The sequence below is a fragment of the Chrysemys picta genome, chromosome 2 (assembly GCF_011386835.1).
Source record: "Chrysemys picta bellii isolate R12L10 chromosome 2, ASM1138683v2, whole genome shotgun sequence".
Lineage (NCBI taxonomy): Eukaryota > Metazoa > Chordata > Testudines > Emydidae > Chrysemys > Chrysemys picta.
The window spans coordinates 288,409,834-288,546,430 of NC_088792.1; the positions used below are offsets into that span (position 1 = coordinate 288,409,834).

The 136,597-nt window shown below is 60.5% G+C and overlaps 6 protein-coding genes across 14 annotated transcripts; 4 read left to right on the forward strand and 2 right to left on the reverse strand.

Moving 5' to 3' along the window:
* The first annotated feature begins 11,998 nt into the window (after window positions 1–11,998).
* LOC101949558 (forkhead activin signal transducer 3) lies at window positions 11,999–20,665 on the forward strand. The gene is made up of 3 exons (XM_005291168.3): window positions 11,999–12,361; window positions 16,546–16,650; window positions 17,088–20,665. The coding sequence occupies exons 1-3, from the start codon at window positions 12,077–12,079 to the stop codon at window positions 18,183–18,185; spliced, it is 1,488 nt and encodes a 495-aa protein (XP_005291225.2). The 5' UTR covers window positions 11,999–12,076; the 3' UTR covers window positions 18,186–20,665.
* A 10,975-nt stretch (window positions 20,666–31,640) lies between these two features.
* LOC135981190 (forkhead box protein H1-like) lies at window positions 31,641–35,337 on the forward strand. The gene is made up of 3 exons (XM_065582438.1): window positions 31,641–32,037; window positions 33,153–33,257; window positions 34,158–35,337. The coding sequence occupies exons 1-3, from the start codon at window positions 31,771–31,773 to the stop codon at window positions 35,070–35,072; spliced, it is 1,287 nt and encodes a 428-aa protein (XP_065438510.1). The 5' UTR covers window positions 31,641–31,770; the 3' UTR covers window positions 35,073–35,337.
* A 564-nt stretch (window positions 35,338–35,901) lies between these two features.
* Window positions 35,902–69,313, reverse strand: KIFC2 (kinesin family member C2). Its single transcript, XM_065586408.1, is given in 23 exon segments — window positions 35,902–37,300; window positions 37,785–38,014; window positions 38,846–38,975; window positions 39,276–39,399; window positions 45,611–45,741; window positions 46,173–46,277; window positions 48,540–48,721; window positions 49,891–50,002; window positions 50,160–50,290; window positions 50,540–50,687; window positions 51,045–51,098; window positions 51,100–51,144; window positions 51,146–51,220; window positions 51,584–51,598; window positions 51,600–51,782; window positions 52,175–52,213; window positions 53,343–53,450; window positions 54,235–54,300; window positions 54,721–54,917; window positions 58,782–59,034; window positions 61,309–61,478; window positions 61,781–61,862; window positions 69,108–69,313. Coding segments are annotated over 23 exon segments (2,787 nt in total). The 5' UTR covers window positions 69,189–69,313; the 3' UTR covers window positions 35,902–37,174.
* Window positions 69,314–78,097: 8,784 nt separating this feature from the next.
* On the reverse strand, window positions 78,098–103,239 carry LOC101942188 (flap endonuclease 1-like). Of its 2 annotated transcripts, XM_065586409.1 has the most exons (13): window positions 102,476–103,223; window positions 100,342–100,442; window positions 99,907–99,997; window positions 99,321–99,423; window positions 98,863–98,908; window positions 98,440–98,525; window positions 97,862–97,998; window positions 96,227–96,287; window positions 94,674–94,805; window positions 94,096–94,247; window positions 93,330–93,375; window positions 89,157–89,264; window positions 88,589–88,824 (listed from the first exon to the last, which is right to left on the reverse strand). In XM_065586409.1, the coding sequence occupies exons 1-13, from the start codon at window positions 102,586–102,588 to the stop codon at window positions 88,738–88,740; spliced, it is 1,263 nt and encodes a 420-aa protein (XP_065442481.1). In that variant the 5' UTR covers window positions 102,589–103,223; the 3' UTR covers window positions 88,589–88,737. The 2 variants fall into 2 exon arrangements, with proteins under 2 accessions (XP_042702419.2, XP_065442481.1); XM_042846485.2 differs by lacking the exons at window positions 89,157–89,264; window positions 93,330–93,375 and having other exon boundaries at window positions 78,098–88,824; window positions 102,476–103,239.
* Window positions 103,240–104,606: 1,367 nt separating this feature from the next.
* On the forward strand, window positions 104,607–107,864 carry TMEM276 (transmembrane protein 276). Its single transcript, XM_065586412.1, has 3 exons — window positions 104,607–104,709; window positions 105,210–105,321; window positions 106,382–107,864. The coding sequence occupies exons 2-3, from the start codon at window positions 105,232–105,234 to the stop codon at window positions 106,883–106,885; spliced, it is 594 nt and encodes a 197-aa protein (XP_065442484.1). The 5' UTR covers window positions 104,607–104,709; window positions 105,210–105,231; the 3' UTR covers window positions 106,886–107,864.
* On the forward strand, window positions 106,939–121,296 carry LOC101941377 (ras-related protein Rab-26-like). Of its 8 annotated transcripts, none has more exons than XM_024114035.3 (5): window positions 108,017–110,630; window positions 112,709–113,035; window positions 113,654–113,816; window positions 117,834–117,953; window positions 119,489–121,296. In XM_024114035.3, the coding sequence occupies exons 2-5, from the start codon at window positions 112,841–112,843 to the stop codon at window positions 119,611–119,613; spliced, it is 603 nt and encodes a 200-aa protein (XP_023969803.2). In that variant the 5' UTR covers window positions 108,017–110,630; window positions 112,709–112,840; the 3' UTR covers window positions 119,614–121,296. The 8 variants fall into 8 exon arrangements, with proteins under 8 accessions (XP_023969802.3, XP_023969803.2, XP_042702418.2 ...); XM_042846484.2 differs by having other exon boundaries at window positions 117,852–117,953; XM_024114034.3 differs by lacking the exon at window positions 108,017–110,630 and adding an exon at window positions 106,939–107,079 and having other exon boundaries at window positions 117,834–121,296.
* The last annotated feature ends 15,301 nt before the right edge of the window (window positions 121,297–136,597 follow it).

Genomic DNA, 136,597 nt, shown 5'->3' on the forward strand with positions numbered 1-136,597 from the left:
CGTGCTGGGGCATTGGGGTCAGCACTGACTGCAAGGCAGGGCCGGCTCCAGCATTTCTGCCGCCCCAAGCCAAAAAGAAAAAGCCGCGATCGGCGGTGGCAGTTCGGCGGCAGGTCCTTCGCTCCTAGAGGGAGTGAGGGACCTGCCGCCCCCGAATTGCCGCAGGTGCCGCCCCTCTCCCTTGGCCGCCCCAAGCACCTGCTTGTTAAGCTGGTGCCTGGAGCCGGCCCTGCTGCAAGGTGAGGGAGCCTCCCCCGCTAAAATCATGCACACTCTCCCCTGCAGTCCAGCACCGGCTCACTCCACCGTGCCAGGACACCGGGCTCGGCACTGACTCAGGAGAGCAGCTGTTAATTCCTTCAGCCCCCTTGGTTTTTCTGGTGGTCTCCCACCCAGCCGCTGAGCCGGCCCGACTCTGCTAAGCCTTCCTGAGCCAAATTCCCCAAGGTGCTGAGGGCTCACAGCTCCCATCACCTTTAGGCCGAGCAGCTGGCGCTCAGCGGCGTCCCTCAGCACCCAGCATGCTTTGCAGGTGGATTCTCGGAAGGAAGGGGGAACCACGCGAGCATAGGGCCATTCTGCTGACATCACAATGGGGAGACTTCACAGCCCACGGAGCTGGCGGGCCCCGGAGACATCCCGTAGCGCAGGGTCTCCGGGCCAGCAGGCCTCCGCCTTTCAACAAGCACCGTCAGAGAGATCTGGCCCAGCCCCCAGACATGGCCCAGGCTGGGCCAGCGTGGGGCGCATCCCCTCACGCCTGCAGAAGAGGAGGGCACCATGAAAGAATAGACAGGTCTGGGCTCCTTCCTGCCTGGGAAGATGAAGCCGATGATTGGGAGACCGACCCGGACTGTATAAATGACGCCACCGAGAGAGGCTTTTGGTCGGAGGAAGGCCATGGAGCCGGCTCTGAGTTCTCCATTGCTTCCATCATCTCTGGTAAGGACCGGGGAGAACGCTGGGAAAAAATCCTAGACAATAACCACAGGGGTTCTGCCTGCCCGTGGGGACGTGTGGATAGGCCGAGAGCACCTCTCCCTTCTCCCGGGCACGCCCCTGCCTGCCCCCCCTTCAGCTGCTGCACCTGGGAAACAGCCTGGGGCAGGATGTGGGGCCGAGGGGGAGTGATGTCCGTGCAGGTGTGAAGAAGGGAAACTGACCACCAGCCAAACAGACGTGGGTGCTGCCGTGTGCCCCAAGGAGACCCATTACCCCTCTCTACTCGCTCTCAGCTCCAGGGGTCACCGGTGTGGGGTACAGTAACAATCTGGGAACAGGCCCTACCACAGTGTGAGGCTGTGACCCAACCCAATGGGAACCTTTGGTCCCATTTCTACCACAAATTCAACCATGTCAGTCAAAGTGTGATGTCCTGGGGGGGTGAAGTGGGGGGGAAGTCACACACACACACATATACACACACACACACACACTAATGTCCAGTGTGCGGGGGGGAGAGATCATGTTGTACACTCATGCGCGGACACACACACACACAGTGTAATGTCCTGGGGGCGGGGGAAAGAGACAGATCACGTTGTCGTGTGGGGAAGGGGGAGAAAGCTCATGTTGTGTACACACACACACTCGGTGCTGGCAGGACCAGGAAACAGAACCCGATTGCACCGGCAGCGAACGAACGCGAGCCCTTCTGGCCAGACCCCTGTGGGAACAGCCTGTCCGTTGCACGCCCTCCCGCTCAACGTGCTTGGGGATGCAAGGGGCTGGGACTTAGGAGCCCTGCCCAGCTCAAGCTGAGCGTGTCACAGCCCCAGGCGGGCCTCAGTTTCCCCTCCCAGGGAAGGCGCTAGAGGAGGGCGGAGGGCAATCACCCTGCCTTGCTTGTTATGGATTTTACCCTCCTTTCTGGGATTGTTCAGATCTGTCGAACTCCATCCGTGGCTGTGAGCTGAACCAGCGTGGCACGGGGAAGCCAGGCGCACCCCCTGCCCTATCCTATGAGAACAGGGGGCACCGGCGTCCGCCCACTGCTGAGGACAGCCACCTCCGGAGCTCTCGGGAGACCATCCAACGGAGCACTGGGCCAGGCACTGCGGCTCCCCTGCTGCGGCCGGACCCCAGCGTCTACCTGCACTCCTCCGCGGGCACGGGCATTGAGAGGACCTCCGTGTTTGAGTGCAACGCTGCCGAGAAGCTCGACACTTTCTTCTACCAGAAGCTCAAAGCTTGCGAAGAGGCCCCCGTGCCGCCCTGCCCTGCCAGGGGTGACTCCAGTACCTACGAGAATGAGGAGCTCCTGGGTGATGAGCCAGGGCCGGAGGCTGCCAGCAGGAGCCGGGCCCACAGCGGCACAGGCAGAGAGGGGCAGATGGTGCATCAGAGAGAAGGAGCCCAGCAGGGCAGTTTTGCCCCCCAGGACCAGGGTGGGAGGCACAGACGGAGTCACACCAGACAGAGGAACAGGAGGAGGGACAGCGGAGACCTCCAGCGCCTACCCAGTTTTGGAGCCGCCCCCGACCCCGACCCCGCAGCCTGCGATCGGAGCCTTGGGCCAGGGGACGGGATGGCAGCAGGGCCGGGGTGGAAAGAGCCTCCCCACGGGATGGGATGCAGCAGACCTTGCCTGGAGGCAGGCGGGCCGCCCCGAATACTGCCGCACTGTGTGATTGCTCATCTCCAGAGCTGTACAGCCTGCCAGCGGTTTAACCAGAGCCTGCAGGCCTGGCCTGGGGAGGAGGCCACCTACGAGAACAGCTGGGCCCCACGGGAAGAGGAGAGCGCCCCCAGCAGGAGGGCGAGGTCAGCAGCACCCTCGCAGAGGCAGCTCCGGCAGAGGCTCTCCGAGGTCCAGAAATGGCTGGAGCAGTCCACGGCCGAGGAGCCTTCGCTTTGTCCGGGGCCAGAGACCCACAGGGCCCCAAGCTGCTTCTATGCCTGTGGTAGCTACAGGAACTTGGATCAGAAAGAGGGTGGGACCTGGAGGAGGCTGGAGCGGGACAGGGACCCAGGGAGCCTCAAACAGCCTGCGGAGCCCAGAGCGCCCCGGGGCAGCAGGAGAGGGGAATCGGAAGCAGGAAACCCCCCGCACCGCCAGGTGAGGAGGGGCTGGGGGCAAAGGGATGGGTTGGAGGCTGAACAGCGAGGGAAGGGGGAGATCGAGGCCCCTGCGCAGCGCAATAGTTCTGATCTGCAGTAGCCAGCATGGCAGAACGGAGGGGCTACGTGTGGGGAGCAGCCTCGAGACCCATTGCCTGGGCCATTGAAAACCAGCCCGGAGACAAAGGCCTGGAGACTCTGGAGGGACCAGCCCAGCCCCTGAGGCAGGGACTAGCTGCTTCCATCAGCCTTGCCCGTCTCCAGACGTGCTGGGCTTCCCCCTTGAAGCGAATCCCCCCGGCCGTGGCACAGGGGTTTGGCAAGCCAGGCACAGCGCCCCCCACAGGAGAGCAGGGGATTTTCAGGGGTGAGAGGGTGGGAACTGGCACCAGACACCGCTGCCCGTCTGTGTCCCGACACTCAGGTGGAACTGCTGGGGATGGGGAACTCGCACTGGGAGAGGGAGTGGGCCACGGCGTTTGCCTCCATGCAAGTGTGACCAGACGCTCTCCGCGGGCTGCTGGCAGTGCCCTGCGGGCCACCGCTTGGGGGCCGACGTCCCAGATGACCTGCTAGGTCTCTCCATCCCGCTCCGATTTCTGGGGTTGGGAAAAGGTTTAGTCATTCCTGTGGCTGAGCCGCACCTTCCCCAGGGGGCACAAGAAGAGCTATCAGGCCTCAGGCTCCAGGGCGGATCACCAGCTGGGGGTCAGGAAGACATGGCCTTCCACGGCAGTGCTGCGGTTAGATGTACCTGGCAAATGTCCAACTTGCACAGAGCTTCTGGCATGGGAGACAGGATCCCAGGGTTGATGGGCTATTGGGCTGTCCTGCTATGGCGGGGGGTAGGATGGACTGTGGTCTGTCCTGGTCCATAGGGGCCCCCAGGTGAGATGGACCATGGTCTGTCCTGGTCCAGTGGAGGCCTGCGGGGAGTGGGGGAGGCAGATGAGATGGACCGTGGTCTGTCCCAGTCCAGGGAGGGCAGATGAGATGGACCGTGGTCTGTCCTGGTCCGGGGGGGCAGATGAGATGGACCGTGGTCTGTCCCAGTCCAGGGGGGCCAGATGAGATGGACCGTGGTCTGTCCTGGTCCGGGGGGGCAGAAGAGATGGACCGTGGTCTGTCCTGGTCCTGGGGGGCAGATGAGATGGACCGTGGTCTGTCCCGGTCCGGGGGGGGCAGATGAGATGGACCGTGGTCTGTCCAGTCCAGAGAGGGGCGGGGTTGCGACCCCAGATTAGCTGGACCGCTGGTTGGTTCCTGAATGACAATGAGCCCGTTGCTGGGAACTGGAGTGATTCCCTCGCCCAGCACCTGATGCCCTGGGGGGGGGAGCCCAGCAATGCCCACTCACTGCACTGCGTGACCCCCTCTCTCTGCCTTAGCCTGTGGCAAGGGGCCTTGGCCACGAGGAGCTGAACGCAGCCACCGTCCCGCAGGGCACGTGCTCCTGCCTCTTCTGTGAGCGCCAGAGACGCGGCCAGGGCTCCGAACCAGCCCGGCGGAGGGGAGCCCACGCCAGCGAGTCTCGGCCTGGCGCCTGCTCTGCCAAGCTGCAGGCCGAGAGCCGTGTCCAGAGGATAGTGGAGGCCTTCGAGAGACGATCCCGCAGGGAGGCCAAGGCAGCAGCGCAGGAGAAGCTGTTCCAGGCTGCCCGGCAGAGGGAGCTGGACAGAACAGCCAGGGCAGTGGCGGCAAAGCAGCACAGCGGGGCCAGGCTGGCTCGGCAGTCTCAAAGCGGTTCCAGGCCACCCCGATCCCATTCCAGGGAGCGCTGGCGAGAGGCGCCCCGGCCCGAGGCCGTGACTGAGGGGAGGCCCCAGGGCTCCCGGCGGAAGGGAGACACCACGAAGAAGAAGAGGCCAAGCGTTGTGGAGAAACTCAAGGGCCATCACTAGCCCCTCATGATCTGCCTGCAGCTCGGCCGGGGGGAGCTGGCAGCGCCAGGGCCCGCTCAGGAGAGGGGACAGGCAGCACCTACGTGCTGGGAGCCTGGTGTGCCCATCCGAGCTGGGCTGCAGGGCACCAGATAAAAGCAGGGCCCATGACAGCCCAGGTACCCTCTGCCTGAGCAACCGGGGAAGGAGAAGGGGGGAGCTGTGGAACAAGGGGGGCACCAGCCTGGGGGGCCAGGGAGGAGCTCAGAGCTACTGGGGCTGGGAGAGACCCCTGGCCGGGGCTGGTAGCCTGGGACGGGTCCCCCAGGGAGGGTGGGGGCTACGGAGAACACCACTGGCTGCTTGAGGAATGCCAGGCTGCGCCAGCCGGGGCACCGTGCGTGGCAGCAGTTGGCTGGCCTGCTCGGGGGGTCGTGCCACGGGATGCTTTCCGAGATGGTACAGGAGCCCCCTCCTGTGGGTGGCAGCACCCCTTGGCTCAGCCCAGCTCTCCCCACTGGGGGGAAAGGGCCAGTTCCATGGGGCGAGGAGAGCCTGGGACTGGCCTGAAGGCGCTGGCGGGGCTCACGCTGCCCCAAGGCCAGAGGAAAACAGGGACCAATACATCATTGCACCACTAGAGGTCGCTGTGTGTCTCCTTAGGGAGGCTGACGCATGGGGGGGAGCCAGGGGCGCCCTGGGCTCTGTCATGCACCCCCATCCCCAGAGCAAGGGCCCTGCAGCCACGGAAACAGGCACCGTCCCCCAACACCTGGCCACGCCTGTGCACAGACGGACCAACACACACACACACACAGAGTATTGCTCACACCTGTGGTCGAAATCACATCAGCTGCGCCTCCCCCCCACACACAATGACACGCTTGGCTTAGAGACCCTGTGATTTTCATACTAATCCCAGCTGGGTCTTCACTTGCCTCCTGGTCACTGGGCCTTCGGGGTCAGGGTTTCCAGCTTGTCCCCCAACCCGGGGAGAGCTGGGCCCTTCCTTTTATTTGTCAAGTGAAGCTGCGCGTCTCACCCGCTCCCCTGACTCCAGGAGCTGGGGCTTTAAGAAAACACCAGATGTAAGAATTGGCAACAAACTCTCCCACTTACCCCCCCCCCGACACAGCCACACACACAAACACCCACACACACACACATACACACAGAGATGAGCCCCACCCCCAGTCCCAGGTTTGCACTCTGCCGGCTTGTCTGAAGACCCAGATACTGCCCCCACCTCCCTCTCCCCCATTGCTCCTTCTGCTGTTTTAATTTTCCCCTTTTTAAAAACCTCCCTCACTTCTCCCCACCCTGCTGGGGGGGGCAGGCTTGGAGCAGCAGTGGGGGCTGCGGGGAACCAGCAGAGTGTGGAGGGTGGGGGGAGCCCAGGGCTGGGACAGCGTCAGGAGCTGCAGGTCGGGATTGAGGGGCAGCGTCAGAGCTGGGGGTGGGGAGCCCAGGGGTGGGCTACCTGGGGGGCTACAGGTCGGGATTGAAGGGTACCCGCAGCGCTGGTTGTGAAGCCTGCACAGACCCTCTCTGCTCTGGGCCCGACTGCAGCTGGTGCTGTTCCACCCCCTACCCCCAGCCCAGGGCATCGAGCCAGGGCCGAGGGACTCCAGAGGGAAATCCACATCCCTCCTCCCCAGGGCGACGGGCCGGACTGTCAGGCCTGGCGCTGGCCAAGTCAAGCGGCCACATCAACAAGCCTGTCCCAGCCCCTGCCCCATCCCCCCTGATCTCGCACAACAATGGGGCTGGGGAGGCCCTGCTGAGCTCCATCACCAGCCCAACAAAGGGAGCTCCGGCCCGGCCTGGCGGCAGGGAGATGGACCCAGACACCTCTGGGGGGGAGCAGCCCCGGAGGGGAGGTGACAAATGCACCAATGCCAGCTCTGGGGTCAAAAGGGCAAGGGGGGAGTAGCCAGAAATGGGGAGCACGGGCCTGCACCCTGTGTGCCGTGCGGGGATGGGAACCAGCGGGCTTGGCTGGGCAGGAATTTGATGACAGTGGATTTAGGCTGGAGGTGAGATCTCCGGGCACTGGGACAGGCACTCGCTGCCCGAGGGCTGGGCTGGGAGCCTGGCGAACCGATTGGCGAGCGCACCAGAGAGGACTCAGGTAGCAGCCGTGTTACTCTGTCTGCCACAGGAGTCCTTGTGGCACCTTAGAGACTAAATAAATAATAAAATGTCAGTCTCTAAGGTGCCACAAGGACGCCTGTTCTTCTCCCCAGAGAGGACGTGGCTCGTAGCAGCGCTGGGGGCACGACAGAGGTGGCAGGCAGGGCACACGGAGCAGAGGGGGACGGAGAGCCAGGTCAGAGCGGCTATCCGGCCAGCCAGCGAGTCCCTGCGAGCCACCGGGCCCAGGGGAACCGGTGCACGTCCCGGCCATAGCCCAGCGGGTGCAAACCAGCCCGTCCCACCAGCTGAGATTCACCCCCAGGGGCACAGGTTTGGGGGGCTCCGGGTCACAATGTGAAAAGCGTGTGTGTTTCCTCGCCCGCCTGGCCCTGCCCTGGCCAGCTCCCCCTGCCATCTCCCAGCCCCCAACCTCGGCTCCTGGGCCAGGCCGGGGCTGTCTGGCCCAGCCCCCACCCCCACTTACCTGTTCCACCTGATCGTAACTTCAGCTCCTCCCTCCTCAGCCCCCCCAGCGCATCCCACCCCATGAGCTCCCCACGGCCAGCCCCTGTGCAGCACCAAGCATACTGCCAGCCCAGGGAGTCAGCTCCCATCCCAGCCAAATTCCTTAGCAGTGGGAAAGCTGGGGGAGGTGTGGGGGGGGAATCTGTGCATGTCCCTAGACAGATACCGGGAACATGACACATGCCAGTCCATAAGGCTCCGTGTCTGGGACCAAAGGGGCTCCGGCGTTCTGATTTACCAGTGCCGATCTCCCCTGGGCGGAGGCACCCAAAGCCCCCTACGCCCCAGGCTGGATTCATCTCAAACCCACCGCTAGCCCTCTGGGTGGGGACAGATCATTCCAGACAGGCTACAGAGGGGGAGATGACACCCAGGCAGAGCCACGAACAGAACCCAGGTGTCCTGACTCCCCAGCCTCGGGAGAGCACTGTGTGCCTGCAAGGCTGCCGGCCGGCCGGTGTGCCAATCGGTGTCACCGGCACAGTCAGAAGGAGCTGGGTGGTTACAAGCGATGGCCACAGGCCAGTGGAGGGCTCTGCACTGCTGCCGATCAGCAACATTCAAGAATTCTCAGGCCCTGAAACAAACAGCAATGCGAGCAGCCAGGGACCGGAGGGCTGTTGCCAGCAGGGCACAGCCAGCGTGAAACCCTGGAGACGGCCGGGGCGTGAGGAGCGCCCCCGCCCCCAGCTTCTCCCCCAATGTTAAGAGCCAGCAGCAGGGCACGAACCCGCCAGGAGCCCTGCTCCATGGCCTGCGGGGGCTGAGAGCATCGTTCCACTAACGCGCTAGGATCCTGGGATCGGCACCGACTGCCAGGGACAGCGCCCCCTACCGAGCCCCCGCCCCGCACCACAGCGCCCCCTATCGAGCCCCCCGCCCGGCTCCCCGCACCGCAGCGCCCCCTACCGAGCCCCCGCCCCGCACCACAGCGCCCCTTGCTGAGCCCCCCGCCCGGCTCCCCGCACCACAGTGCCCCCTGTCAAGCCCCCCGCCCCGCTCCCCGCACCACAGCGCCCCCTACCGAGCCCCCGCCCTGCACCACAGCGCCCCCTATCGAGCCCCCCGCCCAGCTCCCCGCACCGCAGCGCCCCCTACCGAGCCCCCGCCCCGCACCACAGCGCCCCTTGCTGAGCCCCCCGCCCAGCTCCCCGCACCACAGTGCCCCCTGTCAAGCCCCCCGCCCCGCTCCCCGCACCACAGCGCCCCCTACCGAGCCCCCGCCCTGCACCACAGCGCCCCCTATCGAGCCCCCCGCCCGGCTCCCCGCACCGCAGCGCTCCCTACCGAGCCCCCGCCCCGCACCACAGCGCCCCCTACCGAGCCCCCCGCCCTGCTCCCCTCACCACAGCGCCCCCTACCGAGCCCCCGCCCCGCACCACAGCGCCCCTTGCCGAGCTCCCCGCACCGCAGCGCCCCTTGCCTAGCCCCCGCCCCGCTCCTCGCACCACAGCGTCCCTTGCCGAGCCCCCACCCGGCTCTCCGCACCACAGTGCCCCCTACCGAGCCCCCGCCCGGCTCTCCGCACCGCAGCGCCCCCTGCTGAGCCCCGCACCACAGCGCCGCTTGCCGAGCCCCTGCCCCGCTCCCCGCACCACAGCGCCCCTTGCCGAGCCCCTGCCCGGCTCCCCGCACCACAGTGCCCCCTGCCAAGCCCCCCGCCCGGCTCTCCACACCACAGCACCCCCTACCGAGCCCCTGCCCGGCTCCCCACACCACAGTGCCCCCTACCGAGCCCCCGCCCCGCACCACAGCGCCCCCTGCCGAGCCCCCCGCCCGGCTCCCCGCATCACAGTGCCCCCTGCCGAGCCCCCCACCCGGCTCCCCACACCACAGCGCCCCCTGCCGAGCCCCCGCCCCGCTCCCCGCACCACAGCGCCCCCTGCTGAGCCCCCCGCCCGGCTCCCCGCTCCACAGCGCCCACTACCGAGCCCCCGCCCCACAGCACAGCGCCCCCTACCGAGCCCCCCGCCCGGCTCTCCGCACCACAGCGCCCACTACCGAGCCCCCGCCCCGCACCACAGCGCCCCCTGCCGAGCCCCCCGCCCAGCTCCCCGCACCGCAGCGCCCCTTGCCGAGCCCCCGCCCCGCTCCCTGCACCGCAGCGCCCCTTGCCGAGCCCCCCGCACCGCAGCGCCCCTTGCCGAGCCCCTGCCCGGCTCCCCGCACCACAGTGCCCCCTGCCGAGACCCCCGCCCGGCTCTCCACACCACAGCACCCCCTACCGAGCCCCTGCCCGGCTCCCCACACCACAGTGCCCCCTACCGAGCCCCCGCCCCGCACCACAGCACCCCCTGCCGAGCCCCCCGCCCGGCTCCCCGCACCGCAGCGCCCCTTGCCGAGCCCCCGCCCCGCTCCCTGCACCACAGCGCCCCCTGCCAAGCCCCCCGCCCCGCTCCCCTCACCACAGCGCCCCCTGCCAAGCCCCCCGCCCCGCTCCCTGCACCACAGCGCCCCCTACCAAGTCCCCCGCGCCACTCCCCACACCACAGAGCCCCCCGCCCCGCTCCCTGCAACACAGCGCCCCCTGCCGAGCCCCCCGCCCCGCTCCCTGCAACACAGCGCCCCCTGCCGAGCCCACCGCCCCGCTCCCCTCACCACAGTGCCCCCTGTCAAGCCCCTGCCCCGCTCCCCGCACCACAGCGCCCCCTTCTGAGCCCCCGCCCCGCTCCTTGCAACACAGCACCCCCCGCTCCCTGCAACACAGCGCCCCCTTGCTGCACACTGGGGTCAGCACTGACTGCTGGGGAGCGCGCCCCCCTCCTGGCACCACACTGGGTCACTGGGGCCAGCCCTGACTGTGCAGCCGCACTAGGAAAATCCGTGTTGTCTTACCCCCAGGCACCATGGGACGGCACCGTGGGGTGCTTCCTGTACCATGGGACGGCACCGTCTCTCCACAAGGAAACCTAGACAAGGCCCTTTGTGATTGCCACAGTTGTTAGCAGGGGCAGCTTAGGGTTTGCCCTGACCAGCTAAGCTGCAGGAATGCTACAAACTGCCTCATCCCCTGTCCTGGAGCTGAGAAGGGAGGGGCCAGCCCCGAACCAACCCTGGCCCCAGAACTCCTGGGTTCCTTTATGTCCTAGGAGGCACATTGCCTTAGGCACCAGGTCAGGGAAGGAGTTGCTTAGCTGACCTCAGAGCAACCGAGCCTCCAGTCAGCACAGCCAGGGCTCTGCGGATACTTCCACGCTGCAGTGGAAAGCCCGCGGCACCGAGTCTCAGAGGCTGGGGCCACTGACTCGGGCTTGCGGGGATTGGGCTGCAAATTGCAGTGTAGACGTCACCCGAGAGCCCGGCCAGGCTAGAGACCTGCAGCCCGGAGTAGCAGTAGAGTGACTGGATGGCACGTGGGACAATTCAGGATGGGGGGTGGGAACTGGCGCCTATATAAGACAAAGCCCCGAATATCAGGAAGGTCCCTATAAAATGGGGACATCTGGTCGCCATCAGCAGCAGGCACAATGTCCCCCTCACATCGAGTCTAGCCTCTCCCTTTCCTAGTTATATGGCCCAGCCCCAGGGCAGGACTCCAGGACTGTGCCCGGACTTCGTAAACTCCTGATGGGTAACCCGCCCTGTCACAGCCAACCCGGGAAAACAAGGCCCAAGAGAGGGGAGCGTCCCTTCCTGAGTCCCCAGGGCCACTCCCTGCAGCAGGCTGGTCTCCCAGCCAGGCCAGAGACGCTTGTTGGGCCATTCTTGTGCCAGGTCTGGGGCTGCTGGCGGGCGCCCCACCCTCATGGCCCACAGTCGCTCGCTGTCACCCAGGCGAGTCCCAGAGAGTAGCAGGGTCCAGGCCCAGCAAACTCAGCCGGAAACCCACCCTGAGCGTCCACAGCCGCTGCACGGCCCGGGGCCTCGCATCTCCATGGCAATCCACCCAACTGGGGCCTTTGCTAGGGGCGCTGGGGGGCAAAGCCTCCCGTGGATTGGAGGCACGGGGGCTGCCTGGGGCTGGGGACTCGGCTTCGCTGGGAAGTGGGCGAGGCCCCAGCTCTCAGCCGTCTGGCTAGACCGGCCCAAGCCCTCTCCAGGCCCGGTGTGGGGCGGGGAGAAGGGGCCCGATCCTGAGATCCAGATCCATGGGCGTCAGGCTTTAGGCCCGGCCGATGTTTCGGACTCAGCTCAGCCATGGGCTACCAGAGCTCCCCAAGGGCCTGTCCCCCGCAGGCTAGCGGGGTCCAGTAGCGGGGCTGCGAGGCCCACGGGTCTCCCCTCCACCAGCCTTTAAGGTCCTCCCAGGCACCCAGCTTAACAGAAAGTTGCTAATTGCCCGCTGGGCGGCCCTCCCCCCTGGTGCCAGCAGTCTGGCTCCCCAGTCGGGCAGAGATGCGGATCAGCATGATAAAGGCTTGCGCCGGAGCAGGAGAGCCGCTGCCTCCCACCTGAGCCCGCCCCCAGCCCCTCCTGGCCCGGGGCTGCCCTTCACCTTCAGCCGGGCCGGCACCCGGAGCAGCAGCGCCCGGGCCATGTCCCATCCGACGGGGGAGGCAGCCCCGGGGCAGAGCGGCGCAGAGGCGGGGGGCTGCCCGAGCCCCCCGGGGGACGCGCCCCAGGGCTGTGCCCAGGAGAGGGGAGGTCCCGGGGATGAGGCCGGAGCGGGGCCGGGCGAGGAGCCCCAGGACTCGGGCAGGAAGGGGAAGAAGAAGAAGAAGAAGAAATACAACCGGCACCCCAAGCCGCCCTACACCTACCTGGCCATGATCGCCCTGGTGATCCAGGCCTCGCCCGGCAGGAAGCTGAAGTTGTCCCAGGTAAGAGCAGGGCAGGGGCCCAGGAGTCTGGGGGCCTTGATTTCCCCTGTGGTGTCGGTCCCACAGGCTGGGGGGCAGAGGGGCTATTGGACCATCTAGTCTGACCTCCTGTATCTCCCAGGCCATGCGCATCTCCCAGGTCCCCTGCTCTGGTCCCCCGTCCCCCCAGGCGCCCCTCGGAGAGCCGAGCAGCCGGGGGGGGGAGCGCTGGGCTCCCGTTGGTACAGGGCCTGCCTCCCCCCTCCCCCCCAGCCTTGCAGGGCTCTGGGGCAGCCCCAGGATCAATGGTGGGCGAGGGGGATGCCCGGAGACAGGGGCACTGTCCCCCCCCCCCCCCGCCCGCAGCCCTGCTCTGGGGCCGAGCTGGGCACGTGCAGCGCCGGGGGATCGGGGAGGGGGGCTAGCGACGGCCCCCCGTGGGGGGAGGGTTTGGCTCCATTCAGCCCCGCGCCTACTGTACCTGGTGTAATAAGCCGCGGGTCAGGGGTCGGCCGGGGCAGGAGATTAGGAACAGCAGGGGGGGATTCCTGGGAGTTTGCACAGACACGGGAGTGCTGGGGGCGGATTAGCACATTGGGACGCAGAGCTCGCCCGACCCCCACGCCAGGGTCTAAGGGGTCACAAAGGGCTTTAGCGCTGCCTGGGCCAGCGCCGGGCCGAGCTGCCGGGAGCCGGCGGCTGCTTGAAGCCCAGAAGCTCAGAGCACTTTACAAGGCCAGTCAGTATCACAGCACTGGGGAAACTGAGGCACGGGGCCAGTCCGAGGTCCCCCAGGCAGTGGGAACAGAACCCAGGGGCCTGGTTCCAAATGCTCTGCTCTAGCCACTAGACCCCCCCCCCCGTGGGCATTTGCCCCCAGCTAGCGGTGCTGGCCCCCCACTAAGCCAGGCTAACAACTGGCACATACAGCCCCGGGCAACCTGGGAAGGGGCGGGGCCTGGACGAGTCAGCCAATCAGCTCCACACAGATCAGCTCTGCATGGGGCAGGGCCCAGATTGGACCCACATGCTCAGCTCTGCTGGGACCCCTTCACCGCTTGGTGCCCCAGCTGCCTTGCCCCATGAGCCCCGTAGCACTGTGGGTGCTGCAAGGGTTAATAGTGGGGGCTGGGGGCTTTGAGATCCAGGGGGCAGGTGCTATGCGGGAGGAGGTATCAGGACAGCATATGGGGTGGGGGGGAGGCTCCCAGCTCCCCTGGAATGGCAAGGAAGAGCCGGGGGAGACTCCCTGGAGCCCAGCATGGGCTCTATGGCCTGTTTGGGGGGGCTGCTGCCAGCGAGTGGCCTGGCCCTGGGGTGCTGTCCGGGCCAGTCTCTGCTCTGGCAGCCAGCAGGAGGCATCAGGGAGTCCCCAACAGCCTGCCGTGCTGAGTAATCCCAGCCCCCCGCCCAGGTTCACGGGTGCTGCAGGGGCTCTGTGCTTGTGCAGCTCAGGCCCTCTGCCAGGGCGGGGAGGGGAGCTGGGCATTACCAGCCCTGCTCCCGCGTAACCTACGCTCCCGGGGCCGAGCCGTGGGTTCCCTGGGAGCAGGTGGGCGAGCTGAGCTCACACAGAGGAAGGGCGGATTGGGGAGGAGGCCGCGGGGACAGGTGTGCACCCAGGGGCAGAGCAGACCTACCCCAGCACCAGCCTTTACCACCTTGTGGGAAAGGGGAGCTCCCTCTCCAAGGCCTGTTCGGTCCTTGGCCCCTGCTGAGGGCTAGTTAATGCTGGTTGTGGGGGTGGCTGCGCAGCGTGTCCCCTGGCCTGCTAGGAATGGGAATGCGCCCCTCCACATTCGGGTCTCCTACACATGCCACCCAATGGCCACAGTGACGATCCAGCAGGAGCCAGACAGAACCAACACGCTGGCTATCCTCGAGGGGATTAAACCCTCCGCTCTGCACCATGCCCTGTGCCCCAGCCTTGCTTCCTGACAGGCTACAGTGACTCCTTAAAGATGCAGGCAGCTGCAATCTGTTCCAGTCCATGACCACCAGGGGCCTGACAGTTCCCTGCCTGGCACCTTGTACCATCAGTCTCACCTGTGCTGGGGGGAGAGGGGGGGGAAATGATGTGTCACCAGCCTGCTTTGCACAGGTCTGAAGGACGACACACGAAAACTCTGAATTATAACTGGGAATTGTTTAAGAACACTTCGTTAGATGCCCCAAAAAGCCATAATCAAGGAAGATCGTATTGGTTAAAACACTGACCTGGTTCAGAGGGGAAGTGAAGGCAGCTATACAAAATTAAAAAATAATGTATAACAAATGGAAGAAAGGGGAAGTTGATAGTAAATCAGAGGTTAGGAATTGTAGAAAATTGATAAGGGAAGCAAAGAGACACAAAGAGAACTCTAAGGCCGGCAGAGTTAAGAACAATAAGGAGTAGTTTTTGAAGTATATTAGGAACAAAAAGAATCCTCACAATAGTATTGGTCCAGTACTAGATGGAAACATAGAATTATTAATCATAATGTAGAAAAGGCAGAAGAGTTCAATAAATATTTGTTCTGTATTTGGGGAAAAAAACCTAGATGATAACACTCCATCCATTCCACTAGTCTCTCAGGAGGATGATAAACAGCAGCTACTAACCTTAGATATCTTTTAATCAGCTGGTCTGAATAACTTACATCCAAGAGTTTTAAAAGAGCTGGCTTGACCATTAATGTTGATTTTCAATAAGTCTTGGTACAATGGGGAGGTTCCAGAAGACTGGAAGAAACCTAATGTTGTGCCACTATTTCAAAAGGGTAAACAGCATGACCCGGGTAATTATAGGCCTTTCATCTGACATCAATCCCAGGCAAAATAATGAAGCAGCTGATACGGGATTTGATTAATAACGAATTAAAGGAGGGTGATATCATTAATGCCAGTCAACATAGGTTTAGGGAAAGAGATCCTGTCAAACTAATTTGATAGCTTTTTCTAATGAGATTACAAATTTGGTTGAAAAAGTTAGCGGTGTCGATACGCTATTACTTAGACTTCTGGGCATTTGACTGGGTACCACAGGACATTTTGTTTCAAACACTGGGAAGATATCAGATGAACCTGGCTCACATTACATGGATTAAAAGCTGGTAAACTGAGAGATCTGAGACTGTAACTAGAAATGGGGAATCGTCATTGAGAAGATGTGTTTCTAGTGGGGTCCCACAGGGATCGATTTCTTGGCCCTAGGCTATTTAACATTTTTATCAGTGACCTGGAAGAAAACATAAAATCATCATTGACGAGGTTTTCAGATGACACAAAAATTGGGTAGTGGTAAGTAACGGAGAGGCCGGGTCACTGATACAGAGCGATCTAAATTGCTTGGTGAGCTGGGCACAAGCAAACAGTATGTGTTTTTATCCAGCTAAATGTTAACGTGCACATCTAGGGACAAAGAACGTCGGCCAAGCTTACAGGATGGAGGACTCTGGGAAGCAGAGACGCTGAAAAAGATTTGGGGTGGGGGTGGATAATCAGCTGAATGTGAGCGCCCAGTGTGACGCTGTGGCCAAAAGAGCGAATGCGATCCTTGCACGCAGAAACAGGGAAATCTCGAGGAGGAGCACAGAGGTTATTTCACCTCTGCATGTGGCCCTGGGGCGAGCGCTGCTGGGATCCTGGGTCCAGTTCTGGTGCCACAATTCAAGAAGGATGGTGATAGATTGGAGAGGAGATACGAGAATGATTCCACAATTAGAAAACCTGCCTTATAGGGATACAGTCTAGGAGCTCAATCTATTTAGCGTAACAAAGAGAAGGTTAAGGGGTGACGTGATCCCAGCACACATTGAATAACGGGCTGTTTCTAACAGCCCTGCTCCGGGAACGACTTGGGGGCGGGGCTCTGGCCCGTGCTGCACAGGGGCTCAGCCTGGATGGTCACGCTGGTCTCTTCTGGCCTTTGAATCTCGGACTCTGAGCCAGCGGCGTGCCGGACGCAGCCCCCGGTGAGTTGCGCACAAGGTTCCAGGAGGGAGGAGACAGGAGTCTCCCCAATTTGTGCCACCGCAATCTGAGGTGCCCACCTGGCTCCCTGTTTGCTGTGTGGCACAAGTGCTGTGTCCCATGCGGATCCCAGTGAGATGGCACCAAGGCCAGCAGCCCTGCAGTCCAGGCTGGGACAGTCTGAGACACGTTGAACGGAGCAGTCTCACTCCGCCCATGGCCAGGGGCTCTCACCGCCTGTCTCTCCGTTTCAGATCATCCAGGAGATCGGCGCCCTCTTCCCCTTCTTCACGGAGGGCTACCAGGGCTGGAAAGACTCCATCCGCCACAACCTGTCCTCCAACCGCTGCTTCTCCAAGGTGAGCGCTGGGGTGAAGTGAGGGGGCTGGGGCGGGGCTGGGGGAGAGAACAGCCTCCAGGGGGGCTCTGGAGATATGATGTGTTGGGGGGGCTGGGTCCCAGAGTAGGGGATGGGATGGGGGGCCCGAGGGAGTAAGGAGCCAGCTTTGGGGGTAGGTGATGGACTGTCAGGTCCCAGGACAGGGCTGATGGAGCTGGGGAAGGGCTGGGGGAGAGCCCAGGGCCAAGGATGAGGCAGTGGGGGGGGGCGGGGTCAGCCTGGCGGGGGCGCTAGGCTCTGAGGGAGGAATCGGTCAGGCCTGACACACAGGGAAGCTCTGTCCCGACTTCCCGAGCTCCTGGGGTTGGGTTCGGGGCGCCCCACGCTCAGGATTGCTCCGTGGCTCCCCCGCAGGTCAATCCCTGCACTGAGCCCGTCTCGCTCTCTCCCCGGCAGCTGCTGAAGGATCCCGCGAAGCCCAAGGCCAAAGGGAATTTCTGGACGGTGGACGTGAGCCGGATCCCCCCGGACGCCCTGAAGCTGCAGAACACGGCCATCTCCCGGCAGGAGGCGGCTTCCTTCGCCAGCGACCTGGCCCCCTTCATCCTGCACGGCTGGCCCTACGGCTGCCAGGGGCCACAGCGCCAGCCGCAGGGCACCAGGGCCTCCTCCACCAATGCCAGCTCTGACAACGAGGAGAGCGGATACCAGCTCGGCGAGGCGCCGAGGCCAAGCAGCTCCTTCACCATTGACTCCCTCCTCAGTGACTTCCAGGAGGTGGGTCTGTCCGGGAAGCCCCGGGAGGCCAAGGGCCACCCCCAGCCCATACAGCCCCCGCCCAGCCAGCCAGCGGGAGACTCCCTTCCCATCAGCATGGACCTGTGGGGCCCAGTCCCCATCTTCCGCGTCTCCTCCGGGCCCCCATCGCTGCCCTGGCGACCCCCGTGCACTCTGGCTGCGCCGCGGTCTTTCTCCTCCTCCTCCAGCAGCATCTCCACCCTCAGCTCCTTGTCATCCGACGAGAGGGACCCCGGCAGCCGGCGGTCGAAGCAGGCGCGAGGCCCCCGCGCCCCGGCCAAGCGCCCCCGGCTACTGGCTGCCCGCGAGAGCAGCGGTTCCAGCTCGGACTCCGACGGCTCTGGCGGCTGCACCCCGGCTCCGTCGCCCACACTGGTCCCCGGGCCGTGCTGGGAGCAGCTCCCCACCTCCTACACCAAGTGCGTGGCCCCCAATGTTGTGGCTCCCCCAAGCGGCCCCCCGTTCTTCACCTTCCCCACTGTGCCAGGCCTGCCTTACTACAGCTACAGACCCCCCAGCTACGTCAGCCCGGTGTACTGGGACCTGAGGCCAGGCCCCTCGGTGGCCCCCAGGCAGCCGGGCCCACAACTTCCTGGCCTCTCTGTGGACCTGGACCACACGGTGCAGGGCATGCCCCCCAACAAGAGCGTGTACGACGTGTGGGTGAGCCATCCAGGGGACATTGTGCACCCAGCGCTGTACAGCCCGGGCCCCGTGCCCGGCAGCATGGCGCTGACCCGCTACGACTTCCTGTGACAGGCCCCAGCAGGGGAGGGCGGGGCAGCCCCATGGCCTCTCAACAGCCCCTGTCTCTTCTGGAGCCGGCGCCAGCTGCATGGATAGACAGGCCCCCGCAGGCCCAACGGCGCTCCTCGAAACCGGGACCAGCAGGCGGAGCTGCGTCTGGGTCTGCAACGGTGCGGACCCTGGAGACTACAAATCCCAGCATGCAATGCTCCATGCAGAACTGAGTGTTCCCCAGGGAGGGGGGGCGCCCCTCCTCCCATGTTGCCAGCTGGTAGCAAGCAGGGCATCCTGAGGGGCTGTTCTGCTCTGCAGGAGGAAGACGCGGATGCCATGGACTGGTCCTTACCCAGCGGGGAACCATCTCCACTGCCTTTACTTACCTACCTGGACTGATCCCTCTCCGGCTGGGATGGGGGGAGTTCCTGCAGGAGTCTCTCTGCTCCCCTTCTCCTGAGCTGCCTCCTGGCAGGACAGGCTCCATCGTGGGCATTGCTGCGGTGTCCCACGGACAGCTGGTCCCAGGGCGGGGGAGGAGGGGGAGGGGGGGAACTTTTTGGCCCGAGGGCCACATCGGGGTGCAAAACTGTATGGAGGGCCGGGTAGAGAAGGCTGTGCCTCCCCAAACAGCCTGGCCCCCGCTCCCACTTCCCGCCCCCTGACTGCCCCCCCTCAGAACCCCCGGCCCATTCAACCTCCCCTGCTCCTTGTCCCCTAACTGCCCCTGCCCAGGACCTCCCCGCCCCTAACCGCCCCCAGTACCCCGCCCCCTGCTACCAGTCCCCTGACTGCTCTGACCCCTATCCACACTCTTGCTCCTTGACAGCCCCCCCCCCCAGGACCCCATGCCTATCCAACCCCCCCGTTCCTCTTCCCCTGACCCCTATCCACACCCCCGCCCTCTGACAGGCCCCCTGGGACTCCCACGCTTATCCAACCCCTCCCCCGCGACCGCCCCCCAGAACCTCCACCCCATCCAACCACCCCCTGCTCCCTATACCCTGACTGCCCCCCGGGACTCCCTGGCCCCCTTACCATGCCGCTCAGAGCAGCATGTCTGGGAGCCGCACCGCCTGGCCGGAGCCAGCCACACCGCCACACTCCTCGGCAGGAGCACGCAACCCTGCCGCTCAGAGCGCTGCCCGTGTGGCGGCGTACCTGCAGGGGGATGGGGAACAGCGGGGAAGGAGCCGCGGGCTAGCCTCCCCAGCCGGGAGCTCAAGGGCCGGGCAGGACGGTCCTGCTGGCCCGTGGGCCATAGTTTGCCCACCTCTGTCCTAGGGTGAACGCACAAGGCCATGCTGCTCCCAGGCTGGGCTGGGCTGGGCTGGAGAGACCACGATGCCCAGAGAGGACCGAGTAGAACTCAGGCAGGACCCTCCGCTCCCTTCCACAGCCCGTCTGCACATATGTGCCCACGCTCCGGGGGACAGCGGCTGCTGCAGTCCAGTGGCTCCTGGGGAGGGCCTAATCCAGACACACGGCTTCAGCTGGCTCCAGCTGTGCAGAGCTGGGGGACATGGAAATCTGAACGCAGATCTGGATTCCTAGCAGGACAAACCATCCGGCCACGTGACAGCACGAAGGCTGGGCCTGCCTCCGCGGAGTTTCTGTTCGCCCCGAACCGCAGACAGAGCCGCAGTTCTCAGCTGGGGGCAGCTTCGTGACTTTCTACAATGCTGGGGTACCCTCCTCTGTACAGCCCACCAGGCATCTGACATCAGCTTCACCAGGACGCAGGCAACACAGCCACGGGCCGCTCGCAAGGCACAATTACCACCAAGGCGAGACGGGAGCAGTGTGACCATCCCGTGTGACCGCCTGTGTAACACCGGCCAGAGTCCTGCCCCCAAGTCATTCCCAGAGTAGAGCTGTTGGGGGATCTTGATTTAAAAATTGCCAGTGATGGAGAATCCCCCAGGACCCTGGGGCAATTGTTCCAGTGGTTAATTACACTCACCATTAAAAATGTTACACCTCATTTTACTTCCAGCCTGAATCTTCAGCTTCAACCTCCGGCCACTGGATCGTGTTAGAGTTAGACCTTCCTCTGCTCGATCGAAGAGCCTGTTATTAAACATTTGTTCCCCACGCAGGTACTCCTAGACTGATCAAGTCACCTCTCCACCTGCTCTTCGTTAAGGTAAATAGATGGCGCTCCTGAGTCTATTCCCTATAGGCGGGTTTCTAACCCTTCCGTCATTCTCTTGCCTCTTCTCTGCCCCCTCTCCCATTTATCAACATCCTTCTTGTATCGTGAGCACCGGAACTGGACCCAGGACTCCAGCAGCGCTCGCCCCAGTGCCACATGCAGAGGGAAAATCACCTCTGCTCTTACTCCAGCGTCCAATTTATACCTCCCAGGGTCCCATTAGCCAGCATCGCACTGGGAGCTCACGTTCAGCTGCTTATCCACCCCCACCCCCAAATCTTATTCAGCGTCGCTGCTTCCCAGGAGAGAGCCCCCCACCCGGTACCTATGGCCGGCAGTCTCTGCTCCTAGATTTCTGACTTTACATTTGGCCGTATTGAAACACATATTGTTTGCTTGTACCCAGTTTACCAAGCGATCCAGATCACTTTGTATCAGTGCCCGGTCCTCTTCGTTAGTTCCCACTCTCCCAATTCTGTGTCACCTGCAAAATGTATTGGTGATGATTACATGTTCTCTGCCAGGTCCTTGATAAAAATGGTCAATAGCGTAAGGCCAAGAACTGATCCCTGTGGGACCCCACTAGAAACACATCCACTCAGTGGTGATTCCCCTCTCGAATTACATTTTGAGACCAGTCAGTTGAGACATGCCGTACTGATTTTGATTAAAAACTAGACAAATACAAAATACCATGAGGTACCAAGTCAAACACCTCACAGAACTCTGTTACCTCAACACTGTTACCGTTATCAACCAAACTTGTCATCTCATCTAAAAGACACTGAGTGAGTTTGACAGGATCTACTTTCCATAAGCCCGTGTGGATTGGCATTCATTATATCACCCTCCTTTTTCTTTATTAACTGTGTCCCTGTTACCAAAGCTAAGGGAGAGCTCCCTCCGCCAGCAGCAGTTGCAAGTCTCTTATCCCCGCTGTGAGTCCAGTCACTAGAGGACATCATCCCTCACAGCCAACAACGTTACGTACCTTGGGGGGAGTCTCCCCTTGAGTCAGTGTCCAGCATTTTTAAGAACGCTTTTATCTAAATAGGAGGCCACATTCTGGTCCCAGGTGCCCCAGGGAACGCAGCACTTGTGTCTTGACGCGAATCTGGCCCAGGCTTTTTACTCTTTAATGTTTTTCTGCAGCAATTTGCCTCCTTTCCTCCTCTTTGTTCAAATCCCCCCTTGAAAAGCAGCACTGGCCAAATGATTCCTATCTGCAGCTTCTCTCTTTCTTTCCGTTTACAAACGAGCTGGTCGGGCAGCACGAGGCTGACTGCAAAGTGACACACGTTGGCAGGAATAATCTGAGCCCCTCGTTTATCTGTCTCGGGTGCTTCTATGGTCCCCATCACGGTGTCTGAGCACCTCCCGATCTGTAATGTGTTTAGCCTCACAACTCCCCTGGGAGGCAGGGTAGAGTTGTTATCCCCATTTTATGGGTGAGAAACTGAGGCACGGAGAATAAGTCACGTGGGGGGGTGTCCTGTGGTAGAACAGTGACTTGAAGCCAGGTCTCCCCAAGCCTAGGCTGGTGCTCTAACCACTGGGCCATCCACCTTCTCCCAGACATTGCTGCTTTCTGAATAACTGAACCCACTGGGGGGGCACTCCCGCTGTTCGGAGACTGAGGGAACATCGGCTGATGCCCTTCTCTCCATTCAGACTGGGCGCACGGGCCAGGGTAACCAGCCACTGGAACAAGCTACCAAGGCTCGTGGGGGATTCGCCATCACAAGACCTGCTCTGGTTCAGTCAGGAATTAATCCCGGGGAAATGGCTGGTCAGATGAGATGATCACAGTGGTCCCGTCTGGCCTTGGAAGCGATGAAGCTAGGGGACATGGCCCAGCTACCTACCGTAATGAAGGGATGAGAGGAGGTAGATCAGGCTCTGCTCTTCTCTCCCCTTCTCCTACAGGACCTGGGAGGGGGGGCAATTAATTTAAAAGGCAAAAATGCATCACCGATCAGAGGAAATGCTGCTTTACCCCCCGCGCGGTTGGCCTGTGGAGCCCACTGCTCTGGGGATCGCTGAGGCGTTTAGCTGGCTTCCACCGAGGGCCAAACACGGGTGGGGGTGAGAACATCCCCCAGGGTGCCAGATGCTGCCCCCCGTGGGGAGGGTATTCCATAACCATCCACTGGGAGGGTCTTGCCCCGTCCCCGGACGAGCTGGCGGTGGCCCCGGCAGGTGGGATGCTGGATTAGATGGACAATTGGCAGAGCCCGTGAGAACAGCCCTATATGCCTTAGCCACCTGTTGCAAGGATTTGATTGGAGATTTCAGCTGTGGCGGTGGGTGGTGATTGGACGCCTGGGTCACATGGCATGTGGCTGTTCCCGCCATGAAATGAGCGTCGGGTTCCAGGAGTGAGCCCCTGGGTGCGAGTTCGAAAGTCACCTCCGGCATGGCCAGTCCCAAGCCCACAGCGCTCCTGCCAGCCGCGGCGCTCGCTGCACCGGCTGCAGACCGCCAACGGGAGCGCAGGGCGAAAGCAGGCGGAGGAAGTTCCGGGTTTCTGCTTGAGGAAGCGTGGCCAGAGCGTCTGCCCAGGGGCTCTAGAGCTTGGAGCTGCCCCACCAGCCCTGCCCACCTCATTAACCCCTGGTCTCCTGCACGTCTCTGAAAGAAACCCAAACCCTTCTCCTCTCCGAGGTCTCCAGGATCCATCTGGGTCTGACCTGTCTGGGCTCGGTTCTGACTCTAAGTTCCTCCACGACGGTATCTTCTTCTGGGTCTAGTCCCACGCGCGGCACCCTGCCTGCATGTCAGTAATAAAGTCCTGCGATGTATTTGTCCCTGGTTAATCAGCTGCAGGTCTGTGCGTAGCCCCGTGTGTGTGTGTGTGTGTGTGTGTGTCAGAGACTGGGAGGGGCTGTGGGTGTCACAAGGGGGGGTCACAAATAAGGCCTGAAGTCGCAGACTTACACTGCGCTAGGAGCTGGGTGAGAGCAATGAGCTGAAGGGATCAGCTGCAGCGCGGGGGGAGGCCGTTCGGCTGCGTCACGGTAACTGAAATTCTCTTTGAACAAGTCCGAGAATGTTCCTCACTCTCGCGGGGACGCTCACGCTCCCGGCACAATCCCGACAGCCCATCCCTATGGGTCTAGGTCAGAGCCCGCTCCCAGGGGATCCATTGAATTGTCAGAACCACGTGGAACACCCTCAATTAAAACACAAGGCGGTGCGAACCCGAGTCTGGCAGGTACCTGTGTAAGTGCAGAGAGTGTCACTCAGCATAACAAACAGCAACCTGTAATACAAGGCTATAGTTCCCTTTTAAACTGCCATCACTATGTTTCAGAGTTAACGGGAGAGTCGAATTCCAGACTGCCTGCAGCCATCATTGCACCAGTTACAGCTCACAGTTGGAGGGGTTTCTTTGTTAAATACAAACCAGGAGGGCTAGAAACTGACTTCTGTTGCCCCATTGCGCACTGGGCGTGGGTTTGGCAGCAGGTCCCATAGCTGTGGGATAGGCGGGTGCACAAGTCCCACTGCCCAGGTCTGAGCTAGCCTGGAACTCTGCCACGCAGCAGAAGCGTCCGTCTGGGGATTAAACCCCAACACACCATTCCCCCCCCCCCCCCCGGACACAGGGCTCTTCGCACATCCAAGGCTTCCCCAGGCCTTGGTCAGTGAGCTCCCCTCCCATGTGCTCGTTCACTGAACTAGGGAGGGGAGCAGAGATGGGGGGGTTGGTGAGATCCAGCGCCAGGGGGGGAATCTCAGCTGCTCATCGGGCACAGAGGAGCGTCCTGGACCCCCACCAAAAGAAGCCACGCCCACAGGGTCAGCCATATATCACGTTTGCCCCTCCCCTGGCAAACCAAATCCACGCCCCGGAACAGACCTGCCCCAGCCCCATCTCCCCAGGACACCAGGCGACCTGCACCATCTGCCCCCCTTCTGCCCGACTAGGTGCACAATTGGGACCTGCACCTGGAGCTCCTCTGCGTCCACCTCCTCTCCTCTTCCAGGAGGCCCCGCCCCAGGGGAGGAGCCAGCCAGGGCCTAGCCCAACCTAGGCCCCTGCCTCTGAACCCCACCAGGCCAGAGGTCTGGCACGAGTGGGTGCAGCCGGGCAGGAGCTGCAGGGAAGGGCAGGAACCCAGAAAACTGGGCCCTTGTGCACTTGGGCTAAAGGGCCACCCAGCGATCCTCATGCCACTTGCTGCATGTCACTGGGGGGGGCGGGCGCATGTGTGGGCCTGCAACACTGCCCCCTGGTGGTCATTATGGACCTACCTGTGCACGGCCTCAGCTCGCTGCTGCTGGAATCAGCCCGAAGAAATCTGGAAACTTCATTCCAGCTCTGGCGGGTGCCCTTCTCCCTCCTGCCCTTCCCCCTCTCCCCTCCTGCCTCGGGACCCCACCAGACCCTTCTCGCTCCCTCCGCCCCGTCTTCCCTCTCAGCCCCCCGTTGCCAGTCCCAGCGCTAGGAAAATGAGCCGTTTGCTCCATGGTACAAAACCCCAGCCTAGCTCCAGGCGGGGCAGGGAGTCCTGCCCCAGTCACCTGCAGGGGGCACTGCCCAATATGCCCCCACTTGTACTGCCCTCAGCCTAATGTCCCCCAAGGCTCTGCTGTGCCCCACCCCCACTCTCAGCCTCCAGCCCCCCCCATCCATCCATCCATCCCAGCCCCCCCCCACTCCTGCCCTCTGCTCTCCCACTACCCATCTCAGCCCACCCCCATCCCAGCCTGCAGCCCCCTGCTGTTCTAGTCCTGATGCCTGTGCCCAGCAGGAGGGTGTTTTTGTGCTGAGACCCCTAAACTCACCTCACTTGTGGAGACTTATCTCCTAGAACTGGAAGGGACCTTGAAAGGTCATCAAGTCCAGCCCCCTGCCTTCACTAGCAGGACTAAGTACTGATTTTGCCCCAGATCCCTAAGTGGCCTCCTCAAGGCCTGAACTCACAATCCTGGGTTTAGCAGGCCAATGCTCAAACCACTGAGCTATCCCTCCCCTGTGTGGCCGGCGAGGCCAAGCTCTGCAGCAGAGGTGGGGGAGGGCTGCAGGCAGGACCAGGGAGCCGGGGTCATGCCAGGAGCAGGGAGTAATGAACAAATGGTGCTAAGGGCCCGTGAACTGTTACAAAGAGGATCGCAGCAAATGCTCCACAACAAAAGGTGAGCGGAGCTTGAGTGGACCTGCCCCAGGGGTGCCATTCAGCTGGGGGTGGGAGCTCAGTCTGACAGGGGGGTGTACTCAAGGGGAGCTGGGGTCCCACAGTCCCGTGCAGCAATGCTCCCCGCAGGCCCAAGCCGAACACCCCCCGCCCCAGCCACCAGCTGACACAGGCTCTAACCCCGCCCTGCACCAGCCCAGCCACTAACCCAGGCCACAACTTGAGGCCTAGCCCAGCTCTCTTATGGCGCGTCTACACTGCAAAGAAACCCCACACCGCCGTCTCGGAGCCTGATTCGGGCTCGCAAGGCTCGGGCTGCAGGGGCTTAAACCAGCAATGCAGCCGTTCCCACTGGGACTGGCGCCTGGGCTCGGAAACCCCAGATGTTCCCTGCCCCTCGCCGGGGCTGGTCTTTGCAGGGTAGCCAGGCGCGGCCCACAGCTGATCCGCTGGAGGTGCTGGGAGCCCGAGAGTTCGGGAACAAATGACTGAACTTTGTAAGGAGCTGAGCGAGGAGACTGGCCTGAGGAGCAGACCAGGTCTCTGCTGCTGGCCAGGCCGGAGGAGTGGGGAAGCAGCCGTGGGAGGGTGAGCCAGCCAGCCGTGTAGTGGGCAGGGCGAGGATCTGACTTGGTCGTCCCCCCACAACAGCCAGAGATCTGTTCATTTCCAAGCTGATGAATCTCATTTCCGTCCCTAAGCGCCTCCTGGTGCCCTGATGGTGCCACTTCTTCCCAACAGCCGGCACCATTCAGGACCGTAACCCCTAGCCAGGCACTGAGCCAGGCCTGGTCCCCTGGCCCCACACCGAGCGAGCGCGAACCTCCAGTTCTCTGCTCGGAGGGAGCTGAGAGACCAGGCAGGTACACGCTATTCACCTGTGTCCGCAGGAGGGACGGGCGAGGTAGGTGAGGGCGACCTCACATGTCTGGACTGACACTGCCCGAGCCTCAACCTCCCAATGGAGGGCCGGACACAGCCCCGGGTGGTCTGTTGGCAGAGGCGAAGATCGGGGGGGGGAGGCATTAGGGGCGTTGTCCCCCCAGGCTGCATCTTTCCACTCCCCCCCAGCCCTGGCCCTTCAGCGCAGCCCCAGGGCCCACAGCCCAGCCACTGGCCCTGCCTGGCAGAGCCGGCGCGCAGAGCATGTGTAGGGGGAGTTTGGGGGCAGGGCTGGAAGAGGGTTTTTGGGGGGGGGCTGGGGTCAGGGGAGCAGCAGAGGTGCAGCTGGAAAGTTTCCTCCTCCCTCCCTCAGCAGCTGGCTTGCAGGTGGTGGGACAGGGTTGCTATTTCACAGTGCGGCGTATCGGGGACCCTGCCCCGCCTGCACTGACCTGTCCCCCTTCCCCCCTCCCCCCTCCGCTATCCATGCTGGAGCCCCCGCCCCATTGCAGGCTGCGCCCGGTGCCCTCCCCAGCCAGCCAGCCCTCGCCAGGGTGGGGTACGAAGCATCCTCAGCTGTCCCCACCACCGGGCTCGCTCAGCCGTTTCGCCGCCTGGGGGCTCCCCTGCCCCATTCCCCCCGAACTCAGGGTCCCCCTCACAACATGGCTACCCCACTCCTTCTGAAACACCCTTAGCTCTTCATACACCACAGCCCACCCGAGCCCCTCCACTCCCCGTGAGCCATCTGTCATCAGCATCCTCCGTCTTGGACCAAAGTGGTCTCTGGGTTGCCTCTCTCGCCCCTCTGCCCCAGGGCCAGCTGGGGCTCTCTGGGGCTGAACCCCTGCTCTGAGTGGGGGAACGGGTTCTGTCCCCTTTCTCTGCCCCCCGTCCCCGCTCTCCCCAGATGGAGGGGGCACTCTCTGACTGTATGGCAGACCCAGAACTGAGCAGAATATGCCCTGCCTGCCACCGGTGACGGGCAACACCAAGGGACCTCACTCAGCCACACCCCCACCAGCACCCCTGTGGGGCAGAGGCCAGGGGACCTTGCTAATGGTAAGTGGGGGGAGACATGGAGCTTTGACTCAATTTGGGGAGTGAGGTCAGGGCTTTTGCCTCTGCAAGAGAAGGGGAGCCGGGCACCAATGGGCAGCAGGGGTGGCATCTGCCCTCAGATGGAGAGATGCACCCGTGAGTCCGGCCCCTGCTGGTACATGGAGTTTCTGTGTCTGTCGGAATGAATATTAAGAATGTTCCCCAAGGAGTGTGAAGGGTGGGCCGCAGCTGGGAAAACGCCTGGGACCCGCTGGTCTAGGCCAGTCCGCACTGCCCTCAGGGAAGCCCTGCCAAGCAGCCAGACTCTCTGGAGGGTTTCCAATCAGCAAAAGCTCCCCTCTCCGATCCACATGGCGAGTGGCGGCTGCTCTGGGAGCTGTGTGGATAGGAACATCAAGGGAGCTAATGGCTCCCCTCAGGGCAGGAGAACAGGCTAGCAGAGCCGGGCCCTACGCTGTGGGGCTGGGGGCACAATGCACTCTGGGCTTTGCCCCCTGTCTGTCTAGCCAGGAGGTGCTTCTATGGCCCTCAATATGGGAGCTGCCCCTCAATCTCTAACCACAGCTGACTGGCTACCCCAGCCCTGGGAGGGTGTCCCCCAGCTCTGCCAGTGCCCCTCAATCCCGACCCACAGCCCCTGCTACTCCAGCCCTGGGCTCCCCCCAACTCTGCCAGTGCCCCTCAATCCTGACCCACAGCCCCCTGCTATCCCAGACCAGAGCTCCCCTCCAGCTCTGCCAATATCCCTCAATCCTGACCCACAGCCCCCTGCTATCCCAGACCAGAGCTCCCCCCAACTCTGCCAGTGCCCCTCAATCCCAACCCACAGCCCCCTGCTACCCCAGCCCTGGGCTCCCCCCAGCTCTGCCAGTGCCCCTCAATCCCAACCCACAGCCCCTTGCTGCCCCAGACCTGGGCTCCCCTCCAGCTCTGCCAATATCCCTCATTCCTGACCCACAGCCCCCTGCTATCCCAGACCAGAGCTCCCCCCAACTCTGCCAGTGCCCCTCAATCCCAACCCACAGCCCCTTGTTTCCCCAGACCTGGGCTCCCCCCAGCTCTGCCAGTGCCCCTCAATCCTGACCCACAGCCCCCTGCTACCCCAGCCCTGGGCTCCCCCCAACGCTGCCGATATCCCTCAGTCCTGACCCACAGCCCCCTGCTACCCCAGCCCTGGGCTCTCCCCCCCGCCCGAAGTCTGCTGCTGCCCCTCAATCCCAACCGCAGTCCCCTGCGGTTCCAGCCCTGGGTCCCCCACACCTCTCGCTCTGCTGCTGCCCCCCAATCCCGACCCGCAGCCCCCTGCTGCCCCCACTGTTCCATCTACTGTGAATCGTAACCTCTCGGTGACCTCCCCACTGGTGCCAGGGTTCCCCAGTGCAATGAGCACCAGCATTAGCAGCCCTGTTAGTGCAGGTGCTTTACATAATCCTCCCAGTGTTAGCACAACAAAGGGGCTGGGGCTGCCCCCCCCCCCCCGCTGGAGGGCGAGGGGAGCAAACTGGGCCAAGGGAAATCCAGGGGGGATCTCGGGGGACACGGCCCACCAGGGAGGGGGGTCAGAGCATGGCACGGTCCCCCAAGGGAAGGTGGGAGCCTGGGGAAACCACTTCCGGGGAGGGTCCTGCCTGTCCTCTCGGGCTTTGCCACTTGGGGTTCCTGCCGCGGAGCCAATCGCCCCAAAACCCAGACGTGAGGGGCAGACCCTGCCTGAGAGCAGGGTGAACAGCCAGCCCCAGCCCCATGCCCCAGCCCTGAAAGCACAGCGCTCCCCCCGGGGGGCTCCAAACACTCCCCGCCCCCGAGGGCTGCAGGCTCTGAGCTGGGGGCGTCTCGCCCCAGAAATGCTGCACTACCCCAAGGGGAGAAAGAGCTGAATGGAAAGGGTTAACCCTTTCATTGCTGATTGCTGGAGCAGAAACACCTTGGCCCTAGGAGCAGATATTCCCAACCTCCTCCCAGCTCGGGAATCTCCCAGGAGACAGCTGAGGACCTGGGGATCACCAGCACCAGGATCCGCCTGCGGAAGGGCGGGGGAGCCCGTAGCGTGAGCCTCTACCTCAGTGGCTCTCAACCTGCGGCCCGTGGGCCCACTTGAGGCCCAATCAGCACAGAGCTGCGGCCCGTGTGACACCCTCAGGGCCATACAGGGAGTACTGGATGCAGCCCACCTAACACATATGTGGCCCACAACGGTAACTAGGTTGAGAACCGCTGCCTAGCTAATCGGTGATGGACATGCCCAAAGCCAGCCTGCAAGGGTCTCTGTGGGGGACGTCTCCCTGCCCTGGCTATGAGCTCACCCCAAGCAGGGCGAGGTCTGGTCAACGCCTGGATGGGAGAACTCCAAAGAGAGGGTGCATCCCACCTTGAGCAGGGAGGGTGGGGGCGAGCTGGCAGGGCTTAAAGGCACGGGCACGTGCCCTCCTGCTGAATCCCAGGCAAAGGGCCAGCCCCCACCCTCAATTACAGCAGTGCCATCCCCAGGAGTGCAGAAATCAGGAAATTGGCTTAAAAATCATGAGATCTTCAAAGCCAAACACCCGGCCTCTGGGTTCCAAGCCGTTAGGGCTCACGCGAGCCGCAGGGCCCAAGCCCTGGAAGCAGCAGGCTCTCTCGCCCTCATGTCCTCCCATCCAGGCCCCGTGGGGAGAAGAGCCGGGCCCGTGGCTGACGGATAGGACAGGGGCCCTGCATTGCCACAGGACCGCGGTTCCCTGCCTGGACCAGCGTCCCATGGCAGCGGGCAGGAGGGTTTTATGCCTCTGGCTTTGTGTGGGCATGTGGCCATTCACTGCCCAGCGCCCAAATGCATCCCCGGGTGGGAGACGGGAACAGCCAGGCTGGGATAGGATCCCAAGGGGTAGAAATAGCTCCTTCAGGTCCCTGCCAGGGCCCCAGCTCAGGACTGTGCCCTGCAGGCCCTTCAGTGATGGGACTTCCCCTAGGACGGGGAGTGGGAGGATGGGGGGGCCCAGTGGTTAGGTGCTAAACTAGGTTTCTCACTGCCTCGGCTGCCATCCCTACCCTGGGGTTGACAGAGCTGCCCCTCTCTCTTGTGATTGCCAGGCGGCTGGATACTACCGGGTCGGGGGCTGCTGCGTGAGCAGCCACAGAGAGTGCAGTCAGTGACCTCACAGGGCCTGGACAACTCCTTGGGCGTGGGTCTTGCTATTCAGCCTGCTTGAGTTGATGACATTCAGTGAGGATGAATGCAAAGTGCTCCACTTGGGAAGGAACAATCAGTTGCCACATACACAATGGGAAATGACTGCCTAGGATGGAGAACTGTGGAAAGGATGGGGGGGGGGGGTGTCATAGTGGATCACAAGCTAAATATGAGTCAACAGTGTAACACTATAGCAAAAAAAGCAAACATCATTCTGGGCTGTATTAGCAGGAGTGTTGTGAGCAAGACAGGAGAAGTCATTCTTCTGCTCTACTCTGCGTTGATACGGCCTCAGCTGGAGGATTGGGTCCAGTTCTGGGCGCCACATGTCAGGAAAGATTTGGACAAATTCGAAAGTCCAGAGAAGATCAACAAAAATGAGTAAAGGTCTGGAAAACAGGACCTGTGAGGGCAGATTGAAAAAAACTGGGTTTGTTTAGTCTGGAGACCAGAAGACTGAGGCGGGGCAGGATAAGAGTTTTCAAGTACATAAAAGGTTGTTACAAAGAGGGGAGAGAAAGATTGTTCTCCGCCTCTGAGGTTAGGACAAGAAGCAATGGGCTTAAATTGCAGCAAGGGAGGTTTAGGTTGGACATTAGGAAAAACTTCCCAACTGTCAGGGTGGTTAAACACTGGAATCAATCGCCCAGGGAGGTTGTGGAATCTCTGTCACTGGGGATGTTTAAGAGCAGGTTGGACGAACACCTGTGGGGTGGGCTAGACAATACTCAGTCTTGGCAGGGAGGTCCCTTCCAGTCCTACCAAGCTATGATTCTCCCTGGTCTCACCCCGGCTCATGGTTCCTAGGCCCCCACCCAACACCCTAAAGTAGCCAGGCCTCACTCTGCCCCCGGGGATTTCAGCTCATCTGCGGCTGCTTATCACCCCAGTGCTCAATACCAGGGCAGTGCCCCAGGACGGCAGGTGCCCACCCTGCCAGTGGGGTCACCCCAGAGCCTGGCAGGGCAGGTGGCTCTGGCCAGGAGCGCTCTCTCAGGCCCCATTGAGCTGGGCTGCACCGTGAGCTGGGGGGGGGGGGGGGGAGGCGGGGGCCACTTCTCACCTCAATCAACCCAGGGCCGAGCCAGCGCCCAGCCCCTGCCCCTGGGCCGCGCCCAGCCGGGCTGGCTCCAGCGGGGGCGAGCCGCCCATCAGCATGACAAAGGCGGCGATGGCCACTGAGAGCCCCTAATGCGCCCACCGGAGAGCTCCCAACAGCCGCCGCGGGCGCCTGACCGTCCCCTTCACACGCTCCGGGCGCCTGGCCGGGACGGACGGACCCACGGCCACCCCGCGCCCCAGCCCCGCGCCATGCAGCGGCCGCCCGGGCCCCCGGCCGAGCAGACCCCGCCGAAGAAGAAGAAATACAGCCGGCACCGCAAGCCGCCCTACACCTACCTGGCCATGATCGCCCTGGTGATCCAGGCCTCGCCCGGCAGGAAGCTGAAACTGTCCCAGGTACGGGGCCCCCTGCCCGGGACAGCTGCGCCCTCCTGGCCGGGCAGCGCAGCGCAGCGCGCAACTCGCCAAGGCCCGGAGCGGGGCCCCTCGGTGGCTGGTGCCCCCGGGAGGAGACCCCCAAACCCCAGGCTGCGCTTCCCTCCTTGGGTGCCCTGCAGGAGGCCGGAGGGCTCGGGAGCGGTGGGGCGGGGACCCCTGAACTCCCTGCGGGGAGCTCAGGTTAGGATCACCTGTCCCGGAGTCAGCTCCGCTCCAAGCTTCTTGCCTGCGGGCTGGGGGGCATCGGTTGGTTTTGGGGGCGCTGGGGTGGATTGGCGGTGGCAGGGGCGGCGTCTCCGGTTTGGGGGTGATAGGGGCAGTGGCGGGGGCGGCGATCACTGGTTTGGAGAGGGGGGAGGGGGTCGTTGGGGGGGGTCACTGGTTCTGGGAGGGGGGTCACTAGTTCAGGTTTGGGGCGGTTGCGGGTTCACTGGTTTCAGGTGGGGATGTGGTGGTTGGGGGAAAGGTGGGGGTCACTGATTTGAGGTGGGGTTGGGGGAGAAGTGGGGGTCACTAATTTGAGTTGGGGAGAGGGGGGTCACTGGTTTCAGGTGGGATTGGGGTGGTTGGGAGCGGGGGGGTCACTGGTTTGAGGGGGTGGCGGTCACTAGTTCGGGGTGGTGAAGGTGGGGGTCACTGGTTTGGAGTGGGGCAGTGGAAGTGGGGGGTTACTAGTCCAGGTTGGGGTTGGGTTCGGTGGTTCAGGGAGGGGAGTCACTGGTTCGGGGTGATGGAGGTGGGGGTCACTGGTATAGAGTGGGGGAGGGGGTTGGGGGGTCAGTGGTTTGGAATGGTTCGGGGTGGGGAAATGGAAGTGGGGTTCACTGGTTCCGGGTGGGCAGGGGGAGTCCGGGGTTTGGGGCGGGATCACGGATTCGGGGGAGGTGAGAATCGCTGGGTTGGGGTTGGGGTGCTGGGGGAAGAGGCGAGGTCAGTGGTTTGGGGCGGGAGAGAGGGGCTGTGGGAGGTGGGAGTCACTGGTTCGGGTCAGGGAGGGTCCCCCAGCAGGGCCCGGCGCTGGGCTCTGCTCCGCCCATGGCCAGGGGCTCTCACCGCCTGTCTCTCGGCTTCAGATCATCCAGGAGATCGGCGCCCTCTTCCCCTTCTTCACGGAGGGCTACCAGGGCTGGAAAGACTCCATCCGCCACAACCTGTCCTCCAACCGCTGCTTCTCCAAGGTGAGTGCTGGGCCGGGGTGTCAGAGACACCGGGGGGAGGTTGGGTGACCAGGTGTCCCGATTTTATAGGGACAGTCCCGATATTTGGGGCTTTTTCTTATTTAGGCTCCTATTACCCCCCGCCCTCTGTCCCGATTTTTCACACTTGCTGTCTGGTCACCCTACCGGGGGAGGGTGACGGGGCATTGGGGGCAGGCTGGCGGTGGGGTGATGGGCTGTTGGGGGGCAGTTAACCGGCTATGTGGTGACAGGCTGGCGGTGGGGGGGGGTGAGAGGTCATGGGAAGCAGGCTGACCCGAGGGGGGGAGTGGGGAGGGGTTCAGGGGTATGGGGATGACAGGGCATGGGGGATAGGCTGGCAGTGGGGGGTTAACAGGAAATGGGGGGCAGGCTGACCGGGGGGTCTCTGATTCTGGGGAGCTCTGTCCCTGGAGAACTCCCCCCCTCCCACAGCTGGCAGTGGAGGGTAGGCTGACGGGGGGGTCTCTGATTCTGGGGAGCTCTGTCCCTGGAGAACTCCCCCCCTCCCACAGCTGGCAGTGGAGGGCAGGCTGATGGGGGGGGAGGGGTGTGGTGTCTCTGATTCTGGGGAGCTCTGTCCCTGGAGAACTCCCCCCCTCCCACAGCTGGCAGTGGAGGGCAGGCTGACAGGGGGGGATCTCTGATTCTGGGGAGCTCTGTCCCTGGAGAACTCCCCCCTCCCACAGCTGGCAGTGGAGGGTAGGCTGACAGGGGGGGATCTCTGATTCTGGGGAGCTCTGTCCCTGGAGAACTCCCCCCCTCCCACAGCTGGCAGTGGAGGGCAGGCTGACAGGGGGGGATCTCTGATTCTGGGGAGCTCTGTCCCTGGAGAATTCCCCCCTCCCACAGGCTGAGCCCATCTCGCTCTCTCCCCGGTAGCTGCTGAAGGATCCCGCGAAGCCCAAGGCCAAAGGGAATTTCTGGACGGTGGACGTGAGCCGGATCCCCCCGGACGCCCTGAAGCTGCAGAACACGGCCATCTCCCGGCAGGAGGCGGCTTCCTTCGCCAGCGACCTGGCCCCCTTCATCCTGCACGGGCAGCACTACAGGGGGGGGTCCCAGCAGCTGCAGCCTGCAGCCAGCGTGGGCGCTAGAGCTCCCACCCCGGGGGCCGATCCAGAGACTCAGGCCCCACATCCCAGGCCCCGGCTGGACACTTCCTTTTCCATCCAGTCCCTGCTGCAGAACCTGCACGAGGTGGACTTGAACGAGCAGCCTGGGGGTCAGGGGCTGCCCAGGCCGGGGAGGTCTCCACACCCGGAGAGCCAGGAGCCCTCTCCCTTCCCGCTTCCTTCCCCCCCTGCGCTGAGGGGCCCTGGCATCCCAAGGACTCGCTCCTCCTCTGCCTCTACGCTGCCCTTGGATGAAAAGAGCCCAGGCAGCCCGCAGGCCCCGGCTCTGCCCAAGCGCCCCCGGCTGCTCCACACCTTCCCGAGCAGCAGCTCCGACTCGGAGAGCTCCGCGTGCCGCACCCCGCCGCTGTCCCCCGGGCACCAGCTCCCCCCCTCCTACGCCGTGGGCCTGCCCCCGCTCATCCCCACTTGCTTTGCCTTTCCCCCCATCCCTGGGCTACCCTACCTCAGCTACTGCCCCACTGCCTACGTCAGCCCGGCGTACTGGGACCTCGTGCCTCACCCCTCGCCGGCGGCCCTTCCCCCGCTGCTGGGCGTCCCCATGGACCTGGACGGCCCCTTTCCGGCCCTCCCCCCCAGCAAGGCCAGTCACGCCCCTCACTCGGCACCTCCGCCCTGGCACGCCCAGCAGCTGGTGCTGCCACAGTACGGGGGTTTCTGAGGGGCGCAGGGGCAGCCCCTTTCCGGCGGGGCAGCAGCACGGCTGCCGGGCGATGGCTGATGCTAAACGTGCAATAAAGGCCAAAATCTGGGGAAGGGCAGCTCCCCACGGGCCCTGCCCCGGAGCCCAGCCTCTCCTGAGCCCCTGGCCTGCACCACAGAGCCGGCAGGCCCAGCGCGCAGCATGGCCTGGCCACTGGGCCCAGGTGGGAGCGGTGCATGTTGGGGCATGGCCCAGAGCCTGGGCCAGGCCTGCCCCTCCTCCGGCCTGCTCCAGTGGGAAGGTGAGCGGGTGGGGGTGGAGGTTTGGGGGGGGGGGACGTGTGTAAAGTGTGCGCACGCACAGCTATGAATAAAGGTGAATGGAGACTTGGCCGTGCTGCTCTCTGCGCTGACCCCATCACCTGCCCCTGCCCTACGCTGACCCACAGCCTGCTCCCCCCGGCTCCCTGAGCTTGTCCCGTTCCACCCCCCGGCTCCAGCTGCGTCTCCTCACTCCGGGGGGGGGGGATAGGAGCAAGGTGAGGTCATGGAACCCATGGCAGGAAATAGGAAGCTAACCCCCCTGCCAGGGCACAGGGCCATGGGCATCGGCTGTGAGAGGGTGTCTGGGGCTGGCCCAGGGACGACCTGTGGGGATTGCAGAGGCTGGAGCCAGCAGGTTCTTTGCTCCGGCAAGGGGACGGGGACGGCAGATGGTGGCACTTGACCCCACCCTGGCTGAGGGTGCAGGAGACACAGGGTCCGGTGGGTGGATGCAGGGATGGAGATGGGGGAGGGATGTCTCACACCTGGGCCTCTCGCCCTAATAAGGCAGCATCAAGAAGAGGTTGGGGTGCAAAGGTTCCTCTTTATTGCCCCTGCAAGCGTCCAGTGGGAACAGGGCTCAGAGAGCACAGATACAGCCTGGGGGCCCCGTCCCTCCCCCAGCAGCCCCTCTGCCCCATTGGACAGGGCACGAAGGGCCTCTCCCAGCAGGCAGTGGGGCACGAGCACTGGCTGGGAGTGGAGTGCCCAGCTACTCCAGCAGGGGGCAACTGCAGGGAATGGGGCAGCACTGGCTATGGGGGGGGGCTCCTAGTTATTCCAGCAGGGGGTGCTGTGGAGGTGGCCAGCAGCACGGACATGAGGATGCCTCCCTCCAGGCTATTGCACTAATTAACTTCTGGCACAGGGTTCGAGGAAACGGGAGGGGAAGAGGATTCCTCCATGATCTCCCCCCAAGTGGGTGGCCGGGGGGTGGTAGGGGCACATGTGCCTGGCTTTGCATGTGCATTCGGACATGCGTGTGCGGAGGAGCATGCGTGATTGTTCAAGGCAGTAGCTGCTCAGCAATTGTCAGGCAGTGTGTGGGGGCGTTGCTGTGGGGCGGGGGCAAGGCCCCCTAGTTGCCCATTCGGGGGGCAGGGGCAACTGCTCCGTGTGCTTTACGCACACGCAGGGAGCATGCCCGACTGTTAGGATAGGCCCTACAGTAACAGTTGCAGACTGGGAGCCCTTTGTCCCACACAGCCTTGCTCTGTCGTCAGGGGGCCAGCAGAGGGGAGCACAGAGTCAGGGGAGACCCAGGACCCCCTCCCCTGGGCCAAGCCTTCATTCGCCCAGGGCAAGGGCTGCCAATACCCAGCATGGGGGGGCTGGGCAACCTGTACTACAGGAGTAATGGGGGGGGGCACGTCTCCTAGTCACAATGGGCCCAGCGTGGCCCTGCTCAGGGCGTGTGCCTGGCCCGAGAGGGACCCCACGGCTGGAGGAAATCACAGCCCCCGCCCCCAGATGGGGGGTGTAGCAGCCCTGCTCTGGCGAGCTGGGGACACTGCCGGGGTCCCCGCTAGTGGGCAGCACAGCCCAGGCCAGGCCTTTCCCTTCCCCTGCTTCTCTGCCCTGCTCCTGGGCTCGGGGGGCCAGGGCTCCACCGGCAGCCTGGTGTCTGGGACCAGATGCCCCCGTCGCCTCGTGGGTGGGCTGGCTGTTGGATGCGAGTGCTCCCTCCCAGCTGACAGCCCCTGCCTACCCTGCCCTGGTGCCCCCTTGCTCTGCCACGGCTGGAGACAGGTGGGGTTGCTGCCTGCATCTTGGGCACAGGGACGGGGCCAGGCGGGCTCAGAGCTCGCTCTGGCCCCAGGAGTCGATCCTGCGGGAAGCCGGGCCCAGCTCCACCTTGCAGACGCGCTGGGCGAACTTCAGGGAACACATGGTCTCCCCCGCGTTCTTCTCCAGTAGTGAGATCTGGGGGGGAGAGACGGCCGGAGTAAGGGGGCTTGGTTAGAATTACCTGCCTTCACCACCAAGGGGCAGCGGGCCCTATCCCCCAGAGTCCCATCCCCCCCCCCACACACACACACAGGGGTCCCTCAGCATGGTAATAACGGACATGGGTGGGGTGTGCGGGGAGGGGCGACATGGACCCACTGCTCAGCTGAGCAGGAACCAACCGAGCCCTCGGCGACCCCCGTATCGCCCTGGGCTGGGAAGTCTGTTAGTCAGCAGCGTTCTCCCTGCTGGCCAGAGGCAGCATCACGGGTTGAAATAATGTAGGTCCTACACAAACAACAACGGTTATTTCCTCTTTTTTCTGCCACAGGATGGCGAATTTCCACGAGGCATTTTGGGTGCAGCAGCTCATGCGCGGGAGATGCGGCCTGCGGAGACTACAAACCCCAGCATGCAGTGCGGCCATTCCCCAGCATGCCCCAGGCCTGGCGGTACCTACCTGCACCATCATTACAGTCTTGTTGCCCTTGCCCAGGGAGTCCTGCAGCAGGTAGGTGAGCTTGGAGTTGCGGAAAGGCACGTGGCCCTGCTTGGCTCTGAGGGCCTGGATCACCTCCCCCAGGGCCAGCAAGGACTTGTTAATGTTCTGAGCTTCCTTCAGCCGCTCGCCCTGCGCCCCCGACTTCCAGACCCGCTCAGAACCCGCCAGGTCCACCAGATTCAGCTTCCCTGGGGCGCCGGAGACACAAGAGGAGAGTCTGGGCTTTAGCGGGACCTGCACGGTGGGCTCCAGGGAGCCAGGCAGGTCTGGGTCTGCCAGGAAGGGACCAGGTGTGGGGTGCTCTTGGGGGAGATGCAGCCCTTCCCTGCCCGCCCTCCAGATCCCCTCGCTCCCCCTCCAGCTGGCACTGGGCTCCCAGACCCGAACCACACGTAACACTGCCCCACAAGAGAGGAGCTGGGACCTCTCCATTCCTGCACACAGATGGGAGCACAATTCTGCATCAACAGTGATAAATCTGAGCCTGCAATTCAGACCACTTGGCCAGAGCCAGCTGACACGGGCCAAACTGCAGCCCAGACATACCTGCGCAGGCCGGCTGGCAGCCAGGAACGCCGGATGGTCCCTGCCCTGGAATCAGCCAACTTGACACCTCCTCAGCCGGCCATTCCTGCCTAGGAACTCCACATTGCCCTGAGAAGCCTGGTCTGACCTCAGAGCAGCCTCCGGGGGCCCTCTGCCCCAGCGTGGGGGTGGCCGGAGCAAGGCTCTGGGGCCTCCCACAAACACCAAGCCTCAAGTGCCCCTCCCCCCCCCCCCCCCCCGGGAAATCCTGAATCAGTGTGTCCTCGGCGCTGACCATGACGTCCAAAGCCCCCCAGCCCTCTTCCTCGCCTCCTGTCCATCAGCTGCGATGGACAGACTGACTCCAGTGGCTCTGCCACCCCCAGGCTGTCCCAGGGCATCTCTCCCTATCACGGCACAGCCAGCAGGGGGCGACACGCAGCAGGCCGGGGATCCAGGAGAGGACTGTGGCGCAGGCCCGCGGCAGTGGGTACCTGAGGTCTTGGTGCCGGTGCTGCAGTTGGTGCCGGTGATGGTGACGGTGAGCAGGGCGTGGGACCGGGAGCTGCGCTCGTTCATGTTGGTGCAGCAGGTCGCCCGGTTCCTCTTCCCCAGCGACAGCATCTGAGGCAAAGCCAAAGGCCGAGGAAATGAACCCACCAGGAACCTCACAGTCCCCAGACGGGGTGACGTGCCGCAGCCGCGGGGAGCCTCCCGCTCTGCTCGGCGAAGCACTCGCAGAGCACCAGTCTGGGCAGCACCGACTGAGTTAGTAGCGCCAGCAAAGGGAGGAAGCAGAGGGGGGGCTGGACCAGGTTTCACCAATTCATGAGCACTGACTCCGCCCCTTTTAGCTCCACTCCGCCCCCTCACTCCTCCTCTGCACCCGCAGGCCATGTGTGGCTTTGCCCCGTCCCCTGGTACCTTTCGGATCTCCTGGAGTCCTTGCACCTCCACACTGGTCAGGCCCGGCACATGGAGCTGCCCACTCCCGTCAGGGTTCAGCTTGATGTCCAGCTTCTCCTGCGGCTCCTTCCCCAGCAGATCCCTGCAGGGGGGTGAGAACATCGGCTCAGGCTGGGTCCCGTGGGTGCTCTGGGTCCCTCAGGGCGGGTTGAGACGGTATCGAGTCTGCAGACAGGGATGCTAGGAAGGGGACGGGCCATGGGGAGTCTAGGACCTAGGGCTTCACAAACCATACAGAGCAATGACTGCCCTCTCCATGGAAATGCAGCCACCTCTGGAGTGGGGCACACAGCCACTCTGAACAGCAGCTTAGAACAAGTGAAGAGGAATCCTGGATCCAACTGAAACCAACAGGAGGATTTAAGGAGGCAGCATGGGTTCATCTGAGCTGGGATTTACCCAGGACCGTGTTATGTTTCAGCTTAAATCTGCATCTCCAACAGCACAGCGCCCCCTAGTGCTGCTCTGGGGTCCTGTCTATCAGTGCTGAGAGCATCCCCTATAGCACAGTGCCCCCTAGTGCTGCTCTGGGGTCCTGTCTATCAGTGCTGAGAGCATCCCCTATAGCACAGCGCCCCCTAGTGCTGCTCTGGGGTCCTGTCTATCAGTGCTGAGAGCATCCCCTATAGCACAGCGCCCCCTAGTGCTGCTCTGGGGTCCTGTCTATCAGTGCTGAGAGCATCCCCTATAGCACAGCGCCCCCTAGTGCGCTCTGGGGTCCCATCAATCAGTGCTGAGAGCATCCCCTATAGCACAGCGCCCCCTAGTGCGCTCTGGGGTCCTGTCAATCAGTGCTGAGAGCATCCCCTATAGCACAGCGCCCCCTAGTGCGGCTCTGGGGTCCTGTCTATCAGTGCTGAGAGCACCCCCTGCAGTACAGCGCCCCCTAGTGCTGCTCTGGGGTCCTGTCAATCAGTGCTGAGAGCGCCCCCTGCAGTACAGCGCCCCCTAGTGCGGCTCTGGGGTCCTGTCTATCAGTGCTGAGAGCGCCCCCTGCAGTACAGCGCCCCCTAGTGCTGCTCTGGGGTCCCATCAATCAGTGCCGATAGCGCCCCCTGCAGTACAGCGCCCCCTAGTGCTGCTCTGGGGTCCTGTCTATCAGTGCTGAGAGCATCCCCTGCAGTACAGCACCCCCTAGTGCTGCTCTGGGGTCCTGTCAATCAGTGCTGAGAGCATCCCCTATAGCACAGCGCCCCCTAGTGCGGCTCTGGGGTCCTGTCAATCAGTGCTGAGAGCATCCCCTGCAGTACAGCACCCCCTAGTGCTGCTCTGGGGTCCTGTCAATCAGTGCTGAGAGCATCCCCTATAGCACAGCGCCCCCTAGTGCGGCTCTGGGGTCCTGTCAATCAGTGCTGAGAGCGCCCCCTGCAGTACAGCGCCCCCTAGTGCTGCTCTGGGGTCCCATCAATCAGTGCCGATAGCGCCCCCTGCAGTACAGCGCCCCCTAGTGCTGCTCTGGGGTCCTGTCAATCAGTGCTGAGAGCGCCCCCTGCAGTACAGCGCCCCCTAGTGCTGCTCTGGGGTCCTGTCTATCAGTGCTGAGAGCGCCCCCTGCAGTACAGCGCCCCCTAGTGCTGCTCTGGGGTCCCGTCAATCAGTGCTGAGAGCGCCCCCTGCAGTACAGCGCCCCCTAGTGCTGCTCTGGGGTCCTGTCTATCAGTGCTGAGAGCGCCCCCTGCAGTACAGCGCCCCCTAGTGCTGCTCTGGGGTCCTGTCTATCAGTGCTGAGAGCGCCCCCTGCAGTACAGCGCCCCCTAGTGCTGCTCTGGGGTCCTGTCAATCAGTGCTGAGAGCATCCCCTATAGCACAGCGCCCCCTAGTGCTGCTCTGGGGTCCTGTCAATCAGTGCTGAGAGCATCCCCTATAGCACAGCGCCCCCTAGTGCTGCTCTGGGGTCCCGTCAATCAGTGCTGAGAGCACCCCCTGCAGTACAGCGCCCCCTAGTGCTGCTCTGGGGTCCTGTCAATCAGTGCTGAGAGCATCCCCTATAGCACAGCGCCCCCTAGTGCTGCTCTGGGGTCCCGTCAATCAGTGCTGAGAGCACCCCCTGCAGTACAGCGCCCCCTAGTGCGCTCTGGGGTCCTGTCAATCAGTGCTGAGAGCGCCCCCTGCAGTACAGCGCCCCCTAGTGCGGCTCTGGGGTCCCATCAATCAGTGCCGATAGCGCCCCCTGCAGTACAGCGCCCCCTAGTGCGGCTCTGGGGTCCCATCAATCAGTGCTGAGAGCGCCCCCTGCAGTACAGCGCCCCCTAGTGCGCTCTGGGGTCCCATCAATCAGTGCTGAGAGCATCCCCTATAGCACAGCGCCCCCTAGTGCACTCTGGGGTCCTGTCAATCAGTGCTGAGAGCATCCCCTATAGCACAGCGCCCCCTAGTGCGGCTCTGGGGTCCTGTCTATCAGTGCTGATAGCGCCCCCTGCAGTACAGCGCCCCCTAGTGCGCTCTGGGGTCCTGTCAATCAGTGCTGAGAGCGCCCCCTGCAGTACAGCGCCCCCTAGTGCGCTCTGGGGTCCCATCAATCAGTGCTGAGAGCATCCCCTATAGCACAGCGCCCCCTAGTGCGCTCTGGGGTCCTGTCAATCAGTGCTGAGAGCATCCCCTATAGCACAGCGCCCCCTAGTGCGCTCTGGGGTCCCGTCAATCAGTGCTGAGAGCACCCCCTGCAGTACAGCGCCCCCTAGTGCTGCTCTGGGGTCCTGTCAATCAGTGCTGATAGCGCCCCCTGCAGTACAGCGCCCCCTAGTGCGCTCTGGGGTCCTGTCTATCAGTGCTGATAGCGCCCCCTGCAGTACAGCGCCCCCTAGTGCGGCTCTGGGGTCCTGTCAATCAGTGCTGAGAGCATCCCCTATAGCACAGCGCCCCCTAGTGCGCTCTGGGGTCCCGTCAATCAGTGCTGAGAGCACCCCCTGCAGTACAGCGCCCCCTAGTGCTGCTCTGGGGTCCTGTCAATCAGTGCTGAGAGCGCCCCCTGCAGTACAGCGCCCCCTAGTGCGCTCTGGGGTCCTGTCAATCAGTGCTGAGAGCGCCCCCTGCAGTACAGCACCCCCTAGTGCGCTCTGGGGTCCCATCAATCAGTGCTGAGAGCATCCCCTATAGCACAGCGCCCCCTAGTGCGCTCTGGGGTCCTGTCAATCAGTGCTGAGAGCATCCCCTATAGCACAGCGCCCCCTAGTGCTGCTCTGGGGTCCCGTCAATCAGTGCTGAGAGCACCCCCTGCAGTACAGCGCCCCCTAGTGCTGCTCTGGGGTCCTGTCAATCAGTGCTGAGAGCGCCCCCTGCAGTACAGCGCCCCCTAGTGCTGCTCTGGGGTCCTGTCAATCAGTGCTGAGAGCATCCCCTATAGCACAGCGCCCCCTAGTGCTGCTCTGGGGTCCTGTCAATCAGTGCTGAGAGCACCCCCTGCAGTACAGCGCCCCCTAGTGCTGCTCTGGGGTCCTGTCAATCAGTGCTGAGAGCATCCCCTATAGCACAGCGCCCCCTAGTGCTGCTCTGGGGTCCTGTCAATCAGTGCTGAGAGCATCCCCTATAGCACAGCGCCCCCTAGTGCTGCTCTGGGGTCCTGTCTATCAGTGCTGAGAGCACCCCCTGCAGTACAGCGCCCCCTAGTGCTGCTCTGGGGTCCTGTCCATCAGTGCTGAGAGCACCCCCTGCAGTACAGCGCCCCCTAGTGCTGCTCTGGGGTCCTGTCAATCAGTGCTGAGAGCACCCCCTGCAATACAGCGCCCCCTAGTGCTGCTCTGGGGTCCTGTCAATCAGTGCTGAGAGCATCCCCTATAGCACAGCGCCCCCTAGTGCTGCTCTGGGGTCCTGTCAATCAGTGCTGAGAGCGCCTCCTGCAGTACAGCGCCCCCTAGTGCTGCTCTGGGGTCCTGTCAATCAGTGCTGAGAGCACCCCCTGCAGTACAGCGCCCCCTAGTGCTGCTCTGGGGTCCTGTCAATCAGTGCTGAGAGCATCCCCTATAGCACAGCGCCCCCTAGTGCTGCTCTGGGGTCCTGTCAATCAGTGCTGAGAGCGCCTCCTGCTGCGCTCCCTCCCCCTGTCCCAGCACAGCACCCCCTCGTCATAGACTCATAGACTTTAAGGTCAGAAGGGACCATTATGATCATCTAGTCTGACCTCCTGCACAACGCAGGCCACAGAATCTCACCCCCCCACTCCTGTATCAAACCCCTGACCTATGTTTGAGCCATTGAAGTCCTCAAATCATGGTTTAAAAACTTCAAGGTGCAGAGAATCCTCCAGCAAGTGACCCGTGCCCCACGCTGCAGAGGAAGGACAAAAAACCCCAGGGCCTCTGCCAATCTGCCCTGGAGGAAAATTCCTTCCCGACCCCAAATATGGCAATCAGCTAAACCCTGAGCATGGGGGCAAGACTCACCAGCCAGACACCCAGGAAAGAATTTTCTGTAGTAACTCAGATCCCACCCCATCTAACATCCCATCACAGGCCATTGGGCATATTTACCGCTAATAGACAAAGACCAATCTCATCATAGCATCCCCTCCACAAACTTATCAAGCTTAGTCTTGAAGCCAGATATGTCCTTTGCCCCCACTGCTCCCCTTGGAAGGCTGCTCCAGAACTTCACTCCTCTGATGGTTAGAAACCTTCGTCTAATTTCAAGTCTAAACTTCCTGATGGTCAGTTTATATCCATTTGTTCTTGTGTCCACATTGGTACTGAGCTTAAATAATTCCTCTCCCTCCCTGGTATTTATCCCTCTGATATATTTCTAGAGAGCAATCGTATCTCCCTCAGCCTTCTTTTGGTTAGGCTAAACAAGCCAAGCTCTTTGAGTCTCCTTTCATAAGACAGGTTTTCCATTGCTCGGATCATCCTAGGTGTCCTTCTCTGTACCTGTTCCAGTTTGAATTCATCCTTCCTAAACATGGGAGACCAGAACTGCACACAATATTCCAGATGAGGTCTCACCAGTGCCTTGTATAACGGTACTAACACCTCCTTATCTCTACTGGAAATACCTCGCCTGATGCATCCCAAGACCGCATTAGCGTTTTTTCACGTCTATATCACATTGGCGGCTTATAGTCATCCTGTGATCAACCAATACTCCGAGGTCCTTCTCCTCCTCTGTTACTTCCAACTGATGCGTCCCCAGCTTGTTATTAATCCCTAAATGCATGACCTTGCACTTTTCACTATTAAATTTCATCCTGTTACTATTACTCCAGTTTACAAGGTCATCCAGATCTTCCAGTATGATATCCCAGTCGTTCTCTGTATTAGCAATACCTCCCAGCTTTGTGTCATCCGCAAACTTTAGTAGCACATTCCCACTTTTTGTGCCAAGGTCAGTAATAAAAAGATTAAATAAGATTGGTCCCAAAACCGATCCCTGAGGAACTCCACTAGTAACCTCCCTCCAGCCTGACAGTTCACCTTTCAGTATGGCCCGTTGTAGTCTCCCCTTTAATCAGTTCCTTATCCACCTTTCAATTTTTATATTGATCCTCATCTTTTCCAATTTAGCTAATAATTCCCCATGTGGAACCGTATCAAATGCCTTACTGAAATCGAGGTAAATTAGATCCACTGCGTTTCCTTTGTCTAAAAAAATCTGTTACCTTCTCAAAGAAGGAGATCAGGTTGGTTTGGCACGATCTACCTTTTGTAAAACCAGGTTGTAATTTGTCCCAATTACCGTTGACCTCAATATCCTTAACTACTTTCTCCTTCAAAAATTTTTCCAAGACCTTGCATACTACAGATGTCAAACTAACAGGCCTGTAGTTTCCCGGATCACTTTTTTCCCCTTTCTTAAAGATAGGAACTCTGTTAGCAATTCTCCAGTCATACGGTACAACCCCTGAGTTTACAGAGTCATTAACAATTCTTGCTAATGGGCTTGCAATTTCATGTGCCAGTTCCTTTAATATTTTTGGAGTCTGGGGTCCTGTCAGTCAGTGCCGAGAGCGCCCCCTGGTGCACAGCGCCCCCTAGTGCACTCTGGAGTCCTGTCAATCATTGTAGATAGCACCCCTGCAGCACAGCGCCCCCTAGTGCACTCTGGGGTCCTGTCAATCATTGCCGATAGCACCCCTGCAGCACCCCCTCCTCCAGTCCCAGCACAGCACCCCCTAGTCCCATGCTGGGTATTGGGGTCACTGTGAAGTGCTGAGTAGGTCCCTTGGCCAGAGCCTGCCGTGACCCAGGCTCAGCCCAGGCCTCCCCGGCAGGGCAGCGCAGTGCCCGGCCTGCGCGGCAGGGTGAGGAGAAGGTTCTGTGGGGGGCAGGGTGTTCCTAGCGGTGCGTGGGGCAGGCCCCTCTTACCGGATCACCTCGTTGTAGATCTCCACCACGCTGAGGGTCACCGAGTACTTCCACAGCCCTGCCCTGGCCTCCATCTCCCGGTACAGGGCCTGCAGCGCACGCTGGTTTATGCCAGGGTCCTCGGGGACGCCCTGGAGCCAGACAGAGACAGGGCCTCAGGCTTCCGCCCCGCACTGAAATGGGGGCCTCGGGGGCAGCCTAGGCCCCCTCAGAGTCCCATCAACATGGAGGCGTGTGTGGGCGTGTCCATGCACGTCACAGCCCGTTGGCACACGCGTGTGTAGCCGTGTGGAGGAGTGTGCAGGTCGGGATCCCCTGCACTGAGCCCCGTGCTTCCAGGCGGCTCCTAACGCCCACAGACGACACGCCCCTTCCCAAGGGGAGAGAGACAGATCCCAGTTCCCGAGAGCCGGAGACTGTCTGGGGGGCAGCAGGATTCTCATGTCCCTGGAGGCTCTGGGCCCGGGATGCAGAGCGGGGTCTCTCCATTCCCCCACCCCAGCACCAGCCGTGCCAGGAACACGTGGGGCTAAGTGGGGCCGAACCCAGACTGGTCCCCTACCTCCATGGTGTACGTCTTCCCCGAGCCGGTCTGCCCGTAGGCAAAGATACACACGTTGTAGCCATCCAGACAGGACAGGACCAGGGGCTCGATCTCCAGGAACACCTGAGCGGGAGGCAAACAGACGGGCTTCAGCAGGGGACCGAGGGACCCGTGTCCCGGTGCGGGGTGCAGGTTCTGCAGTGCGGGTGACAGCCAGCAGAGCTGTGGGCGGAGGGGCGCAGTGCAGGGGGTGCCCTGAGCAGGCAGGGTGAGTGCTGGGGGCTGAGGCTGCCAGTCGTGCGGGGGGGAAGCCAGTTACCTGCGGCCCTGGCAATCATGGGTCTGGCGGTCCGGGAGGAGCTCCAGGGTCCTGTCCCTGGCTAGGCACCTGGGGATCAAGGGGTCACAAAGCACCAGGTGGAAAGGTCAGCGCAGAATTAACGAGCCCTCTGCAGGGGGGAGGCAGTGCCTAGAGCGCCCCCGCTGCGATGGGCCCTAGCACGCTGTGCCAGACCACCGAGCTCCGCCGCACGCCATCTTAGAACACAACACCCCCTGCACACCGCTCTAGAACAGACTGCAAATGGCTCTAGAACAGACTGGCTGCACACTGCTTTAGAACAGTACACCCCACCAATAGGCACAGAGCTCTAGAACAGGCCAGCCATGTGCTGCTCTAGAACAGGCCAGGCACGCACCGTTCTAGAACAGTCCGCCCAGACACCGGTCTAGAACAGACAGGTCAATTTTTGCCAATCTAGAGCAGTCAGCCCTCACTCTGCTCTAGAACAGACCACCAAAACCCATGCTCTAGAACACTCAGTCCTTTCACACTGCTCTAGAACACCTTGCCCAACCCAGGCAGAGGGAGTACTGTGCCCCACAAGTTGTTCTGGAACACTTTGTCATCCATCAGTCTAAGCTGTTCCCATAGACAGACCCAGAACACCACAGCCTACATGTCATTGTAGAACACTCCACATCACCCCCACATGCTATCTTAGGACACCACCCCATTGCACTTTGAATCTAGAATGTTCCCCATATCGATCTAGAATGTGCCATATTTCCATTTACTTAGAACACTATAACCCATGTGGCATTTTGCAACCCTGTTAACTATTCTAGAATGTCCCACCCTCCCAAGACAATTTTCTAGCACATTTGGGCCATAAATACTCACCTAGCTCACTATAACCTCTTATTCTAGAGCTCTATAGGCCACCTTTGTGTGCCATTTTAGAATCCCATGCCATGCACTGATCTAGAACACAACAGCATGTCTCATTGTAGAACACTCACAAAGGCATGCTGTCCTAGAATGCCCTGCACAGACCGTGCTAGAACGCTCCACCCCACACCCCAATCTAGAACAACCTGGCCTGCGTGCTGATCTAGAATGCCGGCAACTCTTGCTGTTCTGGAACACATCCTGCCCAGTGGTCTAGAATCTCTCTCCTCCTCCTCCGCTGCTCCCCAGTGCCAGCACTGCTCTGACATGCTCCATTTTCCAGAATGCTTTTCTCCCTTCTGCCTGTCCCACTTCCCCGGTTCCTCTAGAACGCTGCATCTCCCTGCGCCCTGGAACTCTCTGCCCTCCCCCGCAGCCTTCTGGAGTCCCCCAAGCCCCTCCAGCATTCCAGCTCCATTCCCCTCCCCGCAGCATTCTGGGCTGCTCCAGGCTCTGCTCCCCTGGCAAGCCACCGCCCCATCACAGTGCAGATGTGGGGCTGGAGGGGGGCACACGCCCCGGCCTGCCCTCCCTCATTCCCAAGTGCTGCCGAGCAGTGCAGCTCCCCGGTAGGGGCCTGCCGGCCACATGGCAGCTCTATGGAGGGGCTCCTGGTAACGCAGGGGGCCTTCCCCACACCCACACAACTGCCCCAATCGCTGGGCTGCTGGGGACGGCCCTTCGGCTGAGCCCCACGGGCCCAGTGCCTGCGCTTCCCAGCCCAGCGTGGAGACCGGCACGGACATGGCTACGGGGCCCAGCACCCCTGGCCCTGGCACAATGAGGGGAAGGGAGAGCTAAGTGTCTGGCTGCAGCTGCTGCCTTGAGACTCCCCTTCATCCCCCCCATCCCTGGCCTGGGGGGCCACAGCTCTGAGGTGAAGATGCCCGTGGGCCTGGCCAGTTCTGAGGGGCGGCCCAGCAAGGGAACCGAGTCACCAAGCATGGCGCAGGTAGCTCAGACCCAGTCCTGCTACCAGTCTGCGCTGCCAGAATGCCCCTGGGACCCTGACTGCCAGGGGCTTGGGTGGCACCTGGGCCCCCGGCTCATGGCTGGCACCGCCCTGGGTTCAGGGGCAATAGGGTGGCCAACCTGGGGTGCCCAGGCTGGCAAAGAGGGGATGGGGCGCGGCAGGGAGTCGGGCAGCGGGTCACCTCCTCCTGCGTGGCCTCCGGCAGGAAGACCTTGTCCAGCTCGAAGGTCCTCTCCTTGCCCTTGTAGCGGGCGGTGACGCTGCTGTCACTGCCGGGCTCCGTGCTGACGGCCGTGCTCACCTCCCCCTCCTGCTGGTCCGCCTCTGTCACCGGCTTCAGACGGCACAGCACCCGGATGTTCCCTGGGGGCGGAGACGCAGGGTCACGGGGGCTCTGCGGGGCCCTGGAGACCGGAGTCCTCTGCGCGGGACAGCCAGGGGCCTGCCACGCTGCCCTCAGTCTCCATGGCCCAGCCAGCCCCTGGCCAATCAGTGCCAAAGGATGCCTAGCCCATGTGGAGCCAGGCTGAGACCCCCAGCCCCCCCAGGGCCGCCCGCAGACGATCCTATCCCTGCCCACTGCCCTGAGCCCGAGCGGCAGCACAGCAAGGTGGGACCCACCAGCAGCGCCAAGGCCTGAGCTGCCCTAGAGACCAGGCCGCAACCAGCCTGCAAACATCACCCCCCCACCCTGCCGGCCCACACCCCAAGGCTGTAGCCACACGCCGGGCAGCAGCCTGGCTGGGAGGGGGCGCAGGGGCCAGGGGAGGGCACTTCTAGGGTCCCCGGTATTTGGGGAGGGCTTTGCATTCGCAGCTAAGTCCCTTAATGGCAAGAGCCCTGGCTCTTTGGGGGACCCTCGGGTCCCAGCCCAGTGGGCACTGCCTTCTTCGGGGCCCTGCCCCCATGCCCGGAGTATGCGCCCGTCACCGCCGGGGTGCAGCCCTCGCTCCTCAAAGTATGTTCCAGCCCAGACCCATTGGAAGGGACGTCTGAAGAGGCTTCTGTGGCTGGAGGTCCCAGCTCAGCCCTTGGGTGTGGGCCTGGGCAGGGAGGGCTCCGGGGACTGGCACAGCAGCCCGAGCCCTGGGCCTGGGCCGGGGGCTCCGGGGGTCGGCGGCCGAGCCCGCGGCGTGTGCCGGGGGCTCTGCGGGTCAGCGCAGGTGCCCGAGCCCTGGGCGTGGGCTCCGGGGGTCAGCGCAGGGGGCCGAGCCCTGGGCGTGGGCTCCGGGGGTCGGTGCAGGGGGCCGAGTCCAGGGCCTGGGCCGAGGGCTCCAGGGGTCGGCGCAGGGGGCTGAGCCGAGCGTGGGCTGGGGGCTGTCATTGGCTGCTCAGTGACCCAGCAGGCAGGTGGCGCCACCGGAGAGCCAGTTAACCCTTACACACCTGCCACACCCCCCATGCTCAGCTCTGGAGAGCGACCCGCCGCCCCAGGCTCCCTGGGGCCTCTGTTGGGTGGGGCGCAGGGCCCATCCCGCCCTGCCCGTGGCCCCCCGCCCGGAATCCATCCCCCTGCCGCCCTCCCCCCGCACCTTTCAGCTCCACCAGCTGGGCGTGGTACTTTTTGCGCAGCAGCACCTCATGCTGGTATTTCTGCAGCAGGTCCCGGCTGGCCTCCGACGCCTCGCTGACGGCCGAGCACATCTAGGGGGACAGGGACACTCAGCCCCAGCCTGAGCGCCCAGCACTGCCGGTGTGGGGAGCAGGGACTGGGGCACAAGGAGCAACTGCCTCCTTTCCCTGGACGGGCCTCCCCTGCCCCCTCCATTCCCCGCGGGCCAGCCCCCTCCCCCAGCCTCACCTGTCTCCTGGCCTCCCGGATGGCCGCCTCGTAGAAGCCGGAGAAGTCGCGCACCTGGCTGCGCAGGCTGGAGTAGTTGGTTTTCATGCCCTTAAGGATGGGCTGCAGCGTGGCCAGGCGCCTCTGGACACCTGCCAGGGAGCAGAGACCGGGGGCAGCTGCCCTCAGAAACAGGCGCTCGCTAGTACACCCCCCCACCCCTGCCCTACACAGGGATCCGCTCCACAGGGCTGGAATCTGCTCCCATCAAGCGCAGGGGATCCACTCCCCAGGGGTCTGCGCCCAGCAGGGATCTGTGCTGTGCACTCACGGCTCAGGATCCCCTCCTGACCAGGGGCTTTCGGAGACGCTTCCCCAGCCCCGCCCCAGGCCTGCGGTACCTGTCAGCTGCTCGCGGAGCTGCTCCAGGTGCTGCTCCGAGCTCTCCGAGGCCTCCTTGACGGCCTCCTCCTTCTGGGCTTCCAGGTGGTTGATCTCCCGCAGCAGCTCCTCCCGCAGCTTGGCGATCTCGGACTCGTAGGCAGCGATCTGCAGGCGGGGAGACCCTTGGGTCACCAGGGAGGGCTCGTCTGCCCCTCCCCAGGGGCTGCGGGGGTCCCAGGAGTGAGGGGCAGGGCTCCTGGCTATGGCCTGGGAAGAGGGACGGGGGAGGTCGGTCCCTCCACAGGTGAGCGCCTGCTCTGGGGGCTGGACGGAGCAGCTCCACCTGCCATGCCCGGGCCCCGGGGACCTGCCCCCTCTTTCATGGGGTCTGGCCCCCAGGGAGGGGGTCTCTATGTCAGGGGACGCGGCTCTCAGCAAAGTACAAGGAGTCGCGGTATTCTGCCTGCAGGGGCATGAGTTCGAATCCCGCCCACCCTGTCAACGGTGCCGCTCCCCGCTCACCTTGTGCCGCAGCCCGGCAGTCACCTCCTCCGAGCCTTGCAGCTGCTCGGCCAGCCCGCTGGTACCGCTCCCCCTGGCTGGAGAGCTGCTCCAGCAGCCCCCCGGTTCCGTTCCTCGGCCTCCACCAGAGACCTCAGGGTCGTGGGGGATTCCACCTCCACCGTCTGGGTCACGTACTAGAGATGTGAAACAGACCCTGTGAGGGGCTGGGGAGTGAGGTCCTCACTGCCCCCTGCTGGGGGAATCAGACCTGTACGTGTGTGTGTCACTGCCCTGTGTGTGTGTGTGTGTGTGTGTGTGTGTGTGTGTGTGTGTGTGTGTGTGTGTGTGTGTCACTGCCCCCTGCTGGGCGAATCAGGCCTGTACGTGTGTGTCACTGCCCTGTGTGTGTGTGTGTGTGTGTGTGTGTCACTGCCCCCTGCTGGGCGAATCAGGCCTGTGCGCACATGTGTGAGAGCAAGAGGCTGCTCCTGCCCTCTAGTGGCCACAGTGGCAAACTGCGGCCCCGAGAGGCAGGCCCTGAGCTGGGCTCGGCTCACCTGCACGTCAGGGGGGCCGGTTCTGCTGGGTCTCCAGCGCGAGCTGCAGCTCCCGTATCTGCTGGTCCAGCCTGCGCAGCTCCTGCTCCTTCCGCCACTGCAGGGCGCTGACCTGCCCCTCCAGGCGCACCAGCTCCTCCACCTTCTGCTGCAGGGACGTCTCCAGGTGCTGCACCCTCGACCTCAGGCCCTCGTTTTCCTGCAGAGGGGCCGTGGGCAGGTCATGGTTATGTGCCAGGAGGCTCCTCGGTGACCTACCTGGCCTGATCTCCCGGCGCACTGTTGTGTGTGTGAACACAGGGGGCGCCAGCCTGGAGCTCAGGGTCCTGCGTCCCACAGGGGTAGTGAAGCGGGGGCTGGGCATAGGGGGTCTCTAGGGGGTCAGCGACTGGGGGGCTGGGTCAGCTATGGAGGGCTGCAGGGGGAGATGGGCATAGGGAGGCTCTAGGGGTCAGTGACACGGGCTGGTTGGGGGGGCAGGACTCTAGGGGTCAGTGACGGGGGGGCTGGGAGGGGGCAGGGCACTGGGTCAGTGACGGGGGGGGCTGGGAGGGGGCAGGGCACTGGGTCAGTGGCGGGGGCCCCGCTCACCTGGGCCAGCGTGGCAGAGGGCTGGGCACGGGGGGGCGGCTTTAGGGGTCAGTGGCGGGGGGCTGGAGGAGGGGGGCAGGGGCAGTGGGTCAGTGGCGGGGGGCTGGGAGGGGGCAGGGCACTGGGTCAGTGGCGGGGCCCCCGCTCACCTGGGCCAGCGTGGCAGAGGGCTGGGCACGGGGGGCGGGAGGCGGCTCTAGGGGTCAGTGACGGGGGGGGCTTGGGAGGGGGCAGGGCACTGGGTCAGTGACGGGGGGGGCTGGGGAGGGGGCAGGGCACTGGGTCAGTGGCGGGGCCCCCGCTCACCTGGGCCAGCGTGGCAGAGGGCTGGGCATGGGGGGCGGGAGGCGGCTCTAGGTGTCAGTGGCGGGGGGGCTGGGAGGGGGCAGGGCAACTGGGTCAGTGGCGGGGCCCCGCTCACCTGGGCCAGCGTGGCAGAGGGCTGGGCACGGGGGGGGGGCGGCTCTAGGGGTCAGTGACGGGGGGGGGTTGCGGAGGAGGGTTGTGGGGGGGTGTGACGGAGCAGGGAGCAGGGCAGATTTGACCTGGGAATGTTGCAGGGGGGTTGCAGTGGGGATGTGGGACTTCCCTTGAAGGGAAGCTACCTGAGCTGTAACCTGAGCCAGGAACGGGGGTGGGGGAGAATTAACACCTTCTGCCCGGGAGACTGAACAAAGGAGAGGAGGTTCGGTTGGGGCTGGGTGGTGCAACGCAGGGAACCCCAAGCTGGGGTCTAAGCTCCCTGAACCTCCCAGAGGGACCTAATTGAGGGGGTCTGGTCGTACCTACACGCTCTGCTTGAGACTGTGTTCCTGTCCTTAAATAAACCTTCTGCTTTACTGGCTGGTTGAGAGTCGCAGTGAATCTCGGGAAGAGGGGGTGCAGGGCCCTAACTCCCCCACAATCCGCAACAGGGGGCACTGGGTCAGTGGCGGGGGGCTGGGAGGGGGGCAGGGCACTGGGTCAGTGGCGGGGGCCCCCGCGCACCTTGGCCAGCATGGCAGAGGGCTAGGCACGGGGGGGGCGGCTCTAGGGTGTCAGTGACGGGGGGCTGGGAGGGGGCAGGGCACTGGGTCAGTGACGGGGGGGCTGGGAGGGGGGCAGGGCACTGGGGTCAGTGGCGGGGCCCCGCTCACCTGGGCCAGCGTGGCAGAGGGGCTGGGCGGACCACGGTCGCCAGCTGCTGCAGGAGCCCCTGGGTGACGCCGAGCGTCTGCTTCAGCCCCTCGTTCTCCACCGTCAGGTTGTGGATCCGCTTCTCCGAATCCGTCACCCCCTGGAAGGAAAAGGGGGGGTCGGGGAGCTTGGGGCCTCGGGGCCCCCCCCACTGCCCCTGGGAGCCTCAGCACCCCACACACACCCCCGTGCCCCCCAGCCGCTGCCAGATTTCCTCTCCCAGGGGCACCCCACCCCCCCACTTCTCTCATCTTCCTCCCCACCACATTCTTCCTCCCCCCACCCTGGGGGGCAGGAGAGGGGCCAGGCCTGTAAAGAGGCAGTGGGGGGAGAGGGCAGAGAGGACAGGGGTGGGGAGGGGGATGCAGTGGTGGGGCAGAAGGAACAAACCTAGGTGGTGCAGTGGGGGGAGGAGGCAGATGGGATGTGGGGCTGGGGGCAGGGCTGGCTCTACTGTTTTTGCCGCCCCAAGCAGCGCACCGAATTGCCGCCGCCGTGGAAACGCGCGTGCCGCCCTAACGGCACACGGACCGCCCCCGCCGTCCGCGGCGGCAATTCGGCGCGCTGCTTGGGGCGGCAAAAACACACGGACTGCCGCCCCTTGCAGACTGCCGCCCCAGCCCCTGCTTGCAATGCTGGTGCCCGGAGCCGGCCCTGGCTGGGGGGTGCAGTGTGGGGGAGCAGAAGGAACAGGCCTGGAGAGGAGGCAGTGGGAGGGGAGGCAGAAGGGACAGGCCTAGGGAGTGGAGTGGGAGGTTGGGGTGCGGGACTGCAGTGCGGGGACAGAAGGGACAGGCCTAGGGGAGGAGGCAGAGAGGACGGGGCTGGGGTGGGGGACAGAGGCAAAGGGGACAGGGGTGGGGTGGGAGTGTCCTTCTCCTCACCATCCCCGTGCGCAGCCGTGTCAGCTCCTCCTCTCGCTCCTCAATCTGCTGCTTCAGCTCTTGGACCTGAGGGAAGGACACACCTGGCGTCAGGCTCCCCCCTCCCCAGGGGCTGGGCGCCACGGCCCCCTCCCCACAGACAGGGGCACTGCCGATGGAGGGGCGCAGGGGCAGGGCAGGGACAGCCCCGGGGCCTATGGGGCTGGCTGGCGGGTGTGAGCCCAGTGCCCCCCATGGCCCAGAGGATGAGGCCGGTGCCTGTTAGCCGGAGTTCCTCTATAGCTCGGGGCGCTGAAGGGACGGGTTCTCACCCCGGGGCTCATCCATCCCTGCCCTGCAAGCAGAGATCCCACCTGTGGAATCGTCTCCATCCTTGGGGTCTTCTCCCCTTCCCGGGGCTCTGCTGTGGGCCCCGCCAGCCTCTCCTCAGCAAGAGCATCATTCCCGCTGGCGCACCTACCAGCAGCGCCGGCCCCTGGTTCTCACCTGCAGGTCGAAGCTCCCTGCCAGCTGCTGCTTCCCCTTCTCCTCCTCTTCCAGCTGCTGCCTCAGGCCTGTGATCTCCTCCAGCAGCTTGTTCCTCTCCCCCTGCAGAGCACTGATGGACTCCACCAGCCGGTGCACGCCCACGGGGGACACAGGCGGACATGGGTACAGGGGGCAAGTGGAGGGCAGCTTCATACCTGGGGAGGAGGGGCCATAGGCAGTCACTCCTAGGACATCCATGTGGGCACAGAACTGCTGCAGGGGCAGGTGGGCCATCTGGGGAAGGGACGAGGGGGATGGGGAGATGCAGCCCACCATAGAAACAGCCTGGAGACAGAATCACCCTCCCTCAGTGAGGGGCAGGTGGGTAAATGCTCAGAGGGGGAGAATAGATGTGGGGGGATGTTGTACAGATATTTTGGATGGGCGGGTAGATGGATGAGTGTATTGCATGGATGGATGGTGGATTAATGAGTGGGTGCATTGCATGGGCGAATGGACGATGGGCGGATGGATGAGTTTGTTGGGTGGATGGATGGATGGTGTGTTGAATGGACACATGGATGCGAGGGTTGCATGGATGAACAAGTGTGATGGATGGATGGATGGATGGATGTGTTGGATGGTTGGGCAGAAGAATGAGTGTGTTGGATGGATGGATGGATGGATGGATGGGTGTGTTGGATGGTTGGGCAGATGGATGAGTGTGTTGGACGGATAGTTGGTTGTGTTGGATGGTTGGGCAGATGGATGAGTGAGTTGGATAGATGGATGGACGGATGAGTGTGTTGGATGGATGGATGGATGGATGGATGGATGGATGGATGGATGGATGGATGGATGGATGGATGGATGGATGGATGGATGAATGGATGGGCGTGTTGGATGAGTATGTCGGGAGGAGGAGTGTGTTGGATGGATGGATGGATGGGTGTGTTGGATTTATGGGCAGATGGATGAGTGTGTTGGATGGATGGATGGATGGGTGTGTTGGATGGTTGGGCAGATGGATGAGTGTGTTGGTTGGATGGTTGGGCAGATGGATGAGTGTGTTGAATAGATGGTTGGTTGTGTTGGATGGTTGGGCAAATGGATGAGTGTGTTGGATAGATGGTTGGTTGTGTTGGATGTTTGGGCAGATGGATGAGTGAGTTGGATAGATGGATGGACGGATGAGTGTGTTGGATGGATGGATAGTTGGTTGTGTTAGATGGTTGGGCAGATGGATGAGCATGTTGGACGGATAGTTGGTTGTGTTGGATGGTTGGGCAGATAGATGAATGTGGTGGATGGATGTGTTGGATGGTGTAGTAGGAAGAGAGCCTGAGACATAAGCCCTTGTATCAGAGGCCTGGTATGAGGCAGGACCTGCTCACACAATCTGGCAAGAACAGGGTTAATATTGCAGAAATACACATTCCTAAGAAGTGCTAGGCACAGAGTGCTTACACAAACACATCCCGATATCAAGTGGCACCACAACATCCCGATATCAAGGATGGTACAAAAACATTCCCCAAGGAGAACAGGAACACACTGACCCCTCCTAAAAGATAAGGTCAGGATGACAGTACGTAATAGACAACAAAGAGTCCTGTGGCACCTTATAGACTAACAGATCTATTGGAGCATGAGTTTTCGTGGGTGAATACCCACTTCGTCAGACGCATGTAATGGAAATTTCCAGAGGCAGGTATAAACATGCGGGCAAGAATCAGTCTAGAGATAACGAGGTTAGTTCAGTCAGGGAGGATGAGGCCCTCTTCTAGCAGTTGTGAACACCAAGGGAGGAGAAACTGCTTTTGTACTATGTAATAGAGATGTTTTGATCTAACCAACATGTACAAGGTGATGGGTGATAATTCACCACGTCAGGGGGCAGTAACTATGTCAGAGGTGAAATAGGGAACTTGTTTGTATCGGTGTATAAAATGGTACCTCAGAGGGAGTATCTTTGTCTGGTCTAGGGAGGAACAGAAAGTCCCACCATTCACTGAGCTGGTCCATTGTTATGGGCATACATGTATTAGTGGTCCAGTAGTCTGCGGGATACTAGTACTGTGCTTCGTCGACAATAAACCTGGCTGGGTGCCTTCATCCCCTAACAGATCTTGTGCTCATTGGGCGATTCGCTCAAGGTCTGCTCTGCCAGCTGTCTGCACAGGGCTGGGGTGGCACACAGAGGGAACACACACATGCAGCCAAATATCTATCAACATCTAACCACAGATGGATGAGTGCGTTGGATGGATGGACGGATGAATTCATGGTGTGTTGGATGGATGGATGGAAGGGATGGTGGATGAGTATTTTGGATGTGTTGAATGGACAGGTGGCTGTATTGGATGGACAGGTGGATGGGCGTGTTGGATGGCTGGGCAGATGGGTGGATGTGTTGGATGGATGGGCGGACATGTGGCTGTGTTGGATGGACAGGTGGATGGGAGGGTGTGTAGGACAGACAGGAGGATGGATGGATGAGTGGGTGAGTGTGTTGAATGGATGAATGACTGGACGGATGTATTGGATGGGTGGGTGGATGAGTATTTTGGATGGACGGGTGCATGGGTTTGTTGGATGGATGGGTAGATGGATGGGTGGGTGTGTTGGATGGACAGGTGGATGGGTGTGTTGGATGACTGGGTGTGTTAGATGGCTGGACAGCTGGGTGGGTGTGTTGGATGGTTGGGCAGATGGATGAGTGTGTTGGATGGACATGTGGATGTGTGGGCATGTTGGATGGATGAATGGATGGACCAGTGTGTTGGATGGGAAAGTGGATGAGTATTTTGGGTGGATGGATGGAGGGTGTGATGGATGTGTGGGTAGGTGTGTTGCATGGACAGGTGGATGCATGGGTGGATGGGTGTGTTGGATGGATGGGTGGGTGTGTTGGATGGGAGGGTGGATGAGTATTTTGGGTGGAGGGGTGGGTGTGCTGGATGGATGAATGGATGGACAGGTGTGCTGGATGGATTGGCAGATAGATGTGTGTTGGACGGATAGATGGATGGTGTGTTGGATGGGTGGGTGGATAGTGTGTGGGATGGATGGGTGGATGCATAGGTATGTTGAATGAATGAATGAATGAATGAATGAATGAATGAATGGACAGGTGTGTTGGATGGGAGAGTGGATCGGTATTTTGGGTGGGGAATGGTGTGTTGGATGTACGGGCAGATGGATGAATGTACAGGCAGATGGGTGGGTGTGTTGGATGGATGGGTGGGTGGATGGTGTGTTGGATGAGTGGGTGTGTTGGGTGGATGAGTATTTTGGGTGGATGCGTGAGCTGGGGTTCACTGGTTCATCGGGTCACTTCAGAAGATGAAGTCTCTTCTCCCTCCAGCAGAGCGTGGTCCCTGCAGATCAGTCTCCATGACTCATTCAGTCCTTGGCCTCTCTCCAGAGGCTGCCAACAAGGGGCCGACTGACCACCACTCATCACCATTTCGTTTGGACGCTGCCCCTTAGCCAAGACCCTCCAGCACACTCGGCCTCCAGCGGCCCCATGGGGCAGCCACAGCTGCCTGACAGATGGCTTTGAGCAGCCACCATCCTAGAGGTCAAGGGCTCCACCCTCCACCCCCCTATTACCAATCCCGCTCCATGCCCAACTGCCAGCCAGGTCCCCTCCCATCACCAGTGCAGCCACCTTCCCGCATCTCCACGGCTGCAGCACGCCCATCACCCTGGTCCTCAGGGACAAACTCAGGAGCTTCTCTACTCTGTTGTCTTCAGAAGGGAGAAATTCACACAAGGCCTAACAAGGCGTAGGCACTATGGGACGAGGTGGGAGGCCAGCCAACGGCGCCCAGGCCTCGGCGGGACCCCAGCTAGTGGCGCCCAGACCTCGGCGGAGGCGGGACCCCAGCCAGCGGTGGGAGGCAGGACCCCAGGTAGCGGCACCCAGGCCTCGACGGAGGTGGGACCCCAGCCAGTGGCACCCAGGCCTCAGTGGAGGCGGGACCCCAGCGGCGCCCAGGTCTTGTGAATTTCACCCCCGAAGCCCAGGTTGCTGCTCGTGGGCGTTGCGGCGGTCGGGGCGAACGACTCCCCACCGTGCAGCGTCTCCATGACGTTCTGCTGCTCGCAGATGACGCCCTCCAGGCTCTCGATGACGCTCAGCTTGTCCTGCACCTGCTGCCTGTAGGCCCTCCTCAGCGTCCGCAGCTGCTTCCGGCGCCGGCTCTCCTCCCGGCGTAGGCGGGAGCGGTACTCCCCGGCTTGCTCCTGCAGCCGCTGCATCTGCCCGTAGTGCTCCAGGAAGGAGAGGAGGTGGGACATCACCGAGATGAGAGGGGAGTCGGGGAGCTGGCGTGGGAGCCCGTGGGAGGAGCAGGGGGAGAGGGGGGACGGTTCGGCCCGAGTGAGATGGTGGGATGGGGAGAGAGGAGCGACACAGCAGGTCGCAGGAGCACATGGGATGTCGGGGGGATGAGGGGAGTGGTTCGAAGGAGAAAAGAGAAGACAAAGCAGTTAGCGCAGGCAGAGGATGGGGATGGTTTGCCTAGTGGGCAGGGTGGAGGCCAAGGACTCAGGAGACCTGGGAGACCCTGTCCCTGCTCTGCCACAGACCCTGTGTGACTCTGGAGTGGGTCACTTCATCCACTGCGCCTCGGACCCCCATGTGTGCAGTGGGGCTGGCTCTGAGCGACACCATCGGCGACGGTGAGGCACTATGCCCAGGGGCCAGAGCAGGTACCCCCGCCCCCAGCAGCCTGTGCAGCCCCTGCGGCTGGCTGGCGCCATCGGCAATCGCACACCAAGAGCAGGGGCCCCGTGCGCTGTCCACAGCACATTTAGTCAGGGAGAAGGGACTCGCCCAAGGTCACCCATGTAGCTGGGTAGGAAAGGCGGCAGCTCAGACTAGCCACCCGAGTACAGCAGGGGGGGGGGCACAGGGCAGCCCCCCCCCGTGCTCCCCCAGCTACACTGCTGTGTTTAGCACCAGTGCGAGCAGAGCTAGCACGTCTGTCCATGTGGGCTGGGAATCGCCTCCCGGCTCAGATCCAGACGTGCGCTAAGTGCTGCCCCAGAGCCTGGGCACAGCGACAGCGGCACCGGGAACGTCGGGGCAGAGGGGCCCTTAGGGCCCGGTTCATGGCTGCCCTGTGTCTTGTCACTGAGGCCAGCGCTCCCAATGGCAGCGTTCTACCCACGCTCTGCCAGGCTGCGCCAGGCCCTTCGGTATCACCGTGACGGGCGCTATCCAAAACCAGGCAGGTGGGCACGGAGCCAGGGATGGGCAGCGCCGACAGATTCCAGAAACCCACACACACTCCACACCGAGTCCATTGGGCCCCCCTGTGGTCTGAGACGCACGGTGACCAAGGAGACACAGGGCCTGGGTCCCTCCTTCTCTGCTCCAGGCCCCAGCATCGCCCTTCCAGGGAGAGGAGAGAGCTGGGAAAGCTCCCGGGTGGACAGGAGTGCTGGCCACTGCCTGGTAAATAGCCAGCAGCGAAGCGAGCAGAGTGGAGGACAGGGACGGGTGAGCCCTGGGAGCTGTCTGGAGGGATGGCTCTGAACACGGCCAGTTCAGATCTGACGCGGTGGGTCCTGGTGTGACCCAAGAATCCCGTCACACCAACTGTCGAGGGGGTCCCAGCAATGCCCCGATGCTGGCTTGTGCGTTCTGGGTCCCCACAGAGTGAAATGTCCACACAGATGCTGCGTAAGGGGCTGTGGATGTCCAATGACAGCGTGCGGGTTTTCTGCCACACAAGGGACCTTTGTTCACCTGGCTCTCGGGCGGGACGTGAGCACCATAAGCTAATACAGCGGCTACCCACGTACATACGAAGCCAGTGGGGAGATGTGCAATCAGCGGGGAAGCGGCACACAGGGAAAAAAAGGCCCGGTGCGTTATCCTGCTCTGAGAACAGACACTGAACTCTGGGGACGTGAGCAGAAGGCAGAGACGACGCCCCACATCCTGCACTTAGGAAGGAAGCAGGCTGGGCATTTACGGTCCTGAAAACGGGATCTGAACCCCCCTTGGCTGAGACTCGGCAGAGGGGTTTGGGGGTGAGATACGCTTCGCTGGCCGGCAGCTTAGCCTGCTGAGTGAAGTGCAGCTCCAGAAAGCGTGCTATGATTTTGTTTTACAGGTAACCTTTCGCTTCTATTATTCTCCCTCGCCATCGCTTGGTTCTTTGGCAATGATCTCACCCTTGCTTTCACTATAAAGATCCCTCAGTGCTGTGATATCACACAAAGAGCGGATCCTGACTCTCACAAACAGGTGTACATGTTGGTCCCTGGGGGACAGCAGGCCTGGTACTTGTGGGAGTGTCCGTGGAGACCGGGCTGGGCCCGACAGGGGCTCGGGGACTGGGTGCACCTCCTGTTAACCTGCAAGGCAAGGTAAGGGCTGGCACAGCCTCGAGGAGAGGGTGGGGTCAGGGAGTGGACACCCAGCTAAGCACAAGCAAGACTCCCCCAACACAAGAGACCAAGGCGCCTTCCCAGCTCTGGGCACCCTGAGACCCATCACACCTGGCCACGGCTGTTTGTGTTTCATGCTCCTCATTGCCATGGCGACAGGAAGGCAGCGGGTCTGATGGGGAACGCGCCCAGATTTACCTTCCCACCAGAGGCCTCTGTGTCCGCTGGGCAGAGCTTCCCCTCGGCAGCTTCCCGCTTGAGGGACAGGAATTCGGTGAGCGGGGTGGTGGCATCCTCCAGAAACCCGCTGTCAGGGCCAGCCTCCTCCTCCTCCTCCGTGCCACTGCCTCGGTCACTCTCGGAGCTGCCTGCAAAGGCAGGGAACAGCGCTGGGGTGGGGGGAACAGCGCCGGGGCACCCCTTGGCTCCCCCACTGTCGAGATAGCTGTGCCCCAGCCCAGTGGCACCCCCTCCCCAGTGTGAGATGCATCGCCCCCAACACCCTGAACCCCTTCCGGACACGGGGGGGCAGGGGGGACCTGTCCCAGCTCACCAGCCCGGCATGCACTGATCTACAGCCAGCACCCGCCCCACCCCACCCCCTGCTGCTGGGCCACGTGCAAACCGGACCAGCCGCTGTGGCACGGGGAGGGGAGAGGCGGCTACGCACTGTCCAGCTCCGGCAGCTCCGGCCACAGCTCCTCACACAGCCTGCGCCGCCTGGGCGGCTCCACGGAGAAGGCATCCGGGCCCTGGAGAGCAGGAGGGGAAGGAAACGTCTGTCAGCAACAGAAGCCAGGCCACAGACGGGTCCTCAGAGCCCCTGACCAACCCCGCCCCCATGGAAGGGTCCTCAGAGCCCCCCCGACCAACCCAGCCCCCCCCCCCACGGAGGGGTCCTCAGAGCCCCTGACCAACCCCACCCCCATGGAGAGGTCCTCAGAGCCCCCCCGACCAACCCAGCCCCCCCCCTCACGGAGGGGTCCTCAGAGCCCCTGACCAACCCCACCCCCATGGAAGGGTCCTCAGAGCCCCCCCGACCAACCCAGCCCCCCCCCCACGGAGGGGTCCTCAGAGCCCCTGACCAACCCCGCCCCCATGGAGAGGTCCTCAGAGCCCCCCCCGACCAACCCAGCCCCCCCCCCACGGAGGGGTCCTCAGAGCCCCCTGACTAAATGGGTCCTCAGAGCTTTCCCCGTCACCATGGACGACACCTCAGAGTCCCTCCAACTCCTCCCTCCTCCACAGATGGTGATTCAGAGCCCCCCGGAGCAACCCCTCGCCACGGATCGTGTCTCAGAGCCCCTGACCTCCCCTCCCCTCTGCCACAGATGGCACATCAGTGCCCCCCCAGACGCCCCTCTCCACCACAAATGGCCTCACAGAAGTCCCCATGGCACCACCCCTTCATGAACAACACCACAGAGCTCCCCACCCCCCGAACACTCCCCACCATGGCTGCCCCCCCCCGAACCCCTCTGGGCACAGACAGCCTCCCCCATGCCACCCCCACCACTGTGCCCTACAGATCCTCCCAAGAAACCCCCCGCCACAGACAGACCCATAGAGCCCCCCTCAAGCACTCCCCCACCACAGACAGCCTCCCCACACACCCCTGGCTACAGATAGCCCCATAGAGCCCCTTCCTGGCCACCGAGAGCCCCACAGAACCCCCTCAAGGACCCCCGCCAGACAGCCGCACAGAACCCCTCAAGGACCCCTGCCAGACGGCCCCACAGAACCCCCTCAAGTACCCCCGCCAGACAGCCCCACAGAACCCCTCAAGTACCCCCGCCAGATGGCCCCACAGAACCCCACAAGTACCCCCGCCAGACGGCCCCACAAAACCCCACAAGTACTCCCCCCCCCACCAGACAGCCTCACAAACCTCCTCAAGTACTCCCCCCCGCCCCAGACAGTCCCCGCACCCTGCTCCCCACATGCCCGGGACAGAGCTGACCCTGCTGAGTGCAACTGATGCCCTGAGCCGGATCCATCTCCGTGCTGAAGCTGTCTAGACACCGGGAACGCTCCCGGATCGCTCCCTTAAGCACCCCGTGCCCAGGGCCCTGACTACACCCCAAGACCCGACCCTCTCCTACCAGGCCTGGCTGGGGGCACCAATGGGGCTGGGGAACAGCAAGGTGCTGAGCTAGCACGATGGGAACCCTCCTAATGGGGAAGAGCCGGCCCTTCCCGGGTGCTGCCCCCGCTAACGTACCCCACGGATGAGGGCGCACACCCGTTCCCCCTCGGTGCCCGGTGCACAGAGGACGAGCAGCAACTGCCCAATACATGTGGGTCTGGGGGCCGGCAACGGGACAGAGCTCAGCAAGGCCAGGGCACCTGACGGTGCTACCTGTCCTCACAGCGGGCAGCTGGCACCCCCTGCTGGAGGAGTCGGCATTGCACCCAGCACCGGCTGGGGTGGGAGGTGCTGCCGTCTGGGTATTGCTCTCTGGGGGTGCTGGGAGAGCCATGCCCCAGGGTGGGCTGCTGCAGAGCTGGGTGCCTGAGCGGGTCAGGGGCTGCACACCGCACACAGGGCAGCACAGAGCCTGTGTTACACTGGGGGGCTGGGGGATGCTTTGATTTAGACACAGAGACTAACCCTGGACCTTGATCACAACTGCCCACACCTCCTGCCTCTCACCCCCCCGACCAGCCCGCACGTGAGGCCTCGTGCATCCCCCTTCCCTCCACACCCCCTGCGTGTGTTTGGCCCCCGGGGGGGCCGACACTGCTCTCCATCCCCCGCCCCGTCCAAGCTGTCAGACGAGAGCCCTGCCCATCCTAAACCCAACACAGCAGCACCAGTGCCGGGGAACTGCCCGCCTCTGTGCCCCCCACCAGGGAGACAGACCCACAGCGCAGCAAGTCAAAGTCTGAGCCAGGCCTCCCTGGACAATCGATACAGCCCGGCTGGAAACAGCGCCAGCTCCCTGCTAACGAGCTGCAGCCGAGCCAACCTCGGAGCCAGCTGCGCAGAGCGGAGCCGAGCGGGAAAACGGGAGAGCGCCAGAGCCGAGATGCCAAGGGGCGGAAATGGGGCAGGCTCTCAGCACCGCCCTATGGATCCAATCAGCCCTCTGGCAGGGGAGATCACGCGGCCTTGAGGGGTCAGGCCCCCATGCTGCCGGGCCCCTTTGGAGAGAACTGACCCCCCAGCTGCCAAAGCACCAACGGAGCCAGCCTGGGCACACCTGGCGCGCACATCCCGCCCCAGCAGAGGGGCCCAGCCTGGGAACGGCGCACGAAGCTCTCTGCCAGGGGAGCACGAGGCTCGGCCAATGCTCCTGGCCCTGGAGACGTGTCTGGCAAGGCCCAGCGGGGCTGGGCGCCGACCCGCGGCTGTGACTGAGGAGGGGTCAGAGATTGGAACAATTGACGTCTATTCAAATCACAGACAACGGCCCTGCTCCCAGCCGCCCCCAGTGCGGAGCAGGGGCCCAGGGCAAAGCGGGCAGGGAAAGCCGGGGCCCTGCACCCTGCTGACAGGTGGAGGGAGACCCAGACCCAGACCCCCTCGTGCCCCGGGTGCCCCCCAACTAACTGCCATGCTGGGCGGGGGTCAGGAGGGCGAATCGCCCCAGTAGGTACCAACGGAGACGCCTGCACCCAAACACGCCTCACCCCCCCCTCTGTGCGTTCAGGACCCATGCGGTTCCCCTGTGCAGGGGGCAGCTGGGGGGGTGCACGGAGGGGGGAACCCACTGCACCATAGTGGGGGAAGGGGGCCAGCAAATCCATAACTATCCTGATCCATCAGCTAACCTTTTGCAGGTGTGTAGGGGTGTGTAGCATCCAGGGGCAGTACTGCCACCCAGAGAGCTGGGGAGAGGACCCGGACTCAGCCCTACTGGCCCCCCAATACTCCCATCATGCACCCCATGTGCTCAGACTGTGCACCAGGAGCAGGACTGGGCCCCAGGGGAGGTGGCAGAAGCTGGGGGGAGGGAAGTGCCCCATGGGTTCCAGCAGGGCTGCCCCCCTTCCCCTGGGGGGTGGATCCCTCCCCTCAGGGCCTGGCACCTGTGAGCCAGCATGAGCCGCCACCTGCACATCTGCTGGGATGGCTGAGCCGGGCACAGGGATGCCACACCCCGTGGGGGTGAGCTCGGGCGCTGGGAGTCAGGGTAGTGGCAGCATGGGGCACCCCAGCGAGGGGAGGGGTGAACGAACCCCAATCTGCTGTCCTCTGCGCTGGGTCCGCCTGGGACCAGGAGGCTCCTTCCCCTCCCCTCAGTGCAGACAGACCGACCCCTTCAATCCCGGCGCCTGTTCCGAGCGGGCCCTAGCAGGCCGGGCCCCTGCCCCTGAAGCCACACCCTCCCCCGCCCCTACTCACGGCCCTCGCACCGCCAGTCTCTCCCGCCTCCTTTCCCTGGCGCTGTCGTAACACGCTAGTGAAGCAGGGGTCATGTCTCTAGGGGCTGGTCCTCAGAGAGGATAAGAGCCTACTGCTGCTGTTGGCTGACGGAGGGATTCCTTTAGCTCAAGTGATAGGGACCTTCGCTCTGGTGCTGAATCCACAGCAAAGGACGTCACCGAACCGGATCCCGAACAGGGACCCGAACACCTGCACTGCCATCCCTTGCCACGCTCCAGGCACAGCCAGTTCGGGGATTAGCCCGTGCGTTACCAGCCAACACTCAATAACAAGCCTGGGCTAAAACAGGGGCAGGGTTAGCGTTGGCATAGGGATTCCACCTGGCGCCAGCATGGGACGTGGGAAATCCAGGCCCGTCCATCAGCCAGGGGACTGCCTCAGCACCGGCATCTCCAGCCGCTGCCGAGGGCTGCGGTGGATTCTCCATCCCTGGACATTTTTAAATCAAGCATCCGAACAGGAGTTAACGCAGGGCACTCCTAGGGCCCAGACGATAGATACAGAGATCTCACAACGATCCATCCGGGCCCTGGACTCTCCGAATCGATGGAAATCGCTACTGGCCCAGGAGTGAAAACACCAGAGTCCTGCAGTGGCCTTGGAAGAGATGTCAACGGGACAGAGGACATTTGGGGCAGGGCACCTGTCCCCCACGTGCCCCCGAGAGCTCTCACCCCACCACGCTGGGTGCAGGATCCTAGAGATGTCACACGGGCCTTGTCTGTCAGCCTGGACAAGGATAAAGTCAACGGGCCAAGTGCACAGCTGGGTCAGCAGGTTCAATTCCCCCTCCAGCAGGGCTGAGGTGCCCCCGTGCCCTCCCCCTCGACCCCTGGCTCTCCACCTCCCCACTGCCAATTTCAGCCACTTCACTGGTACTGCCAAGTGCCCTGGCTGCTGGCCGAGTTAATCTCCAGAACCAAGCTGTGCCCGGGGCTGCTCTGCCGGCACCGATGGGATTTGGACCATGGGTCCCCTCTGGGCTGTTGCCCATTTTTGGCTCTGGGACTCCTGCTGCCTTCTTTTCCAGGGGAAGAATCTCTTGCTACCTCCAGGAGCTTGAGCCAGGGGACAGAGACGGCAAACTGAGCAGCACTTCGCCCCCACTCAGGATACAGGGAGCGGGGACTGTCCATGAGATGGAAATACAGCAGTTACAACTGATCCGAGAGCCACTTTTCCCCACACGCGTCGTTAACCTGTGGAACTCAATGCTACCAGACATTATTGAGCTTAGCAGGATTCAAACCAGGGCCAGACCCTTCTAAGGATCATTACCCCAGCCATGGTTACCCATTGCAAAGGCTATAATCTCTCCTGGTCCGGGGCATCAGCAGCCCCTAACTGAATGATGGGGGGTTAGGAAGAGACGCCCCCCGGACAGGTTATTCCATAATCATCCAGTACCAGGTGCCTTGTGCCTTCCTCTGGAACGGCTGGGGCTGGTCCCTGTCACCGACAGGAGAGACTGAGACGATCCCTGGCCTGTTCAACCTGCCCATTCCTATGTCCCGAGTGCTGACCCAGACAGACCGGAGGGGCCACTAACCCCATTGAGAAAACAGTCACAGCTCTACAGCAAGGCATGGCGAGCAGGAGGGGAGGGGAGGGGCGTGCCTGGAGCCCCACCTAGCCTGAGAGCAGGGGCTGCCCAGCTGGGGAGGGGCAGGTGGACTCACTCAGTCAGCTAGCTCCTTAGTGCACCAGGAGGGGGAGAGGACCTAGGGTGTGGGCTGAGCAGTCAGGAGTGGGGAGCCGACCCGCACGGGGAGAAGGACTGAGCTGCTCTTTACGTTCTCCTCGGGACCCCAGGACCGGGGGACTCACCGTGCACTTTGCTAGGAGCTGGTTGGGAAAGGCGCCTGCTGCCAGGGAGACGGAGCGGGTGCACAGTTACCATGGCAACACGTGCCTTTGAAATTCCACCATGGAATGATGGAGACAGATCGACTGTTACTTCAGGTTCCCGTCACTGCAAATGATCTCTGGGTACCCCCCACCCCCGTGCCAGGAATAATGGGGATCCATCCGGTCAGGGGTAGACGCCCCCAAGTCTGCCTGGCTAGGACTGGGGTACCCTCCCTCCACCCCTTCCCATGCCGGCAGTCCCCTGGGCTGGACCCAGCAGCGCCAACACTGACCTGGTTTCCCCCAATCTGAAGAGCTCCCTTCCCCTGGCCCGCCAGGCAGACACAACAGCCGCAGCCAGACGGGCTTTCATCTCTGCATCCCACGAGAGAAGCAACCGTGGCTGGGGGTGAACCAGCTCCCTGCTGCGGCTACCCGGGCACGCAGCGGCTCGGGAGCCAGGCTGCCGGGGACCACGCCAAGGGGACAGGGGGCAGAGATCCGGGGCAGGCAGTGCGAAGGGCCGTGGGGCTGGGAGTGGAGGGGGAACGACTGACACTCCCAGGACAGAGCGGTCCCACTCGGGCAGGGGACAGGGTCAGTAACAAAGTGAACAGTGCGAAGGGAGCGGAACGGCCCATCCTGGCGGGGCAGGTGGCAGCTTCCCAGCCCTGCCCCTGGCCTCCACCACGGCCTGGCACCTGGGGAGTCTGCTCAGAAGACGCCCAAGACTAGCCTGGCTGGGGGGACAGGGACTGCAAACCTTATGGGGGCGGGGAGCCCAGGGCTGGGGTAGTAGGGGGCTGCGGGTTAGGACTGAGGGGCATCGGCAGAGTTGGGGGGAGCCCAGGGCTGGGGTAGCAGGGGGCTGTGGGTTGGGATTGAGGGGCACTGGCAGAGCTGGGAGCGGGGGAGCCCAGGACTGGGGTAGCAGGGGGCTGCGGGTTAGGATTGAGGGGCGTTGGCAGAGCTGGGAGCGGGGGAGCCCAGGACTGGGGTAGCAGGGGGCTGCGGGTTAGGATTGAGGGGCGTTGGCAGAGCTGGGAGGGGGGAGCCCAGGGCTGGGGTAGCAGGGGGCTGCAGGTTAGGATTGAGGGGCGTTGGCAGAGCTGGGAGGGGGGAGCCCAGGGCTGGGGTAGCAGGGGGCTGCAGGTTAGGACTGAGGGGCGTTGGCAGAGCTGGGAGGGGGGAGCCCAGGGCTGGGGTAGCAGGGGGCTGTGGGTTAGGATTGAGGGGCTAGGGGGATAGCAGGGACCACCGGGAGCAGGGCTGGGGAAAGCCAGGAACCCCAGCTCAGGTATGTGCAGAGCACCCGGTGACAGTGAACAGCTGTCAGGGGCAGGTGCTGCTGGGGGCATGCAGAGCAGCTGGGTGCTGAGTCGGGGGGGGTGCAGAGGGCACGGGGGAGGGGAGTACTGGGGCACAGCGGGGGGGGTCCTGGGGGCAGAGTCGGGGGGGCGCCGAGGGCACGGGGGAGGGGAGTGCTGGGGGCAGAGTCGGGGGGCGCAGGGGGCACGGGGGAGGGGCTGGGAATAACTCCACCCTTTGCCCTCCCCAGAGTTGGCATCGGCAGCTCCCCCCCGTGTCCCGCACCCCGGGGCCAGGCTCTGCTAACGGGGTCCCCGTGGCCCCGCCTCACCGCTTGATCCGATCCAGAGACGGGCCGGGGCCGGGGCTAATCCCAGCGGGGGCGGCTCAGGATCGTCTGGGGGACGTGACCCTGCCCGAGGGGTGCCGGGGTCCCCCCCCGAGCTCCTACCTGCGGCGGGGGGAGCGGCCGCGGGCCGCGGCGCAGCAGCGCGTACACGATGTAGACCAGCAGCGAGTAAAAGGCGAACATGGGGGCGCGGGGGGGGGGCTCCGGGGCGCCCTGCCCAGCCCAGCCCGGGATCCCCACGCCCGCTCCGCACGCCCGGCAGCTGCAGCGCCCGCCCCGGCCGAGCCAGCCGCAGCGCCTCGGAGCATGCCCAGTGCCCCCGCCCGCCCCTGCGCTGCGGCACCGGCGGGGCCCGGGAGGAGCCGCGGGGAGCCGCCCACGGGCCGCCAGACACGGCCCCCCCCGCAGCCTCACCGTGCCCTGGGCATGGGAGAGACATGGGCACCCCTCACACCTCCTGGTGCCCTGGGCATGGGAGAGACACGGGCACCCCTCCCACCTCCTGGTGCCCTGGGCATGGGCAAGAGACGGGCACCCCCTGCAGCCTCACCGTGCCCTGGGCATGGGAGAGACACGGGCACCCCTCCCACCTCCTGGTGCCCTGGGCATGGGAGAGACACGGGCACCCCTCCCACCTCCTGGTGCCCTGGGCATGGGCAAGAGACGGGCACCCCCTGCAGCCTCACCGTGCCCTAGGCATGGGAGAGACACGAGCACCCCCTGCAGCTCCCCTCGCCCTGGCCATGGGGGAGACATGGGCACCCCTCCCAACTCCTGGTGCCCATCACTTAACTCACAATGGACCATGGGCATGGGCAAGAAACGGGCACCCCCTGCAGCCTCACCGTGCCTTGGGCATGGGAGAGACATGGGCACCCCTCCCACCTCCTGGTGCCCTGGGCATGGGCAAGAAACGGGCACCCCCTGCAGCCTCACCGTGCCCTGGGCATGGGAGAGACATGGGCACCCCTCCCACCTCCTGATGCCCTGGGCATGGGCAAGCGACGGGCACCCCCTGCAGCCTCACCGTGCCCTAGGCATGGGAGAGACACGAGCACCCCCTGCAGCTCCCCTCGCCCTGGTGTCACGGAGTATTGGGGAACTCAGGGCCCTGCACCCCCGGCTTCCTGCGATTCACCATGACTCTCAGCCAGCCAGTAAAGCAGAAGGTTTATTTGGATGACAGGAACACAGTCCAAGACAGGTCTTGCAGGCACAGACAACAGGGCCCCCCTCAGTTAGGTCCAGCTTGGGGTCCCAGGGCATCCCAGCCCCCCCCTTTGGGGGGTCAGAGCCATCTCTGCCTCCCAGCCATCTCTCCAGCCTCCTTCCAGCCTGCTTCCAGCACTCTGCCTTCAGCGACCCCTCCCACAGCCTTTGTTCAGTTTCCCGGGCCCCGGAGTCATCTGACCTCCAACCCCCTCCTGGGTTCTCATGTTACAAGCTCAGGTATGTTCCCTTGGGCCGGCTCCCATCCCCCGATGCAGACCATCCTAGTCACACTCCCCTGTCAGCATTCACACACCCCAGCAAGAACAGTCCCAGTTCGTCACATCTCTCCCCCCTTCGAGACCGAACTGAGCAGGGTCACTTTAGCCAGTGACCCGGGGAAGTTCGAACCTACCCCCGTTCCCATGGATGCCCCCGCATCCCTCCAGTTCCTTGGTGAGAATTACACCAGGCCCCTTCCGTTCCACGCCCCCCCTTAGGTCGGGGGTGCTTGATGGCACTCGCAGTTCGCATGTGGGAAGGTTTATGCGGCCTGTGCCCTTTTCCCACCCCCATACCTCTGGGGTTCCAACTGGGCTGTGGTCTTCTCCCAGCGCTCCAGTCTGGAGGTCTGTGCTTTGGGCTCTCTTGGTTTAGAGCCGCCCTTTTAACCTTGGCCACCCTCTGGAAAGGATCCTTTATGCTGGGCAAGGGTCCTAAAGCTCTTTTCCCCTTGTCCCAGGCCTTCCTCCCCCTCTGACAGGGGTCACAGGATCCGCAGTACTGTCGGACAGTAACAAAGACCCCAGGCCAGTAAAAGCTCCGTAGCAGCCTCTGCTGGGTACGCCAGGTTCCCTGGTGCCCTGAGAGGGGAATGTCATGGGCCCGGCACAGCAGCTGGCGGCGATACTTCTGGGGTACCACCAGCTGCCTCCTGATCCCCCCTGACTCCATTTTCCCTGGGGGAGCCCATTCTCGGTACAGGAACCCCTTCTCCCACAGGAACCTTTTCCGGCCACCTCGTTCCATGGTCTGTACCGCATTGAGGTCGGCCAGGTCCCTTATCTTCCGCAAGGAGGGGTCTCTCTGTAACTCGGCCTGGAACTCAGCAGCTGGGACAGGGATGGCCACCTGCTCTTTCTCGCCCGCTGGGTCCGAAGCTGCAGCCTCCCTGAGCCGCGTCCCTGGGCGTTCCCTCCCCACCAGGTTAGGGTCCTGCGCCTCAGGCAAGGCACCCCCCCCAAGGCCAGGGCGCAGGGCCCCTCGCCGGCTCTGACTGCGGGTCACAACCAGTGCCTTTTGGGGGTTGCTTGGCCAGTTCTCCAGGTCCCCCCCCATCAATACCTCAGTGGGCAGATACGGGTGTACCCCCACATCCTTGGGGCCCTCCTTGGCCCCCCACTTCAGGTGTACCCTTGCCACGGGCACTTTGACTGGTGTTCCGCCCACCCCCGTCAGGGTCAGGTAGGAGTTGGGCACCACCTGATCTGGGGCCACCACCTCGGGCCGGGCCAGCGTCGCCTCTGCGCCCGTATCCCAGTATCCATTGACCTTCCTCCCATCCACCTCCAGGGGAACAAGGTACTCTCTCCGGAGGGACAGCCCCGCGCCCACCGTATAAACCAAAAACCCTGAGTCTGGGGCATCCAGCCCCCTAGAGGAGCTGGCCTGGGGCCCTTCTCTCTCTTGAGCAGTTGATAAGCTGCCAGCCCCTCTTGCGTGAGAAGCCTGCCCCTCGTCCGTCTGGGCCTCTACCAAGTTAACCCTATGCGGGTTCGGTCTGCTCAGTCTGTCCTTGAGCTTGGGGCACTGGGCCCGAACGTGGCCTCTTCGGCCGCAGTAATAGCAGCTCATGTCCTGTGGGTCCCCTCGAGCCGGTCGGTTGTCCCTGACGCTGGGCATTCCCCGTGGGAGGGGATTCCCCATATTCCCTCTTTGGGAGGTCCCAGGGTGACTCTCTCTCTGCATCACGGCGGGCCTGTTCCTTTGGGGCTCCTCCCTGCCACCCCCTGACCGGCTCTTTACAAACTCATCAGCCAGCTGCCCGGCGTGTCGCGGGTTCTCTGGCTTTCTGTCCACCAACCACAGCCTCAGGTCGGATGGGCACCGCTCATACAGTTGCTCCAGTACCAGCAGTTTAATCAGGTCCTCCTTCGTCTGGGCCCCACCAGCCCACTTGCTGGCGTATCTTTCCATGCGGACGGCTAGTTGCAGATATGAGATCTCAGGGGTTTTATCTTGACTCCGGAACCTTCCCCGGTACATCTCAGGAGTCAGCCCAAACTCACGTAGCAGGGCCTTTTTGAATAGTTCGTAGTCCCCTTTCTCTGCCTCTCCCAGTTGGCGGTACAATGCCACGGATTTGGGGTCCAGTAAGGGGGTAAGGACCCGGAGTCTGTCCGCGGGATCAACCCGGTGCAGCTCGCAGGCCGTCTCAAAGGCCTCCAGGAAGTCATCCATGTCCTCCCCCTCCTTGTATGGGGCCATGATGCACTTATCAAAGCTCCGTGCAGTCCTGGGTCCCCCCTCACTCACCGCAGCCGGGGGTTCGCTGCCCCTCAGTCTCGCCAGTTCCAGTTCATGCTGACGCTGTCTCTCATTCTCCTGTCTCTGTCTCTCTTCATGCTGTCTTTGTCTCTCATTCTCCTCCCGTTCACGCTGATGCTGTCTCTCTTTCTCCTCCCGTTCATGCTGACGCTGTCTCTCTTCACGCTGATGCTGTCTCTCTTCATGCTGTCTCTGTTGTTCACGATCCTCCAGCTCCCTCAGTTTTAGCTCTTTCTCCCATTCCAGCCAATTCCGCTCCCCGGATGCCGAACGTCGCCGGGAGGCTCCTCTGCTGGCCGGCGGGCTTCGCCGGGGGGACCCCCTGCTGGCCGGGGGGATCACGGCGCCTTCGGTATTTGCTGGGCTCCTCCCCACCCTTCCCCTAGGCATAGGAAGGAGGGGTCTCGGGAAGCCCTCAGCAGCCGGCTGACCACTCCCAGCTGGGACAGACACTGGTGCCTGCGCTGCATTTGCCAGGCTGCTTCCCTGAGACACAGGGATCAGTTCATTCGCGCGATCTTCCGCCTCCAGCTGGGCGATGAGCTGTTCTTTGGTGAGCCTCCCAATGCGCAGCCGCCTCTGCTTGCACAGCTCCACCAGGTCGCTCTTAAGCCGCTTGGCATACATCTTCCTGCTGGCCACTCACCGGCCTGTGTGCTCACAGCTCCCCACAGTTTGCAGGGGGCCCCCTAGTGTGCCAGCCCTTCTCGAGGTCACCACCTCTCTGCCAGGGTCGAGCTGCAGACTCCTCCGCCCCTGGGACCACTCGCTGTGATCCCACGGGGGACCCTGTTACTGCAAAAGTCCTTCTCGCTGGTCACACACTCCCAGGGGTAATAACCGTCTCTCTCCCACTCTTCAGCAGGCCTGGTCCCCGTCAATCCCCCTTCGTTTTACTGCTCCCCAGTCACTTACTGCAGGAAGCGCCGTCCACGGGGTGCAGTAGATCCCACCGCTGCCACCAGTTGTCACGGAGTATTGGGGAACTCAGGGCCCTGCACCCCCGGCTTCCTGCGATTCACCATGACTCTCAGCCAGCCAGTAAAGCAGAAGGTTTATTTGGATGACAGGAACACAGTCCAAGACAGGTCTTGCAGGCACAGACAACAGGGCCCCCCTCAGTTAGGTCCAGCTTGGGGTCCCAGGGCATCCCAGCCCCCCCCTTTGGGGGGTCAGAGCCATCTCTGCCTCCCAGCCATCTCTCCAGCCTCCTTCCAGCCTGCTTCCAGCACTCTGCCTTCAGCGACCCCTCCCACAGCCTTTGTTCAGTTTCCCGGGCCCCGGAGTCATCTGACCTCCAACCCCCTCCTGGGTTCTCATGTTACAAGCTCAGGTATGTTCCCTTGGGCCGGCTCCCATCCCCCGATGCAGACCATCCTAGTCACACTCCCCTGTCAGCATTCACACACCCCAGCAAGAACAGTCCCAGTTCGTCACACCTGGCCATGGGAGAGACACAGGCATCCCTCCCACCTCCTGGTGCCCTGGGCATGGGAGAGACATGGGCACCCCTCCCACCTCCTGGTACCCTGGGCATGAGAGAGACATGGGCACCCCTCCCACCTCCTGGTGCCCTGGGCATGGGCAAGAGACGGGCACCCTCTGCAGCCTCACCGTGCCCTGGGCATGGGAGAGACATGGGCACCCCTCCCACCTCCTGGTGCCCTGGGCATGGGAGAGACATGGGCACCCCTCCCACCTCCTGGTACCCTGGGCATGAGAGAGACATGGGCACCCCTCCCACCTCCTGGTGCCCTGGGCATGGGCAAGAGACGGGCACCCCCTGCAGCCTCACCGTGCCCTGGGCATGGGAGAGACACGAGCACCCCCTGCAGCTCCCCTTGCCCTGGGCATGGGGGAGACACGGGCACCCCTCCCACCTCCTGGTGCCCTGGGCACATGGGAGACCCAGCAGCCCCTGCAGCTCTCTTGGCACGGGCAAGACATGGGCACCCCTGCAACTCCCCTCGTCCTGGGCACGGGTGAAACACGGGCAGCCCCTGCCCCCTCTTGTGCCCTGGGCAGTGTGGATCTGCAAGACACAGGGGCCCTGCAGCCTCCTCGGGCCCTGCTGGTAGTGACCGAAACCTCGTGGAGTCCCAGGCCCCAGGCTGCCATGGTGAGTGTAGGGCCTGACCCGGGGGGCGTGAGCTGCTGGCCATGGGGAGGGCCCATTTCTCTGCTCCCCAGCCCTAGGGAGCTTGCGCCACAGCAGGGAGTGAGTGCAGGTGCATTGGTCCGAGACACGCAGCACAGGGGCTGGGGCAGGAGCAGGAGGGTTTGCTATAGAGCACCAAACCCACAGAATCAGAGCCGGCTCCAGACACCAGCTTGCCAAGCAGGTGCTTGGGGCGGCCACTCCGGAGAGGGGCGGCACGTCCAGCCATTCGGCGACAATTCGGCGGACGGTCCCTCACTCCCGCTCAGAGCGAAAGACCTCCCGCCAAGTTGCCGCCGCAGATCGCGATCGCGGCTTTTTTTTTTTTTTTTTGCGCCACTTGGAGCGGCAAAAACCCTGGAGCTGGCCCTTCATGGAATAACCCCCCGCCCAGTACCCTGAAAGCTTCCCCTGCTCAAAGAGCACAGCCCTGAACCCACCAGCTGGCCCCGGGGCCTTGTTACACCCCCTGTGACGACACAGAGGATTCCTAGATCCTGAACGGCTCAGGCTCACCCGTACGCCGCAGGCCAGAGACTCCTGTCTGAACTAGAGCAGAGCTCTTGGCAAACCCGCCAGCAACCAAGAATCCGCCGCCACCCTTGGGAAGTTGTTCCCATGGTGCATTACCCTCCCTGTGCAAAACGTACGTCTCATTTCCAGTGCGAATTCTCTAGCTTCAACGGCCAACCATTGGCTAGGTTAGACCTTCCTCTGCTGGACTGATCAGCCCTTTATCAAATACTTGGTTCTATGACCCGAGAACCCCTTTGGGCCAGCTGGCATAGGGCACAGGGGTTGTAGGGGCACAGGGATCCCCTGGGGCTGGGCTCGGTAGTTCATCAACAGGGGTCGTGTAAGGTGGGACGTTATCTGATTAAAATATGACCATATAGATCCTTGTGCGACCACTGTTATATAATTGCAACAAATCTTGTACAAAGTATGTCAGGGGGTGTCTATGGAAAGGTTATGATTTGCTGAATATGGCTGTGCTATTTGTATTCATGTATCATTTTTGTATCTGAAGTTACGAATATTAACTATGTACCTGTATTTCAAATGTTTGCGCCTGTGGTAACACCCGCAAGGTATTTAGCCTGCACATCTTGAGGGGACTATGCAAGTTAAATGGCCCGTCAGGGAACACTTACCTCACCATGGACCACGGGAGACACCCATCCACCTGATGGACTTTCATGTGAATGTTCTAACTAGAGTATGGCTGACGGCCTCTACTGTGACTGAGCCAAGCAGGCGTGGACATGTGACTTGCCCATGTGACTCCAAACACCATCTTGTTACCTGTAATTTTCTACAAACTAGAACAATGCGTTTCCTTCACTTGGCAGAAGCTATAAAAGGCCCTGGAAACATTCTCCATTTTGCCTCTTTCCTGCTCAAACCTTCCGATTCTGAACTTATACTAATGGGAGCATCCTAACCAAGGGACTGAGGACCTTCCAGGAAGCAACCAGAGATTTAACAAGCCAGCAGTTTATGCCATCACTGCTACAAGCCTGATCCAAGAACTTTGTATTTATTGTATGTATTTGATTCTTTTAACCAATTTTAACTCTCATCTTTCTTTCTTTTTATAAATAAACCTTATGTTCTTATGTTCTTTAGATATTAGATACTAAAGGATTGGCAGCAGCGTGATTATTGGGTAAGATCTGAGTTACATATTGACCTGGGTGTGTGGCTGGTCCTTTGGGATCAGAAGAACCCTTTGGTTGACGAAATTGGTTTTAAAGAACCACTCATCATTAAGTCTAGTGTCTAGGTGTTGAATTCAGGACCGGAATACCTAAGGAGGCTGCATTTCTGACGTCTAGTTCGCCAGTGTGGTGAGACAGAAGTTTACTTTTCTTGCTGGTTTGGTATATCTCATGGAAGAATAACCACCAGATTTGGGGTGAATCTGCCCTTTATCCCAGCAGCTTGTCTTAAATTTGGTAGGCTCAGTTGTGACCCACTGAGACATGGTGACATAAGGTCTCCGCTGAAAGCCTGCATCACACCGAGCAGCAGTATCATCGTGCAGCATATGTACAGATACTATGTAAGTAGCTATGTAGCTGTACTGAAAATCCTGCTCGTAAGGTCTGTGAGTTCAGAGAATCATAGAATATCAGAGTTGGAAGGGACCTCAGGAGGTCATCTAGTCCAACCCCCTGCTCAAAGCAGGACCAATCCCCACCTAAATCATCCCAGCCAGGGCTTTGTCAAGCCTGACCTTAAAAACCTCTAAGGATGGAGATTCCACCACCTCCCTAGGGAACCCATTCCAGTGCTTCACCACCCTCCTAGTGAAATAGTATTTCCAAATATCCAACCTAAACCTCCCCCACTGCAACTTGAGACCATTCGCTCCTTGTTCTGTCATCTGGTACCACTGAGAACATTCCAGATCCATCCTGTTTGGAACCCCCCTTTCAGGTAGTTGAAGGCTGCTATCAAATCCCCCCTCATTCTTCTCTTCTGCAGACTAAATAAGCCCAGTTCCCTCAGCCTCTCCTCATAAATCATGTGCTCCAGCCCCCTGATAATTTTTCTTGCCCTCCGCTGGACTCTCTCCAATTTGTTCACATCCCTTCTGTAGTGAGGGGACCAAAACTGGACGCAATACTCCAGGTGCGGCCTCACCAATGCCAAATAGAGGGGAATAGTCACTTCCCTCGATTTGTTGGCAACACTCCTACTTATACAGCCCAATATACCGTTGGCCTTCTTGGCAACAAGAGCACACTGTTGACTCATATCCAGCTTCTCGTCCACTGTAACCCCTAGGTCCTTTTCTGCAGAACTGCCACTTAGCCAGTCGGTCCCCAGTCTGTAGCAGTGCATGGGATTCTTCCGTCTTAAGTGCAGGACTCGGCACTTGTCCTTCTTGAACCTCATCAGATTTCTTTTGGCCCATGTGACGTTGTGCAGTCTATATGGTTTTGTAAAAACATGATAATAAGTGAATATAATGTAACTGGGATAGTTTTAGAAAAATATGGTAAAAAGTGAATATAACGTAACTGGGATATGCTTCATGCAAAAGGTCTCTTGTAAGGTATCATTACAAAGCTTATAATCTACTGAGTGTGATCATCCGATTTGTATAAATGTACCATCTAAAACTAGAAATATAAAATATAACTCTGAGGGCCTATTGTAATTATGTAAAGTGTGGGCCATTAAGGATGGTTTGGAATCTTGATGACTCCCATTGTCTGCAGATGGCTGTATTTACCTGTGAGTCTTCCTGTATATGTGTGTGCTGGCAAGTGAGTAATGAAGTCTTGCAGTGACATGTGATCATGTCACCTGAACTGGAATCCATCTTTAACCTGGTGCTTTTCCAGTGAGGGGGGGGGGTGGAAACCCAGAGGGACAAAGGGTTCCCGCCTTATGCAAAAGATATATAAAGGGGGGAAGAGAACAAAGGAGAGAGAGGAGCCATCATGAAGAATCCCCTAGCTACCACCTGAGCTGCAACAAGAGCTGTACCAGGGGAAAGAATTGTGCCCAGGCCTGGAAGGTGTCCAGTCTGAGAAAAAACTTACTGAAACATCTCTGAGGGTGAGATTATCTGTATTCAGTTTGATTAGGCATAGATTTGCGCATTTTATTTTATTTTGCTTGGTGACTTACTTTGTTCTGTCTGTTACTGCTTTGAACCACTTAAATCCTACTGCTGTATTTAATAAAAATCACTTTTTATTTATTAATTTACTCAGAGTATGTATTAATACCTGGGGGAGCAAACAACTGTGCATGTCTCTCTATCAGTGTTATAGAGGGCGAACAATTCATGAGTTTGCCTTGCATAAGCTTTATACAGGGTAAAACGGATTTATTTGGGTTTAGACCCCATTGGGAGTTGGGCATCTGAGTGCTAAAGACAAGCACACTTCTGTGAGCTGTTTTCAGGTAAACTTGCAGCTTTGGGACAAGTGATTCAGACCCTGGGTCTGTGTTGCAGCAGACGGGAGTGTCTGGCTCAGCAAGACAGGGTGCTGGAGTCCTGAGCTGGCAGGGAAAACAGGAGCAGAGGTAGTTTTTGCACATCAGGTGGCAGCTCCCAAGGGGGTTTCTGTGATCCAACCCGTCACAGCCCAATCCTCCTATTTGTCTAGGTCACTCTGGACCCTATTCCTACCCTCCAGCGTACCTAACTCTCCCCCCAGTTTAGGGTATGTCTACACTACCCGCCGGATCAGCGGCCAGCAATTGATCCAGCGGGGATCGGTTTATCGTGTCTAGTCTAGACGCAATAAATCGACCCCCGCGTGTTCTCCCGTTGACTCCTGTACTCCACCGGCATGAGAGGTGCAGGCGGAGTCGACAGGGGAGTGGCAGCACTCGACTCACCGCGGTGAAGACACCACGTTAAGTCGATGCAAGTACGTCAACTTCAGCTACGTTATTCATGTAGCTGAAGTTGCAGAACTTGGCTCAATCCCCCCTTCCCCCAGTGTAGAGCAGGGCTTAGTGTCATCTGTGAACTTGCTGAGGGTGCAGTCCACGCCATCCTCCAGATCATTAATGAAGATGTTGAACAAAACTGGCCCCAGGACCGACCCTTGGGACACTCCGCTTGAAACCGGCTGCCAACTAGACATGGAGCCATTGATCACTACCCATTGAGCCCGACAATCTAGCCAGCTTTCTATCCACCTTACAGTCCATTCATCCAGCCCATACTTCTTTAACTTGCCGGCAAGAATACTGTGGGAGACTGTATTGTTAGAGGGCTTTCCTTCAACCCTCCCACTTCCCTGGTTCTTGTCACGCAGACAGCAAGCAGCAAACGACCAGAAGGCTGAAGTGCAGACAATGCCATGTTTACTGGGCTTAGTTTCCAAGCAAGCAGATTCCGAAGCCCTTCACACCAGTCTGGCTTATCTCTATACGCCGAGAGAGTCTGTTCCCCCATGTCCCCTTTCCCAGCTCTGACAGCGCAGAGCCTTGCCTGTGTCCCTGTTCCCATTCCCCTCCCCTTAGCGAAACACGATGCCAATTTCCCTTCCCCACACTTCCTATTTGACCCGTTTATATAGTAACATTCTCAGCTATACTTTAACCCATCATTTTACTGAAATGTACTAACCAATCCTAACATAGTGTAACATGATTCTCTAACCAATTCTATCCCACGACCCTCATTAACTTACACCTAGCAACATTAATTATCCAGCAGACAGAAGCAATTAGAGAACTAGACAGATTAACAATAGAAAAGTAGGGGCCATAAAGATAAAACAATACAGAAATGAGGGTTTCACAAGCACAACCATTGAGAAGTGAGTTCTTGCCAGACTGGACGCTGTCAAACTACGTTTTCTTCAACCATCTTAAGATCTGTTTCTTTTGCTAGTGGTGATGGGAACTATCAGGACAGAATCATCTTCCTGGCATCCCAATAGCACCTTACTTCAGTCTGACTGGTTTGGGATGTGAGGATGAGCCAAAGGCCTTAACCTAAGAACAAGGCCTCAGACTATCCTAGGGAGAGGAGGCCCAGACACAGACCAACTGTGATTCTGATTCTTTGTTTTTATACCCCTGTAACTAGCTAAATGATAAAAATACACCTAAGTTCTTAAAATCTAGGCCTTTACAGGCAGGCCTGAGTATCTATATTCTAACACATGTCAAAAGCTTTGCTAAAGTCAAGGTATGTCACGTCCACCACTTTCCTCATATCCACAGAGCCAGTTGTCTCATCATAGAAGGCAATCCGGTTGGTCAGGCATGACTTGCCCTTGGTGAATCCATGTTGATTGTTCCTGATCACCTTCCTCTCCTCCAAGTGCTTCATACTTCTTTAACTTGGCGGCAAGAATACTGTGGGAGACCGTATCAAAAGCTTTGCTAAAGTCAAGGAATAACACATCCACTGCTTTCCCCTCATCCACAGAGCCAATTATCTCCTCATAGAAGGCAATTAGGTTAGTCAGGCACGACTTCCCCTTGGTGAATCCATGCTGACTGTCCCTGATCACTTTCCTCTCCTCTAAGTGTTTCATAATTGATTCCTTGAGGACCTGCTCCATGATTTTTCCAGGGACTGAGGTGAGGCTGACTGGCCTGTAGTTCCCCGGATCCTCATTCTTCCCTTTTTTAAAGATGGGCACTACATTAGCCTTTTTCCAGTCATCCGGGACCTCCCCCGATCACCACGAGTTTTCAGAGATAATGGCCAATGGCTCTGAAATTTCATCAGCCAACTCCCTCAGCACCCTCGGATGCAGCGCATCCGGCCCCATGGACTTGTGCATGTCCAGCTTTTCTAAATGGTCCTTAACCTGTTCTTTCACCACTGAGGGCTGCTCACCTCCTCCCCATACCGTGCTGCCCAGTGCAACAGTCTGGGAGCTGACCTTGTCTGTGAAGGCCGAAGCAAAAAAGCATTGAATACTTCAGGTTTTTACACATCATCTGTCACTAGATTGCCTCCCCCATTCATTAAGGGTCCCACACTTTCCATGACCTTCTTGTTGCTAACATACCTGTAGAAACCCTTCTTGTTACCCTTCACATCCCTTGCTAGCTGCAACTCCAGTTGTGCTTTGGCCTTCCTGATTTCACTCCTGCATGCCTGAGCAATATTTTTATACTCCTCCCTAGTCATCTGTCCAAATTTCCACTTCTTGTAAGCTTCCTTTTTGAATTTAAGCTCACTGAAGATTTCTCTGCTAAGCCAAGCTGTTCGCCTGCCATATTTACTATTCTTTCTGCACATTGGGATGGTTTGTTCCTGCAACCTCAATAAGGCTTCTTTAAAATACAGCCAGCTCTCCTGGACGCCTTTCATAGAATCATAGAATATCAGGGTTGGAAGGGACCTCAGGAGGTCATCTAGTCCAACCCTCTGCTCAAAGCAGGACCAATCCCCAGACAGATTTTTTGCCCCAGATCCCTAAATGGCCCCCTCAAGGATTGAACTCACAACCCTGGGTTTAGCAGGCCAATGCTCAAACCACTGAGCTATCCCTCCCCCTTTCCCCCTCATGTTATTCTCCCAGGGGATCCTGCCCATCAGTTCCCTGAGGGAATCAAAGTCTGCTTTTCTGAAGTCCAGGGTCCGTATTCTGCTGCTCTCCTTTTGTCAGGATCCTGAACTCGACCATCTCATGGTCACTGCTGTCCAGGTTGCCACAAACTTCTACTTCCCCTACCAATTCTTCCCTGTTTGTGAGCAGCAGGTCAAGAGGAGCACAGACCCTAGTTGGTTCCTTCAGCACTTGCACCAGAAGGTTGTCACCAACACTCTCCAAAAACTTCCTGGATTATCTGTGCACCGCTGTATTGCTCTCCCAGCAGATGTCAGGGGGATTGAAGTCCCCCATGAGAACCATCGCCTGTGATCTGGAAACTTCTGTTAGTTGTCTGAAGAAAGCCTCGTCTTGCTCTCGCCTCTAAACTTAACCCAAAGACTCTCAACAGGCTTTTCTCCAGTTTCATACTGGAGCTCTGAGCAGTCACACTGCTCCCTTACATACAATACAACTCCTCCACCTTTTCTCCCCCACCTGTCCTTCCTGAACAGTTTATACCCATCCATGGCAGTGCTCCAGTCACCTGAGTTACCCCACCACGTCGCTGTTATTCCAATCACATCATAGTTCCTTGACTGTGCCAGGACTTCCAGTTCTCCCTGCTTGTTTCCAAGGGTTCTTGTGTTCGTGTACATGCACCTAAGATAACTAGCCGATTGCCCCACTTTCTCAGTATGAATCAGGAGGCCTCCCCGGTTGCACCCTCTCCTTGTTTCCCCCTGGTATCCCACTTCCCCCGGGTTTAGGTCTCTATCCCCCAGTGAACCTAGTTTCAAGCCTTCCTCACTAGGTTAGCCAGCCTGCCTATGAAGATGCTCTTCCCTCTCTTCGTTAGGTGGATCTCATCTCTTCCTAGCAATCCTTCTCCCCGGAACAACATCCCATGGTCGAAGAATCCAAAGCCCTCTCCGACCCCACCTGCGTAGCCATGCATTCAGACCACCCTAACGTGATAGAGATGCTTCTCTACCTGGCTCCATGTAGGTGGAGCCTACATTTACAGCCAGAGCAAAATGCTAATCGAATGACTGCAAAGAAGATATTTTAGACAGGACCAAACAAGCAGCAGTGGGTGCCCTGTCTCCACGTGAAGACGACGGCTGGCTGGAACTGCAGCTGGGGCTGCAGAGGTACCCCTAAGTAGCCGTCACTGAGGGGACAGGCCGCCAGCTGGCTTGTCTTATGAACCAAGGCTCACGGCCGGTCTGGTGGTTGGAGCTGGGAGAGAAACACCCGGTGAGCTACACTCCGTGAGCGGGGCCTGGCTTGGCAGTCATGTCCAGGCTCTCGGAAGCATGTTTTATTTTAGTTGATATGTTACATTTATTCTGCTTCTCAGAGCTCTGGTACTTTCACTTGTTTTCACCACAAACCAAACCAAACCACTGCAGTGCTCCGGAGGTCTCACGGGTAAGCCCGGGGGGGGGAGGAGGGGACACACCATTCCTGTGGGAGTGGAGGATCTGAGAGTCCCCAGCGGCTCTGGGGCTGCGCACTCCAGGGATGCTCGGGGTCAGAGCGTGCCTATTGCTAACCTGCGGAGGGACAGCGGGGCCTGGAGAGGCTGCGAGGGGAGTGCTGCCTGGGATTGGGGGAGGTGGCAGGAGGTTGGCAAACCCTTTTAACAAGAATGCGCCCTATCATTGTTGATACCCATCTCCTCTACCCCCACGGCCCTGCCTGCTGGCTTGGCTCATCCGCCTGGTGCTTACCCTGTAAGCTCTCTCTGGGGCACAGTCTGTCACTTGCCGTGGGTTTGTACAGCACCAGCCTCGCTGGCCTGTAGGTGCAGCTGCACTATAACTATCACAGAACCACAGAAACGGGGGGCGGGGAGGGAGCTCCTGGAGTCATCAAGTCCAGCCCCCTGCACTGTGCAAACCTAGACCGGCCCCGGCAGGTTTGTCCAACCTGTTCTTAAAAACGTCCAGGGCCGGGGATTGCACAACCTCCCTGGGATGCCTGTTCCAGAGCTTCGCTACCCGAGAGTTAGAAACCGGTTCCCAACCTCTAACCTAAATCTCCCTGGCTGATTCAACCCGTTACTACTTAATATTAGCATGGCAAATACTGTGCGAATCTCCGTTAAAAGATCATTTTTCGGTGGCTAAGGCAAACACCAAAAGTTAGGAAATGCCAGATGTAGGGTTCTCCCTGTGACCTTCGTTCCGCCCCTGGGATCTGAGTCCTGTGGAAAAAAACATTGATGACCGTGTCATTAAAGGCAGTGTCACGTAATGCACATGCTTCAGGAGGCGGAGCGAAGGCTGCTGGGGCAGCCTGCATTCTGGCATGTCCTCGCTTCCCAGTGCTTGACTCCAGCCCTGCCACATTGTTAAAAACCTCCTCAAATAACATCATGGCCTTGAGGATTTTTCCTCCCACGAGCAGGATTTGAACCCTCAACCTCCATCGCCAGAATTCAGGCAGCTTGAGCTAAAAGCTTCACTTTGCTGACTGCTACTAGGAGAAGTCTGTTAGCCCCGTGCGGGCACAGGCTGCTGGGTTTGGGGGTGAGAGTCGGCCCCAGGGGGATCTCTCCCCCCATTTCCCTGCTACAGTTGTTGGAGCAGGGCCCCGGCGTTCCCGTTCCCAGGGCAGCTGAGAGCCATTGAACCAAACTGTAACCCCTGTTTCTAACGACAACCACGTCAAGCCAGGGGGTGCTGCAGCACCCCCATTCCAGCACCCATGTCCGTTACCATGCTGGCAGGTTGCCAACTTTCCCGGAGTAACGATAACGAGGGAAGGGAAATGATAACTTCTGACAGCTCACAGCTCAGCTGACCTGAATGGGGCACAGAAAGGGCCCCTCCCTAGCCAGAGAGCAACTAGCAAAGGCCTGCTGGCAACCAGGGCGGGGCGGGGGATCTCAGAGAAAGGGGCACAAGAATAGTGTTTAATGGGAAGCCATAAGGCAGCGTAAATATCGGGGTCCCTGCCAGCACCCCGTAACTGGAGACTGTCTTACCTTTGAGCCTGGCAGCCGTTTGAGTCTTTGTTATTCCAGCTCCCTCTGCAGCACCGCACCGGGCAGGGGGCAGGAAGAAGCCTGCTTCTGAATTCCCGCTCTGGGCTTCGCTGGGCAGGCAGCCGATCCCAGGCCCAGCACAAGGCCGCGTGCAATCCATCGTGTGACCACAGCCCCCCGATTGCCCGGGTTCCCCTCACAGCCTGGCAGGACACGGCGCCCGCGCTCACTGCAAGACTTACCGGGCCAGGAGCTCGGGCAGTGGCAGGGTGAGGAGATGTGCGCTCGGAGTTACTCAGCCCCTTCCAGGAGCCCCAGGCTCCCAGCAGCCCATCCAAGCGAGCCGGCCCCGGTGCAGCTTGAGGTGCCTTCGGCCCCAGCCCCGTGTTATCTGGGGTTCCCTGTAGGGTGCGTGATGTGCTTTGGGGCATGGAGGGGGTCTCCAGGGGCTCTTTGGCTGCCTCTGTGGCAGAGGAGAGGCAGGGTCCCCACTCCTTCGCTGCGCAGGCCCAGTGCTGGCCTGCTTGCCCCAGGAACCAATTCAGCCAGGCCCTAGTGCGGAGGGGCAAACTGGTCCCCTGGGGCCTCCATCCAGCCAGGGCAGCGGGAACAGCACAGTGAGAGCGGGCCAGCCCGGGTCCTGCCCAGCCTGGCACGGGTCCCGCTCCGCCCGGGGAGAGCAGCAATTCCCCTCGGGCCCCAGCGGACATCTTTCCCCGAACCGTCACAGTCCAGAGTGAGTCTCTTGCCCTTGGGACTCTGCAGCGAGGGGTGGCAAAGTCCCTGGGCTCGCATGGCGCGTCCTCCCCACTGCAAGCAGGCCGAGCGCCTCACGCTCCCTCCCAGGGCCGAGCCCCCTCCCTAGCAAGGCCCCTGGCTCTGAGCAGCCACCACCTCGGCTGGGCCTATGGAGCTAACGAGTGCTCCCACGGGGGAGGCCGGGAAGCTTCCTGTCCACCTCAACTGACCTCAGCAGCCAAGCCAGGATCCATCCAGGCCAGTTCCCGCGCATCGACCCCCGTGGGACCGGCCAGCTCTCGGTGCCAGCTGCACGCTCAGAGCAACGGAGGTAGAGCTCAGGGCCTGGCTAGTTCACACCGCTGATATCAAGGTGGCTGAGCTCAAAACCACTCCAGTCCCCACCTCTCCCAGCAGGGGGCGCTGTGGAGAGCGGGGCAGGAGCTGGCTGGGGGCGGAGCTCCCGGTTACTGCAGTCACAGCCTCTCCCAGCAGGGGGCGCTGTGGAGAGTGGGGCAGGAGCTGGCTGGGGGCGGAGCTCCTGGTTACTGCAGTCCCAGCCTCTCCCAGCAGGGGGCGCTGTGGGGAACAGGGCAGGAGCTGGCTGGGGGCGGAGCTCCCGGTTACTGCAGTCACAGCCTCTCCCAGCAGGGGGCGCTGTGGAGAGTGGGGCAGGAGCTGGCTGGGGGCGGAGCTCCCGGTTACTGCAGTCCCAGCCTCTCCCAGCAGGGGGTGCTGTGGAGAGCGGGGCAGGAGCTGGCTGGGTGGGGGAGCTCCCGGCTACTCCAGCAGCTTCGTGTGGCCGTGCAGGGATTCCCAGCAGCTGTGACTCACAGGAGCTCTGGTGCCAGAGGCTCTTTACCAATTACAATCAGACTGAATTGTATCACCTCCGACTTTATTGCTGAGCTCCCAGAACAGAGCAGGAGACGGGGCCTGGCGCCCCGCTGGGCTGGCCAGGGCGGAGATAGCGGGAGAGCTGCAGCGGGCACGTCTATACAGCAGCTGGGCACGAGCTCCCGGCCCCATCAGATACCACCTGACTCCTAGGCGGGGGGAGCCGGAAATCTCCCCTGCTCTTTGTGGCACGAGTGCCGCTGGCACCAGTCGGGGACACGTGAGGCTCACGCCCAGCTGCAGCGTGGCCATGCCCAGCAGGGCCTGGCACTGGGGCAGGGCTAGCTCCCAGCACCGACGCAGGTCTGGGTGCAGCAGAGCTAACGAAAGCAAGGGGCGGGGGGGGGCGGGGGGGAGTTCTGGGCCTGCACCGGGACAGGCCACGGCAGCGCCGTAAAGTCAGACCCATTCTCAGCTACTGAGATTTCTCACCCCTGGATGTACTTGAATAAACCCTCAATCATCTTCCCTGTGCTGGGCCCCTCCCATCTCTGCTGCCCCCTTCTGGGGCCCTGGGGTCTCTGCCCCACATCTGGGCTTCACTTAGCCCTTTGCTCACCGGCTGAGACACCAGGGCTCCTCCCCGACAGCCCCTCGGGGAGCGGGGACAGTCCAGGCTACACCGAGGAGCAGAGGCTGCCCCAAGAACCGGGACCGTTCATCAGCTGATGAGCAGGGCAGGGCGGTGCCGCGGTCGCTCAGCCGAGCCGTGCAGCGCAGAGAAGGGGCTGCTCCGGGGCAGATCGTGGCCTCCCTCTAGCGCTAGCGGGCCTGCCTGGTCCACACACTGAGGGCAGGATGGTGTGTGCCCCCCGCCATGCTCCTCAGGCCGGCCTGCTTTGAAATGTCCCTGGCGGATGATCCCACAGCCGGATCCATCTCCCAGCCGCAGAGTCACTCCCGATATTCACCCTCATTCTTCCCATTCTGCTCCCTTGGGTACCCAAAACAAGCCGCCTCCCCCTCGGCGCACCAGGCAGCTGGGGGACGGACAGCGCTCCGGTCGGACTCTCTCCAACAGGCGCTGGGGCCAGGCCAACAGGAAGGACAAGCCTGTGATCCCAGCACGGAGGCTCAGGAGAGCTGGGTTCTAATCCCGCCTCTGCCAAATCCTCCTGTGTGACCTTGGGCAAGTCGCTTAGTGGTTCTGGGCCCTGGTGCCCCGATACCAGTGATGGGCCTGGTAGCCGAAACCTGGGAGAGTTCTGAAAGGTGGCCAACTTTGGCATCAACTTGCTGCTACCAGGCACTGGCCCAACCTAGCTCTGCCGGCGCCCCTCAATCCCAACCCACAGCCCACTATCCTAGCCCTGGGGTCCCCCCCAGCTCTGCCGGTGTCCCTCAATCCCGACCCGCAGCCCCCTATTCCAGCCCTAGGCTCCCCCCCAGCTCTGCCAGTGCCCCTCAATCCCGACCTGCAGCCCCCTATCCCAACCCTGCTCCCCCCAGCTCTTCCGGTGTCCCTCAATCCCGACCCGCAGCCCCCTATTCCAGCCCTGGGCTCCCCCCCAGCTCTGCCAGTGCCCCTCAATCCCAACCCACAGCCCCCTATCCTAGCCCTGGGGTCCCCCCCAGCTCTGCCGGTGTCCCTCACTCCCGACCTGCAGCCCCCTATCCCAGCCCTAGGGTCCCTCCCCAGCTCTGCCGGTGCCCCTCAATCCCGACCTGCAGCCCCCTATCCCAGCCCTGCTCCCCCCCAGCTCTGCCAATGCCCCTCAATCCCGACCTGCAGCCCCCTATCCCAGCCCTGCTCCCCCCAGCTCTGCCGGTGTCCCTCAATCCCGACCTGCAGCCCCCTATCCCAGCCCTGGGCTCCCCCCCAGCTCTGCCGGTGTCCCTCAATCCTGACCCGCAGCCCCCTATTCCAGCCCTAGGCTCCCCCCCAGCTCTGCCGGTGCCCCTCAATCCCGACCCGCAGCCCCCTATCCCAGCCCTGCTCCCCAGCTCCCAGCATGCAGTGCCTTGTCTGGGCCGTATTGCATGCTGGAGCATGGCCTGCACCTGGGCATTAAAGCGGAGAGCGGCCCATCAGGTGCAGCCACTGGGCTCCCGGCATGTTGCCCCGGCTGCCCACTGGGCATGGCGGGCAGACGGCCTGGAGGAGAGCAGACGGCAGCGTATGGGCGCTGTGGCGGGAGCAGGAGCAAGGCCAGCATCTCACTTTCCCGGCTCCGGGCTGCCCGCTTCCCTGGGCGTCCCCACCTGCGGTTTCTGTCTCTTCCTGCTGGGCCGGGGGCCAGGCACCTGGGGAAGGAAAGCGGCCGAGATCAGAGCAGCTCGTCTCACTGTCTGGGTCCTGTCGATGCAAGGGCAGCCTCCAGCAGAGAGGGCGGCTAGACTGATACGTGCCCAGGCCCCTGCTGGGACCAATGGGGCCAGGACTGGAAGCAAAGGGATCCGTGTAGGAACCTGGAGGGCTAACACCAGGCCTGGCCCCCACCCCTCCTCACACATGTAACTGGCACAATGAAGACCCTGCTCAGTGCTGTTTGCAGATCTCGACCCATACAGAGGATAACCCGCTGTGCCATCCCTCGGGCCCCCCGGTGCCAGGGCCTGGCGCGCACACCCCTTACCTCCGGCGGACGTGCCCGTTTGCTGGCGGGGAAGAACTCGCCCAGCTTCTGCTGCCTCCCGCCCTCCCGGGGCGCTCGCTGCTTGGGCTCGGCCTCCTCGGGCTTGGGCTGGGTGTGACGAACTGGGACTGTTCTTACTGTGGTGTGTGAATGCTGACAGGGGAGTGTGACTAGGATGGTCTGCATCGGGGGATGGGAGCCGGCCCAAGGGAACATACCTGAGCTTGTAACATGAGAACCCAGGAGGGGGTTGGAGGTCAGATGACTCCGGGGCCCGGGAAACTGAACAAAGGCTGTGGGAGGGGTCGCTGAAGGCAGAGTGCTGGAAGCAGGCTGGAAGGAGGCTGGAGAGATGGCTGGGAGGCAGAGATGGCTCTGACCCCCCAAAGGGGGGGGCTGGGATGCCCTGGGACCCCAAGCTGGACCTAACTGAGGGGGGGCCCTGTTGTCTGTGCCTGCAAGACCTGTCTTGGACTGTGTTCCTGTCATCCAAATAAACCTTCTGCTTTACTGGCTGGCTGAGAGTCATGGTGAATCGCAGGAAGCCGGGGGTGCAGGGCCCTGAGTTCCCCAATACTCCGTGACAACTGGTGGCAGCGGTGGGATCTACTGCACCCCGTGGACGGCGCTTCCTGCAGTAAGTGACTGGGGAGCAGTAAAACGAAGGGGGATTGACGGGGACCAGGCCTGCTGAAGAGTGGGAGAGAGACGGTTATTACCCCTGGGAGTGTGTGACCAGCGAGAAGGACTTTTGCAGTAACAGGGTCCCCCGTGGGATCACAGCGAGTGGTCCCAGGGGCGGAGGAGTCTGCAGCTCGACCCTGGCAGAGAGGTGGTGACCTCGAGAAGGGCTGGCACACTAGGGGGCCCCCTGCAAACTGTGGGGAGCTGTGAGCACACAGGCCGGTGAGTGGCCAGCAGGAAGATGTATGCCAAGCGGCTTAAGAGCGACCTGGTGGAGCTGTGCAAGCAGAGGCGGCTGCGCATTGGGAGGCTCACCAAAGAACAGCTCATCGCCCAGCTGGAGGCGGAAGATCGCGCGAATGAACTGATCCCTGTGTCTCAGGGAAGCAGCCTGGCAAATGCAGCGCAGGCACCAGTGTCTGTCCCAGCTGGGAGTGGTCAGCCGGCTGCTGAGGGCTTCCCGAGACCCCTCCTTCCTATGCCTAGGGGAAGGGTGGGGAGGAGCCCAGCAAATACCGAAGGCGCCGTGATCCCCCCGGCCAGCAGGGGGTCCCCCCGGCGAAGCTCGCCGGCCAGCAGAGGAGCCTCCCGGCGACGTTCGGCATCCGGGGAGCGGAATTGGCTGGAATGGGAGAAAGAGCTAAAACTGAGGGAGCTGGAGGATCGTGAACAACAGAGACAGCGTGAAGAGAGACAGCATCAGCGTGAACGGGAGGAGAATGAGAGACAAAGACAGCATGAAGAGAGACAGAGACAGGAGAATGAGAGACAGCGTCAGCATGAACTGGAACTGGCGAGACTGAGGGGCAGCGAACCCCCGGCTGCGGTGAGTGAGGGGGGACCCAGGACTGCACGGAGCTTTGATAAGTGCATCATGGCCCCATACAAGGAGGGGGAGGACATGGATGACTTCCTGGAGGCCTTTGAGACGGCCTGCGAGCTGCACCGGGTTGATCCCGCGGACAGACTCCGGGTCCTTACCCCCTTACTGGACCCCAAATCCGTGGCATTGTACCGCCAACTGGGAGAGGCAGAGAAAGGGGACTACGAACTATTCAAAAAGGCCCTGCTACGTGAGTTTGGGCTGACTCCTGAGATGTACCGGGGAAGGTTCCGGAGTCAAGATAAGACCCCTGAGATCTCATATCTGCAACTAGCCGTCCGCATGGAAAGATACGCCAGCAAGTGGGCTGGTGGGGCCCAGACGAAGGAGGACCTGATTAAACTGCTGGTACTGGAGCAACTGTATGAGCGGTGCCCATCCGACCTGAGGCTGTGGTTGGTGGACAGAAAGCCAGAGAACCCGCGACACGCCGGGCAGCTGGCTGATGAGTTTGTAAAGAGCCGGTCAGGGGGTGGCAGGGAGGAGCCCCAAAGGAACAGGCCCGCCGTGATGCAGAGAGAGAGTCACCCTGGGACCTCCCAAAGAGGGAATATGGGGAATCCCCTCCCACGGGGAATGCCCAGCGTCAGGGACAACCGACCGGCTCGAGGGGACCCACAGGACATGAGCTGCTATTACTGCGGCCGAAGAGGCCACGTTCGGGCCCAGTGCCCCAAGCTCAAGGACAGACTGAGCAGACCGAACCCGCATAGGGTTAACTTGGTAGAGGCCCAGACGGACGAGGGGCAGGCTTCTCACGCAAGAGGGGCTGGCAGCTTATCAACTGCTCAAGAGAGAGAAGGGCCCCAGGCCAGCTCCTCTAGGGGGCTGGATGCCCCAGACTCAGGGTTTTTGGTTTATACGGTGGGCGCGGGGCTGTCCCTCCGGAGAGAGTACCTTGTTCCCCTGGAGGTGGATGGGAGGAAGGTCAATGGATACTGGGATACGGGCGCAGAGGTGACGCTGGCCCGGCCCGAGGTGGTGGCCCCAGATCAGGTGGTGCCCAACTCCTACCTGACCCTGACGGGGGTGGGCGGAACACCAGTCAAAGTGCCCGTGGCAAGGGTACACCTGAAGTGGGGGGCCAAGGAGGGCCCCAAGGATGTGGGGGTACACCCGTATCTGCCCACTGAGGTATTGATGGGGGGGGACCTGGAGAACTGGCCAAGCAACCCCCAAAAGGCACTGGTTGTGACCCGCAGTCAGAGCCGGCGAGGGGCCCTGCGCCCTGGCCTTGGGGGGGGTGCCTTGCCTGAGGCGCAGGACCCTAACCTGGTGGGGAGGGAACGCCCAGGGACGCGGCTCAGGGAGGCTGCAGCTTCGGACCCAGCGGGCGAGAAAGAGCAGGTGGCCATCCCTGTCCCAGCTGCTGAGTTCCAGGCCGAGTTACAGAGAGACCCCTCCTTGCGGAAGATAAGGGACCTGGCCGACCTCAATGCGGTACAGACCATGGAACGAGGTGGCCGGAAAAGGTTCCTGTGGGAGAAGGGGTTCCTGTACCGAGAATGGGCTCCCCCAGGGAAAATGGAGTCAGGGGGGATCAGGAGGCAGCTGGTGGTACCCCAGAAGTATCGCCGCCAGCTGCTGTGCCGGGCCCATGACATTCCCCTCTCAGGGCACCAGGGAACCTGGCGTACCCAGCAGAGGCTGCTACGGAGCTTTTACTGGCCTGGGGTCTTTGTTACTGTCCGACAGTACTGCGGATCCTGTGACCCCTGTCAGAGGGGGAGGAAGGCCTGGGACAAGGGGAAAAGAGCTTTAGGACCCTTGCCCAGCATAAAGGATCCTTTCCAGAGGGTGGCCAAGGTTAAAAGGGCGGCTCTAAACCAAGAGAGCCCAAAGCACAGACCTCCAGACTGGAGCGCTGGGAGAAGACCACAGCCCAGTTGGAACCCCAGAGGTATGGGGGTGGGAAAAGGGCACAGGCCGCATAAACCTTCCCACATGCGAACTGCGAGTGCCATCAAGCACCCCCGACCTAAGGGGGGGCGTGGAACGGAAGGGGCCTGGTGTAAGTCTCACCAAGGAACTGGAGGGATGCGGGGGCATCCATGGGAACGGGGGTAGGTTCGAACTTCCCCGGGTCACTGGCTAAAGTGACCCTGCTCAGTTCGGTCTCGAAGGGGGGAGAGATGTGACGAACTGGGACTGTTCTTACTGTGGTGTGTGAATGCTGACAGGGGAGTGTGACTAGGATGGTCTGCATCGGGGGATGGGAGCCGGCCCAAGGGAACATACCTGAGCTTGTAACATGAGAACCCAGGAGGGGGTTGGAGGTCAGATGACTCCGGGGCCCGGGAAACTGAACAAAGGCTGTGGGAGGGGTCGCTGAAGGCAGAGTGCTGGAAGCAGGCTGGAAGGAGGCTGGAGAGATGGCTGGGAGGCAGAGATGGCTCTGACCCCCCAAAGGGGGGGGCTGGGATGCCCTGGGACCCCAAGCTGGACCTAACTGAGGGGGGGCCCTGTTGTCTGTGCCTGCAAGACCTGTCTTGGACTGTGTTCCTGTCATCCAAATAAACCTTCTGCTTTACTGGCTGGCTGAGAGTCATGGTGAATCGCAGGAAGCCGGGGGTGCAGGGCCCTGAGTTCCCCAATACTCCGTGACACTGGGCCTCCTGCCACCGCTGCAGCCGCCGGCACACCCGCAACTCGCTGGAAACGGAGCTCAGGTCAGTGGGGCAGGGCCTGGAGGGGATCTGGACCAGGGGGAGCATCACAGCAAGAGGAACGGAAACCAAGGGGGTTGAGGAGAAACCCCTAAGCGTCCCCTCCCCCCCCATGCCAGGATCTCAGCAGAAGCGGCTCAGCGCCAGGCCGGCCCCCAGAGCTCCCCACTACAGGAGCTTCCCGAGCTCCGTGTCCAGCGTCCCTCAGGGCGCTGCAGTAAATCTGCCAAGGCCGTATCCAGCCTCTCCGGGGCTCTGTGAAAGTCACGCTGGGGCTGGGGCCGGGCGAAACCGGCAATTCTTTGGCTGATGCACAGAGCAGGCCAGAGCCCAGCTCGGACCCAGACCAGGGGCTGGAGACTTGCGTGGGGTGCTCTGAGTGTCGATCCCAAAGGGGGCGGGGGAGTCTGCTGGTGCCACAGAGCAAGCTCCGTGTTGGTGTGAAAGGTGCCAGGCTGGGAACCCTGGCGACGTGCCCCTCCTCCCCCCCCTTCCGCCCTGGACGTCCCCCCTGTGGGCGGGAGAAAGGGGGTGAGTCTCCAAGGCCTATGCAGCTGCTGGCTTCAGTACTGAGGCTGCCAGCTGTGGGGTCAGATTGGGGGCAGACACACCATGAACCGAGACCCCCCCAAACTCATCACACACAGGACTCCACCCCGTTCTAGGCCATCCCGCCTGCCCCCCATCCAGACAGCACGACACTGACTTCATGTGCTTCTCATGGGCGAGGAACCGCACCAGCCCCTCTGGGTCGGGGTCGCGCCACTCCAGCGTTATCCGGTCCGGGTCGGCCACCTCCGGCTGCAGGAAGAGCCTGCGAGCTCCCTCCAGGTCCCAGTTGGCGGGCAGCGGGTGCTTCTGTAACAGCAGCAGCTTACAAGCCAGCGGCACCCTGTGCCCCCAAAGGATCCCAAAGCACTTTGGAGCTCACGCCCAGGAACGTGAGCTCCAAAGTTCCCCACTGCAATGCGCCCACCTCTGGGGAGGGACCAGCAGCTGGTTACCAGTGCATAGCAACACCACAGGAGCGCAGGCCGGCAGGGGGTCACTGCTGCTCTCTTCCCCAAGGGGTGTGGGCTTCGTTCCCTCCAACCAGCCCTGCTCCTTTGCCCACTTCCCGGGCATCCCCCTCTACCTGGCTCTCGCCGGCAGTCAGACCCCTCCTGGCCCTTCCCACCGAGAGCGCGGCTTTACAGCACACCCCAGCCCCCCCTTCCCCTGCTCAGCCCCCCCCCCACGCAGCACGTGGCTTGGCTGCTCATGCCCAGGCCCCGCCCCCGGTACCTGCGGGTCGATGTTCTGGAGAACCTGCTCGATTGTCCCATGTTGCTGCAGCAGCTTGAGGGCCTTTTTGGGGCCCAGCCGCCAGATCTTCCCACAGTAGTCACAGCCCAGCAGGATGCACAGGTCCACGAACTGCCCCAGGACAGGCCCGGCCCGAGGAGAGGGAGCAGAAGACAGCCATCACCAGAGGGGTTACCTGGGTGGCCACCTGCTCCGTCCCTGACCACCCCTCCCACCCCTCCCAGTGAGGCTGGCAGAGCAGGGGCCAGCTCACGCCACGGTCCCCATGTCTCAACCGAACCCTGACAAATACGTGGCTGGCACAGCCTGGCCCACCTGGGGGTTAGTATCGTTCAAACAGGTGTTAGCATTGGAAGACTGTGTTTAGCCTTTATGGAATGCTTGTGAGCTGCTGCCGGCATCAATCTCACGTCTCACATCTGTATCCCCTAGTGCAAGGGAACATCTGAGCGGTTGGATTGGGAGCTTCTGTGAGCGTGTAACTCACCAGGCAGGAGAGAGACATTAACCAGTGTGAAGTGCTGGCTCCAGCGGGAGGTGTCACGTCCTGCCCCACAGGGAAGGACCATCGACACCTGCTGTGCCCCCCACGAAGCTGAGTCGTGCAAGTGGTTTCCTCCCATCAGCGGAGTTCACAGCTCAGAGCACATGGGGGGAGGGGAATAAAACCTCCAGGCAGAGAGAAATGATTATACTCTGGAGGGGCAGGTTTCTAGGCAGAAGCAAGAGATCCCCAGTGCTCAGCCCGGGTCAGCCCTACAGGACGTATGGAGCTTGCATGTGATAGACGCGTCTAGTCCCTTTGGAAACTTGTGACTGTAACTCCGGTGTGTCTCGGGTTCCCGGCTTCACCTTGTCAAGAACTCTCCTGTTTCCTGTCCCAGGCAATAAAGCTTTCGACAGCTTGTTCTAGGGCTGGCTACAAGCGTGGGCTTCGGTGTGAGAGCTAAAGCGCAGGGCCCTGGGGTGAGGACGGGTCCTTTGGGACAGGGAGTAACCTGACTATTGCTGTATCCTTGGGGGAAGGGCCCAGCTATCTCCCAGGTGGCAGGACAGGTGGGGGGCCCACGGGGCCTGTCTGTGACTCCCCGGTTAGGCTGTGGTAGGGCCTGAGGAGCTCACACCTGGTAACTGGTTGGTGAAATCGAACACAGAACTCACAGCCAATGTGGGGCTGGTGCCGGGTTCCCGGCACTCACGCTCTGGAGTCACAGCAGACAGCGTTACACTCCTCACCAGCATGGTCCCTCCCCGTCCCAGCATAGCCCCACCTGCTCAACATGCGCCAGACCGACGGGCGGCACAAGGGAACGACGAGACAATCCTGCTGGCCAGCGTCGTCTCCCGGTTCCCTTGGGCTGCCCGACGGGCTGTCTGCATCCACCCGTTGTCTCCTATTCTCGGATTCCCAGCTCTGGGTGAGGCCTGTCTCTGTTCTGTGTCCGGGCAGCAGCGAGTGCAGGGGGTCGTGCTGTCCACGGGGGCCCCACAACGCTACCACAACACCACAAAATCCATCAATCCATCCCCACCTGCTCCTGAGTCATGCCCAGCTTCTGCAGAATGCCCGGCAGGGAAAACTCTTCTACTTCACTGCAAGAGACAGAGGGCAGCGTGAGGCTTGGGCACACTCCTGGGGCACCCTCCCTCCGCCAAGCCCCCATTCCTGCAGCACCCCCCAGAGCCGCGCAGCCATCCCCTGCGGTGGGAGCGAGCTCACACGTCCAGTACAGCACAAACCCGGAGCAGATCTCTTAGATTTCAATATGGCCAGTGAGAGAGAATCCACCACAGCCTTGGGATATTGCTCCCGGGGTTAATGGTTTTAAGCCCCACTGTTAAAAATCTGCCCCTTATTTCCAGTCTGAATTTGTCTAGTTTCAGCTTCCAGCCATTGGATCATGTTCGACTTTAGTCTGCTAGACTGACAAACCCGCCGTCAAATCTCTGTTCCCACGGAGGTACTTATAGACTGGTCAAGTCACCCCTTCACCTGCTCTTCGTTAAGGGAAATAGATGGAACTCCTGACGTCTCTCACTACAAAATATGTTTTCTAATCCTTTAATCATTCTCGTGGCTCTTCTCTGAACCCCTCCAATTTATCACCATCCTTTTCGAATTGTGGCCCCAGAACTGGACCCAGGACCCCTGCAGCAGTCACACCAGGGCCACGTACAGAGGTGAAATAACCTCTGCTCCTCGAGATTCCCATGTATACCTCCCAGGACTGCATTAGCCCTTTTGGCCACAGTGTCGTACTGGGAGCTCACGTTCGGCTAGTTATCCACCCCCACCGCCAAACCTTTTTCAGAGTCTCTGCCTCCCAGGACAGAGTCCCCACCCAGCAAGTATGGCCAACACTCTTTGGTCCTAGATACAGGTCTTTACATCTGGTCGTATTGTTGTTTGCTTGTGCCCAGCTCACCAAGCGATCCAGATCGCTCTGTGTCAATGACCAGTTCTGTTATTTCCCACTCCCCCAATCGTTTGTCATCTGCAAACTTTGTCAGTGCCGGTTTTATGTTTTCCTCCAGGTCATTGATAAAAACGTTCAATAGCGTAGAGCCAAGAACCGATCCCTGCGCGTCCTTACTACGAACACATGCTCAGTGGGGATTCCCTGGTTTCCGTTACATTTTGAGACCGATCACTTGGCTAGTTTTTAATCTGTTCACCGTCTGCCACGTTCATTTTATATCGTTCTAGCGTCTTCATCAAAACGACATGCAGGACAAGGTCAAAGGCCTTCCCGGGGTCTAAGTCTGTTACGCCAACGCGATCACCTTTATCAGCCGACTTGTCATCTCGTCAGAAACGACACCGAGTGAGTTTGACAGGATCTATTTTCCCCAAACCCATGTGGAGGGGCGTTCATTCTATCGCCCTCCTTTCATTCTTTATTAACTGCGTCCCGTATCAGCCGCTCCATTACCTTGCCCACGATCGATGTCAGGCTGACAGGCCTATAATTATCCTGCTCATCCCGTTTGCCCCTTTAAAACACTGGCACAGACGCTTTATGCCAGTCGTCTGGAACTTCCCCGGGGTTCCCAGGTGCCAGCAGCTCCTGGATCCCCCTCTCTCCTCTACCACATCCCCCAGCAGGGCTCAGGCCCGCCCAGGGCTCCGCGTGGCCAAGGCCCCTCCCCGGCCCCCTGCCACTCACCAGTTGTTCTTGGAGCTCAGGTGGCGGATCAGACGGAGGCTCCCGAAAGGCAGCGCGTCCATGTCTTCCGTGGCCGTGCACCAAACCTTGCCAGACTTCACCAGAGCTGCGCAGGTGGCTTCCGCCTCAGCCGGAGCCTGCGCACAGGTACAGAGAGCGGCTCTGCTAGCATCCCCGTGGGGACAGCGCCCGAACGGGACCTGCCGGGGGCACACGGACCCTCCTCCCCCTTCCCCGCTCAGACCAGCATTCACGGCTTCCTTTAAATCACAGCAACTGGTTTGCTTCTGTCAAGGGTCCGCGTCCCTCCCGACAGCACTTTGTGTAGGCCCTAGATAAACAACCCCCGTCTCCACCAGCGATACCCTGCAGCTCTGGGACACTCAGCCATGGACCCTCCGGCCAGCAGAGCCACCCGGGCCGGCCCTGCAGAGCAAGAACTGTAACCAAAGCAACCGGCTTCACCCAAGCACAGGGGCCGCCCCCCTTCTCCTGGGGAGCCCAGTCAGCTCCCCAGTGACCCATGGGCCGCCCCTCTGCCACAGGACCCAACCCCATGCTGTCCCACTCCGTGTTACCTGCACATATGGCACACCCAGGTAGCTCAGCAGGGTCTCGCAATCCTGCTTCAGGGGCCGCGGCAGGTTTTCAGCCCGGTGGGACTCTGTAACCGGCAGAGGAACATGGGTCAGGGGTTCCTGCTGTGGCGGGGATCCCCGGGACCAGTTACAGTGCCCCCTGCTGCTGCAAACAGGCGCTGCATGTCCAAACCGGACCCCAGGCCTGGACAGCGAAGGCCCTGAAACTAGGCCTGCCACCCGGATAGGGGCCACTGACTACCACTGCCGGAGAAGGTAATGCTGGCCCTGCCCGGGCCAGGGAGCTCTCTGCGGGGCAGGGGCAGGGGAGGGCCCGGTTGGGGCAGGGCAGATGAGGCGAGCCAGGGACCCCGGCTGCTTTGCAATGCGGCACGGCAGAATCCCACAGGCTTGGGCATTTACCTGCAGCGTCTCTCCTAGCCCCGGCAGCCTCCGCCCGCTTGGCCAACTGCAAGGAAAGGAATCTGTTACAAGGATCTGCACGCAGAGACGTCCTATCGCCTTCTCAGCCCGGGCCCTGCAGCGTCCCCCGCTGCCTGGGACAGAACATCTGCATAGCTCCCCCAGCCCCTGTCCCAATTCCTGCAGCGCCCCCTACTGGCGGGGACAGAGAATGATCAGCCGTGTATCCCCACCCCCGCCCCGCCCCCGTTGCTGCACATTCTGTCCCCTCTGCTCTGTTCAGGGATCTCAAGAGCTCTGCTTTACAATACTGCGCCGGGGGCCACTCCCGCATGTAAGTGACCTGACAACAAGCTCCCTGCCTGGACTCTCTATCTGGGAAGCTCAGCCCTTAAAGGCACACCCCACCCCACCCCCTGCGCCATTAACAAACATCCCAGCATGTCTCGGATACCAACCAGTGGCTGCTTGAGGTCAGGGGGCTGCCCGTCAAACACAAACACCGGTTTGATGCCATTTTCCAGGAGATGCAGCGTCCGGTAAAACAGCCCCTGCAAGTGACTGAGACGAAAAGCCTGCAGGTTGCCACCATGGCCCGTGCGCCACGCGGGACGGAGAGCCCGGCAGCGGGAGCCGCTCCGGCAGAGCGAGGGAAGCCCATGCGTAGTCACACACCCGCACGGGTGCAGGCCCGGAACGGTACGGCTGCCTCCCAGCTTCCACGTGAGGGTGTCAGCACCCTTATCCCCACGCACGGAGGCACAGGCAGGGGACAGGGGCTGCCCAAAGCCACCCCGCAAGTCCCTGGCAGGGCTGAGGGCAGACCCCAGGGGCTCTTGGCTCTGAATCCTGCACACCTAATGGCCATTGAACTGTCCTCCGCTGGGCCCCCGGCAATGCACGTCACCGTGTGAGTGAGCGCCGCAAGGCGACCCCACTGGCCAGGCTGGGTGTGCGACACTGCGGAGCTGGGGCTGCCTAGGGGCTCTGGGAGCAGGGAGCAGCCCTGGGGAAGCCAGGCACTGCTGGGTACAGGCCACTCACCTGATGTTCTCCCCGTTACGGTTGAAGAGCTTCGGCATGGCCGTGCGGAACTGGTAAATGGCAATGGACGCGTCCAGGGCTATGACGCGGTCTGGGAAGCCAGGGGAACAGCCGGGTTATTCCCCCAGGGACAGGCGTAACCGCCCCCACACACACACATCCTGTCCCAAAGGGCTGTCTGCCTGGGGACTCTCCCTCCACCTCTTCCATGCCACCCCCCAGGGCTGCTTCCCCATTCACCCCCCTTCCAATTTCCTGGCGTGTCCCCAGCCACTACCCCCACCATTCCCAGGCGATCTCAGCCTCTGCCTCCCTCCTCTGTGCTCCGAATCCCCATCTGCCCCCAGGCCCCTGCCCGCTTGCGCTGTCCCCTCCCGCCGGGGGGCAGCAGGAGGAGCCGTGCCCCAGGCTGGGGAAGAGCTGAGGGGCGCTCACCTCGATACTGTCGCAGAGGGAATAAGCTCACGGCCTCCGCGGCCTCCTCCTTAATCACATCTGCCAACCTGGCGATGCCCATGGGCACGATCCGGGAATCTCTGCAGAGGTTGGGCACAGATGGGGAGTGCCCCAGGGGCTGGGCACAGATGGGGAGTGCACCGTGGGCTGGGCACAGATGGGGAGTGCAGAGATGGGGAGTGTCCCGGGGGCTGGTCACAGAAGAGGGGGGTCCTGAGGGGTGCAGAGATGGGGAGTGTCCCAGGGAAGTGGGCACAGAAGAGGGGGGCACTGTGGGTGTGGGCACAGAGGGGAAGTGTCCCGGGGGCTGGTCACAGAAGAGGGGGGTCCTGAGGGGTGCAGAGATGGGGAGTGTCCCAGGGAAGTGGGCACAGAAGAGAGGGGCACTGTGGGTGTGGGCACAGAGGGGAAGTGTCCCGGGGGCTGGGCACAGAAGAGACGGGCACTGTGGGTGTGGGCACAGAGGGGAAGTGTCCCGGGGGCCGGTCACAGAAGAGGGAGGTCCTGAGGGGTGCAGAGATGGGGAGTGTCGCAGGCAAGTGGGCACAGAAGAGGGGGGCACTGTGGGTGTGGGCACAGAGGGGAAGTGTCCAGGGGGCTGGTCACAGAAGAGGGAGGTCCTGAGGGGTGCAGAGATGGGGAGTGTCGCAGGCAAGTGGGCACAGAAGAGGGGGGCACTGTGGGTGTGGGCACAGAGGGGAAGTGTCCCGGGGGCCGGTCACAGAAGAGGGGGTTCCTGAGGGGTGCAGAGATGGGGAGTGTCCCAGGGAAGTAGGCACAGAAGAGGGGGGCACTGGGGGTGTGAGCACAGCTGGGAAGTGTCCCAGGGGCTGGGCACAGAAGAAGGGGGTCCTGGGGGGTGCAGAGATGGGGAGTGTCCCAGGGAAGTGGGCACAGAAGGGGAGTGTGCCCCGGGGGCTGGGCACGGAGAAGCAGGGAGCAGACACTCCCCAGAACGGGGCAGGCCCCAGGAACGCAGCGGAGCTCACAGCAGGGACGCGGCCGGGGCTCGGAGCTGGGGCTGCGCGCAGGGAACCACGGGCAGCGGCAGCCACAGGAGCGGGACCGGCGCTGCAGCCGCCGCCGGGCTGGGGGTTCGCGGCCGGGCTGGGAGGCGCGGGGGCCGGAGCGCAGGGGAAGCCGGGCCGGGCTGGAAGGAAGGATCGGGGCGGGGCTGCGCTGCCCGGCACCTCCCCGAAGCTGCGCCGCCTGCTAGCCGAGGAGCCGGGCGGGGCTGAGCGTTTCGGACCGGGAGGGAGCTGGAGCTGGAGATGGGGCAGCCGCTGGGGGGCCCTGGGCAGACAGATTCCAGCAGCGGCAAGACGCCCAGGGATGGTGGAGCCATGGGGGCTGCCTGGGAGCAAAGAGGCTTTTCCAGCTGTGATTGCCGGGGCGAGCCTAAGGCTGAGGGGTGCTTGATGCCCCCGAGGGGGAGACTGGCCCATGGGGACCCCGAGGCAGCAGGCGCTCAGTGGCCTGGCCCATGCGGACGGGGATGCCCTGGGGGTACCTGGCTGTGGGCAGGGCCGGCTCCAGGGTTTTGGCCGCCCCAAGCAGCCAAACAAAAACAAGCCGCGATCGCGATCTGCAGCGGCGATTCGGCGGGAGGTCCTTCGCTCCGAGCAGGAGTGAGGGACCATCCGCTGGACGTGCCGCCCCTCTCTGAAGTGGCCGCCCCAAGCACCTGCTTGGTAAGCTGGTGCCTAGAGCCGGCCCTGGCTGTGGGCACCTCGCGGGTGGGAGTCTTGTCTTTGGCTGGCAGGGGTCAGCTCCCTGGCAACCTGAGCTCTGCCCGCCAGGCCCCGCGCTCTCTGCAGGTCAGCAATCGCCTGCCCCCTCTGAGCGGCTCCCTGGAGCGTCCAGCAGCCCCTGGCCCACTGGACACTCAGAGGAGAGCTGCTGCTCCCCAGCGTCCCGGTTCCCGCTCAGCTCAGGCTCCGTGCGACGCACAGCGCGGAGATATGGCTATGGCGACACCAGTCCACGGTCATTTCACACGGTTCCCAGATGCAGGTGACCCCAAGCAGAAGTGCTGGAAACCAATGGTCACAGACAAAATCGAACCGTAAAGCACAGTCTAAAACCTAGACTGACTCAGCAGATACTTTCTTACCTTCTGGAGTGACGCTCACCCAAAGTCCCCCCAGCGTTGAACAGCCAGGCCTGGCTGGGATCCTCCGTCTGTGGACAAGGCACAGCTGGCAGCTTGCCTCCTCGGTGACGCATCCCAGGTGTCTCTCCACCCGGAGTTAGACCCTCCAAGCCATGGTTTGAATGACACCCCCTAACCCGTTCGTTTTTTCTGTGTTTTCCTTTCCTGTTGATTTTCCAAACCCTTGCCCAGCGTGCGCCTCCGTTGGGAGACAGACGGATGATGCAGAGAGAGACAAGTCCCTTCCCTCCTGTCTGGTGACCTCTGCAACTCACAGGCCTTAGGAACACGATGCGCAGTGTAGCTCCCTAGCCCTGAGATATCATCTCACCTACATCTTGCAATGATTAGAGCGACCAGTGCGCTGCGGGCTGTTGGCAGAGACTTCGGATGCCACCCTTTGGCACAGTATTCTGCATATATCGGAGCCAAAGGATCCCTGGAAACCCCTACACAGTCCTTATGCCCTCTGCCTGTTCCTGGGTCAGAGTGAGCCTGAGGCCGTGGCCACTCAGTACCCAGGGAGGGGTGGCACAGTACAGCCCATGGGGACCCCGAGGCTGCGGGCGCTCAGTGCCCAGGGAGGGGTGGTGTGGCCCAGGGGGACCCCGAGGCTGCGGGTGCTCAGTGCCCGGTGTGGGGTGGTGTGGCCCAGGGGGACCCCGAGGCTGCGGGCGCTCAGTGCACGGTGTGGGGTGGTGTGGCCCAGGGGGACCCGAGGCTGCGGGCGCTCAGTGCACGGTGTGGGGTGGTGTGGCCCAGTGGGGACCCCGAGGCTGCGGGCGCTCAGTGCACGGTGCGGCGTGGTGTGGCCCAGTGGGGACCCCGAGGCTGCGGGCGCTCAGTGCACGGTGCGGCGTGGTGTGGCCCAGGGGGACCCCGAGGCTGCGGGCGCTCAGTGCATGGTGCGGGGTGGTGTGGCCCATGGAGACCCCGAGGCTGCGGGCGCTCAGTGCATGGTGCGGGGTGGTGTGGCCCATGGAGACCCCGAGGCTGCGGGCGCTCAGTGCACGGTGCGGGGTGGTGTGGCCCAGTGGGGACCCCGAGGCTGCGGGCGCTCAGTGCACGGTGCGGGATGATGTGGCCCATGGAGACCCCGAGGCTGCGGGCGCTCAGTGCATGGTGCGGGGTGATGTGGCCCAGGGGGACCCCGAGGCTGCGGGCGCTCAGTGCCCAGGGAGGGGTGGTGTGGCCCAGGGGGACCCCGAGGCTGCGGGCGCTCAGTGCCTGGTGCGGCGTGGTGTGGCCCATGGAGACCCCGAGGCTGCGGGCGCTCAGTGCACGGTGTGGGGTGGTGTGGCCCAGGGGGACCCGAGGCTGCGGGCGCTCAGTGCACGGTGCGGCGTGGTGTGGCCCATGGAGACCCCGAGGCTGCGGGCGCTCAGTGCACGGTGCGGGATGATGTGGCCCATGGAGACCCCGAGGCTGCGGGCGCTCAGTGCACGGTGCGGGGTGGTGTGGCACAGGGGGACCCGAGGCTGCGGGCGCTCAGTGCACGGTGCGGCGTGGTGTGGCCCAGGGGGACCCCGAGGCTGCGGGCGCTCAGTGCCCAGGGAGGGGTGGTGTGGCCCAGGGGGACCCCGAGGCTGCGGGCGCTCAGTGCCCAGGGAGGGGTGGTGTGGCCCAGGGGGACCCCGAGGCTGCGGGCGCTCAGTGCCCAGGGAGGGGTGGTGTGGCCCAGGGGGACCCGAGGCTGCGGGCGCTCAGTGCCCGGGGAGGGGTGGTGTGGCCCAGGGGGACCCCGAGGCTGCGGGCGCTCAGTGCCCAGGGAGGGGTGGTGTGGCACAGCCCCTGGGGATGGATTTACTAGCAGAATGCATAAGGAGCCCTGATGCCCAGCTCGGCACAAGCCGGGTGGGGGTTTCCAGTCCCTGCCCGCTGAGCCCCGGACAGCCCAGCCCAGCGCAGGGGCAGTGGGATACGTGCACCACTGTCCTGCCCCCTGCGCCGGGCGGCTCCCTTCTGCCCCCGGCCCTGCGCCCAGGCAGGTACCAGCCGCCCCCGCTAGTGCCCCGGCTGAGGCCTCCCCGATGGGCTGCGATGACTCCTCCGCGCCTGCAGGGGGCGCCACGCGCAGCGCTGCCCGTGTCCGGGCCCCTCTGCGCCTCTCTATGGTGACTCCCCTTGCGCCTCTCTAGCCCAGGACTCGCTAGCCCGGGCTCCCCGCCTGTTGCCGGAAGTGCGGTGGGGGGCTGGTGAGCGCGGAGCGGCCGCTGGCGGAGCGGGGGGCGGGGCCCCCTGGGGGCTGACGCCAGCCTGGGAGCGGGGGGGGGCACCCGGAGGGGAGGGGCGTCGGGGGGGGAGGTACCCGGAGGGGAGGGGCTCCAGCCCAGGAGCGTGGGGGGGGGGGCACCCGGAGGGGAGGGGCGCCAGCGCGGGGGAGTGGTACCCGGAGGGGAGGGGCTCCAGCCCAGGAGCGGGGGTCGGGAGGGCACCCGGAGGGGAGGGGCGCCGTGGGGGTTGGGGGGGCACCTGGAGGGGAGGGGCATCCGGAGGGGAGGGGCTCCAGCCGGGGGGGGGGGGGGGGGCAATGGCCGTGAAGTTCTCGCTCCCTCGGAGGTTTCCCAGCTGACGGCTCTGCCCCGGCCCCGGCCGTTGCTCTGTTGTGTGAACCCCTCAGCCGCCCCCCCCCCCCCGTGCAGCCAGAGCCGGGTGCTGCGACCCCGGGAACCCAGCTCTCTCCTCTCCCTTTCAGGCTGGATGAGGCCCCTGCCCCCATGGCCGGCCTGGCTGCCGAGTGGAGCACGGCTCTCCCCGGCGTGGGGCTCAGCGCCGTGTGTCTGAGCTCCGCTGTCCGCACTTTCCAGGTGAGAGCGATTGCCGCAGAGCATCGTATCGTGTCTGGGAGGCGCAGGGCTCAGGAATGGACCAATGTGCCCCTCTTGCCATAGACGTGCCCAGGTGGCAGCTGTGAGCGGCTGTTCGTGTTCTCCCACCTGACAGAGACAGGCCTTGTTAAAGGAAACTGCCAACGCAGAGAACAAATCAACGCACTGCGCACTAGGGCTGTGGCCTAGCGAAAGGCCATCTGCGTTGTCCCTCGTTCGCTTCTGTTGCCCTCATGTTTACTGGACAAACAGATTTTCAGGCCCCATGATAACTTACCAGCTTTCTTCCCACAGCACTTGATTGCGAGTTAGCTTAACGCTTACAGGTGTCGAGAGTCTGATAAGGAGGCCTGGGGCCGAGTTCAATGTGCTCTCTCTACCGGATGATTCCTTGGTCCTATGGCAGCCTACCTGCTTCACCAGTTCCAGATGACTTTTTTGCAGAAGCTGGGGGAAGGATGAATCTGTTTGTGGGGGCAGGAGGCAGTGTCAGTGTCTGTGGGGCTGGGGAATCTACTTTGGGGGCGGGCAGTTGTCAGTGGAACAAAAGGGGTTTCACAGTCGCACTAGAGATAGGAAGCAACAGAGGGTCCTGTGGCACCTTTGAGACTAACAGAAGTACTGGGAGCATAAGCTTTCGTGGGTAAGAACCTCACTTCTTCAGAAGAAGTGAGGTTCTTACCCACGAAAGCTTATGCTCCCAATACTTCTGTTAGTCTCAAAGGTGCCACAGGACCCTCTGTTGCTTTTTACAGATTCAGACTAACACGGCTACCCCTCTGATACTAGAGATAGGAAGGAACACAAGCAAAGATGTTTTTCTTAATGGGCCTTTGTGAGGGGCTGTGTGTGGAAGGAAGCAGCGGAGCTGGTGAAGGGTGGACTCCCGCTGACAGTGTGATGCTAGTCTGGGTACCAAGCGGGGGGATGGATTCTCAAGCTGTTACCCTGGGTGTCCAAGCTATTGCTTTGTGTCTGTTCTGCTGAGTTCCCTGTGACCGTGGCCTGCCGCTCATTGCTTGCCTCTGTATGTTTGTAGATAAATCGCGGGGCCGCCGCAGGGTTCCTCCTCCAGGCCCTGGCAGCACTTGTGGGAGCAGTTGGCTTCTTCTGGACACCTCTTGGGGTTACCTTGGCAGCAGATTCCCAGTCTGGTACCTGGGTCTCCACCGTCATTGGCCTCCCTTTGCTGGCTTTTGGATTTCACTGGCTGAACGGCGACCACTCCACTGCCAACATCCTCCTGGGAGGAGCCCTGCTGCTGGCCGCGGGCTTGGAGTACTTCACTGAAGAGGGCAGGGCCATGGTTGCCCAGTCTGTCACCGTGGTGGCCTCCATCACCATCCTCATCCTTTCCATTTTCACCATGAATTTCTATGGGATACTGGGCAGCCTGGTGTTGAGCACAGCTGGCCTCCTGTCCGGGGTGAAGGTGGAGACACTGCTGATGCTGAGGAAGGAGGCTGTCCTCAGCTGTCTCCTGGCAGCAGGAAATTTAGCATTTCAATGGGCCTTCCGGACACAGCACCTTGACCTTGATTGATTTTATGTGGGACTTACCAAGGTGCTGTCTGTGGCGTTCTCAGTGTGGTCTGTGGCTGCCGTCAGCTTTGGTGCAGCGGTTACAGCTTCCAGCAGGCAATGTGACCTGGGCCCTGGGACTGTCGAGTTAACCTTCCTGTTTCTGGCTGCTGTCTGAGCTACATTAGCGCACTGGGTGCAGCCCTCGGGCTCCAGGTAAGTCGCTACAGCAGCTTGTGACTTGGGTAACTGATTGATGCCGGATGAGAGGAGGATACCAATGATTGGAGCTGTCCCGTTTGCTGCTGTTCCCTGAAGTGGGCCCCGATAGGGCAGAAATACACCAACTGCTGCTCCAAACTGCTTCGAATTTCCTCTTTGGTCTCTGGGGTGGGGAGAAGAGGCAGGGTGACTATGGAGCCCTCTTGGAAGCCGGCTGGTTCAATACCCCCAGCCTTCCAGGAGGAGTTGCAGGCCGCCCAGGGAAGAGGCTGGCTATTCCATCGTAGCTCAAGGGAACTGGTGACAGAGAGGACCTGGCAGTCCCTTTCCCAGCAGACCACTGCAGGCTGAGAGAGTGCCTGGTCCCTCCTCCTCCTCCCATGTCCCCAGCACGTCCCTGGGGAGCCCATCCCTTAGCAGATGGAGCTCAGGGTATTGTTCCTGCCAACCAGTCTACATTTACCTTTGCTTAATTTCATTCCAGGCATTAACAGACTCTTGCGAATTGACGGGTATTAAATTCAGGGGACTCCTATTGTTTCCCCGCCCCAGTTTAACTCAGCCCCTCTGTAAGTGCTACAGTGGCCTGTAGTATCTTGGCTGTCCCGTGATAAGTCGCTGTCCTACAGTTCTGATTGCCTTGGGAACTGCTCTCTTGAATGTCCTGACTCTTGTGCCTGTAAGGCCTTGAGCACTAGCTATTTTTTCCCGTTAATTTCCTCACTTGAAAGGGAAAATAAAAAAGTGAGCCCAACTGAAATAAAGCGTTTCCCACCCTGTGCACGTGTCCTCGTGGAGTCGCATGAGTGCACTGGCTGTCTCTCTGCCTGGGAGATTGCTGGAGGGAGCGCTGCATGGCTGTGGTTAGAGACACACCATGAGCGTAACCCAAGAGTGCACCCTCATAAGGAAGCTGGCCTGGCTGCTGGGCTGTGTTCACTTGTTTCTCTGCCAACGCTTGGCAAAGCCAAGTCCTCATTGGAGACCCCATGAGAAGGTTGCAAACCAAGCTGCTGAAATCCTCTTGAATGTCCCTCTTAACACTGGGAAAGCTCCTCCCCCCCCAACCCCCCCACTGCACCCCCACCCACCCACACTTAGGGCAACGTTGAGCTCTCCAGCTTGGCCTCTGTGTGCAGAGGCCGTCCATTCAGAGTGTGGAAGAGCAGCTGGGGGGAACCCCCCCAAGCATATTTGAGTTTCTTACTTGCATTAATGCTCTGACTGGGCCCAAACCGTCTGGGTATCTATAGTTGTAGCTGCTGCTGGTTTAGAGGCGTCTCACTCGTACCCTGGCATGGCTTTTCCCAGTCTCTGGGGTACTCGCTGTGCAGTTAGACCCTTCCATAACAAGGGTTGAACTTTTCTGTCTTTCCTCATGAAGGAGGTTAAAACATCAACAGCAGCTCTTGGGTTTTTCTCTCAATAAAATTAAAGGAGTCAGGCAAATTCTGCACCACCCCTTGGCACTCCCCCTGTGCAGCTCTGCCTGTGGAACTCCTGACTTACAGCACACTCTGCTGACCTTGTCTATCTGCATAAATCGTTACCCTGGTGACAGGCCTTCTGCATCAGGGCAGGAGCCCCTACGTAGTGCGGCCCTTCTCTAGGAGTTAGATGCTCTAGAAGTGACAGGATCCCAGGAGCCCCACAGGCTCTGGATGGCTCTTTGTTGTTCTTCGAGTGCTCACAGACATTCCCGTGTGCATGCCCAGTGCACCAAAGCCGGGGCGATTCGCCTAGCCGTACCCGCAGGGGTAGTGTTCGCGCCCCTTGACTCCTAGCCTCTCCCCTGGTTGTATAAGGGCAGCGTTGCCCTGACCCTACTCAGTTCCTTCTCATCACCCACAGCTAGAGTCGGAGCGCTGGGGGCACTGCCCTTTTATCTCTCAGTTGTTGAGAACTTCGTGTTCATAGTTAGTTGTTTAGTAGTTAGTACCTTAGGTGGGTGGGTTAGTTAGTTAGCTGTAGTTTCCTGGTGGAATGTCTTCACTGGGATTTAAACATTGCCCATCACATGAGGGACTATTCCAAATAGTGAGCCCCACACGCGGTGTTTATTGTGCCTGGGAGAGGGACACGGTAAGGACAGGTGCTCCATCTGTAAGTCCTTCAGGACAAGGATGCAGTTAGCAAGGCATTTGAGATGCAGGCAAGCCATGAGGTCTACATCAGCACTGGAGATGGTACCAGCTCCTCAGCTGTCGTCTGAGCCTCATTGCACTGATGTTCTGCGGCAGAACTCGGAGGCAGCCTCTAGGAGGGCTCCACCGAGGAAAAGGACCCATAAATTGGAACACAGCCCCTCCACCTGTTTGTCAAAGTGGAAGCAGTTTTCGATTTGGGGGACCTCAGGGGGAATTCATCCTATGTCAGTTTGGATTCAGAATGGTCTGGACTATTCGTTGCAGTTGAAATCTTCGGGCCCGGCTCTTAGCTCTTCGAAAGTTCATTTGGCTGCGATTTCAGCTTTCTACCCTCCTCTTTGGGGAAAGTCGCTATTTTCAGAGCCTATGGTAGGGAGGTTTCTGAAAGGCATTGTCCATCGTTTTCCACCAGCCATTGTGGGACCTTAATACAGTGCTCGTGCCACTGATGAGTCTGTTTGAGTCAATAGCAACGTGTTCATTGGCTCTCCGCTCCCAGGATATGGCCTTCCTGGTTGCTAGACTAGTCAGGAAAGCCTTCATGGCGGCAGATCCCCCATATACCCACTTCTTCAAAGGCAAGGTAGCTTCAAGACCACAGCCAAAACTTCCGTCAAAAGTGATCTCTTCGTTTCACCTTAATGAGGTTATTAACTTACCTGTATTTTTTTCCCAAACCACACTTGGGCGTAGAAGAATGACGCCTTCAGACCTTAGATGTGGGAAAAGTACTAACCCCTTTCATTCATCACCTCGCCTCTTTGTATCTTACACTGAGCTGAGCGGATGAAAGGACCATCGGTCTCCACTAAGTAGATAAGGACGTGAATTACTGCAGCTTCTGGAGCAGCTCAGATTACGCCCCCAAAGTCCTTACAGGCTCATTCGACAAGCGCTCAAGCAACATCAACAGCGTTTCTTACAGCTGTTTCCCCCAGTGGATGGCTGCAGGGCTGCGTCTGGCCCTCAGTGCACACCTTTGCTAGCCGCTGCGCTGTCACCATGGCTTCTAGGGCTGACGCACACTTTTGGGAGGCAGTTCTGCCGTCTCTGTGTCGATCGACTCCGAGCCCCGGGAAGACACGTCTGCAACCTCTCGAAGAAGAAAAGACTGTTACTCACCTGTGTTGGAGCCGTTCTTCGAGACGTGGCTGCAGACACGTATTCCAGGCCCCACCTTGCATCAGAGGCTCCAGCCTGGGGTTTGGTGCAAAGGACCTAAGGGGTCACGGCCGCTCTGCCCTTCTAGAGCCCGGGGAGGGGCTGTGAGGAAAAGGGCGTGAGCGCTGCCCAGGCATGCTGCTAGGCGGATTTCTCCGGCTTTGGTGCGGGGCGGGCACACTCCTGAGGGAAGACGTGCCTGCAGCCACAGCTCGAAGAACAGCAGTTACCAGACAGGTAAGGAACCATCTGCTATTGTTGATTTGTGCCGAAGGAGTTAAAAGAGCAGAACCACGTGGGGTACAATTTCTGCTGTCACTGTCGTGTGCAGCTTGCAGGAGCGAGGGGGCTACGTGCGTGTCTGCCCGTTCTGCTGGGGAGCAGCTGTGCCCAGCAGCCCTGGGTAACACACGAGAGGAAGGAGTGCGGCCAAGTGCGGGAGGGAGCAGGAGCTGGGGAAGCACCGTCAGCAGAAAGTCCCTTGCAGCGCCCGTCCTAAGCCCAGGCACCGGGCACGCTCGGGGCATGCTGGCAGACCTTGCTGCAGCGCCGTGCCTATGAAAAGGCCACGCCCAGCAGCCGGTGTTCGGTTACCCTCCTTCCAATAGCTGGCTGAGCGCCTGGGGGACACTGAGAGCGGGATGGTCGCGGGGAGGCCATGCTGCCTTCTCTGCACCGCTGGCTCTGGGAACGCCCTGCGCTCCGTCCAGCTGCTGTTAGAACGGGGCGGCCGGGTGACGCAGGCCTTCCAGCTAGGCCAGGGTTCACACCTGGGCAGGAGCTGCTGAACATCTCACCGGCCAGGGTGGAGTGAGTCAGGGGGAGAGGGGGGGCTTGTCCCTGCTGGATCTGCCACTGTGAGGTGCCAAGCCTGGAACGGAGCCTGAGCTCCCTCCTTCCAGGGGCCCCTCCGGTTTATGAACGCCGGCAACACTCAGTTCCCTGCTCCGGGGGGCACTGAACCGGCAAGGAGCAAATGGGTGAAGGCAGGAGCCGAGCCGAGCAGAGCAAGGGGGATGGGTGTGTGCAGGCAGTTCCCTGGCAGCCCGGACAGCTCCCTGATCAGCAAGAGGGGGCAGGGGCTGAATGCAGCGGGGCCCAGGGGGCGGGGGCGGCTGGTCACCTTCATCCCCCACCCGGGCCAACCGGACAGACAAGCCGGTGTCACGGGGGAGGGTAGCTCTCCACTCTGCGAGACTGGGAGCTCTTTCCTGGACAGACATTAACCCATACAGCCCCTGGTGGGTGGGATGGGGGAAACTGAGGCACAGAGCAGGGTTGGGCTCTGCCCCAGGCTGGGGAGTGGGTGTCAGGGCTGGGAGGTGAAACCAGGGCTTTCTGCCTGTGGAGGCTTTACAGAGAAGGGGGCCCTACCCTCCTTGTTTATTGCACTTTGACCGCCTGGGATTGCCCCGCTGGGAGGGGTGTGCCAGGTGTACTAGTTCCTCCCAGGCTCTACTCCAACACACCAGGAAGCAGTTGGCAAGCTCCCTTGTGGGCCCAGCAAGATCCTGGCCAAGGTAGAGGAGGCTCCGCTTAGCTCTGCCAAACCGCCCCCCGCCCCGCTCAGTCAACTGCCCAGCCCTCCGCCCCTCCCCCGATGCAGAAAGCAAACGCTCTGCCTGGGGGGGTACCAGCCTCTGCTGGAGCCCCGAGGGGGCCCCATAACATCCCAGCTCAGTCCCTGTATCAGAGAGCTGCGCCAGGAGAGGCCGCGCCCACGCCTGCTGGGCCCTCTCCCCCTGACGGCGTGCGCCACGGCACGCCTGGGCCACCGAGACAGCAAGAGTTAGAGCCCGGGGGCTGAGTGTGGGACACAGGGCACCGGGCTGCAGGGAACAGGGGGGTTAACGGGGCACTCTCCCCAGCAGTCCGTGCTGGCCCCAGAGCAGTGCTAGGGGCCTGTGCTACCAGGAACGGGGGGCGCTCAGTAAGGGGGGCTCTCACCCAGCAGTCCGTGCTGGCCCCAGAGCAGTGCTAGGGGGCCTGAGTCGCTAAGGTGCTGAATTTCACACCGCACCGTCTCCGTGAGCTAGTGATGCCTTCCCAAGGGGCAGAGTCCGGCCAGGGTAGGGCTGAGGGGTGCTGGGAGGGTGCTAGGAACCTGTTCGTGCCCCGGGGAGAGCTAGAGGCTTTCACGGTCCATGGGTGCAATCCGCTCAGGCTCCCTGGGATGGGGCCCCCCAGGGCTGGAGCCGGCAGTGGGGGTGGGGCGGGGTTCCCCCAGCCCCGTCTCCCAGGCTGGGATCTGCAGCCTGGGCCCCAGCCGGGGAAACGTGCTCCATTCCCTGCTTTCTCCTTCCCTCCCGCTGCAGCCCTGCTAGGTCTGCCGGCCCGTGCTGCCCGGTGGCCCAGTGGGACGGGTCCTGCCGAGGAATGGAGCCCATGGGCCAGGACTGGGCATTTACCACCCACGGCTGCTGGAGGGAGCCGGCCCCCGCACTGTGATGGCGACCGTGCCTCCGCCCGACCTGAAGTTCAAGCTTATCCTGCTGGGGGACTTTGGGGTGGGGAAGACCACCCTGTTCCACCGCATCCGGGTGGGGCGCTTCCTGCAGGGGGCCCACGCCCCCAACGAGCACCTGGCCATCTGCAAGAGGACCGTGCAGCTCAGCCACCCTCCGATCCCCGGCCTGGCGCAGGTATGTGACTGCGGGCCTGTCCCTCGCCCTCCCCCCAGGGCCGGGTGTGTCTGGGCCATGCCAGCGAGACTCCGTGGTAGCCAAGCCCTGCCACGGGCACCCAGACTGTCCCTCGCTGGGGAGCGACGACCCAAAGGGTTAATCCGCTGTCAGGAGTTGCTAGGCGACAGCATCCCACCCACAGGTAGCGGCTCAGGGCTGGGCTTGTGTTGGCTGAGAGCCTTGGTGGGGGGTGGGGGGCAGGGCTGGCTGGGGGCCTGGAGTTGAATCACGATGCTCCGCAAATGAGCTGGTTTTCCTGAGTTCCCCCCTGGACTCTCGCTCCAGTCACCACAGCACACGGGGCTCTGGGCCCTTCTCGCCTGGTATCCTGCCTGCGTCCTGAGGGAGATGAAACCAGCCGGCTGGGCAGTGCTGTCTGTGGGGCGAAGCGGGGCACGTCCTGGCGCGTTAGGGCCTTCAGCCTGAGACCGTTACCATCTAACCCAGCCGGCTTAAAGACTGCAGCCGCCTCATTTGTCCAGCCAAGTTCATGTGGCAGTGAGTTCCACAGGCTGCCAGTGCCTTGCTCCACGCCCTGGGGCCAAGGCTTCACCCCATGCTCTCTGCTGTGCGCAGATCTCCCTGTGGGACACGGCCGGTGAAGAAAGGTTCCTCTCCCTGAGCAGCTGCTACTACCGGGACACGGACGCCGTGCTACTGCTGTACAGCGCCCAGAGCCAGCTCTCCTTCGACAGCCTCCCGCACTGGGTCTACGTGGCCCGGCAGTACTGCCCGGATGGTAGGGGGCACTGGGCAACTCCTGCAATGCGGGGACAGGGAGGGCCAAGTTCCCAATATCCTCCATTGCACTGCTCCCTCCCAAACAGTGGGTTCCCCTGACCTGCCAAGGTGGGGCGGGTTCCCAGCGCCCATCCCCCCCAGTTATTCACCCACCTGGGGGGGAGCTGTGCGAATACAGCTGGCTCAGATCCCACGGCTGGGCTGCCCTTACCCTGGGGGGACCAGGCAGCTGCCTCCCGTCCCATCCTGCCCCCTGGTGGAGCCACCCCCTGGACCTGCCACACGCCCCTTGGGGCATCTGTTCAGCTCACTGGCCGCCCCGGCCATAGGGTTCTGCAGCAGGCACGTGATGCGGCGATGCCACGCTGGGGTCTGGCCCATGGCAGGGATGCCCCCCACTGACCAGTTCTAGCCTCTCCACACCCTGCCCCGTGCACAAAGCCCCTCCCCCCATTCTAGCACTGCGCGCACCCTCCCCCATGCCAGCCACTGCTCTCCCCAGGACTGTACAAGTACCCCTGCACCCCAAGGGGCAGGAACGAGCAGCCGAGCCGCTCAGGGAACCCCCCCTCATCATAGGAGGGAGGGAGCGCCCATCCCATAGGCCTGAGCACGTGTACCAGGGGCTGGGCCCCACTGCCTGCCACCCTGAGGGCTGGCGTCCAGCCTGTGCCACCCAGCTCTTTCCCAGGCTGGGCTCCAGTCACGCTCATTAGGGCAGCGGCTCGTTAAGCCCTGGGCTCCAGGCCATCTCTCTCACGAGGTTCCCTGGCAGCTTTTCAAAGTGGCTGGAGACAGAGGGAGCCCGGAAAACGGTTAAAGAGAAACCAGCCGCTCTGCCGAAATCGTGTGTGTGTGCGTGCACGTGTGTGCGTCTGTCTGTTAATTAGCGATGCCATGGCCAGAGTGATGCTGTCTTCAGACACACAGTTGTAGCACTTTGCATTGATTTTTAGTGCTCATGACAATGGCGTGTATTGTACATAAAGGTCTAAAGCCCTGCCAGTTCCCCTCAGTCTCAACCCGCAGCCCTGTGTTATCCCAGCTCTGCCAGTGCCCCTCAGTCTCAACCCGCAGCCCTGTGTTATCCCAGCTCTGCCAGTGCCCCTCAATCCCGACCCGCAGCCCCTGCTACCCCAGCCCTGGGCTCCCCCCAGCTCTGCCAGTGCCCCTCAGTCCTGACCCGCAGCCCCCTGGTACCCCAGCCCTGGGCTCCCCCCAGCTCTGCCAGTGCCCCTCAATCCCGACCCGCAGCCCCCTGGTACCCCAGCCCTGGGCTCCCCCCAGCTCTGCCAGTGCCCCTCAATCCCGACCCGCAGCCCCCTGCTACCCCAGCCCTGGGCTCCCCCCAGCTGTGCCAGTGCCCCTCAGTCCCGACCCGCAGCCCCTGCTACCCCAGCCCTGGGCTCCCCCCAGCTCTGCCAGTGCCCCTCAGTCCCGACCCGCAGCCCCTGCAACCCCAGCCCTGGGCTCCCCCCAGCTCTGCCAGTGCCCCTCAGTCCCGACCCGCAGCCCCCTGCTACCCCAGCCCTGGGCTCCCCCCAGCTCTGCCAGTGCCCCTCAGTCCCGACCCGCAGCCCCCTGCTACCCCAGCCCTGGGCTCCCCCCAGCTCTGCCAGTGCCCCTCAGTCCCGACCCGCAGCCCCTGCTACCCCAGCCCTGGGCTCCCCCCAGCTGTGCCAGTGCCCCTCAGTCCCGACCCGCAGCCCCTGCTACCCCAGCCCTGGGCTCCCCCCAGCTCTGCCAGTGCCCCTCAGTCCCGACCCGCAGCCCCTGCAACCCCAGCCCTGGGCTCCCCCCAGCTCTGCCAGTGCCCCTCAGTCCCGACCCGCAGCCCTGTGTTATCCCAGCTCTGCCAGTGCCCCTCAATCCCGACCCGCAGCCCCTGCTACCCCAGCCCTGGGCTCCCCCCAGCTCTGCCAGTGCCCCTCAGTCCTGACCCGCAGCCCCCTGGTACCCCAGCCCTGGGCTCCCCCCAGCTCTGCCAGTGCCCCTCAATCCCGACCCGCAGCCCCCTGGTACCCCAGCCCTGGGCTCCCCCCAGCTCTGCCAGTGCCCCTCAATCCCGACCCGCAGCCCCCTGCTACCCCAGCCCTGGGCTCCCCCCAGCTGTGCCAGTGCCCCTCAGTCCCGACCCGCAGCCCCTGCTACCCCAGCCCTGGGCTCCCCCCAGCTCTGCCAGTGCCCCTCAGTCCCGACCCGCAGCCCCTGCAACCCCAGCCCTGGGCTCCCCCCAGCTCTGCCAGTGCCCCTCAGTCCCGACCCGCAGCCCCCTGCTACCCCAGCCCTGGGCTCCCCCCAGCTCTGCCAGTGCCCCTCAGTCCCAACCCGCAGCCCCCTGCTACCCCAGCCCTGGGCTCCCCCCAGCTCTGCCAGTGCCCCTCAGTCCCGACCCGCAGCCCCTGCTACCCCAGCCCTGGGCTCCCCCCAGCTGTGCCAGTGCCCCTCAGTCCCGACCCGCAGCCCCTGCAACCCCAGCCCTGGGCTCCCCCCAGCTCTGCCAGTGCCCCTCAGTCCCGACCCGCAGCCCCTGCTACCCCAGCCCTGCGCTCCCCCCAGGTCTGCCAGTGCCCCTCAGTCCCGACCCGCAGCCCCTGCTACCCCAGCCCTGCGCTCCCCCCAGGTCTGCCAGTGCCCCTCAGTCCCGACCCGCAGCCCCTGCAACCCCAGCCCTGGGCTCCCCCCAGCTCTGCCAGTGCCCCTCAGTCCCGACCCGCAGCCCCTGCTACCCCAGCCCTGGGCTCCCCCCAGCTCTGTCAGTGCCCCTCAATCTCAACCCACAGCCCCCTGCTACCCCAGCCCTGCCCCCCCCCCAGCTCTGCCAGTGACCTCACTCCCAGCCTAGGGTCCCACCCCCAGCTCTGCCGGTGCCCCTCACTGCTGAACCTCAGCCCTATGTTCACAGGCGATGACTTTTTCCGGGAGGGTGCTCCACCTCTGCTCTGCCCTGAGGCCCCGCCCCCACTCCACCCCTTCCCCGAGGCCCCATGCTTGCTTCACCTCTTCCTACCCCTTCTCCGCCCCCTCCCCTCAGCGCCTCCCGCCTGCTGATCAGTGGGTGGCTGGTGGGTGCTAAGCACCCACTATTTTTTTTCCATGGGTGCTTCAGCCCCAGAGTCAGTGCCTATGCCTGTGCTATCCCAGCCCTGGGCTCCCCACACACAGCTGTGCTGCGCACCGGTGTGGAGCTGAAGCCGCGTTCAGGGCCGGGCCCCAGGGTGCTGTGCAGACATGTACCGAGACGTCTCCTGCCCCAAAGAGCTGACGGACCACGGGGGCCACCGGCAGGGAGGGGCGTCCCACAGAGCTGTTCGGCGCTAGGTCCCGTGGCTCTCCCTGTGGCAGGTGTCGTGGCAGGGGCGGGATCTGGAGGGGAAAGGGGGAGTGGCCTGTCCGAGGTGCTCGGGGGGGGGCATTCCCTGCTGACTGGGCAGCGGGGAAGAAAGCACAGTGGGAAACATGGGTGCCCAGCGTTGGAGCTGGCAGGGCAGGTTGGGAGGGGCTGGGGGGGGGTCCCACCAGGCCGGTTTGCAGGGTCGAAACCACACTCCAGTGTCCAATGTCCTGCTTGTTCGCTAAAGCTGCGATTAGCCAAGGCGGAGGAGGGCTCTGGGTGCCCCATCGGAGTGAGTAGGAACAGGGGCCCCCGGCACCACTGCTTCAGGATGTGGCACCTTTAGTGCCAGGGCTCTGCCATTTCCCCCTGTTTTGTTCCCGGCTGACCCAGGAGTGGGGGAGCAGGGGGCCAGTCCAGCCATGAGCTGAGCCCCTCCGGGCTCTCGAGCTCTATACACGGATGCTGAGGCAGCGCCAAGGGACAGGGGAGTTCAGGGCGTGAACGCCGGTCTGACCATGTGTCCAGGCCTCCCTACTGTGTGCTGGGGTACAGGGCCCTGGATGGCCCTCCCTGCATACAGCCCGGCCCCCCGGTCACACCCGCTGGCCCCATCCTGAGCCCTTGCGTTTTCCCGTCTTTCTCTCCCCCATCACCCCGTCCCATCTCTGCCTCCTGCAGCCCCCATCTTCCTGCTAGGGAACAAGACTGACCTGGAGCCGCGCCTGCCGGAGGACCAGGCTGAGAAGTTTTCCGTGGAGCACAGAATAGCCGGCAGGTTTAACGTGTCGGCCAAGACAGGTAGGGCGGGGCTGCCCCCCTCGCCTCATGCAGCCTGGGAGCTGGGCCCCCAAATGGGCTCGGCACGGCTGGGAGGAGCTGGAGCCCTGCCCCAGCCGTGTGCCCCACCCTGCCCATGGGCCGCGAGTTCAGGCTCTCGCCCGTTCAGGCCTTGGCCTCGGGGGGGACAGGTCCACCCCTGCTCGTGATTTCAGTGGGAATTAGTACCTTTGGGGAGTGGGACGTGAGTGCCCGCGGTCGGTGATGTGCTGAGATTCCTCCCCCGCTGCTGAGTGGCTGTCAGACAAGAGCCGTTGCCCTCGGGTTGCCAACTTTCTAATTGCAGAAAACCGAACACCCTTGCCCCGCCCCTTCCCGGAGGCCCCGCCCCTTCCCGGAGGCCCTGCCCCCACTCACTCCATTCCCCCTTCCTCTGTCGCTCACTCGCTCATTTTCATTGGGCTGAGGCAGGAGGTTGGGGTGCAGGAGGGGGTGAGAGCTCTGGCTGGAGGTGCAGGCTCTGGGGTGGGGCTGGAAACAAGAAGTTCAAGGTGTGGGAGGGAGATTGGGGCTGGGAGAGGGGTGTGGGCTCCAGGAGGGGGCTTGGGGCTGGGGGAGGGTTGTGGGCTCCGGGAGGGGTCTCAGGGCAGGGGCAGGGGGTTGGGGCATGGGAGGAGGTGAAGGGTGCGGGCTCCGGGCTGAGGTAGGGGGTTGGGGTGCGGGAGGGGGCTCAGAGCAGGAACAGGGGGTTGTGGTGCGGGAGGGGATGCGGGCTCCGGGAGGGAGTTTGGGTGTGGGAGGGGGCTCAGGGCAGGGGCAGGGGGTTGGGGCACGGGAGGAGGTGAAGGGTGCGGGCTCCGGGCTGAGGTAGGGGGTTGGGGTGCGGGAGGGGGCTCAGGGCAGGAACAGGGGGTTGTGGTGCGGGAGCGGATGCGGGCTCCGGGAGGGAGTTTGGGTGTGGGAGGGGGCTCAGGGCAGGGGCAGGGGGTTGAGGTACCGGAGGAGGTGAAGGGTGCAGGCTCCAGGAGGGAGTTTGGGTGCGGGAGGGGGCTCAGGGCAGGGGCAGGGGGTTGAGGTACCGGAGGAGGTGAAGGGTGCGGGCTCCGGGAGGGAGTTTGGGTGTGGGAGGGGGCTCGGGGCAGGGGCAGGGGGTTGAGGTACCGGAGGAGGTGAAGGGTGCGGGCTCCGGGAGGGAGTTTGGGTGTGGGAGGGGGCTCAGGGCAGGGGCAGGGGGTTGAGGTACCGGAGGAGGTGAAGGGTGCGGGCTCCGGGAGGGAGTTTGGGTGCGGGTGCCCATGTATGGCCCTCAGACACACACGGCCCTTTTCCCCACCCACAGCCCCTGTGCACACCCTGCCCTCGTGTACACACTCACGTATAGAGCCTTCATTCTCACGCACAGCCCTAGAGACACGTGCCTGTGCACTGAACCCCCGTTACAAACACACGCAGAGCCCTCCCATCACACACACACACTCCGGAAGTAGCGGGTCCTGTTCCTTCCCCCCGCGGGGGACTCCTGGTGCTGCCACCCGCTGCCGGTCTCGCCCCTGCAGGAGAGAACGTGGACAGGTGCGTGCAGGACGTGGTGCAGCTGCTCGTCCTCAAGAGTGACGCTGGGCGCAGCAGGCTCACCGTGTCGCTGCAGGAGGCCGACTCCTCCAGCCCCTGTGCATGCTGAGAGCCCTGGGGATGCCTGGCAAACCCGCTCTGTGCTTCAGGAGCCTGCTGGGGTCCCAGCCTGAGCCCCGAAAGCCACTGTGCCACCACCAGCCACTGCTCCTGCCGGGCATGGAGCCACCCCTGGAGAGCCCCTCCTGCCCTGTTACCAGAACATGCTGCCGGATACTCCTGCCGTGGGTGGGGAAGCACCTTGTGCCATCCGGGCACCTTTGTTCTCTGGAAAGGGAGGCCGGACCCCAGGGCCTGGGCTGAGCCCCACGTCTCTCCCCACATCTGCGGTTTGTCCTCTCGCTGCTCACCAGCCTGTAGGGGAGGAGAGCGCCCCGCAGGGCCAGCATGTGGGCTGCCCCTGGTCGCGGGGAGACCCACGCACACACACGAGGTCCAGCAGGAAGCCGGGTCAGTGGTTATGGGGGCTGTTCTGCCCTCTGGGCCGGCAGCGAATGGATGCCCCCACCCGGTGCTGGAGGGCACTCTGGGTCCTGTTTGAGAGAAGGTGTGAAAAGCAGCCCCGGCTCCCTAGCGCTCGTTGCAAATCCCATTGTTCTCCGTGCAGGATGGAGGGGTATGTGACGCTCTGTACCTCGGGGGAACACCCAGCACTCCCATGTTCATCCTTGTAAAATGATTGCGTGGTATCCAATGCAAAGTTTATCGTGTCGGGTGTCTTCGGAAAGCTTATGATGCACTGAGCATTGTTGTTATAGTGATGTTATAGGTTGTAATTTCATGTATATAGTTATGAGGCTGAAAATGTGTCCTCATGGCTTTAAACAAGCCCAGGCAAAACTCTCCAGGAACAGAGGGGCAGCTCACACCTCATCAGGGCATGTATGGGACAAACCCAACCCAGCCTCACAGGAACAAATGATGCTGACCTAGGCAGCAACAAAGGATCTATTGGACTCTTGAATAAGTCACCCCTCTTCCTTTAGTCAGTCAGAGGAATAAATGGTAAATGTTCAGAATGGAGAGGGGTAACTAGTGGTGTTCCCCAAGGGTCAGTCCTAGGACCAATCCTATTCAACTTATTCATAAATGATCTGGAGAAAGGGGTAAAAAGTGAGGTTGCAAAGTTTGCAGATGATACTAAACTGCTCAAGATAGTTAAGACCAAAGCTGACTGTGAAGAACTTCAAAAAGATCTCACAAAACTAAGTTATTGGGCAACAAAATGGCAAATGAAATTTAATGTGGATAAATGTAAAGTAATGCACATTGGAAAAAATAACCCCAACTATACATACAATATGATGGGGGCTAATTTAGCTACAACGAATCAAGAAAGAGATCTTGGAGTCATCGTGGATAGTTCTCTGAAGACATCCACGCAATGTGCAGCGGCAGTCAAAAAAGCAAACAGGATGTTAGGAATCATTAAAAAAGGGATAGAGAATAAGACAGAGAATATCTTATTGCCCTTATATAAATCCATGGTATGCCCACATCTTGAATACTGCGTACAGATGTGGTCTCATCTCATCTCAAAAAAGATATACTGGCATTAGAAAAGGTTCAGAGAAGGGCAACTAAAATGAAGCAAAGAATCCGTTTAGTTTCTCCACAATGACTTTATCATGTTTAAGCGCTTCTTTTGTATCTTTTTTTTTTATCTTTTGACTTATAATCACTTAACATTTATCTTTATAGTTAATAAATCTGTTTGTTTGTTCTACCTGAAGCAGTGCGTTTGGTTTGAAGCATGTCAGAGTCTCCCCTTGGGATAACAAGCCTGGTGCATATCAATTTCTTTGTTAAATTGACAAACTCATATAAGCTTGCAGCGTCCAGCGGGCATAACTGGACACTGCCAGACGGAGGTTCCTAGGGTTGTGTCTGGGACTGGAGATATTGCCTAGTGTCATTAGCTTGCACAATCCAAGGAGCGACTGGCCAAAAGTGCTCACTCGCATAGCTGGGAGCAACTTACATGCTAGAGGCTGTGCGTGAAATGGGGGTTCTCGCAGCACAGCAGGGGAAGGCTGGATCCCAGAGTCAAGGGTTGGAGTGACCTAGCAGATCACCGGTCCAGACAACACCAGGCGAATGTCACCGGGTAACCCCACTGTCTTGTGCCCTGGCCAGATGCCATGTCCAGCACCTGGGCTGGGCTGGGCTCTGGGAGCAACGAACAAGGAAAAGGAGGCTGCACACCGGGTCACTTCTTTGCATCAGCCTTCACCGCGGCAGGGTTGGGGGACCGATCCCAGACTCGCTCTTTTCCGGCACTGCAGAGAAGGGAGGAGGCATTGAGGTGACGGAGAGGGGGTGCTGGGAACAAGCTGCCAAGGCGCTGACAGTCCCCAGCACCAGGTGGGATAAGCTGCCAGTCATACTATGTGATCTGCACCAGAGGGTGTGGTACCTGGGACCCCTGATTGCACCAGCCGTAAAAAAGGTGCTGCCCGTGATCCGGGAAGTCACAGCCAGTCTCATCGCAGGGCTCAGGAAACTAGCTGAAATGCTCCATTGGATGAAATCTTTGGCCCCATGGAAGCCAATGGCAAAGTTCCTGCTGGCTTCCCTGGAACTAGGAGTTCGCCCATAGATCTTTAAGGCTAGAAGGGACCATTAGCCTGACCTCCTGCCCCAGCTCTGCCTGTTCCAAGCCCAGCTGCTCGTGTCTGGTGTCTTATGAGGCATCTCCTCCAGAAAAGCATCCCGTGTTGATGTGAAGACGGCAGAGATGGAGAATCCACTACTAATGTGGACACGAGAACGAATGGATATAAACTGGCCGTGGGGAAGTTCAGGCTTGAAATTAGACGAAGATTTCTGACCGTCAGAGGGGTGAAATATTGGAACGGCCTTCCGAGGGAAACGGTGGGGGCGAGGGACCTGTCTGGTTTTAAGATTAAGTTAGATAAGTTTATGGAGGGAATGGTTTAATGGTAAAACATAGTAGCCAAGGAAAACCAAGCAATGGTAGGTAAATAGTATAATGGCTAACAGGGGTCAGGCTAGAGACTCTTGCCTACATGCTCGGGGTCTTACTGATCGCCATGTTTGGGGTCGGGAAGAAATTTTCCTCCAGGGCAGATTGGCTGAGCCTCTGGAGGTTTTTCACCTTCCTCCGCAGCATGGGGCAGGGATCACTAGCAGGAGGGTCTCTGCCGATTGAAGTCACTAAAACACAGGATTGGGGACTTCAACAGCAGAGTCCAGGGAAGGGGTAGGGATGGTTTTGTGGCCTGCAGCATGCAGGGGGTCAGACCAGATGATCATAATGGTCCCTTCTGACCTTAGTCTATGAGTCTATGAGACTTGGTGGCGGTTTGTTGCAATGCTTAGCTGCCCTGCCTGTTAGAGAGATGACATGTTTTTAACTTCTATTTGTCTGGCTTTAACTTCCAGCCCCGGTCTCTTGTTCTGTCAGAGATTCCGCGTAGTGCCTGGTAGCTTCTCCCTGTGTTGATCCCTCTCTACAGTATTGAGCGATGCCCGTATTTCAGTGCCTCGAGTTATCGCTGTAGCGCTCTCCTGCACCCTCGCCAAGTTTTCAACTTCCTTTTTAAAATGTGGGCCCCATGTTCCAGTCTCAGAGCGATCACGAAATGCCAGGGACAAGCCTGCCCGGGCTCTGCAAGGGAAAGTCGCGCCTCTCCGATCTGCTAGAATTCTGTGAGCATGTCAGCACATGGCGGAGAAAGGAGACCCAAGTGATACTTTGTCACCTAACCCTGCTGGTTCGCTAGCAGCCCTTCCGCTGGTGGGGAAGCCTTGGGCTGGAGGCTGTTACACCTAGCAGCTCTGTGTTCTTGGGGAACCAGGGCGCAGCACCCAGCCTGGCTGACTCACGAAAGACCTTCCCCCACCCCCAGGCTCTGCTTGAACCAAATCTGCATCAGAAGAAAGACTTACAAAAAGCAATGACAAGGTCATGGGAGACACCTAAGCCCCTGGGATAAGGGTGACAGGATTAAGGAAATTCCCCCAGGCTCATTCGCATCAAAGATAGGACAATGAGGCATCTCCATTAGCGTACAGAATGGAGACCAGAGATTCCAAGGCAAGAACCACATGGAACTCTGGGACCAGAAAAGCAGGGAAGCAGTGCATGATGGGGGATCTCTGCTCCAGATGTCAATGAACCCACACCTGCACTGCACACACCCAGTTCAGCAGTTAGCAGACCAATTCTAGTCATAAATCCTTTATTGATATCCAAAATACTGAAGCCGCCTAATTGCATTGTGAGCTCCCTCCAAGGGACACCACCCAAAGCCAGGAATGATCAGCTCCCATGTCTAGCCTGAACAAAACAACTTTGGTATCTCCCTTGTGTTCTCCCTTGAACCATTGTTGTTTCTCTACAGAAACCCTGACCCACGCTCAAGTCAGTGTTCTGATACCTGGATCCAAAATCTGCATCCGTTCCATTGGGACTTCATCTTCTCCTGACTGATTGTGCTGGGGGCTCTGCCTGTCTCCAGCACTCCGGACCCTCAGCTACCCCCACCACCCAGGACCCCCGATCGATTCAAGCTTCATGCAGTGGTGAGAACCCATCTCTCTCTCTCTCTCAGTGTAGCCTTCTGACCCTGACTTGTGGGATCAGTTATAGCTTCTAAACCTGACTTTTACAATTCAGTTTGTTAGATTTAATATTATCGCTGTTTTGTTTGACTCCCCTGTGGTTATTACCTGGCAATAAATAACTTTCATGGTTAAGCTGGTTGCTTCTCTCTCTCTCTCTCTCTCTCCCCCACATCCTCCTTGTGGGTATTTTTTGGTTTCCTCATTCGCTCTGCAGCGACGCTCCTCGTACCTAAGCTAAAGCTCCCTGCAGCACCCCAAAATCCCGTGGGGTTTGCTCATCACGTGGGTTACTGCCCGAACAAGTGTAACGTGACAGTGGGGACAGGGACGCGCTGAACCTGGGACATATGACGGTGGCAGCTTGGAGGTGCTTCTCGACCCAGTCTGCTGAGTGCTGTTAACGTGTGTGTGTTCGTCTGATTCTGGGGCTGGAAGAACCCAGCCCGGGGGAGCCTAGGTCCTGCAGGATCGCTCCATTGGGAGGGGACGTGCAGCAGGAGGAGCAGAGCGCCGTATGAGCACACAAGGGACACAGGCAGTACATGGATAGAAGTACAGACATCCCCCCGGCCCCCAGAAGAGTCACCCGAATAAATGAGCATGTACCAAAGTAATGGGCAAAGCTGGTAACAGCGGTCACTGGCAATGCAGCCTTAGACTGTACTGGTCTTTGGGGTGCAGACCTAGCCCGGCGCTGCGGCAGCAGGATTTCCTGCGGGGCGGGGTAACGACGAGGACAAAACACGACAGGCCAGGAGACAGGTCCCAGGGCACCCCCGTGGCCCGTTCCCCGTTTCTCTCCTTTCTGTGCCCAGGGCCAGTTTGCTTCCTGCTGTAGTAGGACATGGGAGGAACTTTCCTCCTCTCTGTAACCTCTGAGAAGCTGCTGGTGAACCGCGAGTGAGGAGCCAGGTGTCGGGGCTGAGAAAGGACCATCCTGGTGACGTGGGGGGAGGCAGGTGGTTCCAAACCTCCAGTGCATGAGGGCGAGAGCCAATTCCACAGCCCCCTCCACCATGTGCTGCTGAAGATCACCATAGTGGGGCAGGCCTGAGCTGTTTCCAAGCAGCCCCTTGGTTCTGCGGTGAGACTTGGCTTTCCCTCTCGGGCCTCTCCTGCGGGGGCCGCAGGCTGCAGGTCACTGGATGCTAGCAGCAGCAGTTGCACATGGTGTTTTTGAGGGATCAGTGAGTGCTTGGCAGAGCGTGCACAGGCCCTGCCCTGGCCCCTGGGCACCGCAGCGTGCACTCAGCCATCAGGCAGTCAATGGAAAACACAGTGAAGGCCGAAGGGACACCTAACACTTTGCCTTCTGCAGCTCCTTGGGCATGGCTATTACCAGAGCTTGAAAACATTCCCTCCCAACCCACCTGCGTGAGATCGTCGTCCCTGTGACAGCGTACCCCATAAGGCTTTATGGGGGGGTGCTTATAAATGTATGTATGACATAACTGGAATATGTTTTGTGCTGCCTGTGCCTTGTAACATATCTCCGTAAAGGTTATGGTCTACTAGATCTATCCATCCTATTTGTACATATATATCATTTTCTAATCGAGGTTAAGAATATGGGCTGTATGCTTGCTTGGTTTCTAAGTAAGCTTTGGGAGGCATTTGGTCAGCTTCTTTAGGAAGGAATTCGCCAGGTAAAGTACCTGATCAGGAAACACTTGGGGAACAATGCATCTTGGAATGCTCCAATCCACATAAAAAAGTCTTCCTGGAGACATGCAAGATACCATGTGGACAATGGCTTCGGCCTGTAAAGTCTGAGTCATGCAGGGGCATGTGACTTGCCCAGGTGACTCCAGGACTCAAGCTTGGAGCTGGACTTTGCATAGGAGGGAGAAGGGGGGTCTCCACCCACAAGAGAGAGTCTATTTAAACCTGGGGGAGACCCCTCCATTGGGTCTTCAGCTGGCTAAAGAAGGAGCCTCTCCACCCCCCACCCCCCCCAGGATACTTGAAGGAAACTAGAACAAACGAGGGGGTGTGAGTGATTGCTGGATCCAGGCTAAAAGGAGATTAGCCTGTAAAAGGGAGCATTCTGGAACTGGTGAGGAACTTATCTGTATTCAGTTTGATTAGACATAGATGTGTGTGTTTTATTTTATTTTGCTTGGTGACTTACTTTGTTCTGTCTGTTACTACTTGGAACCACTTAAATCCTACTGTCTGTATTTAATAAAATCACTTTTTATTTGGTAATTTACTCAGAGTATGTATTAATACCTGGGAGAGCAAACAACTGTGCATCTCTCTCTATCAGTGTTATAGAGGGCGAACAATTTATGAGTTTACTCTGCATAAGCTTTATACAGGGTAAAACGGATTTATTTGGGTTTAGACCCCATTGGGAGTTGGGCATCTGAGTGCTAAAGACAAGCACACTTCTGTGAGCTGTTTTCAGGTAAACTTGCAGCTTTGGGGGCAAGTGATTCAGACCCTGGGTCTGTGTTGGAGCAGACGGGAGTGTCTGGCCCAGCAAGACAGGGTGCTGGAGTCCTGAGCTGGCAGGGAAAACAGAAGCAGGGGTAGTCTTTGCACATCAGGCGGCAGCTCCCAAGGGGGTTTCTGTGATCCAACCCGTCACAATCCCCATTTCATAGATGGGGAAACCGAGGCACAGGGAAGTTAAATGTCTTGGCCAGAGTTTGTTTGTTTGTTTCCGTTGAAGTAATTATACAAAAGACACCCAAACAAGCTAGATACCTCCTGAGGTCCCTTCCAACCCTGATATTCTATGAAGCCAGGTTTCAGCCACTCTAACCTGCCATTCGTACTGCAAGAGGAGCCGGCACCAGGGCAAACTCCTGCCAGCCAGCCACCTCCAGCCAGACTCCTTTCCACCCTCACATCAATGTGGGCAGCAAACCCTCGGCCCTCTCCAAAGCCCTGTCTCACAGGTGGTTTTTCAGGGTGTCCAGGACCCGTAGCCCAGGCTATTTCAGATCAGTGGGGGGAGCGAGTTGCCGGGCTCTCGTGGAGATCCTCCTGCCAGGTCCAGTGTGAAATGGGCTCTTTGGTCTAGTCTCAGTAGGTGGCCTGGTCAGTGTGTCACTGCTACAGCTGTGAAACCTGGTCAGCAGCCTCACTGAGGGGCCGAGGAAAACATGCACACGATGAAGCCAGGAGCCTTCTGGGCCTAGGACAAAGTGTCACAGTTCAGGGCTGTATTTCCCCCTTGTGGTCCCTTGAGGGCACCCGCTCTAGACTCCCAGCTCTTCAGTCGTCCCCGTGTCTCTCTCCCTCCGGAGCAGAGGGGTTTCCAGGCTGCACAGTTCTCTGCCTACACTGCGATATCACCAGCAAGCCAGACTGCCCAAACAGGCCAGCATCTGCGCTTTGCTTTGTCCTCCGAAGTGATGAACAGCCTAGCAGCCATCGGTTACGAGTTCCCGCACAGCCTTTCCTAAGGGAGCACAGTTCTGTTCAGGTGGAAGCATGACAGAGAAAACATTTAAAAAAATAGCTTCTAAGAAGCTTTCCAGAGGTCACCCCAATTCCAGCCTCAGGCTCTGGCCTGCGTCCCTCCTTCCAACTCTCCCCTCGAGACGCCCTGCCCGTTCGCTGGAGCAGAAAGCAGGCCCTGAGTCTGTTTAAACTTGGGCTTTTCTTTATTGGTCTTGGGAGAATCTAGTTTGAACCAGCCTACGCGAGCCTCTCCTGGTGGTGGGACTTCTCTGGCGGTGTCACGCCTGAATGAATTTGCCTAATCACCCCCTGCTGCTCTGAGTTCCCGGAGGGTTGTGGTCACCCTCCCGCCATGGAATTACAGACAGTCCCTGGCCCACAATGATACAGAAATGTAATCCAGTGAGAGCTCCCCAAGACACTGCGAGGCACCGACCCCGGGGGTGCTCCGGGCTCCAGCACCCACTGACAAAAAATAGGGGGTGCTCAGCACCTGCAGGGCTGGATTAATCTTTTGTGGGCCCCGGTGGCTGGACTGTGGCCCCGCCCCATCCTGAGACCCCCACCCTCTGCTCCGCACAGAGGCCCCACCCCTGCTCAGCCTCTTCCCCAGGAGGCCCCACCGGCTGCTTGCACGAGAGGGGGAAGGGGTGAGGCGCACCCAACAGCAAAACCAGAAGTCAGTGCCTGTGCTGTGGGGCATTGCCAGGAAGGGCAGCTCCTGCTGGAGCCCTGAGAGCGTCCCTGTCCTGAGCTCTTCCCGCTGCGTTTCCTCTTGCGCCCCGTCTCCTGCCACATCTGCAGTGAAACCAGCCCTCTAGATTGGACGCTGGTCTGGTGCCAGCTGACCGGGCTGGTGCTGATCCCACAGCAGGGGCCACCGGGGTGTGGGAGGTTCTTAGTCACCAGTATCTGCATTCGCTGCACCAGCACATTGACCGCTGAGCGTGTCAGTTTGAACCACGGATCTTCCATTTTTAACCCCATAAACCATCTCCTTTCCTCGGCGTCCAAGGATCTCAAAGTGCCTGATGGGCTAATTCATTCACCCGCACCCCCCTGGGAGCTGGACAGTATAATTATCCCACCTTACAGAGGGGGAAACTGAGGCCTGCTTGGTGCTAGTAAGGCCTTGTCCTGTTCCTGTGAATACAGATGGACACTTCTAACCATTCAAGGGGTGCAGGATTGGGCCATTAGTTCACACCCTGTGTCTTGATCCTTAAACCCAAGGCCATGACTCCTCTGCCAAACTCAAAGTTGGATTCATTGTAAAAGTCCCTCGTAAAGGTGACCTGCAAGAGTGGGGAAATGGAGCCTGCACCCTTATTTGCTTGGCTACTCCAGACACTTTGGGGGTGATTATTTGGTGGGGTTTTTTGTTAATATCAAAGGAATGTCTGGAATATCCATTCCAAGCAGTGGCACTAAATGGATCAGGAACAACGGAGTCTTGTTAGAAGAGCTCCCAAAAGTCAGACTCCAGTGATGAACCAGTCTTCGGAGGGAGGAAGCCCAACTCCTTCTGTTCATCGAGTCATAGACTCCATGGCCAGAAGGGACCATTGGGGTCATCCAGTGCCAGAGACCTGCCCCAAATAACTCCTAGAGCAGATCTTTAGAAAAACATCCCATCTTGATTTTAAAATTGTTGGTGATGGAGAATCCACCATGACTCTTGGTAAAACTGTTCCAATGTTTAATTACTCTCACCGGTAAAAATGTACGCCTTCTTTCAAGTCTGAATTTGTCCAGTTTCAGCTTTGAGCCATTGGATCGGGTCAGACCTTTCTCTGCTAGATCGGAGAGCCCATCATCAAATATTTGTTCACCACATAGGGACTCATAGACAGTGATCAACTCACCCATTAACCTTCTCTTTGGTAAGCTAAATAGATCAAGCTCCTTGAGTCTATCCCTGTAAGGCAGGTTTTCTAATCCTGGAATCATTCTCATGGCTCTTCTCTGAACACGCTCCAATTTATCAACAGCCTTCCGGCATCTCAGGCACCAGAGCTGGACAAAGGACTCCAGCAGTGCTCGCACCAGTGCCAAATACAGAGGGAAAATAACCTCTCTGCTCCTTCTCGAGATTTCCCTCTTTATGCATCCCCAGATCACGTTCGCCCTTTTGGCCACAGCATAGCTGATTGTCCATCACCACAACCCCCAAATCTTTTTTCAGTGTCGCTGCTTCCCAGGATAGAGCCCCCCATCCTGTAAGCATGGCTGGCAGTCTTTGTTCCTAGATGGTCCTGTGACGTTGCAAGCCATATTCTTTATGGAAATATGCTTATGATATGGATGTGACATAACTGAGAGGTACTTTATGCAAGATGGGTCTTGTAAGGTAGCACTGGAAAGGTTCTGATTTACTGAATGTGATTATCCAATTTGTATGCCTGTGTCATTTCTGTATCTGAAGTTAGGAATATGGACTATGCAACCATTCCAACTGGGTGTGTATTGGGAAGACACCCACCAGAGGACAGGCCATCAGATTTGATGGGCATTAGGAAGGAACAACAAGACCATGAGGATACTAATCTCTCTCCCTCCTGGGAGGAGTCCTGGGGCTGAACTGTGACACTACTAGGTCAGGTGGTCTTGTCACATTACCTGGGACTTCTTGTAACTACACTAAAAGGGAAGGGGGGTCAAGTTTGGGAAACAAAGGATTCCCGCCTTATGTAAATCTTATTTAAGGGTGGGGAGGGAGGCAAAGGAGACTCCACTCCATGGCCTGTCTGCCCAAGAAGAAAGACGGCTAAAGACACCTGAAGGGAAGGCGGGGGGGAGAGTCCAGACTGAGACGGGTCCAGTCTGAAAAGAAATATAACTGGAACTCTAAATCGCAGAAACTTTGCAACCCACCTAAAATAACATGTAGGGTAAGAAATTACATTGTGTAACCTGTTTCTTAAGTATACTGAGCTTAGCTTGCGTATTTTGTTTTATTTGCTCAGTAATCTGCTTCGTTCTGTCTGTTATCTCTTATACTCACTTAAAATTCACCTTTTGTACTTAATAAACTTATTTCTTGTTTATAATATAACCCCGTTTGCACAGTTCATAACTGGGGGTGGGGGAGGTAAGAGGCTGTGCATACCTTCCTCCACATTGAGGGAGGAGGCGGATTTCATAATATACTAGGGCTGTCAAGTGATTAAAAAAATTAATTGCGATTAATCACACTCTTAATAATAGAATACCGTTTATTTAAATATTTTGGGTTGTTTTCTACATTTTCAAATATATTGATTTCAATTACAACACAGAATACAAAGTGTACAATGCTCACTTTATATTTATTTTTGATTACAAGTATTTGCACTGTAAAAAAAACAAAAGAAATAGTATTTTTCAATTCACTTAATACAAGTACTCTAGTGCAATCTCTTTATAATAGGGTTACTATATTTCCACAATCAAAAAAGAGGACACTGGGGGGGGGTAGCCCCACCCTGCCCCGCCCCATCCACTCCCTCCCACTTCCCACCCCCTGACTGCCCCCCTCAGAACCCCAATACCCCCTGCTTCTTGTCCCCTGACTGCTTCGACCCTTATCCACTCGCATGGGTGGCAGGGTTGTAGAAATTTTGGTGGTGCCCAGAACCCACCCCCTGCACCTGCCTAAGGCTCTGGGAGAGGGGTTGGGTGGGGGGGAGGAGGTCTGGGGTGCAGGTCCTGGGCTGGGGATTAGGGTGCAGGAGGGGTGCAGGCTCTGGGATAGAGTTTGGGTGCTGGGTACAGGCTCTGGGTTGGGCAGGGGGTGGGTGTGCAGGAGGGGGTGAGGGGTGCAGGCTCTGGGATGGAGTTTGGGGGTGGGGGGCGGTGCAAAGGGAGGGAGTGCAGGCTTTGGGAGGGAGTTTGAGGGCAGGAGGGTGTGTGTGGAAAGGGGGAGGGGGTTTGGGAGGCAGTTTGGGGATAGGAGGGGATGCAGGGGTGAGGGCTGTGGGTCTGAGGATGAGGGGTTCATGATGCAGGAGGGGGCTCAGGGCTGGGACAGAGGATTAGGGTGCGGGGGATGAGAGTTGGGGCTGAGGATGAGGGGTTCATGATGCAGGAGGGGGCTCAGGGCTGGGGCAGAGGATTAGGGTGCGGGGAGCTGAGGGCTGGGGATGAGGGTTTGGGGCGTTGGAGAGGCTCAGGGCTAGGGTGGAAGAGCAGGGTAAGGGCAGCCTGTCTTCCCATTAGTGGATGGGGGACGCTAGGACCCGGGGGCAGCAGACAGCAGTTGCTGCCAGTTCTGGCAGTACAAGCAGGCAAGGGAGAGGCAGGCAGGGAGGGGGAGTCCACGGGGGGGGACGGACGGACGCATGGAGGGAGGGTGGCAGGTGGAGGCCGGGGACCCATCCAACACTCCCCCGCTCCCTGACTGCCCCCTCCCGGACTCCCCTTACCATTCTGGCTCCACGTGTAGGCAAAACACGCTGCCTGGTGGGTCGGTTTGTGTGTTACACCGGGCTGCAGACAGAGGGAGGGGGGAGCAGGGGAGGGCTCTGGCTGCTGGAGGCCAATGGTAGCGGCTCAATCGGCCCAGCCGCCCAATCAGCAGCCGCACTCTGCATGGAAGGGAGGGAGGGAGGCGAGGGAGAAAAAACCCTCGGACATTTTAACCTTATTACCAATTCCTCCCAGACGGCTATTTAGAGATGCAAAAGCCAGACATGTCCGGGGAAATATGGAAGGATGGTAACCCTACTTTATCATGAAAGTTGAACTTACAAATGCAAAATTATGTACAAAAAAACCTGCATTCAAAAATAAAACAGTGTAAAATTTTAGAGCCTGCAAGTCCACTCAGTCCTACTTGTTGTTCAGCCAATCGCTCAGACAAACAAGACTGTTTACATTTTCAGGAGATAATGCTTCCTGCTTCTTGTTCACAATGTCACCTGAAAGAGAACAGGCATTCACATGGCACCGTTGTAGCTGGTATCGCAAGATATTTACATGCCAGATGCGCTAAAGATTCATATGTCCCTTCATGCTTCAACCACCATTCTAGAAGACATGCGTCCATGCTGATGACGGGTTCTGCTCAATAACAATCCAAAGCAGTGCGGACCGTCGCACTTTCATTATCAGATGCTACCAGCAGCAGGTTGATTTTTTTTTTGGTGGTTCGGGTTCTGTAGTTTCCGCATGAGAGTGTTGCTCTTTTAAGACTTCTGAAAGCATGCTCCACACCTCGTCCCTCTCAGATTTTGGAAGGCACTTCAGATTCTTAAACCTGGGGTCAAGTGCTGTAGCTATCTTCTTTGCGTTTTGTCAAATCTGCAGTGAAAGTGTTCTTAAAATGAACAACATGTGCTGGGTCATCATCCAAGACTGCTAGAACATGAAATATATGGCAGAATGCGGGTGAAACAGAACAGGAGACATACAGTTCTCCTCCCAAGGAGTTCAGTCACAAATTTAATTAACACATTATTTTTTTAACGAGTGTCATCAGCATGGAAGCATGTCCTATGGAATGGTGGCCAAAGCACGAAGGGGCATATGAACGTTTAGCATATCTGGAATGTAAATACCTTGCAATGCCGGCTACAAAAGTGCCATGGGAATGTCTGTTCTCACTTTCTGGTGACATTGTAAATAAGAAGCAGGCAGCATTATCTCCTGCAAATGTGAACACACTTGTTTGTCTTAGCGATTGGCTGAACAAGAAGTAGGACTGAGTGGACTTGTAGGCCTGAAGTTTTGCATTGTTTTGTTTTTGAGTGCAGTTATGTAACAAAAAAATCTACATTTGTAAGTTGCACTTGTGTGACAAAGATTGCACTACAGTACTTGTATGAGGTGAATTGAAAAATTCTACTTCTTTTATCATTTTTACAGTGCAAATATTTGTAATAAAAAATAATATACACTTTGATTTCAATTAGAACACAGAATACAATATATATGAAAATGTAGAAAAACATCCAAAATATTAAATTTGTTTCAATTGGTATTCTATTGTTTAATAGTGTGATTAACACTGCGATTAATTTTTTTAATCTCGATTAATTTTTTTGAGTTAATTGCATTAGTTACCTGTGAGTAATGGACAGCCCTATAATATCCCTTTGGGTCTGCACTCCAAGGGAGGTGGACACCTGAGTGCTGGGGCAAATCCCCTAAGCTGAGTCTTCCCAGAACTGATCTGTGTCTATGTCGTTCTGCAGTTGGGTGTGGCCCTGCCTGTGTGTGTGCTGGAGGAGGCGTAATAGCCTGGCTCCGGTCAAAAGGGGGCCCAGGCTGGCAGAACAGGCAGGCTCCGTGGTATCTCAGCACATCAGGGGGCAGCTGGTCACAGTTCCGTTTACATTTCGGCAGATTAAAGTGCATATTGTTTGCTTGCGCCCAACTTACCAAGTGATCCAGCTCGTTCTGTCTGTTCGGGAGGGAGGGCTCCCACTATAACAGCCTCCAGACACCCTTCATTTCCCCCCACCCCACCCCCACGTGCATCCTTCAGCAAAACCAGGGTAGACCTGGTATTTCTAAGGGTAAACAGAAAATATTGAAAAAATAAATCCTTCAGACCATTTCCCCCCCATGATAAAGAAGCGCAAAAGGGCAGTTTCAAAAATAATCTTTTGCTGGTCACTTTTTAACACAAAATAACATTCCAAGTCTTTGGGCCTGACCCTGCAAAGTCCATAGGAACAGGGGAGGTCCTTGGGCATCTTTCAGGGTTGGGGCCATTTCTTTCTTCTTTAGGAGGAGAACCGGGCCCTGGATGTCAGCCAGACGGATGATTACAGACTGAGAAGAGCTGGGAATCGTTGGAAAGTTAAAAGTAGCAACTCTGTGTTAACGCTGCAGGCCAGGAGGATGGCAATGATTTCCTGTTTGGTGCTGCGACACTAGTGTAAAACGGGCCCAATCCCAAATGGGATCGGGATTGCTGACTAGATAAGTGTCATTAATATGCAAATTAGTCTCCCCTTTTGTCTCCAGAATTCAACATCAAAGGAATATCCTCTCCAAGCATAGGAGCATCCAAATGAGCTAGGAACAATAGGCCATTGTTCGCACAGCTCCTGAAAGGCTACAAATGCTTCGTGTTAGAATTGTTGCCCCCCTCGTGGGAAGGCTTCAGAATGGTTGCTGCTCTTTTGCATCCGGTTGGGGATTTTGGTTTCTGGATGTCCTTGCCCACAGAAAGGTCCCGCAGAAAACACTGGTCAGGCAGAAACGGCCATTATTCTTCCTGGGGCCCAGAACAGCTTCTAACACGCCACTTGCACCTGCCTGCCCACAGCTCATCATGCACATATCCAGCCTGGGCTGTGCACAACGAAGGCGGGACATGTAGCAACATGCAAAGGTCTGGCCTGTTACAGCCAGCAGGGCTGTTAGCCAAGGCCTTGTCTGCACTGGGGATTTTAGCCACTGGTGTAGCTGCCCCAGTGCAGACCCCTAGGCTAGCTGCATTGCACTAGTGCATCGACACTGGGGGTGTCCTCTCACCACTGCAGGGGAAGTTACTTCCTGAGCGTGAGATACCCCAGCAGATCCTCAGAAGAGACCCACTCCAGCCCATCACTTAGGCCCCAGGGGTTGAACTGCAGCCTGGTAGCAGGCGCTGGTTGGACTTCTCCGCGGGCTCTAGCACTTACTGCAGAATTTAAGCTTTCCTTTGCAACCCCGAACTTTCTAATTGCTAGGGTTGCAAGATCCGCTTGCAAAAGTGACCCCCATGCATTGCCACCCCCAGAGTCGGCAGGATCCAGCCGGAGAGGAGCCTCCATCCATTTCAGCGAGGTGCGAACTCCCCAGCATAACCATGACCATATAAGTGTCTGTAGCGTTTCCCTGGGGTTCAGTTCAGAAGCCCCCAGCTAGATTGGGATAAGGCTAGTGTTTGAAGAGAGTCTGGCTTTATTGGGCTGGTCTGACTCCCGCTTGTGCCTCTGGGAGAACCAAGCTAATTCCAGGGACACCTTGCTGGGAAGCAGGTCACCCTAAAAATAAGTGTGTGCGTGGCAGGCGGAGGCTTTATTCATGTCCTGTAGGAATCCCTACCTGGGCGGTTCCTTGGTTCCAGCCCTCTCTCGCTCACTAAGGACCGAACGGGATATTTTCCGTTGACTTCAGGCTTTGGACAGCCAGCGTATGTGGTATGTGGCTCAGGGGGAATCCAGGTGGAGGCTTTTGAGAGCCAGCAGGCCCGGTTGATTTCACAGCGGCTCCTCCTCCCAGCTTGGCACTCAGTGGAAATGAAGGACATTCAGACGTGACATTATCCCACCCAGCCAATGCCTTGCTCTCCGTGCAGGGGCCGGATGGGGGGAGCAGGGAGGGAACAGAAAGTGCATCTGGCTCCTTGCACGGAGTTCCAGTGACAGCATTTCTGAGCTGGCCTGGTTCCTCGCACGCCCTGCAGGAGACCTCAGCTCTGGCAGGGCAGGAGCCAGGTGTGCGTTGTGCTGGGGAGGACAGGGACGCTTTTCCGGCCCACCTGCGTTTCTCATGGTCTCCCCACATCTTAATGAGGTCGAAAGCAGCTCAGAGAGTGGATCTTGCAGGGCCAGGCTCCCCCCATCCCACCAGCTCAGCTCTCTGCTTAGTTCTTCCAGCCAGGAGGGCTTTGATCCCAGTCACCGAGTGGGAGTGAGCAGGCCCTGTGGAAAGCACCATTTAAAGTCAGCCTCCCAACACGGTACTGCAGGGGGGGCAGGGCGAGAGCAGGGAAAGGAGACAAAATACCATCCTGGAATCAGGCTTGATCACCCGGAGGCTTCTGAAGCCCATCCAGGAGGTTTTAGGCCATTAAAAGTCCAGTTGGCGGTGCAGCGGAGGGCAACAAAAATGATTAGGGGTCTGGAGCACATGACTTATGAGGAGAGGCTGAGGGAACTGGGATTGTTTAGTCTGCAGAAGAGAAGAATGAGGGGGGATTTGATAGCAGCCTTCAACTACCTGAAGGGGGGTTCCAAAGAGGATGGAGCTCGGCTGTTCTCAGTGGTGGCAGATGACAGAACAAGGAGCAATGGTCTCAAGTTGCAGTGGGGGAGGTCCAGGTTGGATATTAG

Bases quoted from the DNA above. Each gene is read 5' to 3' on its own strand.
- LOC101949558 (XM_005291168.3), top strand. From the start codon at position 12,077: ATGTCCCATCCGACGGGGGAGGCAGCCCCGGGGCAGAGCGGCGCAGAG. The intron at 12,362-16,545 runs GTAAGAGCAGGG...TCTCCGTTTCAG, and splicing joins GGAAGCTGAAGTTGTCCCAG to ATCATCCAGGAGATCGGCGC. The intron at 16,651-17,087 runs GTGAGCGCTGGG...TCTCCCCGGCAG, and splicing joins CCAACCGCTGCTTCTCCAAG to CTGCTGAAGGATCCCGCGAA.
- LOC135981190 (XM_065582438.1), top strand. From the start codon at position 31,771: ATGCGCCCACCGGAGAGCTCCCAACAGCCGCCGCGGGCGCCTGACCGT. The intron at 32,038-33,152 runs GTACGGGGCCCC...TCTCGGCTTCAG, and splicing joins GGAAGCTGAAACTGTCCCAG to ATCATCCAGGAGATCGGCGC. The intron at 33,258-34,157 runs GTGAGTGCTGGG...TCTCCCCGGTAG, and splicing joins CCAACCGCTGCTTCTCCAAG to CTGCTGAAGGATCCCGCGAA.
- LOC101942188 (XM_042846485.2), bottom strand. From the start codon at position 102,588: ATGCGTCACCGAGGAGGCAAGCTGCCAGCTGTGCCTTGTCCACAGACG. The intron at 98,526-98,862 runs GTAAATGCCCAA...TGCCGGTTACAG, and splicing joins GGCTAGGAGAGACGCTGCAG to AGTCCCACCGGGCTGAAAAC. The intron at 94,806-96,226 runs GTGGGGATGGAT...GTCCTGGGGCAG, and splicing joins TGGGCATGACTCAGGAGCAG to TTCGTGGACCTGTGCATCCT.
- TMEM276 (XM_065586412.1), top strand. From the start codon at position 105,232: ATGGCCGGCCTGGCTGCCGAGTGGAGCACGGCTCTCCCCGGCGTGGGG. The intron at 105,322-106,381 runs GTGAGAGCGATT...GTATGTTTGTAG, and splicing joins CCGCTGTCCGCACTTTCCAG to ATAAATCGCGGGGCCGCCGC.
- LOC101941377 (XM_024114034.3), top strand. From the start codon at position 112,841: ATGGCGACCGTGCCTCCGCCCGACCTGAAGTTCAAGCTTATCCTGCTG. The intron at 113,036-113,653 runs GTATGTGACTGC...TGCTGTGCGCAG, and splicing joins CGATCCCCGGCCTGGCGCAG to ATCTCCCTGTGGGACACGGC. The intron at 113,817-117,833 runs GTAGGGGGCACT...TGCCTCCTGCAG, and splicing joins CCGGCAGTACTGCCCGGATG to CCCCCATCTTCCTGCTAGGG.